This window comes from Megascapheus bottae, chromosome 28 (assembly GCF_031878675.1).
Source record: "Megascapheus bottae isolate mThoBot1 chromosome 28, mThoBot2.hap1, whole genome shotgun sequence".
In the NCBI taxonomy this organism is placed as follows: Eukaryota; Metazoa; Chordata; class Mammalia; order Rodentia; family Geomyidae; genus Megascapheus; species Megascapheus bottae.
The window spans coordinates 7491245-7633720 of record NC_143536.1 but is presented as its reverse complement, the minus strand read 5'-3'; the positions used below and the strand labels follow the sequence as shown (position 1 = coordinate 7633720).

Here is a 142476-nt window from a genome sequence, read left to right as displayed (position 1 = left end):
ACTACATTTTCCAGCCCTTCCCCTCTCCTCTCATTCATTCTTTCCTTCCTCCCGCACAAAGCACATTTCAGCTTTCTGGTTTTGTCCTCTACACTAGGATTTAAAGAAATGTGTCCAGGCACCTGAGTAGAGATCGACTTTGCCAGGAGGGGTGGGGTGGGGGGTAGAGGGAGGGCTGGGCAGACACTGGGAACATTTGAAGATGAGGATTTCTGAAGAACTGTGAGTAGAGTTTGTACTTCTGGGGGTCCCCACCCCAACCAGGACCCCACAAGGCTAAGTCACCAGGTCCTGTTAGCTCTACTTTACCAGGCCCATGTGGTGCCTGGACTCTGCCGAGGGGACATAGCAGGCTGGGTCCCCCTCTCCTCCCAGGACCTCAAGCTGGCCCTTGGCTCACACCAGCACCAGCAATCCTGCCAGTCAGAAGGTTGGGCTGCTCATGGCCCAGCTGGCGGTACAGCTCTGTTTGTGACATCGCTGGTTGCCTAGGAGACAAGTTCTGTTCCCAGATCTCTGATGAGGAAAGGGTGCAGCCAGGTGGGGCGGAGCGGATGAGCTCATGGACAGTCTTGCTGAAAACCACCCACCAGACCTGGGCTCAAATTTCTCCCACCAAGGAGGGGGTGGACAAGATTTCCAGTGCCCCCATGGAAGCAGTGGTTCCAGAAAGAGGGTCTCTGCGAGTTCTTGGTCAGGGCCATAGATGAAGCTAGTGGTTGAACTGGATTTAAACTCCTGAGTAGCTAGGATTACAGCAGTGAGCCACTATACCAGCTCCGGACATGTTTACTGCATCATCAGATGGCATCCTGGAAGCCCCCACTGAATTCTCGAACCTCAGAACTCTCAAACCTCCTGTGTTGCTGGAAGCTCAGGTCTTTAGGTGACACAGCTACCCGCTGTGTCTTCATCTTGGGCAGTGTCCCTCCCAAGGGGAAGGAGACTGGTTAACTCTAACCTTGTGCTTTACAAATGTGTTGGCCTACAGGGCCTTCCTTTCTCTTTCTTTCTAAAACTGGAGTCTGCAGCTTGTTTACCGTGACACACTCCTACAATCCCAGCTACCTGGAAGCCTGAGATCCGAGGATCATAGTTCAAAGCCAAGAAAGTCTTTGAGACTGCTTGTCTTCAATTAACCACCCAAAAGCCGGAAGTAGAGCTGTGGCTCAAGTAGTAGAGCACCAGCCTTGAGAAAAAAGAAAATTTAAAAAAGCTCCATGATAACACCCAGGCCTAAACCAGCTCACACACGCACATACACACACACTGCACAAAATGGAACCCACTCTGGGAACTGCTAAACCAGTAGAAAGTCTTGGACACATCCAGAATGTCTCAACTTCTACTTTACTACAAAGACCTTTAAAAAAAAAATCTTACTTTCAACCAGCTGTGTGTGTACTAGCTTAGATCTGAGATGCATGTGTGTACACAGGCACACACATACCAGCTTGTTGACAGCAAACTCTGTCACTACACCTGCTGTGGATTTCCTGAGCTGTCGCTGTGAGGTGCAGAGCGAGCCGAGGTGTCACATAGCCCTGACAGAGTGTAAGCTGACGCAGGGACAAGTGGAATGGTCTCCTGATGCTGCATGACTTCCATACCATTCACTCTTCTCTCTCCCCTGTACCCTGAGCTGCTGGAGGCCTGAGGTGAGGGTCAGGCAGTAATAATCAATCACAGGTTCTGCATGGTTTACAAGCTCTTTCCTGGGCCTTCCCTGCAGTTCTCTCAGGATGGTAGTTTGTGGTTCCTATTTTACAGGTTTCATCTAACATTCACTCACCAGATCCATGTGCCGTTCTCTTCTGCCACACCCTCTCCTTCCTTCACCCCACCGACCTGCCGCCTCCTGTGCTGGCTAGCACTTCTGTTTTGGTTCTGAGTTGGAAAATCTGCATTTGGAGTCTCTCCAGCCCTGGAATCTCTTTCCACGTGAGGGGCCTTCTGCTTCATGCGGTGGCCTCACATTGGCTTGCACTTGGGACGCCATTGACCGGTGAGTATCTGTGCATGGGGTTGTCTGGCTCAGTGTGTGGCTCACTGCAGACAGAAAGACTCAGCTTCCTCCAAGAAGCCTCCAGCCCAGCCTGCTATACCTTCCCATAATTCCCCGGGGCCCCGACCATGGGGTGGGAAGGTTCTCTGGTGAGCACACACCGTGCCAGCTCCACGTGTGGGCTCTTGGTCGAGACAGTATTGATGTTCATATTAGAGTGCATAGCTAATGAGGTGTCAGGAGGAGAGGATTCGGGGGGAGAAGGCAGACACTGATTCCTGGAATTTATTTCCAGACACATTCATTTGTTTTCTCCCTTCAAGGCCAAATCAAGTCATCTCCATACATCACCATTGGCAGCTGGCTGGCAGCTGTGAGGCATGTGGGGTGCATGGTAGATAAACCCTCTGGAATCTGGGTCACGGGGGGGGGGGCGGGGGGGTACATCCCATTCCCATAGCACTGAAGTGAAGGCTCTGTAACAATCTTTTTGTTGTCTATTTTTGAGGCCAAGTCTTGTACCTTTGGCCTGAAAGTCTCAGAATGGAAGAGACCTGAGTTCTGAAAATCACAGTTCAAAGTCACCCTGGGCAGAAAAGTCTGTGAGACCACTCCAATCTCCAATTGATCACCGAAAAGCTGGACACAGAACTGTGGCTCCAGTGGTAGAGTGCCAGGCTTCTGTGAAAAAGCTAAAAGTGTGAGGCTAAGCTGAGAGTGTGAGGCCTTGAGTTCAAACCCCAGTCTCAACATAAAAATAAATGAGTAAATGAATTCATGAAAGGCAACACAGAAGGCTAAGAACATGAGCTCCTTTATTATTTTTGTGATCATGATTTTTATTTATTGTCCTTTTCTCCTAAACAACAGCACAAGTCAAACAATCACACACACACACACACACACACACACACACACACACACACACACACACCCTACAATATCACTAGCCTGTCTACCAGGCTGTCTGGCCTTTGATTGGTTCCTGGTAGAGCTGTATGGACACAGCCCCCTCTGTTTAAAAAAAAAAAAATCCTGACTTGGACACAGAGGACAAAAGAAAGTGGGGACCTTAGCCTGAGAATTAACTGTTAATTGGGGGGCTCCCAGAATCCTTGGGGGAGCAGGGAGAGTGCCAACTGGGGAGAGACAGTAGTATTGCTTTTATGGGGTTCCCAGATGGAGATAGAAATGCCTAGAACCCTTTGGAGACCAAAGCCAATGGTGCTAACAAACAAATACCCAAACCCTGTGAGGTTAGCAGATGGGCTCCATTAACCAAACCACGTGGGAATGAAAGCCTGAGGGGACGAGGGGGGGGGAGGGGGGAGGGGGGAGGAGAGGAAGGGGAGGGGGAGAGAGGGAAGAATTCCTTTACATTAGCTGAAAAGCAAGATGCAATGCGAAATGTTAAGTCTCCATCCGTTTAGTTTTGCGACTATGGAATCTGCACTATGTTTGTCCTGATAGAAAAGGTAAAGAAAGGAAAAAGGCAGAAAAAACAAATTAAAAAACAAAACAAAAAACCCCACCAAACTCCCAGTTACTTTGCCCTAACAGCAACCAAGCATGACCTTGCAATTGCGCCCTCTGATGGACAAATCTATTACTATGCTAGCCCAGGATTCTGTGGTCATTCATCCCCGCCCTCCACCCGGTCCCCAGCATTTCTGTGGCAGGAAATCCTGTTCTTAGGAACAGGAGACTTCAGGGTTGTCCTGGGGAAGCTGGTTGTTGAAGGTGTTCTCTCCGAATGGCGTGTAAGGGGGGATCTGCGGAGCCTCGATGATCAGCAGACCCTCTGGGGAAAGTGAGGCAAACACGGTCCCAGGGTCCACCTCAGCAGGGAGCCTGGGCAAAGAGGTGCAAGATGTGACTCCCTCCTTCCTATAGCTTGGCCTCCCTCCCGCTGCTGGCGATGGACTGAGTCTGTGTCACTGCCCACATGGTGTGAAATCTCACCAGGTGGGCCGTGAGCTGGCCTCTCAGAACCTACCACGCCCTGGGCCAAGGGGTAAAGAATGCCTGGCTTTGCTGTAGACATTTGAATCCAACTGCTGCATGGTTGAAACCACAGAAAATCAGTAATCCTAAAGATCCCCCCCAAGCCAGGGAGCTGCTGACTCACGCCTGCAATGCTAGCTACTCAGGAGGCTGAGATCTGAGGATCACAGTTCAAAGCCAGTCCGGGCAGGGACGTCCTATCTCCAATTAACCAATAAGCTGATAATTAATAATAATAATGATAATAATAATAATAATAATAATGAGTAGAGGGGGGTAATATCTATCTGGCACTGAGGGAAGGCTTGCTTTGGGCTCCCCTCTGGGAGTTCTCTTGTGGGTTTTCTATGGCATTTTCTCTTTACTCTTAGGCCCCCCAAGCCTTGGCCCCAGAGCTACCCCTCCCCTGAGATTCACCCTGAAAGTGTACTCACTGGATTTTCTTGGTGAAGTTCTTGGAAACGATGCCACCTTCGTGCTGCTTCTCTTCATGTTTGCCTGGAAGAGAGATGGGTCACGCGCTGAGTGTCACAAGTCTGTCCCTCGGGTGTCACTCTGGCTCCAATCCTGACTCTGCCCTTAGCTCGCCCTGTGGCTGCAGCATGGCCTAGATGCCTGAGGCTCAGACTCTGCCTAAAACATGGACTGAGAAAAGATGAGCCCACCTTTTGGCTGCCTGTGAGGTTGAATTCAGAGGAGAAGCAGGAAAGAGGCTTACACTGCGGTTAATTTGTTGATGGCTAAATGTGAGTAGACACCACATATTCTACTATCCCTTCTCCCCTGAGCTCCCAGGAGGCCCTAGGAGAGGTGAGAGGTGGGTGGGATAGACGAAAACACAGTATGGGCTTTTTATTTTTCTCTTTTTGCTAGTCCTGGGGCTTGAACTCAGGGCCTGGACACTGCCCCTGAGCTTTTTTGTGCACAAGGCTAGCGCTCTACCACATAAGCCACAGTGCTACTTCTGGCTTCTTCTGAGCAGTTTGTTGGAGATAAGATTTTCCTGCCAGTCTGGTTTCCAGCTGGGATGCTCAGATCTCAGGCTCCTGAGTAGCTAGGATTACAGGTGTGGTCCGCCAGCACCGGGCTCCAAACTGGCTTCTGTTTTGCATTGTATACAATAAATTCTATTCCTTGCAAGTTTTTCTTGTCCTTGTCTTTTTCCTTTGTTTCTTTTGGTAATACTGGAGTTAGACAGGACAATGTTTTTTTTTTTGTTTGTTGGCTTGGCAGTTGTGGGGCTTGATCTCAGGGCCTGGGCAGCGTCTCTAAACTTTTTCACTCATAGCTAGTGCTCTGCTCTGCTATTTTGAGCCGCAGTGCCATTTCCAGTATTTGAGTGGTTAATTAGAGGTAAGAGTGTCACAGGGACTTTTCTGCGGGGCAGCGGGGAAGGGCGGTGTCAAACCGTGATCCTTAGATCTCAGCCACCTAATCTTGGGTAGTTAGGATTACAGGTATGAGCCACCACCGGGGCTCCAATTTATTAGTTAAGATGAGGGACTGGCTAGGTTTGGGGATGGGATGTCTGAACCTCCATCCTCTGGGGCTTTTCCTCCTGAGTAGCTGTCAGTACAGGCATGGGCCACTGCACCTGACTTTTTTTAATTAGAGGTGGCTCCGATTTCACTTTAAACAAACAGGATTAGTGCCTGGTAGAGCCGATCATTTTTCACTCTCCCTTGCTAAGTGGGGCTGCATTCCACAGTCTGGGCCCCACATTTGTGGGAGGGGTGAGGGAACGGTGGCTCTTCAGAGGAGCTTTGAAATCCAGAAATAGCCTCGTGAGATGTACTATCTTTTTGCAGTCCTGATTCCTCTTGGAAGCTGACAGTTTATAGGTGATTGCATTTGTAATTACTTTTTTAAAATTATTAATTATTCCCTTAGTAACTCTCTCTGATTGCAAAAGCCATGCATATGTATGTTAGAAAATAAGTTTACAAAAAAAAAGTCAAAATTACCTATAGTCCCACTCCTCTGGGAAAGCCACAAACAACATTAAAAAAAATATGTTTCAGAAATTTTGTTTGATGTGTCTCAGAAAGGCATCAATGAGCCCGAGTGGTGGCACACACCTCCAATCCCAAAACTGATGGCTCACGACTGTATTCCTAGCTACTCAGGATTCTGAGATCTGGAGGCTGAAGCCTAGCAGGAAGAAAAGTCCTTCTGGGAACTCCAAAATAACCAGCGAAACCATCAGGCTGGAACTGTGGCTCATGTGGTAGAGCAGCAGCAAAGCAAGCTTGGAGCTCTGAGCTCAAATCCAAGTACTGGCAAAAACAACAACAACCAAAAAAGAAAAAGAAAAAAGAACTGCAACATACATGTTATACAGTAGACATGTATATTACAAAAGCTTATCAAATAGGATCATTCTATGAATTATGCTTCAAATCTGCTCTCCTCTCTTGCTAATGCATTAAAATTATTCTTGCGCATTACCAAATATTCTTTGCCAACCTGATTCTAATAGCTGCATTATCATCCATTGCAGGGATACGGAGTACTGTGGGGTGGTTAGCCAGCCTTCTACTTTGAGACACACTGGATTTTCAACACTGGAAAGATTCTCACTGTATCCACTCTCTCCCTCCCACACTGGCCATCCAATCATCCATCCATTTATCTATCCATCCATCCATTTACCCAGTTACCCACCCAATTATCCTTCCTTTCCTTTTTCTTTTCTTGAGATTGAACCCAGGGACTTACTTGACCTAAGCTCCTAGCCCCTTTGTTTTTGTTATTTTCAGACAGGGTCATGCTCCCTTTGGTCTGGAAATTCCTGCCTCTGCAGGCTGAATGGGTGAGATTACTGGCATGCATCACTAAACCCCATCTTAGACTCTCTAGACCTCGATCCCTTGATAAAGGACCTTTAAAAAAGCCTGCCTCTGGCTACCCCTCCTGGGTAGGGAGGAGAAGAGGGGCCCCCCACTCCCTGGCAGGGAAGACTGGCTGTAATGTCAGGAATTCATTTGCAAACTGAAGCTTCTGGCAGCCAGGACATGTTCTGCGAATGTGCTGTCACTCCAGGAGGTTTTTCTGCCAATGCTGGGACATCAACTTCCAGGCTCTAATACAGGCTGTGGCCAAGAGGGCTCTGTGTTCCCTGGTCCCCTCTCTAAGACCTGGGCCTAGAGGACTCCTGACCCTGGCACAGGCCAGGGCCTCTGACTCAGCTCTTCTCTTTTCAGGCCAGTACCCAGTACATTTCATGAAACAGGCAGTGTGTTATTTAAACATAGACTTCGTCTGGGTGCCTGGCTCACGACTGTAATCCTAGCTACTCAGGAGGCTGAGATCTGAGGATTGTGGTTCAAAGCCAGTTTGGGCAAGAAAGTCTCATGAGTGTTAAGTCCTAGTGAGCTAGGAGTTAAAAAAGAAAAACGAGGGGAGCAATGGCTCGAGTGTAAAGCCCTAGAGCCTGGCAGCAGTCCTTGCATTCCATTATGGGTTTAGAAAGCACCTGGATTGTGGATGAGGAAAATGAAATCAGAGAGGTTGACTAGCATGCCTAGAAGTCACCCAGCTCGAAAGTGCTGGGGTGAGGATTCAGAAAGAAATAGGATTCCAACATGCAGCCCTTCTCTGCCATTTTCTGGCACATCTCCTCCCTCCTCTGAGCCTCGGGGGGATTCTTCTCTGGCCTTAGTGAATGAAGCTGAGGTGGAGTCCCAAGGATGAGTCACCCGTTCACCTTGTAAAGCGTGTAAAGCGTTCACCTTGTAGATTGCTGTGTGACGATGGATATGGACATGTGTGGTTTACTTTGATGTTTAGAGAAAGGCAGGGGCCAGATCCCTAGAGTGATCAGTCCAACTCCCCGGCCAGCGATTCTGCCTTTCCAATTAGATTCCCAACTTACATTTTCTACTTATCTGTTAACAGGGGGAAGAACTATAGCAAAGAATAATGAGAGTGTGTGTGTGTGGGGGGGTGCTGGGATATGATCCGACTACATTCTACGCGTGTATAGAAGTGTGATGAAGAAATCTACCCAGGGCCAGTGGCCCATGTCTGTCATTCCAGCTACTCAGGAAGCCGAGATGGCTTCCTGAGCGATTATGGCTCAAAGCCAGCCGAAGCCAGCTGGGGCAGGAAAGTCCAGGAGACTCTTATCTCCAACAAACCAGCAAAAAGCCAGAAAGTGTAGCTGTGGCTCAAAGTGCTGGAGGGCTAGCCTTGAGCAAAAATGACCAATGACCGCATCCAGACCCTGAGTTCATGCCCTGAGACTGATACACACACCCCACCGATAAATCTTTTACCATATTCCACCGGGATCTATGGAAAGAAAGGGTTAAAAAAGAAAACCACCCGGCAACAATAAAAGCCCAACAAGGCTCAGGAAACACTGTTCTCATCACCTACCTTATGGAATTGAGACCTCTTGGTACAACTAAATAAACTAAAGACCAAAAGAAAAAAAAAAGTGCTCATGATTTGCAAAGAAAGATCCCCTGGGAAGCTCTGGGGAGGGGAGCAAAGTCTGCACCTGAATTCCTCGGGGGCTTAGAGACTGTCTGCCACAGAAGCAGGTACTGTTGCTCGGGGCACCTGATTGGCCCCAGCAGAGAAGGAAGGTGGAGCTTCTGGGGCCAGCAGGGGCCCAGGGATTAGGAAGAGGGGCAGGAATCCAGCCTGGGGCTTTGCAGTCCCACACTTAGTCCTCACAGAGGGAACATTTCTTGGCTGGTAGCTGCAGGGTAAGAGGGAGGTGGGGGTGGAGAGAGGAGATCCGTGGGCCAGGATGGAAATCTCCTCCTCAATCAGATAGGATAGGGCTGCCTGGTTCCTAAACTGCAATGACAAATAAAAGATAAGTATTGCAGCAAGGGGACCTGTTTGAGATTTTGTTTCATCTGGAATCTTCTAAAACTCTGGACTCCTCTTAATCCATTTCTCCGGTATCATAACAACGCTGGGGCATGTTGTTTACCAACTAGTTGCCTAGTCCTCTGGTTCCAGCCACAAGGCCAAGGGCCCATGGAAAGTGGGATTTAACCAGGACCAAACCATCGGAAGTAGATTCAGTCATGGAGCCTCAGCTACTGAGAGGTGCAGATAACCTAGATTCTCTGATCTCTGGGCTCCAGTTTTCTTTTCTTTTTCTTTTTCTTTTTCTTTTCTTTTTTTTTTTTTGCCAGTCGTGGGGCTTGAACTCAGGGCCTGAGCACTGTTCTTAGGCTTTCTCAAGGCTAGAACTCTACCACCTGAGCCACAACACCACTTTTGGCTTTTTCCATGTATGTGGTACTGAGGAATCGAACCCAGGTCTTCGTGCATGCTAGGCAAGCACTTACCACTAGGCCAAACTCCCAGCCCTGGGCTTTAGTTTTCTTAGCTTTAAAATGGGTGACACTGGTGTGCAGAACCTTATGGGCACACCTAGGAAATGTTAGGAGGATCTAGTAAACCAACCTGGGTGGGCATTTCACACTGCCAGGCACAAAAGGCTGATGAGAGGAGGGCAGGTTTGTGTAAAGATCTTCCTGGGGTGTTTGTGCTGTTTTGTGTTTGTTTTTCTGGTCTTGTTTAAGTTCAAAGACCCCTGTTTACAGGTACAGAAACTGAGGCTGGGTAGTGTAACTAGCTAGGGGCATCTTGTAAAAGATGCCTTCAGGGCTGGGGTGGGGCTCAGAGCAGTAGAGCCCTTGCTTAACACCTACAAGACTCTGGGTTCTATCCCCAGCACTGCCAAGAAAACAGTAATCACAGTAATAACAACAATAAAATAAGCCAGTTGCTGGTGGCTCCAGCCTGTAATTGTATCAGCTGGAGCTGGAGGCCTGAGCATTGTGCAGTGAAGCCAGTCCAGGCAGACAAATCCAAGAGAAATATCATCTTCCATTAACCAGCAAAAAAATCCAGGCATGGAATTGTGGCTCAAGTGGTAAAGCACAAGTCTTGAGTGAAAAAGCTCAAGGAAAATACCCAGGCCCTGAGTTCAACCTCCGGGACTGGCACTAACAGTAAATAAATAAAATCAGAATATAAAAGCGCCTTTACAGAAGTGCTCGGCACTGTACTCTTTCCATGAGAACCTCTATAATTAAAGGCAGGACCGAGGCATGTAGACAGCAAACCGCCCAGGGGTGGCGTGGAGGCAGGCTGCCTGGAAGGGTAGGGATAATTACAACTCTCCTTTTACAGATTAGAAAACTGAGGCTCAACATCGTGTTAGGCTTGTCTGAGGCTGTCTGGCAAATGAACAGGTATGCTGGGATTTGAACCTGCCCCGCAAAGGAGCAGCCATCTTATGGACTGGAAGCTTCCTGAGTGCCCCCCCCACCCCACCACCGATTCCCCACGTGTAGTCGTTTTCATCCCGATTTCCACGCGGAGAAACACACAGAGATGAAGTCATTTTACATCCTGGTCTCAGTGGCAGGGCTGGTTTCTTTGGAACTGGTGTCTGGCTCTACAGCCAATTTCGGGCGGCCCCAGTGGGCACCCCGATTAGCGCTGCACCCCACATTAGAATGATACACGATGGCCCTGGTGTTTATCACTCTGCCAAGAGTGGCTTCGAAGCCCTCCCCTCTGCCCTCCCCACTGCTGGCACATTTTCCCATCCAGCACACTATTTGCCCTGGCTTTTATTGATTTTCTGGCTGACAGGCCCCTGCCAGGAGTGCACTCCACTGTAATGCAGGGTTAATTGGTAGGGAGACAAAAGCATGGGGTTGGGGGTGGGGAGGGGAGGAGGGGGAGGAGCTTTCCCCCCCTCTGAGGCTCTGGGCCCAAGCCTAACCTCTATTCAGGTCTTCTTGCTGACTCATAGGATAACCTTGGACCAATCCGGCCTGGGTCTTCTTTGGCCTCCTTAGCTGAAAAGAAAAAATGGGGCCAAACACCCTTGCTACTTGGAGGGGGCGGGGGGGGCTCGTTTGGAGAAAGAATTTTTTTTTAAAGAAGAATTGGAACTTAGAACCTTGGCTTAAAACAACAACAACAACAACATAAAAACGAGAGATCCGTTCTCCTCTGATGGTCGTGTTCTCTAACATCCTTGCTTATGGAAACTGTGGTAGCCTCAAGAAATTATTTTCACTGCCCTGTACCTCAGTTTCCTCTCATGGTATTAAATAAAAGGAGAGCTAAACAGCACCCACCTCGATGAGCTGTTGTAGAAACTGAGGCATTATCTGCACCTTGCAGATGGCCGGCCCTCCGCCTCTGGGTTGTGAGAGCAGGGTATATAACCTTTCTTCTTTGTCTTTTCAATCTGTTTAACACCTGCCCCCCACCCCAGTTTTGTTTCTATGGAACCATCTCTATTTCTATGTGGACACAGCAGCCCGGGCCCCAGCCAAGCTTGTCCATAGAAGATAACTTTGTAGGCCGCATTCTTGAGCTCTGAAGTCACCTGCGTGTCATGTAGCCTGTCACACCGTCCCCTTTGAGGGAGCTTTGTCACATCTGAGGCCTGCTCTCCTCCCCCCCTTGCCGTCCCCCTCCTGTCCCTCCACTCACCAGACACCTCCACGTAGCCATCCTTGGTCTTCACCATCAGCTCCTCGGGCTTGAAGCTGTGCACATTCACACATACTTTCCACGGCTCCCCGGGGAAGGGTGGGGGGCTCCTGCCCTCCGCAGGCACCCCGAATCTAGCAGTGGCCGGGGACCCCCGGGGCACCATGCCTGACCTCAGTGTCCCAGGCCAGGCCGAGGAGAACCGAGGCAGAGCCCAGTCTGGCCAAGGGGCTGTGAGGTCCTCGGGGAAGGGGTCCACGCCGAAGCCGTCGTCCAGCAGGCGGGAGGACAGGGGCGAGTCCCTGAAGGGGTCCCTGCGCAGACGGCTGGGGTAGTGACAGGAGAAAGGGATCTGACCGTCCGCCATGACGACTGCTGAGCCCAGAGGGGGAAACTGAGGTTCAGAGAAAGCCAGCCGCTGCCCGCCCAAGGTCACAGGTCGAGATGGTCTTCAGAGCGGGATCTTCCGTCTCAGGAAATGCTACTTTTCTGGTAGAAATATCCACTGTCACTCAAGGGCAGTCCACGCCAAGCTGGGGGGGGGAGGTGGGGTCCCCCTAAAGGTGACCCCTGGTTGGTTCAGCAGACGCCGGGGGAAGCCTCTTCTCACTGCTTCAGCAGAGATCAACACGCCACCACCTCGCTTCCAGATGGCCAGGCTCCCGGCCAGAGATGTCAGCTTAATAACCCTTGGGGACGCACGCCTAGAAACTTCTCCTGGCTTCTGGGCTGGGAGCCTCCTATTTATTTGCTGCTGGGGGCTGGAGGCGGGTTTCACAGGCGCCTCCTGTCACTGGAGTATTCCAGGGTGATGAACCAGCCCCAGAGAATCCGCTGAGAGGGGCAGCCGGGCCCTGGGGCTGGGCAGGGAGCGGGGGTGGACAGAGGGTGGGCGGGACCGTGGCTTGCTTTTTGGCCAGCCCTGGCCTCTCTGGACAGTCTCTTCCTCCCCTGGCTGCTCTGCTGGCTCCTCCCCTAGGCAGCCTCCCTGCCTGGGGGAGTGTCCTCCCAAGCTGGGCACTGAAGCCCAGCTATGAATAATCCTCTGCCTTGCCTAGGGCTCATGTCACCCTCTGGAAATACCTTCAACATGGCTGCTGTGTTGCATACTGCCTCTCTATACAGGGAGAGGAAATGAGGAGGAGGAAGAGGAGGAGGAGGAGGAGGAGGGAGTTCAGTGGATGTGAAGGCCTTAAGTTGGAGACCTGACTCACAGAGGCTTACAACCCCACAAGCTTCTGAGAATGGTAAACAAACATAAAAGTATAATGAATGTTCCAAGAACACTCAGTAAATCGTGGCTGTGGTGGTAGGGATAGTGGCTACTGGGGTTGGTGGGTGAGTAAGAAACATTGATGTAGCTCCAGTACTGTGTAAGGTGAATGGGAAATAATAACCCAGAGGCAGCTTGGGGGCCCAGGGAAGATGGTACTCAGGGGGCTGAGATCTGAGGATCGAGGTTCAAAATCACCTGGACAGGAAAGTCTGTGAGACTCTTATCTCCAGTTAGCCACTAGAAAACTGGAAGTGGTGATGTGCCTTAAAATGGTAGAGTGCTAGCCTTGAGCAAGAGCTCAGGGACAGAGCACAGGCCCAGAGTTCAAGCCCCATGACAAACAAGCAAACCAAACCAAGCCAAAGCAAAACATCAAAGGGCCAAAGTCCTAGCCTGTGTAGGTTCCAACCAAGCAGAAAACAGAAGTATATTTGGCTACGCCAATGACTTGAGAGTTTGACTAGAGAGATAAGGTGAGCTGGAAGTGGATGGGTGAGGAGAGTGGGGGGTGGAGGAGGTTCAGCAACCCATCAGATCTGGGAGATGGAGGTTGTTGCTAAACCGACTTACTCTTCTTTAAAACAGGATTTCCTAAGAAAGCGAGCAGAGCGGCCCGAGGGAAAGTTCAGGAACCTGATCAAAGTCTGGTCTGACAGAGAATCTTGATCAACTATGATGTGAGTCCGGGCATCTCAGAGCCACATTCCCATCTGAGTGCCGGGTCTGAGAAAGCAGCGGGAGGTGGTTCTCAGGCAGCCATTGGCGGGGAGTGGGGGTGGGGGGACGGTGTTCTGTGGTTTTGTATTTTCTACCTGGAGTTCTGGGTTGCATCACGCTTGCTCTGAATAGGACCCTGGTGTGTCAGTGCTTTACAAATACTCAATCCCAACCCACCAACCAGGTGAGGTGTGAATCCCGTCCCTATGCCATTTTTACAGATGAGGAAATGGCTCGGAAGGGTTGCAAAAAAGACACTTCATTTACGGCATTGCAATCGTTTTGTTTTCGTTTGGGAACTCGCAGCCCTCTTGCCCCAGCATCCCGTCTCCACTGCTGGGATTACAGGTGCATGCCACCACACCCCCAAAGGACGTTTTCTGGATTCCCCCATTCTTCTGTGTGGCAGAAGGCCCCTTCGGGTTGAGTCCCCATGGTGGCTCTGCCCGGTCTGTGGGCCTCCGGGTCTCTCTGCTCTGAGCCCCCACCCTGCACCTGAGAGAGGTGGACTGGGAGCGTTGAGGAACTTGATGAATCGTGAGTTTAGAAGTCGTTCTGATAGGAAGTGCTTCTGACCTGGGATGAGGTCGTTGGCTTAAAAACAAGAGTAGGGAAAACAACAGCCCCTAACAATTCTTCATCGCTTCTGTGAGGAGCTGTTGCCGGGTATCACATTATCCTCTCGCGATACTTCATCAGGGAAGCTAAGGAACTGGTGTAGAATCTTGGCCTTGTACGCAGGCAGAGGTGGCAGAGGCCTGGGGGAATATGGGGTCTTGTGGGTCCCACGTGTCGAGACTCCCCAGGCCTTTTCTCCTGTGGAAAGACCCCCCCCAATCCCTTCTGTGGGCAATGACCCAGATGGCCCTGATGCCCAAAGATCTGGGGTGACCTCACCAGCCTGGAAGCTTCTGAGCCCAGACGCTTCCATTCTTTCTATAATTACAGCTGGGTGGGGCCGGATGAGTTTGAAGCCAGCATCAATGACACACAGGAGAAATCTGAGGCAGGGATTGGGGTTGAGTGGATGGGGTGGGGTTAATGGAATCCTCCCGTGTGTGTGTGTGTGTGTGTGTGTGTGTGTGTGTGTGTGTGTGTGTGTGATGTGGGGCAGTATGGGCTGGAGTGGACGCGTGGGAGTTATGATTTGCACACACGTTGATGAGTAGGATCACAGGTCCCAGAGAGTGTGTTCTAGAAAGTTCTCTCCAAACACAGGCTGCCTGTCATGCTGCTTCTGAAGAAGCAGGGTGGCAGCTTGCATTTATGAACCACCGACTCTATGTCCACAGTTCTAATTTGGGACAGCACTGAGTCACAAATGCAAAGCCACCTGCCCCCAGGGTCACACAGTCAACCCGTGGACTGGCAGTGCATAGTAAGATGTAGGATGAGATGGGATATCTCCATTCCTCTTCCCCCAAGGCTGGTTTCTGGGTCAGCCTTGCTTTCCATTTTGGGAAGGTGAGAAGGGAGGCAGCTGCTGTCCCTCCCTGCTGACGTGGCCACCTGGTGAGAACTCAGATAACACAGGTGGAAAGTGGGCAAGAGATATCACAGGCTGTCACCAGGCTGGGTTGAAATACAGGGCTGGGCTAGAAGAGGAGTCCCTAGTGAATGTGCATGGGCGTGTGTGTGTGTGTGTGTGTGTGTGTGTGTGTCTGTGCATTGGAATGTTCAATGTCCCCGGAACCTAAGACAAGGGTCTCATGGCTGCTTTCATTTTATTTTATTTTGTGTCTTTTATTTTATCCCAGAGAGAAAGTTCTCATCTTTTTATATCGTGTTTTTGTTGCCAAACAACTATTGTTGTTGTTGTTGTTTAATGTGCTAGCCACATGTTTAAGATCTTATCTTAAAAAATAAGAATGTGTTTTCTGGAAAGTACATGTTATCATTCCTTACACAAACCCCGCTGACAGCATCGCTGGTTTCATCCGACGTCACCCCACCCCTGAGAATCTGGAAGTTTTCACTGCCACCCCCCCCCGCAGGGGTGTGTGCCTAACACTGGGTATTTGGAATCACCAACAGCAACGTGTACCAGAGTTGGAGATTGTACATCCATGTTGCAGCGCCTCATGTCTCAGATTTACCATCTGAGAACCTGTGGCTGCTGTCTTCTTCACTTTCCCATGGGGCAATCTCATAGTAAACTCTCAAAACAGCCCAGGGCAAGGGTGACATCACACTGCAATCTATGGAGGGCTCAGGGGGCAGGAACAGGCATTTGAAAGTCACACTGGCAGCGCCAGGGCAAACACCAGCCTGCCAGCTGTCAAACTCAGTGCTGTTCCTCTCCACTCTGGAGAGAAAGGTCCCGCATGCCCTGGGAGTTCCAGCTCCCTAGCTTCCTCGTACCATGACTGAGGATTGGAGGCACCCCTATCAACTCTGTTATCTCAGGGAGAGAGCCTATCCATTGCTGACCTGGGAAACCACGACTTTTCCATAAACTCCAGTCCCAAAACAATCTCCTGAATTCCAGATGGCACATCCACATTCCAGCCAGCAAACAGAAGGAAGGGATGAAGAAGAAAGACAGCATGACAAACCTCTCTGGAAGTTATCAGGCTGGAATCCTACCTGCATCTCATTGGTTGAAATTATTCACATGGCAGAGCCAGCTGCAGGGGATCCTGGGAAATGTAGTCTTTATCTTGGGTGGGTATAAAGCTAGTTAAAAATGAGGTGGTTTTTTTTTTTACTACCATGGATGAAAGAAGAATGGCTATTGGAAGGAAGCTTAGAAACTTTGCCACACCCTGAGAGCGTTAAGTGGTTTTATTTTCCAAGAACATTCTGAACTTTCCTTTGTTTTGTTTTGTTTTTGGCCACTCCTGGGCTTGAGCTCAGGATCTGAGCACTGTCCTTGGACTTTCTCAAGGCTAGAGCTCTACCACTTGAGCCTCAGCACCACTTCCGGCTTTTTTCTACATACGTGGTACAGAGGAATCCAACCCAGATCTTCCTGCATACTAGGCAAGCACTCTACCACCGCTAGATCAAACTCCTGGCTCCTAAACTTTTCTTTAAGTTAAATTCCTCTGTATTCCTCTGTACTCAACTGCTGATATCATTCTACAGAAAGCACCGTGAATCAAATGATTCAGTCTCTAAGAAGCTCAGGCATGTGAGGTCATGGAGTCCCTTCTTTTAAGATATCTTATTGGCTTAGCATGGTGACAAACCCCTGTAATTTCAACCCTTGTAATTTTCATGGGAAAAGGAGAGTGGAAGATCCTGGTGTGTGTGTGTGTGTGTGTGTGTGTGTGTGTGTGTCCATAATGACACCTAAACTTGGGGATTGAGTACTGTTCTAGAGATTTTTGGCTCAAGGATGTTGCTCCACCACTTGAGCCAAAGCCCCACATTTGGCTTTTTGATGGTGAATCGGAGAAGAGTCTCACCAACTTTCCTTCTGGAGTTGGCTTTGCACCTTGACCCTCAGATCTCAGCCTCCTGAGTAGCTAAGATTATAGGCATGAGTCCACTTAGGATCTTGAATTTGAGGCCAGCTTGAATCACATAGTGAGACTCTTGTCTCAAAAAAATATAAATAAATAAATAGACAAATACATAAAATCAAGAGCTGGGACTAGCGCTCAGTAAGCATTATCCTGGTGTATATATAAATAGAGATTGCAAGAGGGAGGCAGAAGGGTAAACAAACTGTGTGTATGTGTGTGTGTGTGTGTGTGTGTGTGTGTGTGTGTGTGTGTGTGTGAAGAAATGTAAGTATTTCTATATTTGGAAACTATAGCTCTATGACGTGGTTAGTATTGTTTATCTGGGGTTTAGATCTGAAAGGAGATTGTTAAAGGGCCTCCACGTCACACCTTGAGAAAGCATTTGACAAGTCTCCATGACAGAGATTTAAAACAAAACAAAACAAAAGATGGAAAGAAAAACCATGTGAGTCACTGGGTCATGTGCCTGCAGGTATGGAGTGGTGGAAAGGAGAACTGTAATCCCACTCTGGGTGGACAGGTATGAACACGAACGCTATGAAGTTAGAACGACTGGGGTGGAAAATGTGCCTGGAATGTCAGGGGCGGTGGCCAAGGCCTGTGGATTCCTCCGGGAGGAGGAGAAGCCTCGGAGGGCAGCAGGTGGGAAGGCCCGCCCTCTCAAAACGTGCTGATGAAATGAGGAGAGAGATGGTTGGATCTTCTGCCAAGGGGACTTGGAAAGCTCCCAGAAATTCGTCATGGGTTTACTCAGGTGACCAAACTTTCCTTCCTCCCTTTTGTTCAGAACCAGAGGCAATGCTACTAACGCAGTAACCTTGTTTGATGCCTTCCTGGCACTGCCTCCACCGGTCGTGACGGTAATCTCACCAGATTGCCTAATTGATTACCACATTGATAGTTTATTCTATCCATTGGAAGTGAGAAACATGAAGCTCAGAATGGCCAAGGTCATTTGCAGAAGGTAGCAGTGTGCGTGTGTGTGTGTGTGTGTGTGTGTGTGTGTGTGTGTGTGTGTGTGTGCTAGGGCTCAAACTCAGGGCCTCGAGCTGACTCTCCACCACTTGAGCCACAGCTCCTCTTCTCAGAGTCACCCTCTTAACACAGATCTTTCTGGCTTTCAAGTCCATACTTCCAGCCACCATTTTGCCATTCTCTAGCCGTGGAGTGCGTATCCCAGATCTTTGAACGCCGTGGGGTGGAGCGGGAACAGATGCTCGCCTGCCCTCGGGTGACCTTCATTCGTTCCCTCCTAAGGCATGTGCATGTAGCCCATGGCACTGATTCTCCAGTCCTCCTAGCTGCCCTCCCTGACCCCCATAGCAACAGAACATTAACCAGCTCTGGGACAGAAGCAATCACGCTCCAGCCAGCCTCATACCAAACACTCCCTGGAGGCAGCGGAGGCTCTGGGCCTTGCAGAACAAATCAACCGGCAGACATGCTAACCTCAGGTGATACTAACCTGGGCTTCACTGAGGAGGTGTGGAGTGACTGTCATTGCCTTTTTCCCACTCCTACACACACACACACACACACACACACACACACACACACACACACACACAGCCTCTGCCCCTGCCCCCAGCTTTTCCCTCCCTCTTTTTTTTTTTGTTTTCTCCTGTGCCCTTTTCTTTGTCTGGCTAATTCCTCCTTGTTACCCAGCATCCATCCAGAGCATGTTTCTCTGAACACCCCACCTTCACCCCATGTGAGGTGTTTTGTTTATTTATTTATTTTGGTTTGTTGTTTGTTTATTCATCCTCATCCTGACGCCAATGATGCCACTTAGGAGCTGTGTGATCTGGGGCAACCAAACCAGTCTGCATCCCAGTTCTTGCACCTATAAAGTAAACATTAGCATCTCTTAGTGAGGTGTGTGGTGGCTCATGTCTGTAACCCCAGCTGAGATCCAGGGACTCTCAGTTCCCAGCCAGTTCAGGCAGTCCAGTCTGTGACACTCCAGCCTCCAATGAGCCACCACCAAGATGGAACTCAGAGCTGGGTGCTCTCCCTGAGCTTTTATTTTGCTCAAGGCTGGCACACTACCACTTTGACTCACAGTGCCACTACCGGTTTTCTGATGGTTCATTTGAGATAAACGTCTCATGGACTTTGCTGCCCAGAGCTGGCTTTGAACCATGATCCTCGATCTCAGCCTCCTGAGTAGCTAGGGTTGCAGGCATCAGCTACCAGTGCAGGCTTTCATAGATGATTGCAATGCACAGAGTTAAGACCCTCTCCCTAGTCCAGCCTGTTAACAGGTGCAGTCACTGGGTCTCAGGGAGGAACTTGTATGGCAGGGGGAAGGCAGGAGTCTTGGGGACTTCTATTTTGCCTCCACCCTGTGAGAGGACTTCTTGTGTCCCAGTGGCTGCAGGAAGCCGGGGGAGTTGGAGGTATATGGCCTCTACTCCATTCTTGGGTCTCTGTCCTCTGGCCTGAGGACACATCTGGGGGTCAGGTATCTCTCCTGGGCTGCCAGTATGGTGGAGGCAGGGGAGGGGGCGGGCCAGCCATCCTGACCAAACACTTGGGTTCCAGGAACTGGGAGGCTGAGCTGAGCCAAGCAGGACAGTGGCCAGGTGAAGGCCTGACTGAGTCACTGCCACCGATGACATCAGCCATGCCTCCTGGCAGTCACACTCTGTGGGGACAGGGGATCTGGTCAAAGTCCCGATGGAAGGCTAGCTCCGAGAAAAATGGTCCCCAAACATGGGCATCTGGATCCCCACACCCCCTTGCTGGTGATAGGGCCTTTCCCTGCCTCAACTTTGTCCTCTGTCAAGTGAGGGCTAAAAAGTGTCATAAGAATGAGAGATGATGGTGGTGCAGGATAACAGAACCATAAGAGATTCTTGTTAACTATCCTAAGGGAAAAAAGGAAGGAAGGAAGGAAGGAAGGGAGAGAGGGGAAAGGAAGAGAAGGAAAGATAGAAAGAAAGAAAGAAAGAAAGAAAGAAAGAAAGAAAGAAAAGAAAGAGAAAAAGAAAGGGAACAAGAAAGGGAAAAAGAAAGGGAGAAAGGGGCAGGAGGGAAGGAAGGAGAGAGGGAAGAGTCAGTGTTTAGCGGGGCTGGGGTACAGTGGGGAGGGTGGATAGCCGTGGATTTGGCCAAGAGACTTTGTGTCAACCCACTGATTCCAAGGCAGATTTCTTCTGGGCAGGGTACCTGGACAAGGACAGGAAACGGCCTGGCACCAGTGGCTCTTGCCTGTCATCCCAAGCTACTCAGCAGCCTGGAATCTGAGGTTCACAGTTCAAAGCCATCCCGGGCAGGAGAGTCCAGGACTCTTCTCTCCAAGGAACCATCAGCAAAGCCAGAAGTGAAGATGTGGTTCCATTGGTAGAATGTTAGCCTTGAGGAGATTAAAAAGCCCTGGGGCAGCTCCAAGGCCCAGTTCAAGCCCTAACACACACACACACACACACACACTCTCTCTCTCTCTCTCTCTCTCTCTCTCTCTCTCTCTCTCTCTCTCTCTCTCTCTCTCACACACACACACACACACACACACACACTGACAGGGACAATGTGCTTTGGCTGACCTTTCTTCCCTAGTTGATGACCAAGTCAGATGTGAACAATGCTGCGAGACAGACGAGGAGCAGAACTAACCTCCCTTGGAGATGGAGATAAGTGTGAACTAAGACACATTCCGTCTGTCTGATGGTAACAGCATCCCAGTGATGTGTGTATGTGTATGAGAGAGACAGACAGACAGACAGACAGAGACAGAGAGCTGAATGCAATTTGACCCATGCACTGTTTGAAAAAGCCATGAACTGTGAACCTTTGAAACTCCTAAGAGATTTTTAAAAACAGTATCAGGTTTCCTTGCAAATCAGGGCAATCGGTAACACCCAGGTAAGCGTCCTGCTGGCATCCCTCTGTCTACTGGGTTGTCACCCTCGCTTCTCTCATTGGCCTGTCTTGGAGATGGAGAGAAGAAAACACCGAAATCCTAATCCGAGATGTTAGTCCTCACTGGTCCCAAGGTGACACCTTTGAACTTCCTCCTAATCATCAAGGCCTCAAAAGCCAAACAATGCAGTTGAAAAAAGCCAGATATGGGCTGGGAGTTTGGCCTAGTGGTTAAAGTGCTTGCCTAGCATGCATGAAGACCCGGGTTCAATTCCTCGGTACCACATATGTAGAAAAAAGCCGGAAATGGTGCTGAGGCTCAAGTGGTAGAGCTCTAGCCTTGAGAAAGTCCAAGGACAGTGCTCAGGCCATGAGCCCAAGCCCAGGACTGGCAAAAAAAAAAAAAAAAAGCTAGATATTTACGTGTTGTACACACCAAAGTGCTAGAGAGCAGAGCTGGGGTTGGACTCTGGCTCTTCATTCTTCTAGGCTAGTCCTTTTTCTAGATGATCTTGTGGTGAAGGGAATCCTGATACCTGTCTGGCAGGGTTGTGAAGACAATGTCTATAAAACAATTTCTCTTACAGCCAAGTGTGGGGCACACATCCGTCAACCTAGCACTTGAGAGTCCGGGCACTCGTGAGACCCTTATCTACAAACACAAACTCAAGTAAAATGCTCTATCAAATGCTCCATAGCTGCTATTGATAGACACACACACACACACACACACACACACAGGTTTGTTTGGAAGATGGGAGAAATGAAATGGGGAGAGCCAACACATTTGGCCTGGGGGGGGGGGTACTGTGTGAGTGTTCCCTGTGCCCTTCCCTTTCCTCTCTCCCTCCCGCCTCTCTTGGTGCTGTTGGGGACCCTGTATACACAGAGCACACTGGGCCACGTGTGAGAACGCCATATCATGGGACCTTTAATTAGAGCAGAGACGTGTTTCATACAGGCTGGAAAAATCCAGAACCTCCTAGAAGGTTATGCTTAACTGTGGAGACCATCCATCAAGCCAGGCGTCATGGCTGTGGCCGGGCTGGAGGACAGGGTCCCAGGGCGCTGGAGGAAACAGCCCTTTCTTTTCCTTTTGATGTGGACGCTCCTCTGGGCAGAGAGAGGCTGGCTGGTTCAGACTGAGCTGAGCTGGTGATGAGTTGAGCTGTTTTTTTGTGTGTGTTTTATTCCCCCCTCTCCCAAATGGGAGTTCCAACCGCCATATTGAAAAGTAGCTTTGAGATGCACTGGGTGGAGTCTGCTAAGTCCTTGACCCATAACCACTTGAGGAAATAGCTTAAAGTTGGGAAGAGAAGAGATGGAGGGTGGAATCTTTACAGGATAGGCCCTGAAAGAAAGCTACTACGGGTTTCCCAGGGCACGGCATGTTGAGATGATAGTTGTTCTTCCTGGACCTCAGTTTTCTCATCTGAGAAATGGCCACAGGACCTAGTCACTGGCTTAATCACACAGAATGTGGTCTGACAATAAACTGTGGTTAGAGCTAGGTCAGGACAAAGCCATCTTGACGTTTTCACCTGTGATGATGAGATGATGATGATGATGATGATGACGATGCTGGAGAGGAAGTTCAAGTGAAATCCAGAGGCCTGGAATTCAGGCTTACAGGGGTTTTCAAAGTATTTCATGAGATTTCATCTCAGGCAAATGGACTTTGTGCTTCATGCTCATGGCCTACAGCCAGTATGGACAGAGAGACAACATCCAGTATTATGGAGGCCACAGTAGCAGAGTAAATCCCCTTTCCCACGCCCTTCCAAGAACACTTAGGTACACCCCCATTTTACAGATGAGAAAGTGAGGCCCAAGGCACATTCCTCCTCACCCCTACCCACACACAATCACAAGAGGCCCAGAATTCCATCCTAGACTCTGCTTGACCTCAGAAGAGGAGGCACAACTTCTGGCTAACAAAAAACGATTTCCACTATCTGTCTGTCTCTCTCTCCTCTCTCTTCTCTCTCTCAAGGAGTTCTGACTTTTTAAGAAAAAAATCCAAGCTGGTTCGTGTACAGGCATTTGATTCCTCAATTAATTTCCATCTAAATGAGGTTTTCCCAGAGATAACCAGTGTTTTAGTTCCATTTGAACTTAATTTGTATGACCAGAGCCTCCGTTTCTGCCAATTCCAATTTGTTGAGTGATTCTAACACTCATTACTTGAGTGATAATACACAGACACAAACAGCAACACCCCGGAGCTGAGAGGCAGATAGATTTCTAATGGCAAATTCAGGAGAAGAGGTGGCTCCTGATCTTTTTTTCCAATTTTACTCAATAAATAGGAAATAAATTATTAAATAACTCATGTTTTGGTGAGGGTATGTGTGTGGAGGGGGAGGTATTTACTATAGAAAAAAAGATCACCCCATAATTATAAATAAATCAATATATAAATAATTTTTGAAATAAAAAAAAGAAGAAAAGAAAGCTTAAAAAAGTCCTACCCCAAAACATACAAATAAAACCCAGCTACAGGGGCCCAGAGTTTGGCCTAGTGGTTAAAGTGCTTGCCTAGCATACATGAAGACCCGGGTTCGATTCCTCGGTACTACATACATAGAAAAAAGCCAGAAGTGGTGCTGAGGTTCAAGCGGTAGAGCTCTAGCCTTGAGAAAGTCCAAGGACAGTGCTCAGGCCCTGAGCTCAAGCCCAGGAAACCCAGCTACAGAGAGGTGGTAAACATTATTTTGGCCACTAGGGAAGAATGGGAGGCCTATTTTAAGAAACTGTGATTTTGATTTGTGTGTGTGTGTGTGTGTGTGTGTGTGTGTGTGTGTATTGAGGTTTGATCTCTTGCTTGGCTTTTACTTTCTCCCTCAAAGGTGGTGCTCCACCTCTTGAGCCATATTTCCACTTCTGGATTTTTTGGTGGTTAAGTAGAAATAAGAGCCTCACAGACCTTTCTGCCTAAGCTGGCCTTGAATCACTGCCCTCAGATCTCAGCCTCCTGACTAGCTGGGATAACAGGCGTGAGCCACCAGCACCTGGCATGTTTCTGCTGTTTGATAAAACAGATTGTTCTGCTGAGCCGGAGGGGTGGGCAAGGTAGTTCCATGCAAGTGAGACTTTTTGTGAGAAAGGCGAGAACATGGTGAGTGCCTGCCTTGTGGGTATAGATGGTGCTCTGGGTTTGACCCGGCACCACAAAACAAAACAAAAACAATTATAATCCCACAGAAGAAAGAATTGAGCTTGGAGAATGGGTCTGATCAGATACAGGTATACAAAGAGAGATACCCATAGGCCTTTCCAACTTCTTCACTTGGCTCAACTTTTTGGAAACACTGAGGTTTCTTTCAAGAAAAGAAAAAGAAAAGCAAGACAGGAATGAGGTCGGATCTTGAGGAACTGAGTGGCCCCAGTCAGGGTCTAAGAGCCAGTCAGCTTTTCCTGATGGACCGAAGAGGGTTCCAACCTCACTTTTAGCTTTTATTTATTTATTTATTTATTTTTTGCCAGTCCTGGGCTTGAGCTCAGGGCCTGAGCACTGCCCTTGGATTTTCTCAAAGCTAGAGCTCTACCACTTGAGCCTCAGCACCACTTCCAGCTTTTTTCTATGTATGTGGTACCGAGGAATGGAACCCAGGTCTTTGTGCATGCTAGACAAGCACTCTACCACTAGGCCAAACTCCCAGCCCTTAGCTTTTATTTTCATGATGGAGAACTTCCCTAAAAACCAAAACCCAAACAAGAACCTTCATTTTCCTTCTGAGTCTCAGCGAGTCCCGCTCTGTCTCCGGGGACTCTCAGGACGATGTGGGCTCTTTGAGGTCAACAATGTGGTTATAATCTCACAAACTCACTACTTCAGAGACACTGATGCCCCCACCAGGGATGGGGAGACACCAGCCACGGTTCCCCTGTCTCCTCCTATTTGGCAAACTGGTTTTGAGCTAAATCCTCACTAAGGACAGCTGTCAAGTGACCTGTAAGGTTGGTACCTGAGATAGAAGTTTCTAGGCTAATCAAGGTTACCAGTTCCTCAAGTAGAGTTCTATGAGTAGAACAAAGGCAAAGATGAAGAAAAGAAGAGAAATGAAGGGAGAGGTAGAGGTAGGCAGAGAATATCTATCTTATAGAAAGGTAAAAAACATATATATATATTTGTGTTTTATTTTTCTAATTTCAGAAAGTTTTGTCCTTGATGGGACAAGCAAGAGATCATAAGAAAAGAAAAAAGAGAAAGGCTATTTGCTTTGGGGGGGTCAGTCTCTCCCCGAATGGCTGGCACCGTTTTACAAGGTGGCATGTGGGCACTGCAGACCAGGCAGGGCCATGTTAGATTCTCACAGGTTGGGGAAAAATTCAACACTGGTAGTGCATACAGGTCATTCATAAGAATTCATCCAGGAGTGCTCAGAGCAGGGAGTCAGCAGCTCAGCTCTGCATCCCAAGTGACGTGAATCCACAAGTCCTTTCTTGCCTGGGTTGGCCCCCTGCCTGCCTTGCAGTCCAAGGATAGGCACCCTCCCACCTCAGTTCCAGAAGCCAGCCCCAAACCAAGCCATTTCCATCCATCATTCCCCCCACTCGCCTCCCTGCCAGTCAGCACTGGACACAAGGGCCATTCTGTTAACTCTGGGCTTCACCCCTCAGCCCTGGGGCGGGGGGAGTTTGGGTCCATCTTTCTGATGTCATCTGTGCAGGGAGAGTGTGGGGGTCAGGCCTGAATCTCACAGGGGTCCAGCTGCCTGAGTCATGAGCCTTGAGACTCTTGCGCTTTTGGATTCACTCCAGGATGCTCCCATTTTAGAGCTTTTGGGGGGAAAAAGGCCCAAATCTCCACACACATCTGGCCTCTTTAATCAGATCCTCAGAGACAGAAGGCAAAACAAACAGAAAAAAAAAAAGACATTCCCTCAAATTATTCAGAACTTCCTCTCCCCCCTCCCAGCAGCACACACGCACGCACACGTGTATACACACACACACACACACACACACACACACACAGAATAAAAATAAATAATTCAAATACTGCTGAGTGACATGATGGGGGGGGAACCCACATCACCTATACATAAATAAATAAAATGATAAATTAAAAGATAAATAAGTCAAATAAATAGCAAAACAACAAAAAGTTTGCTAGGAGCTCCAGGCAGGGAGTGGGGGTTGAGAGATATGTGAATGAAGACAGTTTGCAATGATGCTTCTATGCTTTCTGCAGCTGTCCTGCTCAAGGAGCAGATGGTTCTGTGAGTCTTTGTCTCCAGGAGGAAGATGTATCCTGTTTCGGTTCCTGGGTAAGACTGAGGATTATTTACAGTTACTGTACATACCCACCCAGGGCACCTGCCCCTGCCATCCGGCTTCTGCTGAAGCAGGCCTAGCACACACTAGTCTTCAATCTGAGCCAGAGGTCTTGCGGGAAGAAGGCCTTTTGGGATGGCTGCATGGTCACTGCTGGTCCTTAGGGCTGATGTGATGGATGGACAAGATGGTGCCAGGAAAGAACCCTGGTTTCTAAGGAGAGGAATTTCTCAATTGTTTTCCTTGGGGATAGAAGGGATTCTTGTGATTCGTTTTTCAAGTTCCATCTTTGGTCCCTCAGTCCTCCAGTGATTTTTCTCCCTCCATGCTCCATCCTACTGCGGTTGCCACCACAAACTTGATATCCACAAGTCTGTCTAGAAAGAAAGCCCAGCAGCTGGTGAGGGGGTTGCCCAAGTTATTTTAAGGAGTTTCTCCCTCGCCTGCCTTCCTGCCTCTCTCTGGTGCCCTGGGCAGATAAAGCAGCTGGTGTTATTTGTATGTCAGAGGGCAGCTTGCCCTTGCTGCCCCAATCTGGGCAGAGGGGAGAAGGTAAGAGGTGAGAAGAAATAAAAGTGGTCTTTTCCCAAGAAACCTTAGGAGCTAGAGGGAGCCTAGTTGCACCCCAAACTTGAGCCACTGTGCCCCATTCTGGAGAACAAAAATCAAATTCTGAAAGGTGAGCAGACTGTCTTAGGTTGAAGAGGGGTGGGGGCAGGGAAGGGTACCAAGCTGGCCCTGGGTAGACTCCAGGGTGTGGCAGGCTGGGCAGTGGGGAAGGGGCAGGCAGGCGCCAACTGGAGGGCAAAGCCAGACTGGCTGGCGCTGGGGGCTGGCCATTGGCCATGGCACTGAGGAATTTTCAGCAGATGGTCCCGTGGAATTAAGTTGGTGCCAGCTTATGCGACTGAAGCAAATGTGGGGCGGTAGCTCAAGTTGTCCTCAGGCTGTTGTACTGTCTGTCCTTCTGTGTGAGGGGACAGGGCGCCTGCATATAGCCAGGAGGTTTTGTACCAACCAGGGGTGTCTTCACATAGGGGGAACCTGCTGAGACACAGGACAGACCCTTACCCTTACATGTCCATATATATAACCAGAGAAACCATCTCCTGCCTGCAGAGGTTTCTCTCTCAGCCATTCCAATGTCAAAGTTGACTTCTTCTTCTTCCTCCTTTTCTTCTTCTTCTTCTTCTTCTTCTTCTTCTTCTTCTTCTTCTTCTTCTTCTTCTTCTTCTTCCTCCTTTTCTTCTTCTTCTTCTTCTTCTTCTTCTTCTTCTTCTTCTTCTTCTTCTTCTTCTTCTTCTTCTTCTTCTTCCTCCTCCTCCTCCTCCTCCTCCTCCTCCTCTTCCTCGCCCTCCTTCTTTCATCCAAGAAGGTCCTCTGCTCTACTGTTGAGGACCTTTAATCTCTAACCTTACCCCCCTCATTTTTTTTTTTTGTTGTTGTTGTTGTAAGTTGTGGGGCTTAAACTCAGGGCCTGGATACTGTCCCTGAGCTTCTTTGCCACTGTTGTTGTTCAAGGCTAGTGCTCTACCACTTTGAGCCACAGCACCACTTCCCATTTCCTGGTGGCTAACTGGAGATAAGAGTCTCCTAGACTTTCTACCCCCGGCTGGTTTTGAACTGTGGTCCTCAGGTCTCAGCTTCCTGAGTAGCTAGGATGACAGGTGGGAGCCACCAGCCCTGCCCAGCTCCTTGACCCTTTTATCTTGGGCCTCAACTGTCCCCCCATGTCTCCGATCTCACCTCTTCTGAGTGGAGAGACTGAGTGAAGGGAGGAGGAGGGGGGTGGACTGAGTTGCCCTTGGTCTTCTGGAAGCCTCCTGACCAAACCCGGATTTTCCAGTCACAGAACCATTGCTTCCCATGAAACCTTGAGATGTGTGTGTGTGTGTGTGTGAGAGAGAATGGCTCTCTCTCTATCTGGCCAGGCCTGACACGAGCCCTACAGATGGTGCTGGTAAATAAAGGCTCCAAATAGCTTGACATCTTGACATGGGGGGGGGTGACCTCCCGCGCCCTTCCCCGCCCCCCCCAGAACTCCTCTTCCCTCCTCCCCAGAAAAAGTAGGGAGGACAAGGGGGTGGGAGCGGGCCGGGGGGGGGGGGCAGGTAGGTGGGGCAGGCCGGCAGCTGGTTCCAGGCGGGGCCCCGGCTCTTAGCGCCTTGTGCTGGGATAGCTGTCCGCCGAGCTGTAGCTGCGGCTGCGGCTGCGGCTGCGGGAGCCCAGGCTGGGGCTGCGCGAGCTGGAGCTGCTCCTGGTCCGGCTGCGGCTGCTGCTGCTGCTGCTGCGGCTGGGGCTGCGGCTGCGGCTGCGGGAGTAGCCGGGGCTGGCGGATCGGCTGCTGCCGCCGCTGCTGTACCAGGAGGAGGCGCTGCTGAGGCTGCTGGACGACGAGGGGCTGGGCCGGTAGTACGGGATGGGGCGCTTCCGGGCGCTGCGGAGGGGAAGGGGGGCTGCGGTCAGGGCGGCTGCGAGCCTCCCGCCGGCAGTGCGCGCTCCACCGAAACTTCCTCAAGGGCCATTTTGTGTGGCTGTTTTTACTTTCACTAGAACGAGAGCCTTCTATTCCCCGTTTCTCTCTCTAGGCAGAGGGGCTGTGTTGTTTGTGGCTGTGATCTTGGGTGGTGCATTAAATTGAAAGAAAAGTATCTCAGCCATCACAGTTCAGTCGTGAGGGGGAAAGGCAGAAGCAGTAAAGACGGATGGGAAGCCAGCTCTTTAGAGTATTGGGGGAGGGGTGCCGGATGCATGCCAGCCTAGCTTGGAGGGGGAGGGGAGCGCGACTCCTTGAGCCTTTCTCCCAGCCCCCAAGGCCTGAGAAAATCGTTTTTGTTCACACCACCAACCCTCTCTGTCACAGCGTTTCTGAGGTCGTACCTTACTGCGCTTTGCATCATCAACATTGAGAGGAACGGAGGGAGGGAGGTTGAGTGAATACAATCGTAATAGTGTGCGTAGGTAACATGAGGTTGGCAGAGAGAGGGGAGAATGGTGGGAGAGTTGATGTTGCATTGGGCAGTGCTCATAAACTCACACGTTGAACGGAAACCCTTTTGTACAACTACTTGCAGGTAATAAACAGTTATACATTAAGAATCCAAGAACAAGCAATTGAAAAGACGTGCAGTTACATCTCTCTACCCCCTTTCCAGTTCACCTTTAGATACCCCTGGGTTTTATTTTTCCTTCCAGTATTTCATGCATGAGAAAACCGGCTTTGAGGGGCCTCATAGCCAGGATTCGACACCAGATCCAGTTTTCTCCCCCTCTCCTCATCGTGTTTTCTTCTAGGTCCCCGAGGCACTTAAGCAAGCAACCCTGCTTTCCCTTGTCCACATTTGGTCAGAGAATAATCAATCACACGTAGATCGATTTCATCCTGTCACCTGAGCATGCAGGTCTAGGGAGAAGATTGCTGTCTCTTCACAGAGGATCACCATCGGGCCAATCTCCTACCCAGTGGCCCTTGGCCAGTGAGTCTCCTCTCCCCAGACTACCTCCAGGGTCCCAGCGGGAACCCGGGCCTCCAATTCCACACCCCAATCCTACACTGGCCCCGCCCACACACCCTAGGCCCCACCCACTCCTAGGACACAAGCACACACCTGGTCTTGCCTATATGCCCCAGGCCCCGCCCACCCACGCAAAGGCCCCGCCCACCCACGCTCTTAGGCCCCACCCATATGTTCCTAAAGCCCACTCACAGGCCCGAGGCTCCACCCACATGCTCCTAGGCCCCTCCCATACGTCCCAGGTCCCACCCGCGTATTCCTAGGCCCCGCCCACACGCCCAGGCCCCGCCCACTTCCCTGCCCCTGGTAGGTGCAGAAGTTTTGAACCGAAACCTAATTTCAGTGTTGAGGAGGGGTGATCAGGAGCTGTCCCAATCTCCAAGACCCAGCTCCCAAGAAGCAGGAGGGCCCAGGGTGGGAAGGCGGGCACCCCCTGCCCGCTGGCCTCACCTGGTAATCCTTCGCGCCTCCAGGTGGCTCGGGGAGTCTCTCCGGCGCTTCCTCATGGGGGAGTAGGAGCGGCGCCGCCGGCAGGCTCGCTCACGCTCCCTCTGCTGCGAGTCCTTCTCGCCGTATTTGGGGTCCCGCTCCCTGAAGGGTGCGCGGGGAAGGGTTTACTGGGGAGCTGGGGCTGCCTGTCCCCCACCTGTCCCCCTTCCCTACTGGGGCTGGGCTAGCTAGATCTCTGGGGAGCTCCAGATGAGCACTGGGCAAGGGGTTGGGGGTGGGTTCAGGGTGTGCAGGAGGGCCACCTTCCCCGGGGCATTGCGGAGGTGCAAACCCGCTTGCAGGGGTGAGGAGTAGAATGTGTACCCAGGGCCCTGGTGTGGATAAGAATGGGACGGGAGTGGGGTGGGGTAGGGACGCCGAATACTGGATTGAAATAGGGGAGGAGGTGGGAGCTTGGGATTTGAATTCTTGGGGTGTGGCTGTGCGTAATCTTTGGGCGTTGTTGTCACTCTTGATGAAGCAGACGGAGCTTCAAAAAAATGGCTCCTCATCCCTCCCTATCTGGAGGGCTGGAGAGAGGAACAGTCGGACAGAACAGGGCTGGGGAGACTGGGCCTTTGGGGAGGGACAGAGCCAACGGGGTGCGTCTGGGGGCGGGGCCATCCTGGGGGCGGGACCAACATGTGGGAGGGGCCATCGAGGGGCGGGGCCATCCCTAAGCGGGGTGGGTAGGGCCATCCTGGGGTGTGGGCGGGGCCATCCCGGGGGCGGGGCCGTACCTGCTGGGGCTGTAGCGGGAGTAGCTGGGGCTGCGCCGGGATCGGGAGCTTCTGCTGGGCGGGCTCCTCTTGCCGGATTTGGAAGAATAGCTGGGGGAGCGGGAGTAGGACCTGGGAAGCAGGAACAGACCCTGAAGACCCTTTGGAGCCTGTGCTCTAGGGGTCGTACTTCCCATCCGGGGTGTGGGTCACCTGGCCCCAGGTGGAGACCAGCTCAGGAATCAGAGCTGGTCGGTGTTCTCTGCTCCTTGCGTGGTTAGAAGTAAGAATGATTCGCTCTTATTCACCTATTTATTGGTTGTGTGACCTTGGGCAAGCGGTTTAACGTCTCCGGGCTTCTTTTATTTATTCATTTATTTATTTCATCTGTAAAATGAGGGTAATAATAGTACTTGCCCTATAAGGTTGTGTAAATCAAATGAGCAAATTAAGGCAAATCGCTTAGCATATTGACATTATTTGCTAAGTGCTAATTAGCCAGCAGCACGTGAGGAATGTTAACCGTGGCTAGTTTATTACATACAAGACATTGGACTAATGCATTTTATTTCATCCTCGTTGCACGTACCTTAGGGTACCTGGTTTTTGACCAGATCCACCATCCACACACTTCAGGGCTTGTGTGTACGTGACCCACCCTCGTTTCTTTAGCCATGCTGCCCTCATCCAGGACAAGAACAGTGGGGCTGGCAGTTCAGATTTGCCAAAGAGAAGCTGTAGCATCCTTCCTCTACATGGAAAGGGATGGGAGGGTGGTAATCATCTTACAAATTATTCATCCCATGTCAAGTGGGATCTTCTCCCATCTCTGCCAATGTTGCCCACCTTTACAGAGTAGAGTAGGGGAGGAAGGGCTTATTCCATCCCAGTGCCTGGACCTTGGTCCAGCTATAGCCTCTAGAAAAGTGGTAGTTGTGCACTAAGAAATACTGTGAGGAAGAGAACCTTGCCTCAGGACAGTGGGGAAGGGTGTCTCCAGGCATGTTTCATCTGGTACCATGTAATGCTTCTGGGCTCTGGAGCCTTGGGAGTTATTTTCATGGCCTTTAGAATCAGGAATAAGTGTTTTCCTAAACTGCTTCTTTAATTCTTATCTCTGTGTGTATGAGTGTTGGGGGGGGGGGTGTCTCATGCGTGCATGAGTGCATGTGCACGAGTCCTGGGGCTTGAACTCATCCCTGAGCTTCTTTTTCTTCAGGCTAGCGCTCTACTGTTTGAACCACAGCTCTACTTCTGGCTTTTTCTGTGATTAATTCAATGTCAGAGCCTCATGGACTTTCCTGCCTGAGCTGGCTCCAGATCATGATCCTCAGATCTCGGCTTCCTAAGTATCAACATGGCTGCCCAATGCTCTTACCCCTTTTTTTCTGGTTAGTAGTATAACAATTAATGGAGTGACTTTTTTTTCCCTCTTCACTTTGTCCACCAGTGAGCTCAGATGCCCATCTCCATAGCAACTGTACATAATATGGGACAGGCCTTTGGGGATTTAAACTTCCTTTTGGCTGCATTTACCTTTTTCTCTGCAGTTTTCCTTTCAGCCTAATCTGTTCTTTCACTGACATCATGCTATCATGTGGAATATCTGTGTGCGTGTGTGTGTGTGTGTGTGTGTGTGTGTGTGTGTGTGTGTGTGAGCTGCCTTACTTCCATTTTAGAAATAGATTGGTCTTGAAATAACCAAGTGAGTTAGCAAAGAGCTCTCATTGTGTGGTTTCAGGAGAGGAGTAGTCATCATTTTGTTGGGAATTTTTTCTTTGCCGAGGAAGGTTGGTCTAGATAGGATGGATAGAGTGTGCAGATTGCTGAGGGCATATGCCTATAAATGCCACCACATGATTACTGTACATGATTAGGTAACTGCCAGTAGTTATTGATTTGGGGGGGTGGAGAATAGAATAAGAGCCACAAAGATCACTCCTCCTGCAGTGGCACTTTGCAGCTCCTCTGTCTTGAAGGACATTCTTTTTTTTTTTTTTTTTGCCAGTCCTGGGCTTGGGCTCAGGGCCTGAGCACTGTCCTTGGACTTTCTCAAGGCTAGCACTCTACCACTTGAGTCTCAGCACCACTTCCAGCTGTTTTTCTATGTATGTGGTACCGAGGAATCGAACCCGGGTCTTCGTGCATGCTAGGCAAGCACTCTACCACTAGGCCAAACTCCCGGCCTTGAAGGACATTCTTGCACCTGGATTATTAGTCCTGTGACCAATGTTGCAGCTAATCCTATACTCATACTACAATATTAGTATGCTATATCATGTATATATAGTGTATGCATGTGGTATGTACTATAGTATGGACTAGATGTAGTATAATACTATATATAATATATAGTATATGTAGCATACAGCATATATAGTATATAGCGCATCTATAGGTATGTACACATATGTGTGTCTATAGTATATATAAAACACAATAGATACTATAGCTCATCACACTAGAAGAGTGACATGTCACTTCTTAGCCCAGGACTAAAGCAGCATAGTACATTACCACCCCAACCCCCACCCCTCAACCGTCAACCCTGCCATCAGCCTGTGGACAAGCATCCAGGTTCTGCTGGTGGATGAGAGAGAGACAGCCATTCTGGAGCAGAGATGAGAGATCTGGGGATGGATGTGGTTCAGTGCAGTTAGTTACCAGCCGACTCTCCCTGGGGTCACAGACGCGTGCAGAAACCCAGTAGGCACAGAAGGACGAGCCCATTGAGTACAGCCCAGATGGCAGCCAGGGAATTGGAAACGAAACACTTTTTTTTGTTTGTTTTAAGGATGCTAATTTCAGAGGTCATTCTTTTATGCAGAAGAAACTCATCGATACCCATATCTTGTCTTCATCCTAACTGCCCCACAAAATGGATATTCGTTGATTTTGAAATACCCTCTCTAAGTGCTTTAGACTTCTCAGAGCCACCCATCAGGCCGGGTGGGATGAATATCCTTTTTGTTCTTTTGCAAATGTCTAAACGGAAGCTCAGAGAGCTTAACTGACTTTTCCAAGGCCACCAGCTAGTGAGGGATAGAAGGAGAGGATGCATATTCAATCTGACTCTTCTCTCCCCAGGGTGGCGGGGGGGATGGCTGTGGTGGCTGTAACTCCCTGCCAGAGGAGGAGTGGGGCAGAGGGAAGGTGGGCAGCCACACTCACCTTTTATCCGAGGAGGTGGATCGGCTCCGGGTGTAGCTGGGGGAGGCCCTGGGATCTGGGGATCTGGAGGAGTGGCTGGAGGACCGAGTGCTGGCATAGGAAGGGCTCCGGGAGCACTGCTTCTGTGGGGAGCTCCGGGCTGTGGATGGAACCAAGCTGGACTTGACCTCGGTGCACTCTGGACACGGAGACTGGAGTCTCCTGCAGGAGGAAGAGCATGGTCATTCTCCCGATGCCACCCCCTGCGCGCGTGTCTTTACCGGGTGAAAATTGTCCCCCCCTCCTTTGCTGAGGGCTGCTTCAAGTCCAAAGACTTGCCAAGGGAAGAGACCCTCCCAGGAGATGGGTAACATTCATAGCTTCCCTGGGAACAGGCCACCCATCCCAGGCCACGCCACCAGCACTCCGTGGGGTCAGTGTAGGCTTGAAATAGCCCAAGTCACACGCTAAGGGATTTATTCTTCTTCTGGTCTCTGGTTAGTCCCTGATTCCATGCATCAGTGCTCTCGTGTGTGTTTATAACCCCTCCATAAGGCGTCCTAATCTCCCAAAGAGAGGAGGAGTGAGCAGGCTTCAGATTCCCAGCCTTGGGCAGGATACTATAAAGGGGATTGCAATTCAATACTTTGTTTTTTAACCAGAGGTCGTTTTATGGGGTCTTCTTGGTCAGATCACTGACCCTAAAATTTTTTCTGTTTCAGATAGATGTACATTTCCTTACAGAAACAGTGAGTTCATTGATGTACATAGATGACTCCACAGAAAGTAAAAATAAAAAGGTGGCCTATGGGTGGTTGAAGTTTGAGTCCTTTTAGCAGAAGGAAGGGTTGAACCCAAACCCCACCCACCAAAAAAGACAAGGTCTTTGCCTTGTGTTCTTATCCCGTTTAGGGCCATATTGGATGTCTTTTGGGCTCTCCATCCAGACCTGGAATTAGGTCAAGGTCAAATCTCATCCATGTGGTTGCAAGGTGATGGTGATCAGGCCCCTGCTCACAGCCCCAGTCTCAGCAAGTCATTTGTCTTAGCTTCAACTTCAAATCACAGGGTGCTCATTCTTCCCGTCCATCCCTACTCTCCCCCTGGGCTGCAGGCCTTCGAGTGCCGGGGCCTCTGCCATACTCTTCCCTGTCCTCCTCACTTGACATCTTCTGGTCATCATTCTGTCTTGAAGCTACCTTTTCTGGAAAGCTCTCCTGGGTTCCCCTCCACTCTACACTGGCCACTCTCTTAGCATCTAACTCGATCCATGCATCCTACATCATCAACGCTGAGCTGCAGATGAATGCTTTGGACTTCTTCTTCAGCATCGTTTCCTTGAGTCTTCCAGTTGGATGGAACTGGTCCTTCATAAAGACTCAATGCTGAGGAGGTTCAGAAGGGTTAGTCACTGCCTACCCAGAATCCCAAACTCGGCTCCATCCAGCTCTAAAACCGGTGTGTCCATCAGTGCTTTCAGTGTCTGTGACCCCTTAAGTTCAAAGCTGATGTCTCTTTCACTCAGGCCCTGTCTCACTGAGGCCCTCTGCCCACGGCTGGTGGGACACAGCTATGCCTGGGTTTCAGTGTGATTGGTTCTGTGTGACTTAATCAATTTGACTGAAGTGGCAGTCTCTTTATGTCTCCTGGACTTTGATCCGGTTCTGGAAACAGCTTCATCTTTGACTGATGATGCAGTCACTTCTTAATTTGTTTTCCCACCATCCCAAGCCTCAGTTTCTTTTGTATTTCCCAAAAAGATCACACTTGAACCTTTTTTTTTTATAAACATAGGATGAGGAGTTAAGGAAGGTTATTCAGGGAGAAGGACCTGTTTTGTGGGGTGCAATGAATATTAACTGCTATCATTGTTATTTATTCCCCGAACTCAGGTCCTCCCTGGTTCCCTTGGCTTGTTCGTTCAAGGTCGGCACTCTACCACTTGAGCCGCACTCCACTTCCAGCTTTCTTCTGGTTAATTGGATATGAGAGTCTCACACACTTTACTGACAGGCTTTGAACCCTGATTTGTTTAGATCTCAGCCTCCTGAGAAGGTAGAATGACAGGCATGAGCTGCCACAGCATAGCTTGCCATTTTTTTTTTTAATTGTCATTGTGACTATTGTTTTTCACCTCAGTCTATCAGCAGACACGCCGTTTCCCGATCTGGGAGCATCGATGCTTGTCTGTGGACATGGCGACGTGGATTCTGCACCAGCTCTGGCTCCCTAGCCAAGCCTGGAGGCGGAGGAGATCCTCAAGTGGGCACATGGGGACTACAGATGGCTGCCAGGATGATTCAGTCTGAGACTGAAGTGGGCTATACACTGGGGACAACTGTCGCCTTGTCCTTGCAACAATCGTTCACTGTTTCAGTTGCTAAGGCAGGGGACATCTTTTGAAAATTTTGGCCACAGTGAACAAGAACAGATTCCCATCTCCAGTGAGAGGCAAACCTCCGCTGGTGCAGGCAGAGTGCACCAGCCACGGCCCCCACCCCTCACTGACATGCATGGCTCCCACAATGAGAAACCCCACAGGACAGTGCTCATGTGCTTTCCATGGCTTGCTGGGGATTTCTTTTATTAATGAATTTTCTTTTATTCGTGCATTTTATGCCACTGTCTGGATGGATCATAGTTTTGTTGTTTTATTCAGTCATGTACTGAAGGGAGAGGCTGGCTACTTCTGAGCTTTTGCTGATGATAAACAAACCTGCTAAGGTTTGTGCAGGCATTGTGATATTCATTTGGGTGAATATCGTAGTGTCATTAAAAAAAAATTGAGAGGGACTTCCAATGCAGTTAATGTTAAGATTTTCTCCCGACGACAGGCAAAACCAATATCTGTTTTTACCTGCTAGGTCTCCATTCTTTCCGCTGTAGTGCTCTGGTTTTCCTTGCAGAGGCATATGGGAAGGCTGGCCTTAGTCTCACTGGGGTCCTAGGACACATTCTAGTCGGGAGCTTTGTATCCCCTGGGCCACAGTGATTGGTCCAGGAGTGAGTAAATAACCCATGCCTGGACGAGCTAAGTCAGCAAACACCTGCCCTGCATGTTTTTGGCCGACATATTTTTGGAGAAAGAGATCATTTTTCTTCTATTGGGTGTCTAAACAATATTTTTTGCTTGTTTGTTCTCCAATGATCAGGGAGGGTTCTGCTCGAGAAAGAGACCATCACAGTGGGGGTGGGGGGTGAAGAGGGTGGGAAACAGACACAACAGATGTAATAGGAAAGACAAATTATCAAGGATATATTTCTGGGCCCCTGGATCCAGCTAGACCTGAAGCTACAACTCCAGGATTAATATATTTAGATCTAGATCTAGAGATCTATCAAATCAGTTTGTTCTTTTCTCCTTGGCAAATAAAAGAATTCTGGGAGAAGGTGCCATGAGAGTGAGAAGGTGGCGTGAAAGCATGATTCCTCCTCCCAGCCTTGCCCACACCTCCGGTATACTGACCTTGATTCTCTGCTCCTGCTGGTAGGACAGAGATTCTCCAAAATGGCCCCCTTGTTCTGGGGTGAAGAGGTGGTGAAAGAGTTCCCTGAATCAGAGGTATCACCCCCGTGGAGGTCTCCTCTCTTGCTCAGGCCCCCGTGGGGGCTCCCCTTCTCTTGGCCCCGAGACCTGGCAGAGCTGGCTTGGGTGGAGGGTGGTGAGGAGGTATCATTGCCTGAGTCATACTCCTGGGAGGGTCCTCGGGACGTGGCGAGCCGGCCAGCTGCTTTGCTAAAGGGGTCAGCGGCAGATTCAGACCCAGTGATCTGAAAGCAGAAAGATCCATTGGACAACTGCTGAGGTCTGGGCTGGCTGTATTTACATAACCAAGAATGTTAGCCATCATGAGGCCCTGGAATGATAGGGAGAGAGAGAGAGAGAGAGAGAGAGAGAGAGAGAGAGAGAGAGAGAGAGAGAGAGAGAGAGAGAGAGGGAGAGAGAGAGAGGAGAAGCGAGACGCCAAATAATAATAATACTAAAAAAACAAGAGCACAAATTCCTGAAAGAATACCACAGAAATAGGAGATAGATAGATATATTTTTTAAACCCCCTACTAGGATAATTGGAAGGTAAAATAAAAATCTATCATGCAGAGAAAAAAAAAAGCATGCGATCCAGATGAAACAAAAGTAAAGAGAAATTATACAAAATTGAATTCCTAACGGATGAACTCAAACAAAAGAGACAACTTAATAGGAAGGGAGGGTGTGTGTCGAAACACCCTTAACCTAAAACAATAATCGTAAAAAAAAATAAAGGAAGGGGTAGAGGGAAGAGAAATAGGGTCTATGGGCTTCAACAAATACACCTTGGAAATTAAGGAAAACGAAGAAAGACAAAAAATTGGAGATAAAGATAAAATCTTGAATTTCAGCTAAATCCTCAATGAGTGTAACATTTCTTTTTGGTTTACTTAGTATTTTCTTTTAAGCCAAAGTTGTCTGAATAACATCCTGGACAAATGTCACAAGGGGAAAAGCAATTTGATAAAGAAGAGAGTTTTTGTTTTTTTTTTTCTTTAGAAATGTGTATATATAGATATAGATATATATAAAGTCAAGGTGGCAAACTGACATTTGAACAGGTTTCAACTCAAGGGGGAAAGAAAGGAATGGGGAGGGAGGCAAAATTAAAAAAAAATGTAAGTCAAATAGTTTGACTGAAAGCAAAGCAAAGCAAACAAACAAACAAACAAAAAAGGTCTCTACAGGTATTTGTGTGTGTGTCTTTTTCCCCTTTGTAGATCTTGAGTGGCTGCTAATAAATTCTCTCATGTCTTTGCGGATTATATCCACTTACCAAGCAAGAACTCCTCCTTTAGTAGGTACGGTGTAAGAGAAAGGGAAGAGCGGGTAACGTGAGTCCATTATCAGAGTCTCAATGACAAGTAAAAACACACACCTTCCTGTACCACCTCACACTCAGCCCTCAGCTTGGGAGTAGTGGCGCTCTCTGGACCTGTCGGGGCATCCATTCTGTTGGGTTTTCTCACTCAGGAGGGTTAACCTACTTGGCCCCTTTATGCCTGGGTTGGTTTGATAACCTCCGCTTTGCTATCTGTGAAAACAGGATAGGGGCTGTGCGCTTATAACTGAGTTGGGGGGGGGGAGTTGGGAAGGACTTGGATATGTAGTGGGGTGAGGGGGAGGTCATTGGGATCAACTTCTGGGGTGCTGTCGGGGGGCTGATCTAGAACAGATGGTGTAAAGGCGGTGATAGGGAAGAGCCCTTAGGAAGTTAGTCACCACTGGAGAATGACAATGGATGGTTTTCCCCAAACACCAAGCCAGGTCTGTGGCTGAGATGACACAGCTCTGGCTCCCAACAGTACCATGTTTACTGTCTAGTTAAGAGCGATCCCCGCCATGGGCCTTTTCTAGGACTAGCCAGCCATCTTCATGGAGATGGAAAACCTGTAGGGCCAACAGGAGCAAATCCTCCAGAAGTCATGCATCCTAGATCAAGCTGCATCTCTGCCATCCCAGAATTCTCTGTTTACCTAGACCTTGGGCACCCTTCCAGGGTCATTATGTCTCTCATCCACCCATCTAGTTTTCCATGGGCAGACCGTAACTCGGGTGGGCAGGAAGTAGAACTTGGATGATCAGGCTGAGTAACTGTGTGTGTGTGTGTGTGTGTGTGTGTGTGTGTGTATGAGGCCATCATCATGGTACCACAGAGAAGTAAAAGTAAGGACCTCAAATCCTGGGGTATATCCTCCCTACCTGGTGCCTGAGATTTGAAAGCCAGGTCTGATTTTCCACTTGGAAGGTGGGTTTGCCAAGCTAGTGGCTATATCTTATTTGGGCTTCCCTCTTCCTACTGTATCTCATGTTCTTTGAGCCTAAAAGAAAGGGACTCTGGGGCTGTCTTACACAACCAGTTCCCCCATAGAGATGCTGAAATGGTGAGAATAAAAGGTATAAAAACTAACTGCTTAGGGTGTCACTCCCAGGACCAAGGGGCGGGACTTCCTTTATAGATTCTCCCAGGAGGCTTTGCACACAGGTATTACCAAATTCTACCTGCTGTAGGTGCTACTTTGGAGGTAGGAACTCAGCTTAAAATTGCCCATGTGGTGTGTTCTAAAGTAAGACTTTCTTTTTTATCTTGTAAAATAACATACAGGCTCATTTCCCATTTTAGCATTTCTTATGTGTCTTCTGGTTTGCATTTGGGGTGACACATTAAAGGGTAGTCATATATTTCCTCCTCTGCCATATCTGTCAGCAAGGAGGAGTCATCATGGCAGGCAAGCTGGCCCTGGGACCCGAGCTCCTAGCACATAGTTCAAGGGTAGTCCTCAGTGGCCAGCCCACCTTGTAGGGAATAAGGTTGGCAGACAGTTAAAAGGCGAGATCATAGAATGCAATGGTTTGCAATATTGCCTGGCTTGCTATCTGGGGACTTCTATCTTGCTCTTTCTCTCCCAGGTTCGTGTTACCATCTTGACTACCAACTTGAAAGCATGTCCCCAATGCATCTGGAGTCCCCAGGATTTTAAAAAATTGGTCGTGGGGGCTTGAACTAGCGACCTGGGCATGGTCCCCAAGCTCTTTCACTCAAGGTTAGTGCTCTACCACTCTGAGCCACAGCATCACTTCTGGTTCTCTGATGTTTCATTGGAGATGAGAATCTCATGGACTTTGCTGCCTGGGTTAGCTTTGAACCACAATCCTCAGATCTCAGCCTCCTGAGTAGCTGGGATGACGAGCTTGAGTCACTGGTGTCTGGCTGGGCAAGGATTTTTTGAGGGTGAGGTCCTTCAAGGCTGGCAGGCATTCGGAAGGCCTTTGCTCTATTCATATTCTCTATCCTATGCCCTGAACTCATGGTCACAGGTCACAGGAATATTTTCACAGTGAAAGCTGACCATATTTAGTGAGTGCTTGGAACTGAGAACTCCACATGGAAGTGTGTTGTCACCAGAAAATAAAGATAAATAAAGGACTAACCAGAGTGCTTGGAATATACCAAGTTCTCCTGCTTGGTTAAAAGTCCCATTTCTTTAGATGAAGCTATTTTTTTTTTTTGCCTGTTGCGGGTCTTGAACTCAGGGCCTGAGCACTGACCTTGGATTTTTCTCAAGGCTAGAGCCCTACCCTTGAGCCACAGCACCACTTTCACCTTTTTTTTTTTCTATGTATGTGATGCCAAGGAATCAAACCCAGGTCTTCCTGCATGCTTGGCAAGCACTCCACCACTGGGCCAAACTCCCATTTCAGATGACCTACAGAATCCATTACAACCCTGCCCTGCCTACTTCCTAAACCTGCCTTGCAAAACCGCTCAGAGCTCATCTTTTCTGTACATTCCCACATGGCTCCCAGAACCCACATGGACTCCTTGGCTTTCTTGGTTTTGCCAACACATCTTTGTTTTCCAACCCTGGACCATTTACACATTCTACTTTCCTTTCTATGCAATGCTCTGCTCCCTTCCCACTTTACACACTCAGCATAGCATAGTGCTGTGTGCTTTATCCACTTGCTCACTCATTTATCCAATATGTCAACCATTCATGCATGAAAACATAAAGAGTATCCTTTGTGTAGTATGGCCCTGATACTCAGTGTTGCATTTGCGTCTTTTGTTTTCCACCTTTCCATTTGGGTGAGGGGCTTGCTGCGGACAGCATCTGTGCGTGGTTCAGTGCTGTATCCCAGGACCCCTGAGTGCCTGGTAAATGATGACAATAACATTGATAATAATGTTCCTCCACGATGGGCCTGGAAGCCTCTGTGGACCCATTTTAACTCAATCAGGATTAAAAACTAATAATTCTATGAAAATTGGAGTCATGAGGCCAGCTCAGGGCCTCCCCTGGAGGATTAAAGTTTAGGTCCAACTCGTATTAGAGACCAGGAGTCTGTGCTTTCTGAATTCCCTTGGTCCTCACCTGCCCCCACCCCTGCCCAGCACACACAGTCTCAGCCTCGGGTCCACTCGTGTTTATGCTCCTCTTCATGTGGGATGAAAGGAGAACTCATAAGACCCAAGAGCTGGTGCACAGGCAATCTGTCTGCAGGCTCATTCTCAACAGCCAGGACGCGGGCTTCAGTGGGAAGTTTGGCACCCACAGGGCCTTTCAGTGGGACAAACTGCTTCCCTTCTTTTCCCTTGTTCAGCCCCTCTGGAGAGGCCCCTGGCCACTGGCAGGCACAGGGCTATCATCCTGTACACATGGGCTCATTCTGACAGTTAGAAAGCTGCTGTGTTGGGATGAGACATTAGATTTGGCCAGTCAAGTCAGAGAAGATATGCACCTTTCTCTGGCCAGCGCAGAGCACAGTGACTGGAAGCAGGCGGGAGTGGAGGGGCCGCCTTATCTCCTACTTGCTTTTGCCTTAGTACCATGGGCTATGGCCTTAGTGTGCACCAAAGAGGTGCACCTCTGACCTCCTTAGAGGAGGCTTTGGCAGGGAGAAAGTGCTCCCTCAAGTCCAGCATCTCTGCTTCTCCTCGAAGACCCAGTTTGGCCCCACTGTGTCTTAGTGTGTCTCGATGGGCAGAGTTGATGCTTCCAAGTAGAGAGGGGTGAAGCATTTTAATAAGAGATTGCTGGATAGTACAACTGCCTCCTTAGTTCAGAGTCCAACTTCTGCAGGGCTCTCCCTCCTTTACAAACCAAGAGGAAGGAGGACCTGTGGAGGGGATCAGAGGCAGAGTTGGTGTGTGCCTGGGGTGGGGTTCAGGGAGATACAAAGGGGATTCCCAAGTCCTGCGTGTGGTCAGGAGTGGATGATGGAGGCCCCGAGCTCCAGCTTTTGCACTGAGTGCCGCTAACTTAATGGGACATCTCCTCTCCCTCCTCTCTGCCACATCATGTAGGCACCTGGCTGTGCAAAACACAACTCTGATGGGCTCTTCTTCACATCTGGGAATCCCTGTGCATGTAGTGACACTGCACAACTGGCTGGAAAGAGGCTTCTAAGGCCTTCACCAGCAGGAATCATCCCCAGGACAACCCCCCCTCCCCACACAAGACCTGGGACTCCATAGCCTCAGGACTCTTTTCTTTTGGTCCAGTCTCCTCTTTTTCCTTCCAGCCACCTCAATTCTTCCCTATCTGTTTTGTCTTCACAAAGCCTACTGTTGGGGCATGGCATGAGAATCCAGCCTTGGCAAGATCCGATGACTAATTAACCAAGTGAAGGAACTCCTGCCCCAGAGCAGGCTGGGAACAAGTGGCTCACGCCTGGAATCTTAGCTACTCAGGAGGTCATGCTTCAAAGCCATCTGGGGTGGGGGGAGGTGAAAAAAATCTATGAGGCTCTTACCTCCACAGAACCACCAGAAAACAGGAAGCGGAGCTATGATTTAGAGTGGTAGAATACTAGTCTTGAGCAAAACCCACAAGCGCAGGGACAGTGCCCAAGCCCTGAGTTCAAGCCTATGTATGACTCACCACCAAAACCCACGTCACAAAACCCAAAACACTCAACACTCAAACCACCGCCACCAGCACCACCAGCAACAACAAAAACTGCTGTTTAATCTGGATCAGGAATTTGAGTGCTAAAAGCTTTATTTAAGAAAGGAAGAAAACCCTTGTAGGGAGAGAAGAATGATGAGAGAGAGCAGGAGCCATAAAAGATGTCTTACCACCTCTGGATGGGTCAAGGAGGGGTGGTATCTGGGGATTCATCTGGGTTGTCTGGTACGTGTGGACAGTTCTATGGACTCTGAACCATACCTAGAAGCTGCAAGCCCTGCATGTCCTCAGTGAGGTAGGGTGAGAAAGGAGTAGGTGGTGGCTATTTGATCAATCCAAACTAACTGCCAATGTGACCTGAGCAGGAGATTTCACCTAAAAATCCCACTGTGGGGTTATTGTTGAGAAATAAGATCTGGGACCCTATCCTCAATACCACCATCTTCCATGCCTAAATCCTTGAACTCTCTGTTAGATTTTTGTTGGTGACAGAAACCAAGAGACTTGGTCAAGATGCCCAAGCCACATGGAGTCTCCACAACCACAATCTATGCTGGCCAGGTCAGAGGGGTCCATTTCAGGTTTGTATTTGTTGTATGTTATTATCTTTTTGTTTTGTTTTGTTTTTGCCAGTCCTGGGGCTTGAACTCAGGACCTGGGCACTGTACTTAGGCTTTCTGAAGGCTAGCACTCTACTACTTGAGCTACAGCACCACTTCTGGCTTTTTTTTTTCTGTATATGTGGTACCAAGGAATTGAACCCAGGGCTTTGTGCAAGCTAGGTGAGCACTCTACCACTAGGCTATGCTCCCAGCCTCTGTTATTATCTTTTGTTAGAATAAACTTCTTTTCCTGAATTTATGGTCACTGAAGGAGTGCTAACAAATATTTCCACCATTATTCCCTTGGACCCCACTATGTGAAGCCCCCAAACTCTACTCCTTCCTCCTTCCTTCCTTCCTTCCTTCCTTCCTTCCTTCCTTCCTTCCTTCCTCCTTCCTTCCTTCCTTCCTTCCTTCCTTCCTTCCTTCCTTCCTTCCTTCCTCCCTTCCTTCCTTCCTTCCTTCCTTCTTTCCTTCCTTCCTTCCTTTCTTCCTCCCTCCCTCCTTCCCTCCCTCCCACTCAAAAATTGACCTCATCTCCTTGTTTCTTACCATGCTTGAGGTTACCACTTGAATTTTTCTAATAAGTAATTAAATCCCAACACCAGGAACTCCAGCTCCCTGGTGTTTCACTAGAAATCTCTCTCAGCCCTCCAGGGGGTCACACACTGTTATTTATTGTTTTTGTTTCAGATCATTATTTAATCAAGAACCAGGGAGGGAAGTGGAAAAAAAAGGCAACTTCTCACTTACACTTCAAAATTTAATTTCAGCTGAATTCTGAGATCAAGAGGCAGCTTGGCCTAATAGGTTACAAAAATACAATCAAGAAAAGAATTCCAATTAAACTGAACACGTCCATTTATGGAGCTTCAAATGGCCCCATGGAGAGAGTCAGCTATAAATTTTTTTTTCTTTCCTCTCTCTGCCATATGGGGAGCTGGAAATTCTCATGTGAGCACAGAGAGGCAGGGTAGGAGCATGTAGCTAGAGGGTTCTGGTTATTCCTGTTTTTAAAAAATAAAAAAAAAAAAAGAAGAAAGCTCTTTTTATTTCACAAAGGCATTCAGTTTATTTTCCTTGCTGTCATTTATCTTCTTTTGTGCACTAATTAGGAAGACAGCCAGAGAACGGATTCATTGACCTGTTGGGAATTCTATGAGGAAGAGGGAAGGTGGTGAGAGGAAGGAGGGAGAAAGGGAGGGTAGGGATGTTCGCTGAGCATTATGGGAACATGAAAAGCCCATTTGGACAACCCAAGGGCCAGGGCCTTGGGTAGGGGACCTTTAGCAGGGGCCTGAAAGGAATTCTTGCTTCCTTCTCCCATGTTTACTGGGCAAGCACGCAGCTCATCTGTGTTCAAAAATGTCCATTATAGACCCAATTAAACATATTTTCTCCTGGCTCAAATAGAAAGGAGAAAATAAGTTCGATGGATTGAATTTTTCATCCACGGCTAAATGCATTCCACTAAGAGTCTTACCCTTTGTTTTAGTCATGCCTTTTGGGGAATACTTTTTCAAAAACAGAGGGTGCGTGTGCACGCGCGCGCACACACGTGTGGTTTTCTTTCTTCTGTCTTAACTTAGCAAAGGCAAACATTGACAATACTATGTCATTCCTTGAAGCTTTCCAGGGCCAGAGGTCACGTCTGGGTTTATCTGGAACAAGGTTTTTAATAAGCTTCCATGATTTCATTGACCAGCCAGTGTCCTACAGGGAACGTGACACTTCCAAATGTGGGGACTGCCTTCTCCTCAGGGACAGCAGCATTGCTCAGGCCAGTGATGTGCCTGCTTTGTCCACAGCTACGTGCCAGTGCCTGGCATTGCCTGACAGATCATAGGTGCTTAGTGCACGGTTAACAAATGGGTATGTGTCTGGTCTGTCTCCCACCCTGTCAGTGATTAGAGTTGTGATCCCAGAACACAGAGGAGGAGAACACAGAAGTGGAATGGCCCCAAGGAAGGTCAAAGATTCCTCAGGCCAGACTTTGGGAGTTCAAATCCTAACTCTTCCATGGATGCATTATCTTTTACTTGATGTTTCTAGGCTGTAGTAATAGAGGTATTTGTGCAAGCTTCTCTAGAAGGGCTATAGTGGAAAAAGAGGAGGTGACAGCACAAGTAAAGCAGCCAGCCTACCTCCGGGCACAGGTGAAGAGCTCAATAAGCCCGAGTTACCCATATCACCTCAGGGTTCACTGGCAGATGAGGTCTGCACCCAGGTCAATGAACCAGGTTTATGGATTCTTTCAGTTCACAGAATTCTACAACAATCCTCTCTCTGTGTCGGTTTCTCTGTGTCTGTCTGTCTGTCTCTGTTTCTCTCTGTGTGTCTCCTCTGTCTCTCCTCTTTCTGACTCTGTCTCTGTCTCTCCTCTTTCTGACTCTGTCTCTCTGTCTCTCTGTCTCTGTCTGTCTGTCTGTCTGTCTGTCTCTCTCTCTCTCTCCCTCCCCCCTCCCCCCACCTCTCCCTCTTTGAGGTCCTGTATCCTACAGTTTCTTGTTGGCAAGGACATGGGGTCCAAGCTAGCAAGACAAAACAAGCCAAACCCTTCTGGGCCCAGCTTTGGTCTTGACTGGTAGGTACCTTCTCCAAGGCTTCTCCAGTTATGGAGAAGTTCATGGCACAGGGGCAGGACCCGGCAGACCTCAAGGCTCCCTACTCATCCAGTCCTCCCTCTGGGCTGGCTAATAGTATCCATTTCCAAGGATCCAACTCTGCTTCCTGCCATTTCTATCTCCTCCCAGGAGAACCTCAATTGCCTTGGAGAACCTCAATTTTCTCATCTATAAATTGGGGTTAATAATTACACTTACCTCAGAGAATTGGTACGCATATCAAATGAGGAAAAACCCATGTCAAGGGTTTCACAGTGCTCAGCATTCACTTGCATCTTCCCCTCCTTCTCAGACTGACACACTCCTGCCCATCCTTCAAACCCCAGCTCAACTATTCCCGTACTGGCAAAGCACTGGCAGTTAGCAAGTTGACATCCGCCTGAGTCTTCCTCTGTGGACCTATTCTGTGTAACACCTGCTTCCATCAGTTCCAGGGGTGACATTCAAAATATCCTGTGCCAGGTGTGAACTATTCCTTTCCCACTCATTGGGTCTCCAGGCTGACCCTTGATAAATGTCCAGTAGATGCTGAAAGACCCGAATGAAGGAGCCTAAGTCAACAGGTGATTCCGTGCAAACGGCTCTGCTGCTTATCTCGAACCCAGAGAACAAGCTCACAGTCAGGACTCTGGAAACCTTTGCTCTAACTTGGTGGTTAAGAGAGAAGATGAGAAGGGGCCATGCATGGAGGGCACTCGGAAGGCCAGGTTGTGGAGGACCGCTGGAGGGACGTGACCTAGGAATCACCCGTGGGATTGTCACTGGTATTTCAGATGGAAGAACAAAAGAAAAACAAACCAGGTCCTGGCAGCAGGATCCTGAAGTAAGGCCCAGCTTAGCCACTGACTGGCATGAGTCTGGGTGGCAGTGCCATGATGGCTTCTGGCTTCGCTATTACCACGACTTCTTCCATTGTCTGCCTTTGCTCTGCCACTAGCACTGGCGGCAAAACTACACAGCACTTACCACTCGCCTGGCACATTCTAGCACGTTACTCACACTGATGTAGCATCCCTATGACAATACGATTTTCTAATTCTGACCCAGAAGCACTGCAAGTGTTTGTCCCCTGCTTAGCTAGTTATGTGCGGAACTGGGGTCTTGAATGTTAAGGATCATCACACCACGAATATCCGTGGATTTATGCTCCCAAGCTAAATGATGGGCTCCACAACTATCTTTTTTTTTTTTTTTTTTTTGCCAGTTCTGGGCTTGAGCTCAGGGCTTGATCACTGTCCTTGGACTTTCTCAAGGCTAGAGCTCTACCACTTGAGCCTCAGCACCACTTCCAGCTTTTTTCTATGTATGTGGTACCAAGGAATCCAACCCGGGTCTTCATGCATGCTAGACAAGCACTCTACCATTAGGCCAAACTCCCGGCCCCCACAACTATCTTTTAAGAAGAGACTGTCGCTATCTCTTTATTTGTTCATCTTACAGATGAGGAAACGGTATCTCTAAAAGAATCTGACCACAAAATCAGAATCCCTTGTTTCTGACAACTCTACTTCATCAGAACCCCTGTATACCATGTCTCGATTTTCCTCCTTTGATAATCAGGACAGTGAGTGAGGTGAGTTCTTAATGCCGCTTCCTAGGGCTGGAAGAACCTTCGTTTCCCACTCCTCTGATGGGGACTGAGATCAAGGGAGTCCAGAAAGCACCTCATTCTCCAGCCCCTGACAGACCAGGGAAATAATCACCTCTCCACGTCCCAGGTGAGAAAGCTGAGGCCAATGGGGAAGGTAAAAGAATCACCAGCCTGGACGAGTCAAGATTCAAACATAGGCCGTACAGGGGATCTCTATTTTAGATTTTGGGAGGAGAGACTTGTAACTTGCAACTGCTCCATAGTCGTGGGCATTTTAACAAGGAAGGGATTGGGGAAGGGGGGGGGGAGTAGGAGAAGCTGTGGGGTGGTTCCAGAACGGCAGAGGAATTGGGGAAAATTAGATGTGGGTGATAGTGATACCCAGAATGCAATGTGGGTAACTATTGTTAACCGTAGAGTCTTGTTGTTATTGGTCAGTGCATCCACATAAGCAACCCCGAGCTTTTCCTGGCTTCTACCTCATCCTCTGTAGGGGGAGGGGGTGGGCCAGGGGAGGGAGGGGAGAGCCGCTTCCTGAAGGATTCAAGTTCTCAAGTAGGTAAAGGAGACAAGTCCCCTCTGCAGCTTTGTCAATGGCTTCCAGCTTCCTCTTTGTTCCTTTAGAGTCTACAAAAGGCCTTCTTCACCTACTTTGTCTTTTTGTGGCGCCCCAACAATCCCACGTGCAAATGTCAAGGTTATCAAAGTGAAAACTGAGGCTACACAACTTGCCCGAAGCCACGCAGTCAAGGAGCACCCTAAAGGAGGAATTCACCCCTTCACACACTGCCTCTACATCTCTCATTCATGTGGCCAGCTTTGATGTCACAGTCCCCCCCCCACCCCACCCTGTACACGACCTCGGATTCCATTCCCAGCCAGGTGGCTAAACAGAATCCCCTCTTCGTCCCTTTCCCTGAGACCCGTTAGCTTCCCCGAGCTCGAGCATTTCTGTTCCATCACTGGGAGAGAAGAGTGACAGAAGTATGCCTCCATTCCCTGACAGCTTGTGTGGGCACAGGAGAAGACACAAGGGCTACACGTACTTCTGAGGGAAATCCTCCACGTGGTGTCTGTGGGTGAAATCAGATTCCAGTTGTGGCCCACGATGCCCAGCCAGCTGCTTTGTATAATAGCCAGAGTGCCTTTCTCATGTCCAAGACTTCCTCTCTCTCCCTCCCTGCCCAAACAATCCTCCTGAGAAATCTCACACACACATCCTCACCAAAGTCCCTCTGGAGACCCGTATTTACTGCTCAACATCCTCCTGAGAAAAGAGCCTGGGTACTTCTTAGCTTTGCCTCCCTCCGACCCCCCAAGTGCCCATGCCAAGTGTTGCCAAAGGCTGGCAAATGACCATTCGCTTAATCAGAAATGACATCTGAAGCCGGTGGGAGACTTTGCCCCAAACTGAATTAAAGCACATATCACACACTGCCCTGGATTCACACCTCCCTCCGCCTCCCCCACGGGTCACGGCAGGGCAGGCAGAAGGGCTGTGGCAATACTTACTACACCCCTGGCTGACAGGAAGCCGAGCATCTGGAGGGGAGGGCTGGGCAGCTGGCTGGACCGGGCCTCTGGACTGGCCTTACACAGGGTCTTGGAGCAGCGGCGAGAGTGTCTCCGTCGGGACTTCCTCCCTTCCTCGGGGGACCGTCCTCGGTACCTGGGAGGAAAGCAAAGAGATGGAGCGTCCTTTGAAGGTGAGCATGGGGTGGGGGGGGGACGGCATGGACTGAGGTGGGGCTTACCTGCTCTCACAGCTGAACGAGCGAGACTCTGAGCTCTGGGACCTCGAGTGGCAGCGGTGGTGATGTCGGCGGTGAGACTTTCGGGGTCGGCTTCGGGATCTTAGGAGGAAGGGAGGATAAGGAGCAGGTCAGGGGGGGGGGGAGAATACTATTGCCATCTTGTGACAGACGTATGCCTTGTTTACCTAAAGGCACGCACACTTTGCAAGCCTCCTGTTGGGGTCTCCAACTGGGGAGCACAGAGGATAAGAGCTCCTTCTCCCAAGGAAGCACAGGTGACACAGGGCTGGCCCACCCACCCTCTAAGCAGGCCAGGTACAGACCATGCCCTGGACATGCCCATACATCAAAGGTAGGACTTAAGAACCACCAATCAAAGGCTTGTGCTGAAACAGCCCTCCTTCTGTCCCCTCATCACTGTCCCCCCGAGCTGTGGCTCTGGTGTTTTGGTGGCCTGATTTTCTAAAAAAAAATTTCAAAGCAAATAATGGAAATGCACATGTATCTCTCTCTCTCTCTCTCTCTCTATATATATATATATATGTATATTAAAATGTTCTTTTAGAAAATGGAAGCTCACTTAAAATAAAAGACACCTTCTAGCACAAACATGACACATTTTTGCAGAGTAAATTAGGACTCGAGGCTGCTGATTTGGAACTTCAGATCTGGAAAATTAAAGTCCAGCACAGTGTCAAGAACCTTTTCTCTTTCTTCCTTCCTTCCTTCCTTCCCTCCTTCCTTTCTTTCTCTTTTTGGTTTGTTTGCTTGTTTTGCCAGTCCTGGGGCTTGATCTCAGAGCCTGAGTGCTGTTCTTGGGCTTTCTCAAGCCCAGAGCTCTACCACTTGAGCCACAGCACCATTTCCGGCTTTTTCTATGTATTTGTGGTGCTGAAGAATAGAACCTGGGTCTTTGTGCATGCTAGGCAAACACCCTACCACGAGGCCAAACTCCTAGCCCCTCAAGAACCCTTTTCAAACTAGGCCCCAGATATCAGCCACGACCAGCAGCTGGGGGCTCCAGTCACTTCCGAGGAGTATAAACAGCCACAGGCAATGGTGGCGGTGGTGATGGATCAGGAGGGAGAAGGAATGTGGAAGGTTGGGAAAGTCAATTGGAGTTAAAGTATTCCGTACGGGAGCTGGTGGCTTACGCCTGTAACCCTAGCTACTCAGAAGGCTGAGATCTGAGGATTATGGTTTAAGCCTAGCCCAGAGGGCAAAGTCCATGAGATTCTTATCTCCAATTAACCACCACTCTCCAAAAAATATGGAATTGTGACTCAGGTGGCATAGCACTAGCTTTGAACTAAAAAGCACACAGGCCCTGAGTTCAAGCCCCAAGACAAGCACTCATACACACACACACACACACACACACACACACACACACACACACACACACACACAGATTCTGTAGGGAGGGAATCTGGATATCTCAAGGGAGTACTTAGATCCTTCTAATGCAAAATGTCAGGCCATATTTCCTTCCCTTCTACAACCTCTTATATGAAGTCTAAATGCTGACCTTGAACTTCAAGCTCTCTGAAGAGCTAGTCCCTGCCTATGGCCTCTGGTTTCACTGTTTCCTGTCTCCAGTTTGGGCCTATCAGGCTCAAGCAATGTGTATCTCTTGACTCATGCATTTCTCAGTTCTCCAATGCTATGGACAAAGCTGAGAGATAAACCTGGACCCATCATGGATGTCAAAGCCAAGCTCAGAGCTACCCACGCTAAGGCTCCCACACACATGCTGGTCCATCCCTGTGCTCACGGGATTAGGAACAGCTCTGGCCATGACACCTGGTAAGTAAGAACCATTGTTGGGTGGAGGGGTTCTCCTGATTTCCTGACTCCTCTCTCCTGCCCCTGGTTTCATTTATCACTTGCACAAGTTTCTGATGCCCTGCTAGCAATAACTGGGGTTCATTAAGCTCTCGCCCCTGGGGTAGAGGACCCCTTCAATGCCACCGTTCACCTCTCCAGTGCTCTTGTGGCTGGCTGGGTGTGGCCCCACCACAGACACCTCTGAGATTACGTGTTCTTCCCGGCCACACCATCAATGTGCACAGCGAATAAGTTTCTCGACTTGAGCAAGCCTGGTGATGGGGAAGCCCTTCTCTCATCTAACCACAGGCTCTACGGCTTCCTTTTAGAGTGTTTCCAGATCTTCATCATGGTGGTTGAAATGATCTCCAGCACACTGACCTTGAGTGAAGGTCAAAGCCCCTTTGGGGCAGCCACCTTTGGCAGCTTCCCTCCCCACCCTGTGCCTCTGCCTCCTTTTTTTTTCTCTCCTCAGACGCCGACTACCTTTCATTCCCATTAGCTTTCATCCTCTCTTTAGAAGCTTTTTGGCAGGAGATAAAATATTAGTTGATTGGAAAACACATGCACTCACATTTGCAGGGTAGAAAGTAGGTGGGCTGTAACCAAATTTACTGCTAATTTGGTTGGGAACTGAACTCAGCAGGAAGGGCTGGCTAATTTAGATTTCATTTTGCCAGCTATCTACCATGAAACAACCAGGACCCTGAGATCTCCATGGCCAATTCCATACCCGTAAGCCTGGTAGCCCTGCAGCATGGACTTACACGCATGCGCAACTGTGCACAAGTAAAACCCACCACACAACCTCTACATGCAATACCTGTGGATGTGCAGACAGGGCACTCACACGTGCGCAGAGCAGAGACCATTCCCTTTGGTCCACGGTGCACCCTTTCACATTTGAGCTCACACAACCACGAGCACACAGATGCACACGTATGATCAGAAATAAAACCATGAATGCCCACTGCCCACGTTGCATGCATTTGTACACACTGTGTGCATGCGCAGATGGTACACAGATGTACAGACATGTACAATGCATGTCTACATGTGCAATGCAATGAACACACCAGGCACACATATGCATGCTTACATGCACATGTAAACACCTGTGCACAAACACCCCACAGCATATACACAACCTGCTGCACTCTGTATACTTGAGACCAACAACATCCATTATCCATGCAGCTGGTTTTCACTCCCCTCCTCTTCCTCCTTCCCTTCCTGCTTCCCTCTCAGCCGCCTCCCCTCTCCTCTCCTTCCCTGTGTATTTGATGGTGAACATTCTGGCTACTAAGAGGTCAGATTGCTGGGCACCAGCGCTCACACCTGGGATCCTAGCTACTCAGGAGGCTGAGATCTGAAGATCATGGTTCAAAGCCAGCCTGGGCAGGAAGTCTGTGAGACTCTTTATCTCCAATGAACTACAAAAAAAAAAAAGCCAAAAATGGAGCTGTGGCTCAAAGGGTAGAGTACTAGCCTTGAGCAAAAAGTTCAGGGACAGTGACCAGGCCCTGAGTTCAAGTCCTGGTAGGACTGACACGAAGAAGAAGAAGAAGAGGAAGAAGGAGAAGAAGAAGGAGAAGAAGGAGAAGAAGAAGAAGAAGAAGAAGAAGAAGAAGAAGAAGAAGAAGAAGAAGAAGAAGAAGAAGAAGAAGAAGTAGAGGAAGAGGAGGAGGAGGAGGAAGAGGAAGAAGAAGAAGAAGAAGAAGAAGAGGAAGAAGAAGAGGAAGAAGAAGAGGAAGAAGAAGAAAAGGAGGAGGAGGAGGAGGGGGAAGAAGAAGAAGAAGAAAAAAGGAAGGAAAGAAAGAGAAAAAAGCCGACTTGCAATTCCCCAAACTGGAGATGGTGTTCTAGATGGCGCGTACTTACTGCTTCTTGTGTCTCTTCTCTTCCTTTCTTTTGCTTTTGGGGCTAGAGGAGCTAAAGAAGAAACAGCCCATTAATTCAAAGGTGAAAGAAAATCTGAAGTGCAATTAAAGATATGAACAGAGGAGTAGCCACAGTGCCTGGACACAGAGTGGGCCCCCTACACCCAGAAAATGGGCAGTCGTCCATAGTACCCCAGAGCGGAGTCCTGACAAGAGGAAAATTCAATTTCACCCAACAGCCACACCTGGACAGTCAGCCCTAGCAGCCGGAGATTCACCCATGCGATGGAAAGATTCGAACTCAAGACTCAGCTCTGTAGTTTAGTGGCTGTGGGACATCATGCAAGTTCCCTGACCAATCAGAGACCTAGTTTTCTCAGCCATGAAACAGGTCCATGACTCAGGTTGTGGCACTGACCCGATGGAGAGACATTGACGACTCCCACCGAGGCCTGAAGAGACCGGGTGCAGGGCCGGGCCTTCTGCAGGCCGCTCTCCAGGTGACTTTGGAGATGGAAGAAGCCACCATTACTGGCCCCTGAGGCCTGCTAGCTCTCTGTGGACTTTCCTGTCACATCTGCCTCAGTTTCCCCAGGACTGTCATCACAGTCCCTAAACAACATTGGTGAGGATTTGAAAAAAACCCACACAGTGGCTGGACTGAGTGCAGGACCCCAGCCTTTCACTGTGAGTGAGGCCCGGGAAGATGGAAGGAGGCAGAGCCTGGAGGAAGGTGGAGCCAGGGGCCAGATTCTTACCTGTGCCGTCTCTTCTTGGAGAACGATCTGATTTCAGGGTGGGGGGGGAGCAAAGGAGGAGAGCCAGGGGGAGGGAGGACAGAGAAGGAGGAGGGAAAGAGACAAAGGAGGAAGGAAACACAGAGGAGAGAGGTAGGGGAAAGGGAAGGGAGAGAAGAAAGACAGGTGAGTGTCTTGTAGTTAGGTCACAGGGGCAGCACTGCCCTCCAACCCTTCTCCTCCGCCCTCTCATTTCAGACAAGACAAAGACTACACGGGGGACATTGTGGCGCTTTTTGAACGTGAGTATCCCTATCTCCTTCCCTCACCAAGCCTGTCCCCGTGAGGTTGGAAGCCATAGGATTCTTCCCCTCCCCTTCCTCTCCCAATGTCCCTCCTCCTCCTCCTCTTCCTGTTCCTCTTTCCTTCTCGTCCTCCTCTTCCTCCTTTCTCTCCTTCCTTCATTTCATCCCCCTTGGCTTTGCTTGGCCCCTACCTGTCAGCCAGCGTCTTTGCAGAGGCCATGTTGTTCTAAGAAGCCTTTTCCCACCCCCTCCCACCCCCACCCCACCACTGGAGTTGCTTGTGGTTAACTGAGATTTCTGAGGTCCAGAAATCTCGTTTCCTGACACATATTGGGTATTTAAGAAACAGATGTGGAAATGAGGATTGGTGGTTTTTTTTTTTTTTAAGGACTCTTAAGCTTTGTCAATTAAATTTCTCCATGACTCCCTAGCCCCAGCTCCCATTAATATATATATATATATATACATATATGTGTACATATATACATATATATATATATCAGCCATCTTTAACCAAACCTTTCATGATCTTAGAAAAGCTGGAACAAAAGTATGGTGGTGATTAGTAGGCAAGATTTTAGTATGGACCAGCCACAGAATTTTCCGTCCTCGCTCTTATGATTTTTGTTGTTGTTGTTTTTCTAATACTTCTCCCCCTGGTCTGACAGAGGGAGAAAAAAGAAGCCTGTTTCTAAGCTGTGGTGCATAGCAATCTCTTTCTTACAAGAAAATCAAATGTTGGGTGTGAAGTCACCCGGCTTCCAGAATGTCTCCCAAGCCAGAGAGGATGTCTCAGCAGAGGCAGGTGACAAGATGGCAGTTGGGATTCATGGGCAGGTCATTGCCTCTCCAATGGCCTCCCAAACTTCTGACCCCCCCCCCCCACCGACACACAATGAGCAACATCCTACTCAATTCCTGTGACTTAGACTCACTTCCTGATTTGTCTGGTTTTGGCCTTGAGTATGGATAGCGTCAGGAAAGCTGGGAGGTGAGGACTACAATCAGTGGGAACATTCTAGAAGCACAGAGGCTGGGCTGATATGCAACCACAGCTATGACTATGTTGCAGCCACTCTGAAGTGAGCTCAGAGAGGTAGAGGACACACAAAGGGACCCATTGCCTTTGACCCGGCGACTGTGTAATTGCACAGGTCAGTCCACAGTCAGCGTGGGGAGAATAGCAAGGCAGAGAAGCAGAAATAAAATAATGAACAATGCTTTGTCTGCTGCCCACAGTCAGCTGGAAATTGTGCGTAAGTGGGTACACCCCGCTGGTGTGCCTTCTTCTGAAGGCACAGAATGGATGGCTGCCTCTGAGAATATTCCCAGGAATGTCTCCTTACAAGACACTGCAGCATGACAAAACCTTCCAATTATAAAGTGGAAGTTTGGGTTGAAGTCCTCTGGGGTATATCTTCCAACCTTTTATTTTTTTTCCCCCTGCAAACTCACACATGCTGTGTGTGTGTGTGTGTGTGTGTGTGTGTGTGTGTGTGTGTGTGTGTGTGTGTACATGTGCCTGTGGGTGAGAATTGTGGATGTCTATGTAGCCCCCAACTCTGTTCTTCCTCCACAAAGATGGATGCTCATGGCCGCCATGTTTGTTTTTTTCAACATGATCCCATCCTCTAAGACACAGCTTGGACCCACATACCAGAGCCTTCCTTGAAAATCTGGAGAAATGAATGAGACCTGAGAGTTCAGTGTCTACATATGACTTGGTCTGCAATATGGGGAGCTGGGGGCTGGGTACAGCCTTCTCCCCCAATATGGACCAGAGAGCAGAGCAAACTCAGACTCTTGCTTGGGTTCTATCAGCTCTCTCCACTGCTCACCCACCCCCAAGCCTGGCTAGCCCCTAATACCTTCCTGTTTTCTTCTAACCAAGCCCTGCTCTGATCCTCCTAACTATAGCCTCAACGAATGCAAGATGCCAATAATAGTACATAGAGAAAGCCAAGTGCTGGTGGCTCACATCTGTAACCCTAGCTACTTGGAAGGCTGAGATCTGAGGATCGCAGATCAAAGTTAACCCATGAGACTCTTATCTCCAATGAACCAACAAAAAGCCAGAAATATGGCTGTGGCTCAAGTGGTAGAGTGCCAGCCTTGAGCAAAATAAATAAATAAATAAATAAAGCAAGCTAAGGCACAGTGCCCAGGCCCCGAGTTCAAATCCTACTTTTTCTGTTGGTCATGGGACTTGAACTCCGGGCCTGGATGCTGTCCCTGAGCTCTACCCCTTGAGCCACAGCACCACTTCCAGTTTTCTGGTCATTCATTGGAGATAAGAGTTTCATGGACTTTTTAATGCATTGGCTGGCTTTGAACCAAGATCCTCAGATTTCAGCCTCCTAAGTAGCTAGAATTATACGTGTGAGCCACTGTGCTCAGCTCAAGCCCTGGTATTGACACAGGACAATGAAACAGTACCGAAAGAGATTTATTATGTGGCATAGATGACCTGGGAGGCTTTTCAAAGACAGCTGTGTCCCCGGATCCCTACACAATCTGGGGAATCTGAGGAAGGGCAATACCTGCGTCGTTTATGTTTCTTGGAACTTTTCTTCTTCTTCTTCTTGACAGGCGATGGGCTATAGGATGGGGACCTGTGAGAGGAGGGAGAGGCAGACTCAGAGGGAGGCTCTGAGAGGTTGGGGTTTCCGCCACACAGCCCCCCTCCATCACAGGGCAAGGTCATTCAGGAACACACTGGAAAGATCATCCTCAATACCCAGAGCAGCTCAGGGTTTATTATTATTATTATTTTATTTAATATGACGCTGTGAGAAACAGAACCTCCCTGCATCCATCACCTACCCAATAGTTACAAAGGAAGAAAAATTCAGGTGAGAAAAAGAAAAAGTCATGCCATGAGAGCAGAGATAAACATCTGAGCAAAACTATGCCTTAAAGGAATTTAATTTTTTTCTTTTCTTTTCTTTCTTTCTTTCTTTCTTTCTTTCTTTCTTTCTTTCTTTCTTTCTTTCTTTCTTTCTTTCTTTCTTTCTTTCTTTCTTTCCTTCCTTCCTTCCTTCCTTCCTTCCTTCCTTCCTTCCTTCGTTCCCTCCCTCCCTCCCTCCTTTCTTTCTTTTTTTTTTTGCCCCAAGTATATGAATAGACTCAACGGATATCTATTGAAGAAACAATCAACAAGTGGGAGGAAATGAGGGCGGGGGTAACAATGTTTAAAAACAGACTTGCTCATTACCTTATTTATGTAACTGTAAACCCTCCCCTGCACCCCTACTAATCACTTTACAATAAATTTAAAATAAATAAATGAAGCACATAGTGAACCCCAATGCTTGCCATTTGCTGCCACGACGCCAAATGCCCCTTCTTCCTACAATAGAGAAGTTCAACTCGCTTCCATTCCTACATTGAAATGGCTGGATCTAGGTTTCCCCACTAGGCCTAACCTGAAGGAGAGACAGGTCCAGGCCCTGCTCTCCACTGCCCCCTGCAGGTCCCTTTCAGTACTGCCTTGGAGGCTTTGGCCTAGTTTTAGCTCTTTAAGAGTTTAAGCTCAAGGTAGGGGCTTGGAATATGAGAAATACTCTTTGTCTAGTTGGATAAGCCAGTATGGGAGTCTTCTAAAATATGAAACAAAAAAGCCTTCTAATCTATTATAGAGAAACACATACAATCCAAAAGAGCTTCCAGCCCAATAAATAACCTGAACAACTCTCCATTCTCCCGAGCTTTGAACTTTGGTAGACAAAAAGGAATCTCTAAGATGGGGAGTGCTGGTGTTTGTCTACTACATCAGGATAGGCGGGGGAGCGGGGGCTTCTCCATATCATCTTCTGATATTGAAACCAGCTTCCCCTTCGAATTCCACATCCACGGTAGAAAGTCAATATGCAACATTCACAGCAGTGATTCAATACTCAATATCCATGATGATGATTCAATAGTCACGGCCAAGATGACACTCAGTGACAATGGTTCTTCAACAGCGAGCCTGACACCATGAGCAGTGAGTGATTCTCCATCCCTTTTCAACCCCTAAGAGCCAACTAGGGGTATGTATAATTTCATCATCATTATGTGTTGTACAGAGAAAGGTTACCAGTTCATAAGGCAGGTAATGAGTACATTTCTTTTTTCTTTCCTTTTCTTTGGGGGAGCAGGCAATGTCACCCTCTCCTTCCCTTTCCCTTAGCCTCCCCTTCCCATTCCTGTCCACAAATTGCATAGCTTATCTCCCACATAGATCACTGCTATGTTTTTGTTTCTCCAGAGGAGGAAAAAGGCCCAGGAAGGTAGCATGCAAGGTCATGCAGTAAAATGAAGAGGCAGAGAGGGGATTTGAACCCAAGAGTGAGAGCCATATTCCCTCCATCTGGCTTTTCTCCCATCTTTAAGGTATCATGAGCCACCCCACTCCTCAGCCCCATCCTCTTACCTCCTTCTCTTCTTCCGGATAGATTTCTTCTTCTTCTTCTTCCCCCTGGATGTAGGTGGTGGAGTCAAATCTCTGGTGTGTGAGACACTATTGGAGGGGGGGGGGAAACTAAGAGTCAGGAGACACCCAAGAACCTAAGCTTCTAGGGTCCTCAGTCAGCAACCATGGAAGGGAGAACAGCCGCCTTCTGAGGATGAAGGACCCATAGCAAACACCTAATTACCACCTCATGGTTGATTCCGTCCCAGTTCAGATTAAGTGTCTCAAATAAGGACTTAATGTAGGCCTAATGAGACAGATGCTGCATTGTACCCAAACACCAATTGATTATTTAAAGCAGAGTTATTGAGGTTAACTGCTCCTTAATAGATTTATTATTGAATCTGAAAATGGCTCGCCTCGGTAAATAAATCACTTTTTAAATAATTAATTGGCGGTTCAGCCCCTTCCCTTCCCTCCTCCCCTCCCTATCCCCTCCTGGCCTACGCTTCCTGCTGGAAATTTAATAGAAGGTGGGAGGTATGTGAGGTAGCCGCTGATTATTAAGAGTGTATTTGTCGAGATCTAATGTAGAAAGATACCTATCTTATATTGCCACACCAACTTCAGGAATCTCTGCTCTGCAGGGATAATTATTTCCCATTCAATTAAGTGCCTATGCTCAGGCTGCAGTGAAATAAAGTCAAGTTATCTTCTTTCATAATTGGGGGAGGCTTCAGAGATTAAAAAAACAAACAAACAACCTCTGTGTTCTGGTGGTTCATTAGAGATAAGAAAGAGTCTCACAGACTTTCCTGCCCAGACTGGATTTGAACTGTGATCCTCAGATCTCAGCCTCCTGAGTAATTAAGAATATAGGTGTGAGCCACTGGGGTCAACTGGGTCTTACATTTTTGTTACACACACACATACACACACCATTTTGAACTGAGTGCCTATAATCCAATCCTAGCTACTCAGAAAGCTGAAATCTGAGGATCATCATTCAAAGCCATCTTGAACAGGAAAGGCTGTGAGACTCGTATCTCCAACGAACCATGAAAAGATGGAAAGCAGAGCTGTGGTTCAAGTGGTAGAGTACTAGCGTTGAGGAAAAAGCAAACAACAAAAACCAAACAACTGAGACAGCATCCAGGCCCTGAGTTCATGCCCTAATACAAGCAAACACCAGCAACAACATCTGACATTTTGAGTTTGGCCTACATTTTTTGAAGGACTGTGTTCGTGCACTAGAGTTTGCACTCCGTACCTGCAAGCCACACCCTCCGTGCTTTTTGTATTAGGTCTGGGTTTGTTTTTTTTTTTTTCCCCTGCATTCAGTCTGGACCTCAGTCTAGGCTGAATTAGTCTTCCTACTAATGTTTCTTGTGGAGCTGGAATTATACTTATGCCCCCACCATGTCCAGCTTTTGTTGTTGAGATGGGGTCTTGCTAACATTTTTTTCTTCCTAGGTTAGTATCAAACTGAGATAATTGATTCTCAAGGAGCTAAAATTACAGGCACAAGCTGCTACATCTGGCTAGTTTTCTTTTTTTTCTTGTCTCATTTTACAGTTGAAGAAAAATGCAGTTTGGGAAGTTAGGTTGACTGGCTAGCAATTGCAGATTAGGAATTTTCTAAGCTGAATTTGAACCTGTGTGAGTCAGTCTCAAAAAATAAAAAGCACTTGGGCTGGGAGTGTGGCCTAGTGGTGGAGTGCTTGCCTAGCATGGATGAAGGCCTGGGTTCAGTTCCTCAGTACCACATACATAGACAAAAAAATGCTGGAAGTAGTGCTGTGGCTCAAGTGGTAGAGCACTAGCCTTGAGAAACCCCAAGGACAGTGCTCAGGCCCTGAGTTCAAACCTTGGGACTGGCAATAAACAAACAAACAAACAAACAAATAAATAAAAAGTACCAGTCGCCTTCTCAAACTTGTTTGTGTGCCCAATCATGCGAAAATGACCCAGCTCATTAGAGAGAACACTGCAAAGCACCGTGGTAGTTAATTCCATTTCAGAAGCTGCATCATTAGGGCTGAGTGGAAGAGTGATAGGTGATTAGAATATACATTAAGGGGTCCTCATCACCAGTAAATAATCATTGTGTAGCGACATCTACAATAGTCTCCGGAGACAGTCATGGTGAGCAGGTTAAAAACAAGCGTTAGTCAGGTGTGGCACTGCGTCCCTGTAAACTGGGCCCTTTACAGAGGGCAAGACAGGAGAATCATGACATTCAAGCCAGCCCGGGGGCTACTCTGCTTTAGAGTCTCCAAAAAACAAACATGGTTGAGGGATTAAGTCCCTGACTGCTGAATTTGGTATACAAGTTATGAAGCATCGAGCCCGGCAAATCCACCCCACCCCGCAGTTCAGGAGGATATAATCTTCTTGTATCCATGCAGGGAAGTGGTCACTTGGGAAGAGTGCTCGATGCACAGTGAGAGGGCTGGCCATCATTTGTCAAGTGACACAATGATCGGGGCAAGGGCACGGGATGGATGTACAATTCGGAGCTGCTGGCTGAGAACTGCTTTGTTTCCCATGGGCACAGGGTAATGCAAGAGCACCACACCGGCTCCCCGGGACTGAGACCTCAGCACCCACACACACGGCAGGTTCCCCCCCATCTGTGGGACCTAGGCCTGAGAGCAATGGTGACGATGACAATGACAAGGGAGCAGGAATGTAAGCGGAGGACTGTTGGAGAGGAATCAGGAAGGAGGATGGGGGTACTGAGCCCTGAAAACTGAAGGGGATTGGTTTACAATGTGTCTGTTATACGTAAATATAATATAATAACATTGAATGTAATTATGTACAATATGCTAATATGGTATACATTTATATATAAGTATATGTTATATTTATTATCTGTATTATATGTATAATTAAGAGTGTATTTGCTGAGGTCTAATATAGAAAGATACATATCTCCATACAGACTTCAAAAAAATCTCTTTTCTTTGGAGTAACTATTCTCCGTTCAATTAAATTCAAATGCCCAGACTGCATTGAAATAAAGTCAAATTACCATTTTTGTTTTTGCCAGTCCTGGGCCTTGAGCTCAGGGCCTGAGCACTGTCCTTGGGCTTTCTCAAGGCTAGAGCTCTACCACTTGAACCTCAGCACCACTTCCTGCTTTTTTCTATGTATGTGGTACCGAGGAATCCAACTCGGGTCTTGGTGCATGCTAGGCAAGCACTCTGCCACTAGGCCAAACTCCTGGCCCAAGTTACCTTCATATATATATGTGTGTGTGTGTGTGTGTGTGTGTGTGTGTGTGTATGATGTACATTATGTACACTGTATACATATGCAGATATTATTTCACATACTATAGTACAGTGATACTCTCTATACTATATCCATAGTGTGGTATGTATTTTCATAATTCCATCTACTAAACACACTGTTGGAAAAGTGGGGAGGAAGGAAGAACAGAAGATGGAAATATAAGCCGGGGGTAAGCTTGCTCAAAGCTACATGTCTTCTTGTATGGCATCACCGCAAGAAAACCCCCTTCAGTTATTAATGTACTCTAACCCAAGGAAAGAGGGAGACACCGGGTTGGAGACATATCCGGGTGGGACCAAGCTAGGTCAAGCTGTATGCACACATTTAAGATTCAAAACTCAAAACCAGAAGCTGGGGCCCAGGGTGACGTTTTCATTAACAGCAGCCAATGTGGCGGGCGTGGTAAAGACCAAAAGATCCGGTGCCCAGAGCTGCCTTTCTCCCTTCCAGGCTTCTCGGGCCTGGGTGAGGCATTATCCTGTGCTTTGCTAGCCCAGCCCCTGCTGCATAGCCCATACTCTGGAAGTTGTGTCTGAATTGTGACTGGGGGGCTAGATGCAAAGACCTGAGCTGAAATAATAGGAATGGGCACCAAGAGGCCGAATCCAGCCGACCTCCTGTCTTCACAGGAACGGTCTTCTTGAGTCTTAGGATGCCCACAGGTGCTCAGGTCTGTGAGCTGTGCTTTGTGCCACAAGGGCAGCAGCTGTGACAGGCCACTGGGCCCACAAATCTTCATGTTGGCCATCTGGTCCACTCTGGAAGGCTCTTACCGACCTCTGGCTGAAAGGTCTCCAGGAGGTGTGGACAGAGACAGGACAGAAGGAAGCCATTGGCTGCTGCACCTGCAGCTTGGATGAGAGGGAGGGGTGGCATCTCACCTGCGTGCTCTGCTGGCACCCCGCTGGCGGCAGGCCTTGTCTCTCTCCCAGTTGTTGGTGCCCAAGGCCCCGGTGGCCAGACACTGGCCCAGCTTTTCTGCAGATCCATCCTGGGCTGGGACTGTGGGAGAGCTCTGAGCTTCTGCCCTGCAAGAGGGGAGAGATGATTCAAGGCTGTTAGCATTCATCCAGTACTCAGACCTCCTCATGTTCTCCAGCTGGTGGCTGCTGGTGTATCTTTGGTGTCTTGTCTCTAAGTGTAATGACGTGGTACTTGCTGTTCCTGTGCCTTCGCCATCTTTCTCCTGCACGGTCATATTGATTGTTGAGCTTCATATTCTAAAGGCAAAGCCTCAGGAGGGCAGAAATTGCCTGACCTGAAATGGTTCAGATTTGTTTTTGTCAGTTGTGGGGCTTGAACTTTGGGCCTGTCCCTGAGCTCTTCAGCCCAGGCCACTGCTCTATCCCTTGGAGCCACCGAGCTCAGTGAAGGTTGAATGGATGGATGAAAGGATGAAGGAAGGAAAGATGACTGGATGGATGGACAGATGAACCCTGAGAACTGATCACATTCCAGAACTGGAGCCCAGACGTCACATGTGTCTTCAAAGAAAACATCATGGAGATCCAGGGAGAAAGAGCAAAGTGAAGTCCCACCACCCTTCAAATCAGGGTCAGCCCTCTGCCCCCGCCCACCATCTTCCTCTCTCCGCCTCCAACTTCGCATCCTTGTGGGACTTAAGGAAGAGCCTGTCTTGTTTTTGTGTTTTGGCTGAAGGGGTTGCAGCAGCGACTGTGTTTTCATCATACCGCTCTGCACTGTGGCCTCAGAAAAGAAAAAGAAGTGCTGGTGCTCCAAGTGAGATCTTGGGGCAGGGGACAGCAGAGTGGAGACCCATCAAGGCCCCGCCCCTGAACTCCCACCAATCAGAGGCTGGCTAGTGTAGTCATGGCAACCAGCAGGTTCAGAGCTTTAGATACAGAGATAGGACTGAACTTTCCAGCAAATCCCCTCAGAGGCCCGGGTCCCCGGTGGCCTTCTGAACTCCCCAGCAGAGCTCGTCTCTGTGGGATGAAGCTGCTGGCCCTCTGGCTGAGGGTCTAAGGCAGAGCTAACATCATTTGGGAACCAGAGACAGAGAGTACAGGAATGGGGAGACTCTCAGATTCAGCTCCCACCTGCACAGAGAAGGGAAACTGAGGCCCCAAGAGGGAGTAATGACTTGTCAGGTCAGGGCTGAGCCACGGCTGGAGCTGAGGTATTCTAGTGCACGTTCCCCACCACTTGGTCCAGACGACTTGCTTTTATCAAGCACCTACTGCATACCAGGCACTGGGGTGTGAACTTCTCCCCCAGAGTCTCCCTGCAGGTTCTGGAGTGAAGTGGCAGTAGGCACAGCCTCTTTGAGCCCAGATGAGGAGATGGGGACCCAAAGATACGATGTGGCCAGAACTACGAGCAGCCCTGCTTGTTTATAAGGATAAACTGAGGAGCTGGGTGCTGTTGCTTAGGCCTGTGAGCTTGGGAGGCAGAGATGGGAAGATCCTGATTGAAGGCCAGTCTGAGAGGAGGTTAGAAAGTTCTGTCTCAAGAACAAGCCAGGTCTACGTAGTGTCATTCTCCTGTAATCTCACTGACACAGAAGACAAAAATAGGAGGATTACAGTCTGAGGCCAGCCCAGACAAAAAGTGAGACTACATCTGAAAAATAACTACTGTGAGTCAGACACCAGTGGCTCATATCTGTTGTTCTAGCTACTCAGGAGGCTGAAAGCTGAGGATTGCAGTTCAAAGCCAGCTCTGGCAGGAAAGTCCATGAGACTCTTATCTCCAAACCCACAAGTGCTCTGTGGTTCAAAGTGACAGAATGCTAGCCTTGAGCTGAAAAGTTCAGGAACAGTGCCCAGGCCCAGAATTCAAACCCCATGACTCCCATCTCCCCCACCAAAGAGGGGCTAGAGGAAGGGCTCAGATGATCAGAATGTCTACCTAGCAAAACCCCAGTACAGAAAAAAAAACCTGGGAAAAAAAGAAGAACAATCTGGAAACCACCTTGAAAATGCAAAGAATTAGCAGGTGGCTCACACCTGCAAACCTAGCTACCTGGCAGGCTGAGATCAGGGATGGTAGTTTGAGACCCCCCCTTGACCACAAAGTTCACAATATTCCATCTCTGAAATAACCAACACAAAGTTAGAAGGCATGGCTCAAGAAGTAGAGTGCCAGTTTAGGAAGTGTTGAAGTCCTGAGTTCAACCCCAGGACTACCAAAAAGAAGGGGATGGGAGGGGGAGGGGGGTCAGAGGGAGGGAGGGAGGGAGAGAAGAGAGATGGGAGGGATGGAGGGAGGGAAAGACAAAGGAAGGAAGGAAGGAAAGAAGGAAGGGAGGAAGAAAGGAAGGAAGGAAGGAAGGAAGGAAGGAAGGAAGGAAGGAAGGAAGGAAGGAAGGAAGGAAGGAAGGAAGGGAGGAGAAAGCATACAGAAGTGAGGCTCTGGGTAATTTCCCCACACCAGAGACTTGCTCCATCTGTCTGCAGAGACTCTGCTTCAGGAGCTTTGCCCATTCGATTCGGGACATCTCTAACTCTGACCCTGACTACAGTTATTCCACAGCTCCTCCTGTATCTACAATATGCTCAAAAAACATAAAAAAAAATAAAAATGCTGTCAACTCCCATCAGCTGTGCGGTGTAGCCAAAACTCAAGGTGCTGGCTCTCCCCGAGGGGCTCAGGCCTCACTCACATCAGAGTCCTCCCATCCCAGACCAGAGCCCCTAACTGGCTGATTTCAAGAGGCATCGAACGCCCAGACCCTCATGCTCATGAACCCACCCCGAACCTGCACGCCGCCTCGTTTATCTTTGCCTTGGCTGGAGGCCTTTAGTGTCCTGGCTCAGGATCTTGGCATTCCCGGTCTTTGTCAAGGTTAATCTATTTCATTAAGCTCGTTTGGCACATGTGTGGGGAGCTTTGCCCTTGTGGCTGGAAAAGGCATTGAGCTTGAAGTTGAGAGAACTTGGGGGATGGATTGTGCAGAGATGCGTCATTTGAGCGCACACGCATCTCAGCAGAAGCTGAAGGAAACTGAGAGCTCAGGGCGAGGCTGGCATTTCTCCGTGTTTCAGGCATCATCATCCAGCAGTGGTTTCCTAAACATCTCATAAGTTAGCCACAGCTTTCTGGCCTCAAGCTGTCACCTTGAGCAGACAGACAGACAGACGGACAGACGGACGGACGGACAGACGGACAGACAGACAGACGGCTATACTAGGAATGACAGCCTGGGGAATGTTGGCGGTGTGTGAGATATTTTCCTCAGTGAGAATGGAGACTGGTTGAGAAAGCAGAAAATAAATAGGTAAATAAATAAAAAGGAAATTGCATGTGCAAAGGCCCTGGGCTGAGACACAGAACAGGACCTTCGTGGAATGGCTGAGGATGTCAGGAGTCAGGACAGACTTGAGGCGGGAGCCTGGAAGGCAGGTGTGGTGACAGAAGAGCAGGAGCACCCAGGCTTGGATCTTTCTGGTGCTTTCTGGGCTTAATGGATTTGCGAGTCACCAGGGGACCTTGCTGGAACCAAGCTACTGCATTCAGCTCTTTATTGAATAGAGGGGCAGGGAGGGGGCAGGGGAGAGGGGACATCTAAGGGACGTTTCTGCCTAAGCTGGCTTTGAACCAGGATCCTTCCTATTTCAGCCTCCCAAGTTGTTAAGATTATAGCATGAACCACTCACTGTTCCTGGCTTACTGTTACTCTTCCAGCAATGTCCCAGCCCTTTTCAATGGGGAGGGGGGGGAACAAAACAGAATGAAACAAAAGCCGTGGTTTCCCTTTTCACAAAAGCAGATTGGGGAAAATATAAAGAGAAGAAGAAGAAGAAAGAAGAAAAGAGAAAGAAGAGGAGGAGGGGAGGAAGAAGAAGAAGAAGAAGAAGAAGAAGAAGAAGAAGAAGAAGAAGAAGAAGAAGAAGAAGAAGAAGAAGAAGAAGAAGAAGGAGGAGGAGGAGGAGGAGGAGGAGGAGGAGGAGGAGGAGGAAGAGGAAGAAGAAGAGGAGGAGGAGAAGGAGGAGGAGGAGGAAGAGGAAGAAGAAGAGGAGGAGGAGAAGGAGGAGAAGGAAAAGAAGAAAGAAAGAAAGAAAGAAAGAAAGAAAGAAAGAAAGAAAGAAAGAAAGAAAGAAAGAAAGAAAGAAAGAAGAAAAGTCTTCTTTGGTCCCAGGACTCAAGAGATACAAATCGCAGGCAGCGGAGACATTTTGACAGCAGCAGTGGGGCAGATGTGTTTTCGTAGCCCGTTTGATTACAGGTGCTAAAAATACCCTCCTTTCAAATTTAGGATCCCCAGAACATCTCCTTCCCCAACGCTTTGCCAAAAAGCGGTGCTTTAGTTGTTATTTATTTATTTTTTAAGAATTCATTTCCTCACCCCCACCATCTCCTTCAACAAGTTATTAGTCTTGATGCTGGAGTCCCAGAGTTTGTTATGGAGAATCATAATGGCAAATCACTGAGACATTTTCCTCTGATTGCACAAATTCTCAGAGCATTTCTCTTCCCGCCCCACTCCCCCCCGCCCCTCCCAGCCAGCCATTTCTCTGAGTCAGCAAAGTGCCAGCTGTGTCCTTCTGCTTCCTTGGGGGGGGTGTTTGAATACAGTTTTCCCAAAATAAATCTCCCTTCCAGGGCAATCTGCCCCCACTCTCCTCCCCTCTGACTCTTCTAGTACGGGTCTGTGCTGGATTTCCTTTTATCTTCCTTGGAGATTCAACACCTTCTCCCTGCTAAATAGCGTGCTACATCCCCTGAGCCACGTCCCCGGATCGTTCTGCTTTCATTCTTTCTTCAGCTGGGCATTGCTCTTCTTTCCCCTGGCATATATTAGGTGCCCAATTCAATATTTGTGATATGCATCACTAATGACTCAAAGTGAATCTCACTGGCGGTTTGGTCCTGTCTGATGCTTGCCTCCTCTGAAGCTTCAGGCTGGGCACTGCTGTCTCTACCAGGCTCGCAAGGTACCTTGGCCCTCACAAAAGGGCCCGGGACCTCCATCGCCTCTCGCTCATCAGGTTCCTGTTGCTAGCCCAGTCTTTACCAAGCTTCTCTCACTGTAGAAGAGAGAAAAACCTCCCTCCTGTCTCCCGTTCCTCATGTGTCATACTGCAAGAGAGCAAAGATGGAAGTCGGCCTGCAGTCCGTGCGCCAGACACACTGGGCTGGGCCAACAAATTGGCTTATCTGTTGTTGGGGAGGGCTTTTTGATTCCCAGCTAAGCCTCCAAGACCACTGGCTTCATAGAAAAATCGCCAGGGGAGGTGTTTTCTCTTGTTATTTTAAACACTGCCGTTGTCTTGGTTCTTCTCAAATCAATGGAACAGTCTCCAGTGCCTTGTCATCGCCCTGTTTGGAGAACGCCTCACTTCTCCCCATGATTTCTCCCAATGGAGAGAGTTCTACCACTCCAGTCACACCTACATCACACATAAACCAGGCAGAGCCTTGCACACTCATGGTGTTCGGATATAGGCCGTATCGTTGTTTCCACAAGTGCAGCTGTGGATCCTTAGAAATTTCATCAGGGTTTATGGCATCTGGTCACCAGAACCTTCGAACTAACCACCGGGAGCCTGGTTGGCTGGTAAAGATGACTCTAACCGGTGTCTCCATGCTTCGTCTTTACATTGCAGGTGAGAATGACAGCTCTTGCTCGGAGCCATTTATTTAAAGTGTGGAATGAGATATTGCAGGTGAAGAAATGCCCTAGAAATGTGATATATATATATATATATATATATTCCCTTTTTCACTTCACCAAGTCCCATGACAAGAGGAAGGGAATATGAGAAACAGTATTGAATCAAAGTGAGAGAATTTTTATATATACAACCTGAGAATGTCACACATTTCCCAGCCTAGCAGCAGCAAATATTCATAATGAGCTCAGCCTCTGTGTCTCTTTTTAAAACAATTTACATAGAGCTCTTCCTTCCTTCCTTCCTTCCTTCCTTCCTTCCTTCCTTCCTTCCTTCCTTCCTTTCTTTTTCCAGTCCTGGGGCTTGAACTCTGGGCCTGGGCGCTGTCCCTGAGCTTCAAGACTAGTGAGCTCTACCACTTGAGTCATAACACCACATCTGCCTTTTTCTGAATCGTTTATTGGAGACAGGAGTCCTATGGTTCCCCCCCCTGCCCCCCCACCAGGCCAGGCTGGCTTGGAACCAAGATCTTTAACTACTCTCAACCTCCTGAGCAGCTAGGCTGACAGGTGAGAGCCGCCTGCGCTGGGCTGGGTTATTTCTTCCAGGTACAGTGACAGTCTTCTCAGGTGGCTCTTACAAATATGGTTTTCAGCCAGGAAGAGTCCTGGCTTGTCTCAGCGGATGGAGAAGGGACTTGGTCATGCATGGAACTTCCTGAGCTCTGTGTCAGGTACTCAGCTCACTGTGCAGACTGCTTCCAGCCTTTCCTGGAAAGGTCATCTTTGTTCCTTTGGTGGGTGTCCAGCTGAGACGACCTCGGGCCTGTTGGCTGTTAGCTGCCTTGTGTCTTCTTTCTCCTTAACGTGTCTGCCTCTGTGGACCACTGCTGGATCCCCTCCGTGCACAGCCGTGGGCTCGGAGCCCTGTGGGCCAACATCCACCTGTCCTTCAGCCCCAGTTTCCCCTTCTGGGCAATGGGCTGGCCGCCTTGGCTGCCTCCCCAGAGCGAGTGAGGATAGATGAAGAAGCAAGCGACACGTGCTTTGCCATGCCAGGGGAGGGTCCCTGAGCAAGCTCACGAGTGACGGCGGATGCCCCTGCTATGCTGGAGAACACAGCCTGGTGCTCAGGGGCCAGCTAGCCATCTGTAAAGGTGGCTGACCAGCCACCTTAGACCCATGCTGTCCTATGTCTGTTCCGTTACCTCCACCGTGGGGAAAACAGCCCCCGTGTAATGGGATGATTAATCTCCTTATCTCCTGGAGCACACGCGGTAATTACATCAGAGAATTCGGATCCCCAAGCACAACATGAATCAAGAAGAGAGGAGCTTCCCCCGCCACACACACACACACACACACACACACACACACACACACACACACACACACACACGCCCCTCCAGTTCCCTGGCTGCTTGGGGAAGTTAAAAATATCTCCTTCCCTGCCCCCTCCCACTACTCATCTACACACACACACACACACACACACATTACTTGAGTCCTGCACCCTGCCCTCAACCAGAGATCTGGACCCCTAGTTCTGGGCAAATGGTGGCCTGATGGGTAGCGAGAGAGAGAAGAGGGGGAGGAGTTTATTATTTCCTGGTTCTGTGACAGTGGCTGTTCTCCCCATTAGAAGCATGACTGAAGCTGGAATTGGAAAAGACTCCGTGGACAGGGGTAGAGCCCTAGTTTGTTTGCTTGTACACATCCTGAGGCTTGAATTCAGAGCCTGGGCACTGTCCCCGAGCCTCTTTTGCACAAGGCTAGCACTCTACCACTTTGAGACACAACGCCACTTTCTGCTCTTTCTGAATAGCTAATTGGAAATGAGTCTCATGGACTTTTCTACTCCCTGGCTTTGAACCTCCATCCTCAGGTCTCAGCCTCCTGAGTAACTAGGATTACAGGTGGGAGCCACAAGCATCTGATTCCCCTGTGCTTTTCTGCTCAAGGCTGCTGCTCTACCACTTGAGCCACGGCTCCATTGCTTTTTTTTTGATGGCTAACTGGAGATAAGAGTCTCATGAACTTTCCTGCCAAGGCTGGCTTTGAATGGTGATCCTCAAATGGTAGTCTCTTGAGGAGTGGAGATTACAGATGTGAACCACTGGCACCCAGCTTGCTTTAGCTTCTGCTGTGTCCACACCGTATGCTGTTAAACAAGGTTAGGCTGCACACAGCTGCCCTGCCAACAAGGTGAAGACATGGCATCTCCCAGAGCCCAGAGACCCCTCCCTCAGTTGCTAGCATGTGTTTTCAGCTTGCCTCAGTTTTCTTCTCTAGAAAAAAATATGGAAATGTTAATAGCTTCCACCTCGCTGGAGTGGTTGTGAGCTAATTCACTAGATAGATAGATAGATAGATAGATAGATAGATAGATAGATAGATACATGTGGCATCTAATTTAACAGTATCTATTTATTCAAAGATTGGCATGATTTCTAGGATAGGTTAGAAAACACTGAATGAAATCATGTGGCATTTGGTAGCTCGTACCATGTGGGAATTAGGGAAGACTGCAGTTCAAGGCAGAAAAGTTAACGAGACCTTCCACCTCCTGTCTAAACAAAACAAGCTGGGCAGAGTGGTACACTCTCATAACTCCATTGTGTGGGGAGGCAAAGATAGAAGGGATCACAGCCAGGCTGTCCTCAGTCCAAACTGTGAGCCCTTCTCCAGCTGAAGAAGTATCACCAAAGAGGAATCGAGGTGTGGCTCAAGCAGTGGAGAACCTGCATAGCAAGTGAGGAGGCCCTGAGTTCAAACTCCAGGGCCACCAATCAAAAATGACAGCGATAACTGTATTGAGTATGGTAGATATTTGTGGCAAGAGGTGTCAATTTCTTCAGCTCAATATCTATTATAGGGTACAAATTTCCCCCAAGATTGCATATTCCCCCCCAAAGAAGATACTAGAAAATAAAAGTATATAAATCTTTCACAGATTTCTGCCATGCAGAACTGATGCCTGGTATATGGTACAAGAAGAGAATCGCTTACCAATAGGTTGCTAACATTGAAAAGGTATTGCTGTGTGTTTCCAAGTGTGTTCATACCTTTGGTCTCATTTTATTCTGACAAAACTCTACGCCGTAAATAAACAAGATTGTTCTTAGCATCATTTTCAAAGGAAAAGAAACAAATCTAGAAGGTTTAGAAGCTTACCCAAAGGTCACTTAACAAGTTAATAGCCGAGCCACGCCAAGCCTTTTAGAAAAAAAATGCAATTTTTCTCCCTGTTACACCACCTGCAACCTGTACTTCATTTCTGGTTTCTCCCTTTTAATAAGGAGAAAACCAGGCCAGTTCAACAAACTTTTCTGGCTTTTTATACTTGGATTCCAGCCACTGAAAGAGAAAAGTCTATGCATGCATTTTTTTTTTTGGCTAGTGTAAATGATGCATGACTCTCGCTTTAGTGTGTCAACAGGCTTTCTTTTGTTTTTGAAACCTTCCTTCTGGCATTGGCAACAGCACGGAAATAAATAGCTTATTTGCCAATAACGGAGCTTGTTAAATTTTAATCAAATGGAGTTTTGTGCACGCCTAGGTATGAGGCGGTGCCCGCCCACTTTGGGAATGAGACAAGATCACTTTAGAAATGAATTAATAATGGGGAATCTCTGAAAACCAAACTCAAATGGCCAATGGAGCGCTGGTGTGTGATGGATTCCTGTGTGACTTGTAATTAGTGGGAGATGGGCCTCTAGTAAAACGTCCTTGTTCATGAATTTTTGGAAGATAACAAGCTCTCAACCCAATGTGTGTGGGAAGCGGTCTTCTTTACTTCTTGAAAAGCAAGGTGTTCTTCTACTTGTGAGGTTTTGCAAACCTGGAGCCCAGTGTGTTGGTCAACTCATCCTAGAGGGCCACATGGAAGGGAATAGCCTTGTCCATCTCTGAGTACACCCATCATTCCAGAAACCAGAGCTTCCGATGCTTCGAGATGTCTTAAATAAATACGTCCTACATGAACTGTATTTACAAAAAAAAAAAAAAAAATCAACTTGGCAGAAGCACACAGGCTGCATGAACCGAGAGACATCTAAGAGGAAGGGGGGGTTCTAGATAAGGACTGCTGGAATTCTGCCAGGTTAAGCTTCACTGTGAGATTCCGTCCCCGCCCCTCCGCCCCAGCCTCGCCCCCACCACCCAGCCACCCCCAAAGCTCCACCCCAAGCCAGCCCCGCCCCTTCGCCCCCCCACCCTCCTGTGGGTGAACTCGGGGAGCTGTCCTCGGTCCTGAACTGCAGACCAGCTCCACAAAGCTCTCCTTCCAGACCTCCGGACCTCAGGAAGAACACTCTGCCACTATCCCTGGGAAGTTAAGATGTGGGAAACATGGCTATGTTTCTGGTCCATCTGGAAGAAGTTTTGGTCAGAGACTGAACTGGTTTCCTTACAACCATCAAGGATTTTTCTGCCTTGGACTAGAGTTCACAACTCCCTCCTGGGGCGGAGGTGGGGGGGGGAGGGGTTTCTGCTCCACCAGTCCCAGTGTTTTCTCAGCCCTCAGCTGTGAGCTAGAGTGGAGCAGGCAGTGGGCTCAACGCACCTTAAAAAGACTCCCCTCTTAACCTCCTTTAGGACCCTCCCCCACACATTCTAGAATCTTCAGTCTGCAGATCAAGGCTGCTCTGAGGACAAATAGGCATGAATGATCAGGGTGTGACTTAGTAGCAGATAAAGATCTCCCGGAAGCAAGATGGAAGAAAGCAGGAGTCAGGTTAGCGCTGGTGTGGACAGGCTGCCAGCTGCCCACAACCTGCTGTGGCCCTCGGCCTATGGGAAGCCACAGGGCTGAGGCTTTTCCTCCCTGTTCCAGGCTCCTCTCCCTCAACTCCCAACTTCCACCCACTCCAAGGGCCAGGCCGCCCACCCATGTGGCAGCGGATGGACTTTTCTCTTGCCTTGCTCTTTATGCTAACCACAGACACTCATCATGTCTGGTGATTCTGGCAGCACCCTGGATGCACTCCAATGAGAGCGGTGTGTCCTCCTCTCAATGCACATGGCTCTCCTGCTGCTTCCTCTGCTAGGGAGACCTGGATGGGTGAGTTCCTGTCTGGTATTGGGGTCTCATTAGCTCAGGCTCTGTCACAGTGACTGAGGAGGATGATAAATGAACACATGCATGACTGAATGAATGAACCCTCAGCCCTCTTCAACACTGGCAAGGACCCAGATGTAAAGCTGAAGAGAGGACATATTTTGAGGGTAGAATCATCATTTCCCAGGCCAAGAAGCCAACAGAAGTGGTCCTGGGTTTGAAGACACCTCTCCCTCCCGTCTTCCTCTCCACCACTGGTAGGACCTGGAGTGTTTACTGGCCCTGAACTTGCTGGACAAGGATGAGGATGGACGAGGGCACGAGGGGATGTCTCCATCCAAGCAGCTGCAATCTGGGGAGAGGTCATTTCGGGATTTGAAGGCAAGTTTTCATCAGGCCCTATTGCAGGGTAGGGCATTGAGTTCCTATAGGGACTGCTGTGGGCAGGGGTGAGGGGAATGAGGAGAGAGCAAGGGAAAGCAAAGGTAAGGAGGGAGAGGGAGGGAGAGGAGGGGGGATAGAGGAAGGAGATGGGGGTGGAAAGAGAGTAGCTTGTGGGTCTCCCCCTGCAGGGGACATCAGAGGGGGAGGGGAAGGATGGTTCCAGGGGCCATTCATGCTTCTAAAGGCTGCTCAGGTCACCTGCTAAGTGGAGCCCCTGGCACAGGGCACCTGCAGAATGGAAAGGTGGCCAGTGAACTTTGAACTAGGACTTCTGCACCCAGACTGCCTAGGTTCTCACTCTGGTTCTGCCACCCATGGGCCAGATGAGCTGTGAATGTAAGCTCTATCCTCCTGGGCCTCTGCTGCCTGCCTCTCTCCCAAACAGGAAACTTCCTGTCACAGACTGGCAGGGTTAAAGAAGACAAGAATCCAGGGCCTGGGAGACACAGATGATGCAGACAGGCCAATTACTGTTCACAGTTGCTACTTGTTAATAACTGGTTCTGCCCTCTTTATTCATTTATATATTGGTTCAAATTTAGTGTGAAATTTGAGTGAACCCTAAAGTATCTGCTGCATGGTACATATATATGATATGGGTAAGTGAATGAAGACAGAGAAAAATCAAGAAAATGTTTACCAATTGATGATTGCCTGACTTAATTCATGGCCCAACATTTGGTAGGCAAGCATTTACTTGTATTTTTGTTATTTATTTTTGTATTTATTATTGCCAGTCCTGGGGCTTGAACTCAGGGCCTGGGCACTGACCCTGAGCTTCTTTTTGCTCAAGGCTAGCGCTCTAACCACTTGTACCATAGTACTGCTTTTAGCCTTTTCTCTTTATGTGGTACTGAGGAATCGAACCCAATGCTTCATGCATGCTAGGCAAGCACTCTACCACTAAGCCACATTTCCACCCCAGCATTTTATTTTACTATCACTTATACCACATCCCAGGCCTTGAGATTTAATTGCTTTTTTTCAGTTAAGGTGCCATGCTTTTGTCTGAGCATCCCTTGGACTGTGATCATCCTATCTCTCTCTCTCAAGAAGCTGGGACTACAAGCATGCATCATCACTCCAGTCCAGTTGATTATTCTTGTCATTGTCCCAGAGAGCTTCACACTGGCACCCTTGCTTTGGGAGCAGCTGAGTTGGGCAGAAAGAACAGTGGCCCTGGAGCCTGAGGATCTGGGTCTTCATTTCTGCCAGTGACCTTGACAGTGACCTTGGAGAATTCCTTGGCGTCTGCCACCTCTGTGAGACAGGCACAGCACTGTTTATCACACATATGGGCTAGCTCATACACATTGATCTGAGTGTGCCTTTTCTTCAAACTCCAGATAAAGATCAGCAAGAAGCAGCACAAGCAAGTCTGTCCTAAAAACAGAGCAAGCTCCCAATTCACATCCGGAGGCAGCCATGAGAGAAAACGCATTCTGAAGCACAGAGGCCATTGTAATCTGCCATGTGTGCCACAGAGGAAAGAGACCGAAAACAGCTAGGAGAGCTTTGCTAGAAATCTTGAATGACAGGAAGGAAATGGCCATTCCAAAGAAGCCTGGGTGGACAGCATGTGAAAAAGTCCTGAGACAGGAGAGGGAGAGGAACGGGAGGGGGGGGGAGAGATGGAGAGAGCCAGTGAGCACTCAGAGGATTTAAAGAACTAATGAGATGAGAAGAAGAGAGAAAGAGTCGGGTACTGGTGGCTCATGCCTAGCCACTCAGGAGGCTGAGATCTGAGGATCACGGTTCTAAGCCAGTCTGGCCAAGAAACTTTATGAGACTCTTATCTCCAAGAAACTGCTCAGAAAAAGCCAGAAGTAGCACTATGGCTCAAGTGCTAGAGTGCTAGCTTTGAGCATAGAGAAGTTCAGGGACAGTGCCTGGGCACTGAGTTCAAGCCCCAGGGCCAGCAAAAAAATAAATGGAGGGATAGGAGGAAAAGGAAAAGGAGTAGGATGAGAAGGAGGAGGAGGAGGAGAAAGAGAAGGAGAATGAGAAGAAGGAGAAGAAGAGGAGGAGGAGGAGGAAGAGAAAGAAAGCAGGGACTAGGTCTTACAAAGACTGGCAGATCACAGCAAAGATATCCTAGTTGAGCAGGAAATGCATGCTCTTTTAACAAATGGCACAGCTCAGGAGGAAGGAGCTTTCTGCCTCCTCCATCAGTGCAGGGCCCTGTCCCCTCAACCCCAATAGAAAGAGTCGCGATTTTGCCAGTGAGTCCTCCAGGTGGCAGCAGGCACACTCGAGTCCCAGTGGAGTAATGCCAGGCACGGTGGCCCTGGTGAGCTGGCACTCATATGAAGCCGGGCTGCTGTCCAAGGAGAGAGAGCCTCCTGCAGCCGGCTTCGGAGTCCTGATGTGAGTGGCTATTCTGGGAGAGGCCAGGCGGCCGGAAGAACGGAGTTATTTCAGGATGTGGCAGCAGGCCATTTGTGGAGCCCAGGGTGGGAAGGAGAGTACAGAGTGAGTCTGAACAGACTGGAGGGACCCAGAGACAAGCTGGGGGGCGTCCCTGCATGGCTCTGGAAGAGGCGTGGCTTTGATGTCCATTAGTGTCAGGGCCGCAAAGAGGGCGGGCGTTTGCTCCAGCTCTGGGCCTCGTGTAGGTGTGACTGGCTAGAGGATTTGTACATCATCTTCCTGGTGCACATGGCAGCACACACACACACACACACACACACACACACACACACACACACACAAGCGGGCCTGCTCACTAGCCTTTAACCCAGGTGTGTTTTCGCTCTCTCCTGTTTCCTAAACTGGACGTGATTCTTGTCCATTTATACACCTGTCCCTTGTTATTATTATTGTTGAAACAGACTTACATTGACTTATTAGAGTTAATTAGAAAGGACCCCTCTTAGCACAGTTGTAAGTGGCAAGTGAGTATCCCATTCTTAAAGAAAAGAAGATGCAGTGGCAACAAAGGAACATTAAACTCCAGCTATGTCCCGCTTGCCACCTGCCCCAGGCTCCAGACCTGACACCTGCTCTCCTCTCCCTCCCCCCTCCCTCCTTCCCTCCCTCCCCTCCCTCCCTCCCTCCCTCCCATCCCTCCCTCCCTCTCTCTCTCTCTCTCTCTCTCTCTCTCTCTCTCTCTCTCTCTCTCTCTCTCTCTCTCTGTTAATAAAGGGAAATTAACAAGTGTTGAGAGGTGTTAAAATTACAAGCTCCAAATGGAGGAAAGCGCTTCAATAAAAAGTCAGGAGAAAGAATGACTGTAGGGGTGATGACAGTGGATTCCACGTGGAGGTTTTTTTTTGTTTATTTGTTTTGTTTTTGGTGTCACCTAAAATCTCTTAGGGTGTCGCGTGGGCCCCAAATCCTCAGAAAACAGCCCTCTCTCCCCCCCTCTCTGTCTCTGTCTCTGTCTCTGTCTCTCTCTCTCTCTCTCCCCTCCCCCAGTACGAGAGGTACTCACTAATCTAAGATGGCACTGATATATCAGTATATTGGTATTAAACTAAATGAGAAAGAGGTAAATTATTAGTTGCAGATATCAATTTAGAGATTGCCTGTGAGAAATCTTTACCAACTTAGAGATTATTCAACTGGGAGAGAGAGGAAAACAGAGAGACAGACAGACAAAGGATGAGAGAGAGACAGACAGGATAAGAAAGAGAGACAAGGATCAGAGAGGAGAGAGAAGAGAAGCCAACAAAGAGACAGAAGGGCAGAGAAGAAAAGAAATCAGAGAGAGAGAGAGAGAGAGAGAGAGAGAGAGAGAGAGAGAGAGAGAGAGAGAGAGAGAGAGAGAGAATGAGAATTCATTAAGATCTCTTTCCAAGTGGCGAATCTGGAAATGGCGAATCTCACACTGACACACACATTTGATGGCTACTAGCTGGACACACAAAAGCCAGTGGCCCTTGTCAGAGGAAAGCCACCGCTGGCCCATTGTCTGCTGTGGGTGAGCCAGGACCCATCCCTTGTCCCTAGGGAGCCACCCACCAACTAGAACAGCCATGCTCACCATGGTGACGGCTCTAAACCCACAGGTGGCATCATTCCCCCTGGGAGTGTGGTGCCAGCAAGTGAAGTGGGTGTGAGGGGCAAGACTTCACTCAGATCCAGGCAGACGCCCAGGAGGAAGAGGACGAGGCCCATGCCAGCCGCGCTCTGACACATGCGGACTCCTGGAGTCCACCCATCCCAGGCTCCTGAGGCCTCTTCTCCCTCAAACAGCAGGACTGGCCACAGCCGCCCAGGAAGGCACAGAAGTGAAGAGAGACCTGGGGTACGGACGGCATCCCTGGAGATGGCTTACCATGTCTGAGCAGGTTGTGTCGTGAGACTTCCCAAAGTGGGTTTCACCAAACACTGCTTCCACTGTCCCCAAGAATAGCTCATTCCTTCTGCGTGGTGTGGGGCTGTGTAACCCACGTGAGACTGGGAAACGCCACTGGCTTGGACCTAGGAAGCTCAATTATTTTTGTGACTGCCTGGTGGCCCCAAGGGAGACTCTCAATTAGAATCAGATCAGAGGGACAAAGGAAGATGAGGTGTGAAAAACCCAATCTCTGCAAGAGGAGGGAATGCAAAAAGCCAGAAGGAGAGAAAGCCAATGGAGGGGTGATGGCCCTGAGATGGCCTGGAGTTTTAGTGGCTCTAATGGTGTCATGCAAAACCTCTCAGAGTGTGACGTGAGGACAAAGCTTAACATTTAGTCTTCCCTTCCGGGTGGAAGCAGGATATAGCTTACAGACTAACTGGGTGGCATACAAGTGTACAGAAATGCAGTCACTGAAATACTCTGTAGATTCAGAGGAGATCTCAAATGGTGTGGTGCTCTAGAAAGCCCCAAACAAAATTCAGCAAAGTACAACAAGGTCCCTGAAAGGGGAGCAGCTCTGGCTCCATTTGTCTCCCAGTGTGGGGAAATGATTTAGGATGATAATTCTGCCTTAAAAACCTCAGAACCCGCTGGATATGTCGTCTGTTTGTCATAAATTAGCAACAGCCTCTCATGTGCCGGCAAATCATTTCAGGCCAACATCTTCAGCACCAGCCCTCCTGAAGGTAAGGTCTCTGAGACCAGGGTTTTTCCACCCTGCCTCTAGAAGCTTGGAGATGGCTACATCTGTAGCAACACCGTGCTAACAGTGTCTAGCACATAGTAGGTCCTCAATAAGTATTTCCAGATTCAACAAATTCATCCTGGTAAACCTCTTTATTCGATTGCTGCCATTAATGATTCTACCATTATTGATTTGACCCGGAAAGAAACTGAAGCTCAGAGAAGTGGGCTCACAAGTCCAACATCCCATGATAACCGAGAGCCAGTGGAAGGATTTGAGCCTGGCTTGCTTTGCCCCCGAGTTCTTATGCACTTAAACAGCTGGAGAGACCAAATTGTTCCCAGACCATTCAAAGTAAAGAAATGTCATGTTATCAGAGGCTTAGATATAATGTAGAGATTGAGTGACTCAGACTTTGGGAACTGGGAAATTGAAGATTGTGAAGTTAAAAGTGAACAAAAAAAGCCAGGCACTGGTGGCTCGAACCTGGAATCCTAGCCACTCAGGAGGTTGAGATCTGAGGATCACAGTTCAAAGCCAACCAAGAGTAGGAAAGTCTGTGAGACACTTATCTCCAACGAACCACCAGAAAACTAGGAGTGGAACTGTGGCGCAAAGAGACAGAGCACTAGCCTTGATCAAAAGCACTCAGAGACATCGCCCAGGCCCTATGACCAACCCCAAATAAATAAATACACAAATACATAAAAACAAAGAAAACAGTAACATGTAGCCCCTCCCCCACACCTCCACGCCATCCCCTCCCAAAGAAGCCTGAGCCAGATGCTGGGTGTCCTCTTTCCTTCCCTGGGCCCTAATTAGCTAACACCATCATGAGTCTGAGCTCGATTTGAATCCCCGATGGTCACCAAGTTTCGGATATTTTGTGTGTCGTCTCATTTTAACCCATCCAATGACCCTTCTGTGGTCAGCTAACCACGGACGTGACTCTTAAGACATCACCTCAGGCAAGTTTACGTACAACCAGCCAGATTGCCACACTTATTCCCGAGTCCTGGAGTCTCTTCCACCAACCCCCTCTCACCACCCCCCATCAAGATTTTCACCTCCAACAGCTCTGCTGCAGAGACAGCCCCGGAGGTCTCCTTTCATGGGCTAATGGGTCAGACTTGCTCTCTCACCTGGCAGCCCAGGATTGCTGGATGAGAAGGAAACACCTCCTGTCCTTCCCTTTCATGTATCCTGGCCAGGCTCGGGAATGATGCAGGAACCTGGAACTCAGTCCCGGGAGAGTGAATAGAGCCCAAAGCAGGCCTCCTCCCCTATCTACAACTTATGGGGACTGTTAATTATTTTCTTTGTAAAAAATTAGTCCCCATCAGGGTAGGAGCTCTTCAGCATTCTAGCTCATTAGCTACTTGGGCTTTTTTTTTTTTTTAGAAAAGTCACAGAAATCACAGGTCCCAGGAGTTCAGAATTTGGGGACAGGTCCAAACTGTGTCCTTTGTGGTTAACCATTGAGCGCTTGGCTTCTGAGATGAGCGACAGAGAAGGAGGGTGTGTGGTGGATCCAGTGCATATGGCGGGGTCCCCTTTCCCCAGCTAGCCCTAGGAACCCCCAGGAGCTGCTCCTCTGAGCATCTGGGAGAAACACCCCCCCCCCCATTACCATGGAAAGCTTCCAGTCTACAGGGTGGAAAACGAGCTGCAAGGTTGAAGGCAGCTGGTGTCACCCTCAGATCAAGAGTCTTGGGGGACACTGAGTCTGTGGGTTGTCCAGGACACATGTGTGTGCATACACATGCACACACACACACACACACACACACACACACACACCATGGTTTACGCACACTGTGGTTTTCCCATGCCTTTGTGTTTGATTTCTTGCCTCTCCTTGTCTCAGTATCTGCTACTCCGGATGCTTCTGACTCCTTGGGCCTCCCAGGTTTTCTGAGCCTCCTCTACTGATCTTTCTCTAATGCAATCCTCAGTCTCCCCCCGCCCCCCCGCCAGCTCCACTCTCCCCTCCTCTGCCTGTACCTCCCATGATCTCACTTTCTTACACCCCTCACCCAGTTTGTTGTCCTTTATCTCCTTCCATCTCTCCCTGCTCAGCTTCCTCCACCTCTCTTTCCCCTCTCCCTCTTCTCTCCTTTTCTTTCCATCACCTTTTCTCCTCTCTCTCTTCCCCTTTCTTCATTCCTCCCTCCCTCTCTCCCTTCCTCCCTACCCCTCCTTTCTCTCTCTTCCACTGTATTTATCCTTTATGGACTGTGGATCCCACACATCAGAAGCGGGAATCAAATCAAACTGCCACTGAATTACACTAATAAACCAATTAAGTGCCATTCAAAAACTAATTTCTATAGCCTCCCTCTGTGCTTCTTGCAAATCTAATCACACATCTTGCTCCCTTCCCATCGCTCTTCTTTCTTCATCTATTTTTTTCTTCCTTCTCCAATCCTCTGGCCTTCCTCCTTCTCTCCCCAACCAGGATGGTCTACAGATCACTGTAGCTCAGTCTCCTCTTCCTCCCTCCCCCCTCCCCCGCTGTACAGCCTGTTCCCCCCCCCTCATCCTGTAACCTGTGACTCAAACCACTTCATGGTGAGATGATCACCCAGAAAGAACACTGGCTTGGAGTCATAACATGTGAGTTCTCGTCTCTGCTTCTTCCTGTGGGGTATCTGTTCTTGTGAAGGTTTTCAGGTCTTTCTGCCAAATGCAGGCATTGGACAGCTGACAGCCACGGTCATTCTGAGCTCCCAAGGCTGTAGTTCTATAGCACAGGTTGTGAAGAGGCATCGGAGGTGCCCATTTCGAGGGCCCGGGAAAGACCATTTGTTCCTCCCTTGCCACACGAGGTGGACAGAGCTCAGTTTGCTACTAAGGGATGTTGGTCCCTCCTTGCGCCTTGCCTCTTACTGACCCATTCGAGGCAGAGGGGCCTCGGGAAGGAAATGAGGCCTTGGTTAGAACTCCACTGGAACCCATCACATGTCATCAACTAACACCGACAAAGGCAAAGGAATTCAGAGACAGGGGCCTAGGGACAGATCTTGCCCTCTCTCTTTTCTCTTGGCAATGAGAAGAGCAGCCTGGAAATGCCTCCTGGCGTAGGCCTGTGATGGGGCCACGCCTCCTGGCGTAGGCCTGTGATGGGGCCACGCCTCCTGGCGTAGGCCTGTGATGGGGCCACGCCTCCTGGCGTAGGCCTGTGATGGGGCCACGCCTCCTGGCGTAGGCCTGTGATGGGGCCACGCCTCCTGGCGTAGGCCTGTGATGGGGCCACGCCTCCTGGCGTAGGCCTGTGATGGGGCCACGCCTCCTGGCGTAGGCCTGTGATGGGGCCACGCCTCCTGGCGTAGGCCTGTGATGGGGCCACGCCTCCTGGCGTAGGCCTGTGAAGGGGCCACGCCTCCTGGCGTAGGCCTGTGAAGGGGCCACGCCTCCTGGCGTAGGCCTGTGATGGGGCCACGCCTCCTGGCGTAGGCCTGTGATGGGGCCACGCCTCCTGGCGTAGGCCTGTGATGGGGCCACGCCTCCTGGCGTAGGCCTGTGAAGGGGCCACGTGTGGGGCCTTGTGGTTCATGACTTCAGTCTTGAAATTGAAATGTCATGGATATTGCATTTTCCATAAACAAAATGCCTGGGGATACGACGATTCCGGGACCTTGGCACCTGTCGTCCCACGTCGCCTGAGAGACAGGGACACTGAGGCATGGAAAAGTCATCCATCTGGACTCGTGCACATTTCTGCCTATGACTTGAATCGGCGTCACCTATAGAGACCCGGATTGAATTCCCTATCTGCACAGTGTTCGCTGGAGGTCTTGAAAAATGGCTTCACTCCCTTGTGACTTGGTTACCCCCACCCACACTTGTATGATGGGGATAAGAGGGGTTCCTCTCTGGGGATTGTTTGGAAGGAAGCAGGTACGTGAAGATAGCTGATACTTCATATTGGTGGGCAGCCCACACCCACATGTGCCCACAGACCACGGTGTGAAGGGTGGCTCTGTGGCCCTGGGTGGCAGGCCAGCCCTCACCACAGCACCACTAACTTGTTTCGTGGCTTCTCTCTCCCTTGAACACTATGGAGAGCAAAGGGAAGATCCCTGATAGGAGGGGAGTCGTTCAGGGTGATGAGAACTGACAGGACTGGCCTACTAGAATGCTCCAGGGAACGAGGTGGAGATGTTAGCTGTCGCATGAAAACCCTCCCACCACTACTCACTCCCGTCTTTCCATCCCCCTCCCCCATGCTCCACCTCCAGTACAGGCAAAGGCAGCCCCCCCCCCCCCCCCGCCCCCGAACCAAAACCAGTGGAGTTCCTTCTTGTTTGGACACCCACGACCAGCATGAATCTCCATTCAAGACCTGTCAGGAAATCTTGACAGCAAAGCTTCCCAGGGTATTCGGGGAGGACACCCTGTCTTCTCTCTTTTCCTGGGTCTCCCTCATCTTTTCTGCATTCAGCTGTTTCTTCCCTTAATCCTGGACAACCTGCTCCCTTGGATGCTACTCAGAAATTCAACAGGCCAACAAGAGGCACTCAAGGATGCTGAACCATCTCCATACACAATTGCGGGTAATATGGCCTGCGAAATAGGGAAGATTGGGTTGTTCTTGTATTTAGACAGAAGATGCTGCTTCTGCAGGGAAGGGAAAAGAAAAACTGGGAGAAAATGAGGGAGGGGGTGACACTGTACAAAAAGATATGTACTCATTATCTGACTTATGTAACTATAATCCCTCTTTATATTACCTTTGCAATAAAAAATTTCTTTTTGGGCTTGAGCTCAGGGCCTGAGCACTGTCCTTGGGCTTTCTCAAGGCTAGAGCTCTGCCACTTCAGCCACAGCACCACTTCTGGCTTTTTCTATGTATGTGGTACTGAGGAATCGAACCCGGGTCTTCGTGTATAATAGGCAAGCACTCTTATCAAACTCCCGGCCCAACAATAAAAAAACTTTTAAGAATAATGGAATAGAAAACATGGAAGCCACAGAGGTCCGGACACATGGAAGTTCACTGAAATTTTTAAAAATTATTTCTGAGAACATTAGAGTCAGTTTAAAGGTCAGTTTAAATGCCAGAGAACCATACAAAATTATTTTCATAGGTTCAGAGGGATCAAATGTTGCTAATTTTATGGGCCTCTACCCCATGCATTCACATAATAAAAACATTAAAGAGTCATTCCTGAGAAATATGTTGAGTGGTCAGGGGTGGGGGAATGTCATGAAAACCCATGACACATTAATGAGAGAAAAAATAATAGGAGTATAAAAATAAGGTTTTAATTTTGTAAGAGACATGTAAAATACATATGGGGGGAAAAGGCTGCTGGTTTTCCAGTAACGTGTTGAGTATTTATCTTCAAATTATTGGATTTAGGTGATTTTTCTTTTTACCTTTGTGTGTGTGTTGTGCCAGGATTGTCCCATGTTCTGGGAATGACCCCCCCCCCCCGCCCCTTGCTCAGGGCCCATGTACTTGAACCTCAGGTGGCAACAGCTTGATGCTCAGTGGTTAGACACCTGAGCTCTGATTAATCTTAAAGCCACCAGTGGTTTGAGTTACCAAACAGCCAATCAGGTGATTTTAACTATGGAATTCCCCTATAAAAGCTGTGTAAAATCCTTGTTCAGGGCCTCTTAGCGTTGCCAGCTACGGGTACGCGGAGGTCTGAGTCTAGACTCGTAATAAACGACCCTTGCTTTTTAGCTTTGACTGTGGCCTCTGGTGGTCTTTTCGGGGTTCTAGGAATTCAGGTACAACATGTGTTTGTGCCATGCATGCATATTACACAGGTGCTGAGACTTGAACTCTACTAAGCTTTTTTACTCTACTACTTGAGCCACAGTTCCACTTTTGGCTTTTTTGTTTGAAGATAAGAATCTCATGGATTTCCCTGCCCAGGCTGGCTTTGAATCGCAATCCTCAGATCTCAACCTCCTAAGTAGCTAGAATGACAAGCGTGAGCCACCAATGCCAGCTTCTCTCTTGCTCCTTAATATACGCTTCTTGTATAATACTTTTTCCACGGTAAGGGTATATTAATTTTTTCTTGTCCTCAGTAAGCAGGGTTAATTAGTGCTAGTTAGTCAACAATGGGATAAATTCCTTAGCCAGCACTGAACTGTCAACATAAAGTTCGGTCCTTTCTTTCTCTCCTACAGTTCTGCCCCTGTTCTGGGGATTTACAGGACTAGGCAGAGAGCATGCTTAGAAAAGCCCTAGGTGACCACGGGGAGTTCTGCAGGACCAGCCCGTTCTGTGTTCTCCAAATGTCTCATTCCTTTCGTGTCTGGTTCTTCATCTTGGCTCTGTTGAGTTGTTCTCTCCAAATCACTAGGCATGTGACTCCTCCTAGAACTGGGGAAGGTGAGAGGATTCAGAGGGGAATGTAGGAAGTTGCTAGGTATCGCCTTCTCTGCCTTTCCTGGCTGCTCCACATCTTCTGTTCCTCAGCTAATGGCCCCATTAGAAAGATGAAAGGCTCCCAGCGGGTTGATGGATTTTGGGTTGGTTTTTTTTTTTTTTTGTCTCCACTCTTTCACACCTCAGGGATGCCTTGGGATGGCTGTGTGTGAATCCCCGAGGGATGTGCCATTTGCTGGAAGGTTGTCCTCACTGGGAAAGAAACAGGATGGCCCATGTTAGGATGAGAACCAACCACACTCACCAGACGGGGTCCACGTACTGTGACCCCTGGCCTTGACACACTTCCAGGCCTGGTGCTACTGACAGATTCCATGAGTGACATCACAATCAGAGCTTACTGAATCACGACAGCACGAGGTTGAAGCTGAACTAGGGTTGATGGGCAACGATTGACATTTTCCGTTCTCTGAGTTAATCTTTGAAATAGTGATGAACTGCAAACCCAGCCTACGTTGAAACACGTGGGTTTAGATCAGCCATGATGTCCAAAACCAAAAAAAAACCAAACCATTTAGTTTAGTTTTGACTCACCACGTTCCTATGGTCATGCTGGCACCCAACGGGCTTCTGGAAGCTGGTTGTTGAGTGACTCAACAATAACGGGATGACTCAAAGTCATGAGGAAGATGATCGCACATGGGGGCCCCGATGATGTCTTCTCAAAAGGCCAGTGACTTTCTGTCCCCAAGAAGTCTTCCTCCACGCTTAATGTTGCTTGGCACTTCCTATCCATCTTAGAAGAACAGCAGTTTTTCACTCACACACCACAGTCTCCATCCTTTGCTTTCTTTGGTGGAAGAAATGAGGATGGGAACAAGGGAGTGGGCTCTGGAGGGAGTATGGTTGAACCTCGTTCTTCATTTCATGCCAACCTGGTCCCTTCCTGTGCGGGAACGGAAATGTCCGCTGTTCTTCATCTCTGCATTACTGACACAAGGTTTCCCCACCTCCTCAATCAACTCCTTCCTGCCTCTGAGAGACCTAAACATGTCCTGCTTCAGGCCGGCAAGCACCAGTGGCTCACACCTGTAATCCTAGCTGCAGCTTTATCACCTCCTCTTCCTCCGGGAAGCCTTCCCCTGAGCATGCCCCCGGCGGTCTCTCCTGGTCTTGGGTGTGTGGTGCATTTAGCTCAGTTTGATGGCTACATGGTGGACTTTGGAGTGAAAGGACATGGGTTCAAGGATCTTCCTGGGCTGGCTGAGCCAGCTCCCACCCTGGCTCTGGCTTTCCCTCACAGCCAGGTCCTGGTTGAGGGGTGGCCCTTGGTCCACTTCCCTTCACATTGCTACCTGGAAATGTGCTCTCCAAACAGGACCCAGACATCCGGAATCCAGCTCACCCATCGGCATCCCAGCTCTGACAGAGGACTTTCCATAAAACGGGGTCTCACCACGAGTCTAGAAACAAAATGTGGGCTCGGATCGTTGCAAACCAGTGCATGTGTCGTTTTGAGCCTTGAGCCATCCTATGACCCCATAGTGTTATCAGCAAGGCCTGGGATCTGTGGGATCTGTCTGCCTTTGTGTGTGTGTGTGTGTGTGTGTGTGTGTGTGTGTGTGTGTGCACACTTCAACCACACTCATTGCATTACCCATTCCTTCTCCCTCCCACTGGTTTATCCTCAATGGCTTCATTTTATAATCGTAGCTTTTGTGTGGGAAGAGTGCCAGTCCTGGGGCTTGAACTCTAGGCCCAGGCACTATCCCGGAGCTGCTTTCTGCTGAAGGCTTTTTCTGCTAAAGGCTCAAGCACTCTACACCATCACTGCCAGCTTTCTCAGAGTAGTTTACTGGAGATACAGGGTTTGCCCGGGCTGGCTTCAAACCACAATCCTCAGATCTCGGCCTCCTGAGTAACGAGGGTGGCAGGCATGAGTCACCGAAGCCTGGCTTTCTTTTACTTTGTACACAGGAGTCACTTTTTTATTCTTAAAGGGAGGGATATGTGTCGGGCTGTTGCACCCGTCTAAGATGTCACATCAACGATCCTATCCATCCCCTCCAGACACGATAACATCCAGAAAGAGAACAAGAGACAATGTACATGCAATGGAGGAAACCATTTTCCCCAAGCCCACTCAAACTGGTCCCTCACCTACCTCAGGCCCTGCCAGCAGAAACTTGAATTGTTATGGCTACCTTGGTAGTTTCCTCCCAGGTAGCTGTGGGAAGTGAGAATTCACCAGTACCCCTTGTCTCGTGCTCAGACACAGACTCACAGGTGTTTTGTCATATGACCCTGTAGCCCTCCAAGTTCAGGCCAGCACTCCCTCTTTCTTTCTTTTATTTTTTGTCACTTGTGGGACTTGAACTCTGGGCCTGAGCATTGTCCCTGAGCTCTGCTGAAGGCTACCACCCTACCCCTTAAGCCACCGCACCACTTCCGGTTTTCTGGTGGAAAATAAGAGATAGGAGTCTCACAGACTTTCCTGCCCAGGTTGGCTTTGAACCATGATCCTCAGATCTCAGCCTCCTGAGTAGCTAGGATTACAGACGTGAGCCACTGCACCCGTCTAAGCGCGCTCTCTTTTCTGTGATAGTTCCACCCCACAATTTTGTCTTCAATGATCTTTATTGTGGATCTATTCTTACCCATTTCCTCCATCACTGTTAGAGTGATTCTCCGCCCCCCACCCTTTCTCTCTATCTCTCATTACATAAATTGCGTAAACATTCTCCATGGCATGACTTCCCAATTCTCCCCAGAATAAACTTAAACCCAGCTGTGGTGGGCTAGACACGAATGGAGGTCCGAGAGCTTCAACCTCAGGCAGCAAAGCACTGATCCAGGATCTCCGTGGGGGGTGTCTTGACCTTGAGGAAGGTCACATGGCTCTCAGCGGTTGGCAGCTGAGTACTAAGGCAGGGACACGCTGAACTCATCTGATGGGTGTCTTTAGACCCAGAGCTTGCCAAGAGCCTTAAAGAACCTGCCTTAGACGGCATAGCACACTGAAAGGATCTTGCCCTGGCTTTCCCCCTCCCTTTTCTCCATTGTAAAGATCTCCCAGCCTCCCTCCCCATTTCCTGTGTCTAGGTAGTTCTAGTAAAAATCCAGATGTGCTCATGAACTGCCTGTCAACAGCAGACCACATATACAACAACAGTCTCATAAGGTAACAGTGGAGCAGAGAAATTTCTATCTTCTAGGGACTCATTACTGTTAAATGTGGAAATCTAGCAAAACACCTGTGTGTTTAAGGGCTCTAATATAAACAAAACTTACTAAGCCAGATGCGGGTGGCTCATGCCTGGAATCCTGGCTACTCAGGAGGCTGAGACCTAAGGATGGAGGTTCAAAGCCAGCCCAGATAAGAGTCTATGAGACTCATCTCCAATGAACTACCAGAAAACCAGAAGCAGTGGTAGAGCACTAGGCTTGAGCAACAGAGCTCAGGGACAATGCCCAAGCCCCAAGTTCAAGCCCCAGGACCAACACGAGAATACCACCACCACCACCACCACCACCAACAACAACAACAAACCCTACTGCAGTGCATTTAAGTATAATTCGTAGTACTATGTATAGCATGTAAGTCACAGTAATGATGATAAACGATTGTGTGGCTGGTATATGTGTTTGTTACCGTAACAACTACTGCCCTTCAACAGAGATGGCTTCCTCTTTCTTCCTGGTCCTGTGAATCATCTCTGGGTTCCAATACTGCCCCTGTCATTTTTAGAATCTCCATGTAGCTGTCATTTCTCCAGGAGTATATATTTTTTATTCTCTTTCCTGTACATACCTATACACATGCATACACACATACACAACTGACAGTGTCTCTTCACTGTAGCCCACAATCTTCTCTCGGTCCCACAACAAAGCACTGCCAGCCTGTGTTGCAATTTTAGACTCAGGTGCTTTGCCATGTAGAATGTAACCTCTGGTCCAGGCAAGACTGTGTCCTCTCATTTTTTTGCTCCATTCACAGGACTGGGCATACCACATGGACTCTAGCCCCCATGGGTCCCGTCCTGTGTTCCCAGTTCACATCTGGGGAGACACAGAATTGCCTAGAGACCCTGGAAGTCACCCTCCTTACAGCCTCCCCAGTCATCCCGGCTTGGAGGGAGAGGATTTGGAAAAGACCTCGAGGCCTTCCTGATCAAGCTTAGAGACCCGGCTGGCTTGTCTGTCCCTGGTTTTAAACAGCAGCGGATCTCAGGCCCCGGGGAGGCTCGGCTTAAATGCATGTCAATCATGCTTTGGTGAATCCTGGATTAAAAGATCAAAGCTGACAAGTGGTCCAGGAGGAGAGGGGCCATCAGGACAGAGAAGAGATGTTTAGAGTAGAATGCCCACAGAGAGAAGGCTGATGGGAGGCAGGGCTTCTGCACATGAGCTGTATCAATGGGTTACAAAAAAGAAAAAGTAAAAACTGATGGGGCAAGGTGTGTGTGTGTGTGTGTGTGTGTGTGTGTGTGTGTGTGTGTGTGTGTGTGTGTAGGGCCCACCCTAGGGATGTGGGGAGGCTATGATCACCAGATGAAGGCCAATAATTCAGAGACCACCTTTAGTAAGCCCATGGAGATACACTAAGAGAGGAGAGATCAGTCTAGGGGAAGAGCCTGCAAACAGCAGGGTTATGCAGCTGAGTTTTGCCAGCCCTAGGCACACTGAACAACCATGAGCAAAACCACCCCAGCCTGGCACTGGTGGCCCACACCTGTCATCCTAGCTACCCAGAAAGCTCAGATTTGAGGATTGAGGCTCAAAGCCAGCCCAGGCAGGAAAGCCCATGAGATTCTTATCCCTACGTAACCACGAAGAAGCCAGAAGTGGCACTCTAGCTGGAAGTGGCAGAGCTTTGAGCAAAAAAAATATTAGGGACAGCACTCAGGCCCCAAGTTCAAGTCCCACAACCAGCACATGCATGTGCACGTGAACACACACACACACACACACACACACACACACACACACGCACATCTGGGTTCTTGGAAGTTCTGGTCTGCCCAGGATCCAGCCAGCTGTTTCTCAGATCTTCGTTCTTGGATCCCACCCTCATGAAGGCAGGCCCCTCTCCAGCCTGAAGGTCAGTTACTCTCCCCCATGGAATGCTGTCTCTGCGTCCCCTCTCTCCTCTCCCTGAGCTCCCCCCTCTGCCCCCCACCCCCACCCATGCCCTCTGCTTTGAATCTGAAGTAGCTATTCAATCCCTCTCATCCTTCACTGATGTGGAAGGGAAGATACTCCAATGGAAAACACGAGCAGATTTCTTTTTCTTTTTAACCCAAACTTTTAAACTATTTGCATGGAAACCAACGATTGCATTCCTACAGAAGCATGCCCAAACTATCAAGGGAGAACCCCCCACCTTTCTACTCATGGAAGCAGTGGAGTTAATAATCCCCAAAGCCCAGAAAGCACCATCGTCTTTCTCTCAAGCTCGCTTGTGGTGATGGTGTGTTCCCATCCCTCTGTCTTGACTTTCCTGACTTTAGAGTCGAGTCTCTTGGGGGCAGGGGCTGTGGGAGGAATGGTGCAGGGCTGAATATGAATGGATAGTCTTTTGGGGGCTCTCTTTACTTCAACACGGAGTTTTTGAGACCCAGCGTTTGTGTGAAAAGGAGCAGCCATTTTTGTTCCACAAAGGAAGAAACTCAGGCTCAGAGAGAGACACCACAAGGCCCTGAGACAACGCACAGAACCCACCAGGGTCTCCATGAGGCTCCTTCTGTGCCCACAGCACCCTCTATGGGCCAGCCAGCTTTTCCCTTTCACCTCTGCACACCCTGCAGTACCATTTTCTGTCTGAAAGAGACTCCCAGTCCCCCATCCGCCACTTCAATTCCCATCCCACCCCTAAGTGCTTTGTCATTCTCAGTTCCAAAATAAAACCCTCTTTTATTTCTCCAGCTCTTTTCCTTCCTGTGCTCGTGATATAAAAACCTTTCCCCGGCTCCACTGGCAATTACCGCACAGAGAAATCTCATCTATTTTGGGGGCGATTCATTTACGCTTTCACACTGGGGCTGTCTTTAACACACCTGAATGACCCTCTCTCTTCAGGACAGCCTGTCCCCTCTGGGCTGCGCCTTTTCAAGGCCACCGTCTCCTGATTCACTACGTCTCGATGGGACGCATACCCTCTCTAATATTATATAATTCCTTGCACTGTTGGAAACAGATCATTCAACCCCAACAGGACAGATAAGAGGAACAGCTCTTCCCTGCCTGGGGCCACTGGGTTTGCCCACACTTGGAGGTGAGCATCTTTGACAAGGATTTAATTTAGATATGTAGACAAAAGATTTTTATCTGCCATGCTGATAACTGCCTTTGAGTAAGCATAACCTATGGGCTATTGAATCTGGAGAGGGGTCAGGGCCCATGGTGTGTGGGAGATTAAAAAAAGAAAAAAAAAAGAGCCAGTCAAGATGCTCAGCCCGAGCACAGGGCTCATTGTGTGACCTTGAGAAAGTCACTTCTCTACTGGGGGCTACAGGGGTCGATCACTGAAATGAAGGGAATGCAAATTAAATCTGTACACAGGAAAGCGTGTGTGCAGAGTCCACATAAGACCCTCATTCTCCATTGTGCAAGGTGCAACCTACACTAAGATACTGGAGAATCTGACTGTGAAGTGCTCCCCCCTCCCCCAATCCGTGGCACGATTAGGAGGTGGTAGATCCTTTAAGAGGTGGAGCCTCGGGGAAGGAAGTGAGGTCATTAGGGGGTGGAGTCTAGAGGGAGGAAGTGAGGTCATTGGGGAGTGGGGACTAGGGGGAGGAAGTGAGCTCATTGGGGGTGGGACCTTGAAGGGAATATTGAGACCCCCCCAGTTCCTGCTCCCTCTATTTCTCTCTCTCCTCTTTTCCAAATAGCCATGATGTCAACAAAGCTTCCTCACCCCATGTTCCTACCATGATGTGCTGTGTCACCAGAGAGCCAAAGCCACAAGGCTGAGCAAACATAGACTAAAAGCGAGAGCACAGAGAACCCTTTCTTTAAGTTGAGAGTCTCAGGTATTTTGTCAGTTAATGAAAGCTGGATAACACACAGACCCTACTGGAGGGATTAAGTGAAGAACTGGACTCCAGCCTTCTTCCACTTACCAGGCTGCGCCCTCGGAGAAGGGGCACCCTTTCCTAGCTCACACAACAAGGTGGTATCATCACATGTCCAGTATTTTTCTGGGAAAACTGTCTGAACTTCTTAACACATCTGAGTGTTCCAGGATGCAAAAGAAAACAAAACCACACATTCACAAGGTTTCTCTGTCACCTGGCTTTCCTACCATTCTATGAGAGTTGTCATTATGTCCTTTCACCTTCAAACTCCCCTTTTCCTATCTCAGAAATGATGAATAACCACAGAGCTCTGCTCTTCAAATAAAATAGGCACAAAATGTCAGGCAAAGGGGTCACTTCTCAGCAAAGCCATGTGACCCCAAGGTGAGACTGAGGCCAACTGTTTATGAGCAAAGAAAGGCGCTGTTAAGAAGTGTGGGGTTAAAAAGTCAGTAAAATGTGTTATTTAGAGGAGGTCATGGGGGGAAGTGAGCTGCCATGAGAAGTTGCTGTTACTTGTGATTTCAGGCTCAGAGCCAAACATTGAAGCAGATGCATCTGAGCTGGGTGTGTGCGGTGGTTGAGAAAATGCTCAGGGAATTCAAACTCAGAGAAAATTCAGCATCTTGCTTAGGTTTCCATTTTTTTACCCATATTGACTAGAAGAAAGGTTTGTAGGCACTCCAACAACCCCCCCCCCCCAACCTGTAGAATTTCAGCACACCCATTATTTCAAGCCAGGATTGGCAATGTGGCTTTGATTAGGATTTGATCATTCTCATTGCACGAAGGATTTTGTGCTCAGCTTTTTTAAAGCCTCCATTAAATATTTAAATAGCGGTGGGGGGGGTGGCAGGGCCCTAGAGAATTTAAATTGGGATTTGATTTATGTCAAATTGATTTACACACAATCTTTGCTGATCAGATCCTCTCTGCAGGGAATGTGGACTTGGGGTCTGGGCAATTCAGTCTGTCAGTTGTGAAGAGCAGATCTGGAAGGATTTGAAGGAGAATTGGGAACTGATCTCTCAGATGGATTCTGGGGGATTTCCTTATGTTCAATCCCTTTTTTCTGCTCAAGTTGCACTGAGGAACTTGTTGGATTCTTGCAACCAGCCCATCCTAAAAGAGATGCACATACATCAGTGCCAACTTGGGGGGGGGGCTGTGTAGAAGAAGAATTGATTTCTAGAATCTTCAGTGGTATTATCATAAATTCTTAGGATTTGGGGGAGTAGGCATGTCCCACTTTGAATAAATCCAGGGTGTGAAATTTCCAGTTTAAGGCAAGGCAAAGAAGGTGGGGTAATTCTCTCCATGACTCTTTGAGTTTCTGGTATGTGATTCTTTTCCACCCAGTATGTTCCATTAAATCCGTTCATTCTGGTTCTTGTTCTTCAAGTGTCTAAGCAAATGTATTTCATAGTCTCCTCTCTCCTCGCTGTCCTGATCATTACAATTGCTGTTAGGTATTGAGTCACCCTCTAACACCATGGCGTTATCCCTGTGTCATCCAGACAGCAGCTCTCTTAATCATTCTCCCTTCTGGGTTAATGATGAGGAAACTGGAGGTTCTGATGGGAGGTAACTCACCCACAGTTGGAACATAGCCCAAAGTAGCAGAGCTAGGATGCGAACCCCACCGGTTTGCATCCAGATGGGCTGGAGCAGAATTGCCAGTCTGTGGGGGAGGTGAGAGCAGAAGGACAGGAAGAGAGGGGAAAGAGGCAAAGTGTAGCTTGATGAAGGATATTGGGAGTGGAGAAGGGGAGTCTGAAGGAGGGCTTTGGCTAGAGTAAGGAGAGAGAGAGACAGAGAGACTGAGACAGAGATATAGAGACAGGGAGAGACCCTCCCCCCAAAGGATGCGGGGAGCCTACACTAAACTTCTTCCATGGACCCTGAAAGAATTTCCCAGTCTGCAAGACACTCATCTCCCAGTGTCATTTGCATGGCCACGCCCACCCTCCACGGCTCTCCTCTCAGCCCCGCCCTTAACCACCTTCCCCCTGGTTCTCCTTACAGACCCAGGAAACTGGATGATGTCCACCTGGCCACAGCAGGAAGCTGGGAGGTGTGGGGCACTTTCCAGGTGAGAGAGTGGACCCCACCCCCACCGGCACAGACCTGAGGCATGGAAGAGCTGGGTTTCACCCATTCATTCAACCAGTCTTTGTCCAACTGGCTGCCAGGTGACTGTTATAGGAGCTGGGTATTAAAAAAAATAACAACAAAAGAAAACAGAATAACACACTATCATCCAGGGGCTTGTGGGCTACAGCAGCTCATGTTCCCTTTAAGATGGGGTTACACTGGGTCAGTTAGCTGGGGGACTAGAGATGCTACAGTTTTGTTGTCATTGTTGTCGAGGTTATTTACTAAGGACATATAACTACCAAAAAAGTAGCGAGAGGGGCCGGGAGTTTGGCCTAGTGGTTAAAGTGCTTGCCTAGCATGCATGAAGACCCGGGTTCGATTCCTTGGTACCACATACATAGAAAAACGCCGGAAGTGGTGCTGAGGCTCAAGTGGTAGAGCTCTAGCCTTGAGAAAGTCCAAGGACAGTGCTCAGGCCCTGAGCTCAAGCCCAGGACTGGAAAAAAAAAAAAAAAAAAAAAGTGGCGAGAAACCTACTTGGCTCCAAAATTCTAGTTCTTTGTCACATGTAACAAACATGGGCCTGAGCTCAGAGTTCATGTCTCTTATTTTAGTTAAGGAAACCCAAACCATCATGTTTCCCACAAAGAAGGCCTATCTGGGGATGCTTGAGATGACCCCAATTTTTCACCCGTTACCTTCTGAGAATTCCACTTGTGGCCTAGTGCATGCTGGGAGCAAATAGTGTTACCTCTCAGATGGATATGAAACACCTGGTGAGCTGTCTCTCCGGAGACTTCTAGACTGGAAAGTTGAGAAGGTAACTAGGTCATTCATTCTGTGTGGTGTCAACAGAGACTTGATAAATGTCATGTAAACAGAGGGAATTGCTAAGCAGGGACAAGAAAAATAGAAATGTTTAGGTAGGAAATAACTGACTCTTCCACTCTCCCTGGGGGGAGGCAAGCAAACAAATAAGCAAAACCAGTGAAAGAACTTTAGAGAGAGCTGTCAGAAAACTATGGGTAAGGATGAATGGCTGTCAAGATGGATGGATGAATGGATGGATGGTTGGATGGATGGAAGGATGAAAGGAAAGAAGGACTGAAAAAAAAGATAAGAAGAAGCTGGCCCATTACAAACAGGGCACCATGGAATGAAGAAGGAGAATCAGACCATTGGTTGGAGGTGGATGGGTAGGGGTTGGGGAGAGGTCTGAGACAGACCTGTCAAAGAACTGGAAAAGCAAAATTGCTCTCCACTTTCCCTACCACGAAGGAAAGACTGAGCAACGGTGGAGCCAGGGAATGGCAGGTGGGAGAGAAAGTCTGCGCAAAGCTTTGCCTCCAAAGAACATTGAGAAGACATGGGGACAGCCTCCCCATCTTACATCATGGGAACCTGGGTGAAAAGAAAGATGTAGGCCAGTGCCCCCGACATGTGGTGTGTATCCTTATCCTAAGGAACTATATAAAAAATGAGTATAAAGGAATGAATGAAGAAGTGAATGAATGAATGAATGAGGCCTGTTTATTTAGGGGGAACACGAATGGTTTCCCTAGACCATGACTCCAAGGAGGAAAACACACACACACACACACACACACACACACACACACACACACACACACACACACGCACACCCCACACACACACGCACACACACTCCTGGCCCTCTTCTACCATGAAAATCTCACTGGCTTCTGTTAGGAATCAGCTGGTGAATAAATAGCACTATGAAATGCATCATGGTGACCACCTACCTGGATTTCAGGATGGTCTGTGTGCCTGCAGACACCCTCAAAATCTACCCTATGACGTGGTCTAGTAGTTACTTTCCTAGTCTCTGTGACAGAACTATCTGACATAAATAAAGATCTTAAAGGGGAAAAGGATTTCTTTTGTATTCTTCTATTTTTTTCTGGTCATTGGGACTTGAATGTGGGGTACTGTGCCTGAGCTCTTCTGCTCAAGGTTAGCACTCTACTGCTTTGAACCACAGCTCCACTTCTGGTTTTCTGGTGGTTCACCGGCGAGAAGAGCCTCTGGATTTCTCTGCATGGTCTGGCTTTCAATCTATAACCTCGGATCTCAGCCTACTGAGTAGCTAGGATTACAGACAAGCCACCAGCACCTGGCACTTCCAGACATGATTACACGGCAGAATTTCTGTCCAATTTCTGAGCAATCCTGTTTCCCACAGTCATGGTAAAAAGGCGGAAAACACCAGGATTATGAACTCTGAGTCCACAAAGTGCTCTCTAGATTATTATTTATTTTTCCACATTAACGTTCAGAGACATAGCTAACTCCAAATGATCTTCAATCTGAGATAAGGATAAAGGCACCTCGCAGCCTCCCAGATGAGGCCTGCATCAGCATTTAGGTGCTCATCCTCTGACAATTCTACTCGAGTGTTTATAGATGGCAGAGCGCATTGCTTTTTTGTTGTTGTTTTGCCAGTCCTGGAGCTTGAACTCAGGACCTGAGCACTGTCCTTGGGGTTTTCTCAAGGCTAGTGGTCTATCACCTGAGCCACGGCACCACTTCTAGCTTTTTCTTCATATGTAGTACCAAGGAATGGAACCCTGGGCTTTGTGCATGCTAGGCAAGCACTCTACCACTAGGCCACATTCCCAGGCCTGAGCACACTGCTTTGTACAGTCTAGGGACTGATCGTCAGGAGGGCATTTTCTATTCTGACTGTACAAAATGACATTGGAGCAACGTACTTTTCATTTTTTTTTCCTGACAATGGGGGATCACCACCTGTGACAATGAATCCACGTTGTCCTTGTCTACTGTGGCGTTTCATGGCACTCAGAGGCATAGCCCGCACTGCATGTCGACACTCTTCCGATGAGGAACACTAGTGGTTTTCCTCTCATGACAAGCACAGCTGTCCTAGACAATCCCATCGATAGTCACCTCCTCTTTCTTCTGGAATCCACATCAAGAGCCTGATCCCAGGATAGGCCATTTTCTTCCAGCTATGTATGGCCGTACCCCTTTCACACCTACGTGGAAAAGGCTATTAACCGAAGGGTTACAAGTATCTAATTTTAGAATGAGGCAGACTGCCCAATTGGCCTCCCAGATGAGGGTTAATGCCTTTTGATTTGTCAGTGGTGGAGCTTGAACTCAGGGCCTGGGGTACTGTCTCTGAGCTCTTTCATTCAAGGCTGGTGCTCAACCACTTTGAGCCACAGTACCACTTGCCAGTTTTCTGGTGGCTCCTTGGAGATAAGAGTCTCACGGACTTTCCTTCCCCAGTTGGCTTTGAACAGCAGTCCTCAGATCTCAGCCTCTTGAGTAGCTAAGATGACAGGCTGGGGCACTGGCACCTGGTAGGGAGCTTTGACCTCTGGCCATTTGATCTAGGGGTGATTCCACTCAGAAAACATTTCCTGAGTACTTACTACCCACCAGGGCACAGAGCCGGAAGCTGTTCCCACAGAGAGGAAATCTGCTCCTCCCAACCCTGGTGGAACAGTAGCTAGCAATGGTGGCTTTGCTGGTGATCAAGGCCTGTTCTGCAATTAAGAAAAGGAGAGCGGGGCTCTCCCTGACCTGCAGAGCCTCCCCCCTCTGAATGAACGAATGATGCTCTCTGGCCTGTCTACCTTAACAGCCCTCACCACGATCCTCTTCATCTGACCCAGAGCTCCAGGAATTCCTTCCCCAAAGGCTCCCACACAGCTGGCCAGCACGGGGTGGAGGCCAAATGAGAACCCAGGCCCTCGCAGTTCCAAGTGGGCTCTCAGGTCTCAATGACCAAGCACCCCGGGGAAAGAGAACTGCCCCCCCCAAATCTCCACAGCCCCAAAGATGTGCGAGGCCAGCTCCTTTGAGACCCCCCAATTGATTCCCCTCCAGCTTCCCATCCCATGCAGTTTCAAGTTGTCTGCCTTCTCCCCCTCCTCCTCCCATATCCTCCCCCCAGTCCATCCATCCATCCAGCCTGGGCTGTCAAAGAGGCCAGCCGGTGGTGGGATAATGGAACTTTCTCTTGTCAGCCTCAGGGTGCCTGAAGCAAGCTGGGGAAGGACACACAAAAGCCCCACTAACAGCTGTGTCTGGAATCTGTGTTTGTGTATGTGTGTGTGTGTGTGTGTACATGTGTGCTTGCATGTGCATACACACCTGTGCATATATGTCTGTGCTTGCATGTGTGCATATATGTGCATCGTGCATGTGGGGGGGGGGAGCAAGTGCGCGCGCACGTGTATGCACACACGCCTGGCCAGCATGCACTTGGCCTCCACCTGCCTGGGTTTCATGACCATTTTTCTCTGGGTTGTGCTGAGAGAGGAGGGAGGGGACGGAGACCAGATGGCAGACAGGCGGGTGGCGGTGCCTCCTCCTCAAGCAGATGCCCTCAGAACAAGGGCCCCCAGGCAGAGACAGGATTAGAGGGGGAACTCCATATCAATTAGTGTCAAAGGCCCGGAGCCAGTGGGGGAGGGTCTAGCACACAGGGCTGGGAGGGGAGAGGAGGACTGAAGAAGGAAGGGAGGGGAGGGGACTGGAGCTGAAGGCGCTGCCAGCTCTGCAGCCCTCCCTGGTTAACACACACCAGGGCCTGCCTCCCCTTCCCTTCAAAGAGGGGTAAACTGAGGCTGGGGGTTGTTTGCGGTACTTCAAGACCCTGGATGGGTGCCAAAACTCCTATTAGAGCTCCAGCAAGATTAGACACTAATCACATAACCCTAGTCAATAGGCGATGGTGTTATTCTCACTGTTCTCACAGGACTGAGACCATCTTTCCAGGAGCAATGGACGTGTTGAACACACCCTAGGCCTCACATGCTTGAAGGATTTCCTTTCTTATCTTCCCTTCAGGAAGAAATAGGAGCTCAGAGATAGCAGCCTGGTTGCCCAGAGTCACACAGCCAAAAAACAAATACAGAAATAAAAATTTTAAAACAGGGCTGACATTCAGAACAGTCAGCTAAACCCAGGAAAGACAAAGCTTGTCAGCACTCCTTTCTTGTAGACAGACTCCATGCCTGCTTACAGAACAAGGCTTCTAAACTCTTACCCTTTATTCAACACCCAAGGCTAAAATTTTAAGTTGCAGTGTTATCTCTGAGCTGTGTGGCTTTGGGTCCGTCAACCGAGCCTCTCTAAAGTGGTTCCCTCCACGACTCTTCCAACAGTGGTGCATGGGTAAACTATCTTTTTGACATATATCTTTCATGGAATACTATATGAGCAATAAAAATGATGAAATGGGGGCCAGGAGCTTGGCCCACTGGTAGAGTGCTTGCCTAGCATACATGAAGACCCAGGTTCGATTCCTTGGTACCACATACATAGAAAAAGCTGGACATGGTGCTGTGGCTCAAGTGGTAGAGCTCTAGCCTTGAGAAAACCCAAGGACAGGGTTCGGGCCCTGAGTTCAATCCCCAGGACTGGCAAAAAAAAATGATGAAATGGACGACAATGACTTAAGAGGGAAGCTCGGACTGTTCTGTTAAGAAGTGTGAAAATTCCCAAGCCAGGCGCTGGGGGCTGAAATCTGAGGGGATTGCAGTTTAAAACCAGTCAGGACAAGAGAGGCCATGAGAGACTCTTATCTCCAGTGAACCCCCTAAACAAGGGAGGTGGTGCTGTGGCTCAAAGTGATAAAATGCTAGCCTTAAGTGAAAAGAGCTTGGGGACAGCATCCAGACGCTGAGTTCAAGTCCCACAACTGACAAAAAAAAGTTTTGAACTCTCTAATAAACAACTTGCTTACTATGATACGACATTGACAAAGACACAGAGGAAAAAAAAGAGTGGGAGAAGAAAATGAGAGACAGAACGAGAAAGAAAGAAGGAAAAGCTTGGGGTGGGAGGGCTAGTTTCATGAAATGGAAAATATTTATGAAAGTGACATGGATGACAAATATGTCTGTTTCAAATGCCACACACGTGCAAGAGCAGTGGCTTGGGCATAGAAAAAGATCCAGCGACCAGCTGGGTTAGAGCGCCCCAAAACGCCCAGGCTTCCAGCCAGTGTCTGTTAAAGGGCAGCTAAGGGGACAGCGGGGAGGGAAGGGTTAAGGTGTAAAGCCATACAGCTGACCCCGGGGTGGCTCAGTTAGGAAGCCATCTGCCAGCAGGCCTGCAGCTGCCAAACCCACCCTGGGCCCTCCCTGCTTTGTCCAGGCTTCTCCCCAGACAGCCTACACAGCTTGGCCTAGCCACATGCCCAGCCAGGCCCTCTCCAGCCATGGTGGCAGAGGAGGGCCAACAAAATGCTCAGCCTGGCTACCCCAGCCAGCAGAGCTCCTTCGGCCTGAAGAGGCCATGGAGGATTGTCCAGTGAAAGATGAGGAGACTGAGACTTAGGCAATCTGGATGGCTTGGCCACCAACCTAATTCCCTTTGGGAGATGGTGACCCCACCCCACCCCCAGCTGTATTCTTCCACAGGAAAATCAGGAATCGGAAGGGAGCCATGAGGTTTGAACTCAGAGCCTGGGCTAGCGCTCAACCACCTGAGCCACAGCTCCACATCTGGATTTTTTTTTGTTGTTGGCTCTTTGGAGATAAGATTCTCCGGGATTTTCCTTCCCCTGTGGCTGGCTCTGAACCCTGGTCCTTAGATCTCAGTGGCTGGAATGACAGCCACAAGCCTGGAGGTTGGGGAGTGTCTCTTCCCTCCACAGCCTCTCCCAAGCCTGCAGCAGATCCTGGTAGACCAGAAATGAGGCCAGAAAAGAGTTAAGTAGAGGGACAGATGGAAGAGGACAGAACCCTTGCTGGAAACGGCCCAAATGTCAGGCCCAGCGGCTCAGGACTGGCAGCCAAAGGCAGCAGAGAAAGAAGGAACCGAGAGCTCCCAGAACAGATGGGCCAGCCGAGGCACGGGGGATGGGGGGGAGGGGAGGGGGGAAAGCAGGGGAGAGCAGCCATCATAATCATAATATCTCAGATTCCTCTGGTGTATGCCCAGTTCCTAAGTGCATTCAAATCCATGATCTTACTAGAATCTCAGGAATCCCCTAAGCAATAGACAGCCAGAGTCTGGAGATACCCTGCTAGCCACGGAAGAGGAAAGCATACTAAGCTCAGAGAGGTTAGGGGCACTACCCAAAGTCATACAGCTCCTTTTGTTACCAGCATGGTCAGAAAAAGAGAATCTGATCTCTGAAATCCTAATTCAACCATTGATATACTTGGACTTGGTCCTCTGTAGCCTGGAATCTTGAAGTGATAAATACATAAAATAAAGAGAAAGCTGGTATGTACTGGTCACTTTCTGCTTTAAGGGTCTGGTTGCATATTATTTCATTCAATCCCTTATGACCTACACAAGAGGGCCTTTATCATTAGCTCCATTTCACAACTGAACTCAAAACTGCCCCGAGGATACCATTTTATTTATTGGTTTGTTTTCATTTTTTGTTGGTCATGGGGCTTGAACTCAGGGGCTGGATACTGTCCCTGAGCTCTTCAGCTCAAGGCTAGTACTCTACCACTTTGAGTCACAGCTCTACGTCCAGCTTTTCTGGTGGCTCATAGGAGACAAGAGTATCATGGACTTTCCTGCCTAGGCTGGCTTTGAACCCTGATCCTCAGACCTCAGCCTCCTAAGTGGCTGGACTGAGGCACTGGATGCCCTAAACGAAGGACACAATTTTAAAACACGAATCCCCTCCCTTCCCCATTGCATCAGCCTTTCCCAACCAGCCGGGCACACTTGGATCAAGAAGGGAGTGTTTTCAAACTCCAGTCATTCCAGATTTCCTCCAGAACAATCAGGTCAGAAAATCCAGGGGTTTCTCCAAGGTGTTAAAATAATCCCCAGGTGATTCAGGTGAGCAGCAAATGTGGGGACCCCTACACCGGGCATGCTACTGAGGGGATGCTCCACTTGATCATCCCAGAAGAGCTTGCCTCAGTTTCCCTATCTGAAGAGTTCCATTGGCTCACACTCAAGTGTTAATCCCAGAGAATTTAGTCTCCACATCTTTCCCTGGAGGGGGCTTGGATTTGGGGGAGCTTGCAGGGAGCCTGTTGTAAAACCTTTAAAATTAAAGGTGTGTGTGTGTGTGTGTGTGTGTGTGTGTGTGTGTGTGTGTGTGTGCGTGCAAATGGTGGAATCTAAAGCCACAGGTGAGGGATTCACCAGGCTACGCTGGAAGCAGAAGTTTTTACCTGCTCTTGGGTGAGCCAGCACAGTATCACTGAAGTACAGGGAAGGCATAGCAGAGAAAGAACACCTTAGCAAGCCCAAGGGAATGAAGGAAATGGGTCCTGGATGGACATCTTCCATCTTGCATCCTGAATCTCAGCTGGGCTTTGACAGGCTGCTGCGATGCTGTGATCAGTTTCCCTGCTTGCAAAATAAGGGCCTTGGAGCGACCATTGTCTAGCGGGGAGTTCTTTCTCTCCTAGCATGTAGGAAACACAGAGACACCAAAGGAACACACACACACACACACACACACACACACACACACACACACACACGGTGCCCTGTATCTCCAGAGTCACTCTTTTACTTTCCTAATGGTTTCTGGCAATCCATGCAATTCCAGGGCTCACCGATTCAACCAATACTTGTCCTGTGCCTAGTTTGTAGCCAGACTTCCAGGTAGATACTTCCCGTTAGATGTACACCCAAATCCCTGCACTCTGAACCACACTCCAGGGTGTCTAGCACCATGTCTGTTAGCAACTGGAAGTCCAGATTCCGCCCTTGAGCAGCAGTTGGGTCCTGAGCCCCTTGCTATCCAACGGGAGTACAAAGACAAATAAGAAAAAGCCCTCTGGCCAAATGTATACGTCTGCACACTAATTAATGGGTTCCAGGATGGCTTCTCTATTGACATTTCTATTTATCAATCCCAATGGTTTATGTTTTTCACAGTAATTAGCAGAGCTGGCTAACCCCTAGTTAGCTTCTTTACCCTCCAACAAGTCACATTGCCTTTCTGAAGCTCTAGTTTGCTTTTCCCTTACCTGCCATATATGTATGTCTGAAGGAATCGGGGCGGGGGGGGGCGGTGTAATAAAAGTTAAATAAAAAAATAAAAAGAAAGCACAGCACCCACAGTGGTTATCCAGTAAGTCATGGCATAAACACATAACATCTGCCTCCCCCTCCCACACCAGTGGCAGGCATCACCAATCAATCAAAGCACTCTCTTTTCTGATCTCTGAACTAGCCCCAGAATTCACCTCAGCACAGGCCTTCCAGCAGCCACAACTGATTATGTCGCCGATGGGCTGTGGAGCTTTGCCATCCTGCTTGTTACCAGCTTATTAGGCGCAGAGCTCTGTAGCTTGGCTGGCACTACAAGCGGGGTATCCCTCCCTCTGTTCTCTGAAGGTTCATCTTATCTGAGGCTGGGGTGCATGCAGGAGCTGCTTCTGACCTGCAGGTACCAGTCCATGTGCTTGCCTCTGCCTCTGCATGCTGGCTGCTGTGTTTCTGAATTACCTTAGGCAAGTCAGATTTTCTCTGGGGACCGTGTGTGTGTGTGTGTGTGTGTGTGTGTGTGTGTGTGTGTGTGTGTGTGTGTGTGTGTGTTCCTTAGAGGTAGCATACAATGGAGCATGGTCACAGAAAGCTGGACTTACAAGCTCAGGGTTGAATCCCGGCTCCATTTGGGAGCTGTATGACCTTGGGGGAGTCATATGTCCCTCTGTGCCTTTTACCTTCCCCATCTCTCCCAGCCTTCCTTCCCACAAGGGAAGGAAGGGGAGGCTTTGGCCGTGGATGACGAGGAGACGCTTTTTTTCTTCTATATATTTTTGCGTTAAAAAAGTCATTTCAGCAAGTGGTGGGTTCTTACCTCCCCCCCCACGCTGCCTCAGAGAGGCTGATGTCAGTACAGAAAACAGGAAGAAAATGAGGATGTTTTAATGTGTTAGCATTTACTTTCCAGGAAAGTTAAAGCCCCAAGGGGAAAGAAATTTATGGACTTAGGAGAGAGCTTTGAAGTTGCACAAAAGAGGAAGGGTTCCTCTGAGTAGAGAGAGATTGCTTCCTGTCAGAGGGAGGGAGACAGAGAGGAAAGAGGGAAAGGAGGAGAGGGAGAGGGAGGAAGGGGAGGGGGAGGAGAAGGGGAGGGGGGCGCACCCCACAATAGCAGGAGTCATGATCTCTCTCCGTGATAACGTATGCATGTGGACTGGAGCCAAAAACGAAAGCTCCACCTAGCCTGGCAGCCTTGGACAAATGCAAGAACCTCTCTGGGCTTACGTCTTCACTTGCCAGAACAAGACATTCTTTCACTCATTCGGGGTGTGGCTATGGCTGGTCGACCCTAGGGTTTAACAGATGTGAACCCCTTTCCTGAGACCCTGCCAGGGGGCTCATATGTCCCTGTGGGCTGCCATCGTGGAGTGTCATTCTGGTCAAGAACTCCTATGGCTGATAACTGATAACTCTTGTTAGTTTTCTTCCTCCGTGGATGGTTGGGTAATCTCCTCTCTCTCTCTTGGAATGTGCTTTTCCAGAGGGACTGGGTGGTCCCCCTGCTGAAAGATGTCCCCAGCCTCCCCTCAGCTCGGACCCTTCCTCCCTTCTGCACCAGAGCCCAGGCTTGACATAAGCTCCCACTGGAGCAGATGGCTTCAAAGCACAAAACAGAACAAGGCAGGCTCTCACCCTGACTCTGGATAACTCAATGAAAGGGGTGAGGGCAGAAAGCACACCTGGCTGCCCTTCTTGCCCGGACCCTGAGCAGACCATGATGCTTCTGCAATTTAACCCACCCTGCAAACCCTGGCGCTTAGCCTCCCTGACCCTTGGGCTCCGTCTATGAATAGAGGACACGCGTAGCACAGTTCTACCCAGCGAGAATAATGACATCAGATCATGGCAGGAATCCTACGGGAACAGGAGACCTTCGTGTCAAGTGACATAAGCCAAGTATCGCATGTTTTCCCTCACTGGGGGAGATAAGGGAAAACCCCAAACAGAAATTTAAAACACACACACCTACACTAAACAAAACTCAAGGTCATGAAATGGCAAGGAATAAGGCACAGAATATAAGCCAGGGTGGTTAGGGAAGGCTAATGCTTGTCCTGGACCTGGAAACTCTGCAGGGGCTTAAACTAGACCAGAGGTGACCACCAGCTAGATTGGCTCAAGCTGGCCAGGCCCTTCTGGTTCCCTCTCACAGATGAGTCTAAAACTCAGTGCTCATGTCTTGGGCATCCAAGACTTTGTTCTCCCTCGCACTTGCTGGGCAAATGCTCTGCTATCCTGAGCCACTCCAGCCCTTTTCACTTTTGGCATTTGTCAGACAGGATCTTGCATCTCCAAACTGTGATTCTCCTATTTGCATCAGGAGAAATGCCACCACACTGGCTTAGGACTGTCTTTCTGCGTAATGATCTTCGGACACCTCAGACTCCTTGTCTGTGAAAGGAGCCAGGCTATATCTGATTTCCAAGCTCTGGCTGCCCTCACACCTGACCAGAGACTCTCAGCCAAGGTGAGATGACAATGCTTTGCAAAGAGCTGACCGTTGGGAAAACTGCCAGGAAAATGATGGTCTCTATTATTCATCCTGCAAACAGCTACCCTCCCCAACTCCCCTCCCTCCCTCCCTCCCTCCTTCCCTCCCTCCCTCTCCCTCCCCCCCCCACCTCTGACTGAGTCCCAGTGTCACCTGCCACCTGGCCAGGGAAAGGAGACCAAAGAAGAGAGATTAGTCAAACAAAAGCCTCTTATCTTCTAGAAGCTCTGAAACCTTATCCCAGAAATAGCCAGGGTTGCTCCCTGCTGTGCCAGGCACAGACTGGGTACTGACTGACTTCTCCAGGACTCACACACCAACCTAGGCCACAGGAGGCCCTAAAGGGGCAGGAGGCCACCTCTCAGCATGGGTTGGGGCATAAGATGAGGTAGTGTGGTGTCTGACCACAGTACCACGGCTATGAGGTTCCCATAGAAGCCAGGATGTGGGGCAAACCCCACTGAACAGAGCCCAGAGCTCACCTGCAATCCCTAGCCACTCCTTCTCTTTCCCTTGTGGATTTCAGCTTGCAAAAAAGAGCTGCTGGGTTGAATCACTGCACCCCAAAGGTTTTGGATTCTGTTCTTGTTTGTCTCTCATTAAGAAAATTCCAGGGCAGGGAGTTTGGCCTAGTGGTAGAGTGCTTGCCTATCATGCACCAAGACCCGGGTTTGATTCCTTGGTACCACATACATAGAAAAAGCTGGAAGTGATGCTGTGGCTCAAATGGTAGAGCAGTAGCCTTGAGAAAGTCCAAGGACAGTGCTCAGTTCCTGAGTTCAAGCCCCGCAACTGGCAAAAAAAAAATCCGATGTGCTGTGCATTCATTTGTAATTTCATATATATGTATATGTATATATATATATATATACACACACACACACACACACACACACACACATACTCTGTTGTTCTATTATGTATCTTGTAAAAGTTAGCTACTCACACCTCTGGTTCTCTACAAGACTACAAAGTCTCCTTAGCTCCATAGTCCTGATGGACTATGGAGCTCTGGGGGAAGGAGGGTCTCTGAATTTCCTCAGGTTCATTTGAGCCATTTTGTTTTCATTCCTTATTCATTCAACAAACATGTCATCACCAGCCCTGGGCCCTTTGTAGGAGGTGCTGGCCACAAAGAATGAGACCATCCGAGACTCAGCGGTTCAAAATGGCTCTTCTGGGAGTCAGAGGCAGGAAGACCCACGGCTAATTTTGAAGGCTGGTGATGTGTATCCATCAGTGTTGCAGTTTTGTCACAAAGAACTCAAAACAATTGAAGGCTTATTTTGTCCCATGATTGATTGGGTCTGTGAGGATAATGCTTGGTGGGAAACCCAAAACCCAAAAACATATGTACAATCACGTGACTAGGAAGTGAAAAGGAGGAGGAAGAATGCCCTTAAACAGCCTAAAGACCTCTCACTAGGCACCGCCTCTTAAAGGTCCCACAACTCCCCAAAGCTTGCTGGACTTAGTGGGAGGTGGGGAGAACTCAACACTCAAAATACCATCACCATTCCAAGTGGCTAGATGAGAAATGCATTCAGCCAGCTTGTGTCCAGCCCTGTGTGGTGCTAGCAAGCAAAAGCAATCTCACAGCCAGCGCGTGGACGGAGGAACGTTCCGTCTGTCAGGAGAGAAACCAGTGATGCTCTACACACAGACTCAAACATGATGGGCAGAGAGCAGGGCCATGAGACTTCTGACCTCAGAGGCCTCCTCCCATCATTCCACGGGAGTCTAACTCTCCCATCAGATGCTGTGTCCCCCTTGCCCCAGCTGAACTTTTAATAAAGTGAGAGAGGGAGGAGTGAGCCCTTTGCATCTCCCCCCCACTCCACCCCAGTGAAGCCATGGTTTGATGGTGGGGGATCAAAGTCCTGGAGTCCAGCATCCAGAGGATTCTGTGTTTGGGAAGCGTGTCACATCCCAGGAATGGTCTTTCTATTTATCTTGAGCAGACACATGTAGACACGAATTGCTTAATCACTATTTTAGGGTTCTGCCTTGTTCTTGTATGTGATTTGGCTTTTGTTTCTGTGACATCTTAATTCTGTGTTTTATTTCACGGAGCTCTGTACCCAGGTTGTTGGCATAGGGGGCGCTCCCTTGGCAAAATGTTATGGGAGGGAAGGGGAGGATGGACAGGATGAGGGAGAGAAGAGAGAGAGAGACAGGGAGGGGGCTGCCAGGGAACAGAAACAGATTGTAGCTCAGGGGTTGTGCCGGCAAGGGTAGCGGCTGCGTGCAGAGGGCTGGTCAGGTTTGCAGGCAGGGGAGCAGGAGCCAGGACTCTTAACAAAATTTACCACCAAGATTTGGAAGTCTAAACAGTGTCCTTTTCAATTTCCTAATCTGATGGATCGCAATCAGAGAGATTGTAAATTTCATGCTTGTCTATAACACATAGAGGCACGGAGCCAAGCTTCTGTTGCGAAGGCTCGCAGCCATCCCTGGCTGGGACTGGAGGCAGACAAGTAGAAGAGGAGTCAGGGCTTTGAGTGAAATGACAAGAGCTGCCTGGGATGGGAGCTTTGCCTCTCAGGAGCTGAGGACCTGGGTGGTCCTTAGCCAGCCAAGACCCTACTTGATCTTCTGTCACTTCCATCTCACTCACTCATGCTGCTCTGGCTGCACCACCCTCTTGGCTGTTCCTCAAAAACACCAGGCATGCACACACATCTACTTCAGGACCTTTGCACCTGCCATGCCCTCTGCCTCAACATCTTCTTCCTCACCCTCACAACTCTCCCTTCCCCCTCTCTCTCCCCCCCTCCTCCTTTCTCCCTCCCCCCCCCTTTAACTAGTTCTGTACTCAAGAAGGCAGCTCCTTCCTTCATCCTCTTACTTTCTTCTTCTTGAAAGCACTCCCCCGTCCCTGTCACCAGGTTTTTTCTATTATTTACGTATGTGGTTCATTGATTGTATTGTTCTTCTACCACAGCAAACATTTCCCTGTGGATTGTTTGCTGCTGCATTGAATAGCATCTCAATAAAATGGTCAAATGAGTGAACACATGAAAATGCATTAACTTTTTAGCCCAAATGCCACCCACCTTCCACTTCTCGGCATCCACGTTTTCTGCGGTTCATTTGCTCAACCATCAAAGAGAGCAGATTGGGCTTGAACTATAGCTAAGTGAAAAGGATACAACCTAAGGGCCACACCAGAGGGGAGCTGGTGACAACATATGACCAGTCAATCCTTCCCACAGCTCTATTCCGCTAACTTAAACATTTTATTTTATATATTTTCCTCCTGGGAGAAAAAAAAAAAGCTCGAGGCTCTATTCTGGACTCCATCCTTGAACTGGTATATCCAAAACAATGAAATAAAAGAATTGTACCCATTTTACAGATAAGTAGAGAAGTCTCACGTAACCTCACGTAGCAACTACATGGTTCATGGCTGCTTAGACTCTGGACTCTTCAAAGGGAGAGACTGTGTTTTGTTCATCTTTCTCTTCCCCCCTGGGTCTATCATGTAGCAGGAATGCAACCATAATTGATTATTAATAATAACAATAGCTAGCCATGACAAAGCCCGCCCTTCCTGCCTGCCAGCCAGGGCTTCCAAGAAGTTAGCTCCTTCCACCTTTGCTCTTGGAGGGAGAGGTTATTTATTTTTCATTCCATTTGATAGATGGAGAAGTTGAACCCGAGGTCTAGCGATTTTCTCCAACTCTCATAGCCGGGGAGTGTTCTGCACACGGTACCAGGAACCAGTAAACCATACAGGTTTACTACCAGATTGTTTGTTTGTTTGGTATTCAGCCCCCCCAGATCTCAGAGGCTATTGAGGGGAACACAAAAGCCTGAAGAATGAGTAGAGAATTGGAGTGGGTGCCACGCAAAGCCAGGAAGTCAAGCACTGCCCACAAACACTGCCAGCCCAGGGCTGAGAGCTAAAACTACCAGGGGTTGGCATCAGAGCCACAGAGTGCCTGCTTGTTGTTGTTGTTGTTTACGAGGCCTTATTCTAGGTTAGGTACAGGGACCGGGCTCTTTAAATGAACTATTTCTTACTGCCATCCCTAAGAAATACCTCCCCAATGAGCAAGGTGGAGGTACAAAGGCTTTGTGAAGCAGCCCCTGCAGCTCGGAAGTATCAGAGCAGGAGGGATGCCGGTCACTTCCAGCTTTAGAGGCCAGATTCTCTTGGCCATCCTCATTCTTCTCTTTTAGAAATACCCTCCTGTCCAGCCAGGCACCAGTAGCTCACACTGCTTCTCCTGGCCACTCAGGAGGTTGAGATCTGAAGATCTGGTTCAAAACCAGCCCGGGCAGGAAAACCCATCAGACTCTTATCGATAATGAGCCAAAGATAACAAGAAGTGGAGCTGTGGGTCAAAGTGGTAGAGAGCTCAGGGACAGCGGCCAGGCCCTCAGTTCAAGCCCCAGGACCAATAAACACACACACACACACACACACACACACACACACACACACACACACACACACTTCCAGCTACTCTGAATGAAAGGCCATTGCTAAGTAAAAATGGATCATGCTCTCACAGCCTGTCCTGTGAGGATACAGGACCAGCTAATGTTCGCATTAGAGGAGCTATGACTTGAGGGACAGTCTGTTCTCTTTGGGGGTGGCCTGGAATAGGGGTTGGAGGTCGTGGAGACTCACCAGCCTTGGACAGCACTTCTAGGTTGCCTTTAATCTCCTGTCCCTCTACCAGCTAACCTGTCTACTCACCAAGCCAGACAGACGTCTTTATCTGTCTAGGAAGCCTCTGTCTGGTGGCAGCTTCATTGGCGGCATCTAGGTCATTTGGTGGCATTGATTAGAGTCCAGGCAGGGGACAGGGTGGTGAGGACTGAGGTAGGACTGAATGGGGCAGAGCCAAGCTATTTTGTTGGATTAGAGCCACATGCAATCAACCCATGCAGCCAGTGGACTATTTGCCCTCCCGTCAGGTTCTCTATATCCCTAAGCACATGGGCTCAACCACCAACCATGAGAAAATCACCTCTCAGTTGTCCCCTGGGGGCCCTGCATCCCAGGCTTGAGTCAGCACAAATGCACTAACTCCATCTCTTGGTACCAAAGGGAGCCTAGAAGAGCAAACAGTTTAAAGGCATGTTTATTATTTTTTTCCCTGCCTGACAATTTGGTCATCTTTCCCTTTATATATTAAAATCTCCAACAGTTTGGGATTTATGATCCCTTGGACAGGGCCTCACGAGTTGAAGTCTACTTCTAGAGTCTTCCGCAGAGAAAGGATTTTCGAAGAAAATTAATAACTTGCCAGATGAATGAGTATTTTATCTAGGGATACTCACACATCCACAAACAACTCATATACTAATTTCAAATGATTTTTTTTACATGTTCTTCAAGTCCCCAGCTACAACAATTCATCAATATGATTCCTGTGGTTGGAGCTGGCTTCAAATACAAAGTCTCCAGGGAGCCCAAACTTCATAGGTCTAAACTTTTGTCTACTAAAATCATTGAAGGGAATTAAGTTAACACTCGATAAGTAACATGACTATACGTTCTTGGCAGGGATTAAAGCAGTTGTCTCTCCACCCGCCCCTCTCTTTGTCTCTGTCTCCCCACTTCAGACATCTTTTTGAGTTATATTGATTGGCTTTCTTCTACCTGGAATGGAATGAGATTTGACTACAGAGGAATCTCATCCTGAGCAGCTCTGGACAATCCCTGTTACATTTCCTTTATCCATTCTAGAATAACGACAAACACCACCCCTCATTCATACTTTAACACTTCTTGCTATGAACTACCCACTGGAGAATCACTGTCAATTTCATCGACTCAGAGAATGATATATACTTTTTTCCTACGAGGAGTTTGAGCTTTTGTTTTATACCACTAAAACCTGTTCTTCCTTCTTGAAATCCAACCAAGACCCCTTCCACGTGCTCTCCAACCACACAGCTAAGCTTCCCTTCAAGGAGAGGAAGAAGAATATTGGGGATACAGCTTTCCCTCCACAACCCCCCCCAATTCCAATTTCATGTGGACTCATTCTATTCCTGTGTCAGGAGTTGAAATCTCTGAAATATAATTGGCAGTGGAGGGGAAGGGGAGGGAGGAAGAGAAATGGGTAGATATAGAAAATAACACTGAGAGATGACTGGCTTCCTTTTAGCTCAGTGATGGCATCTGTGTCTGTTCAACTTGGACAGCATTCCACAGGACTCGGTCCTCACAGCCCACCCCTTCTGATTACTTCATGTTCAAACTAATCAAGAGGAGCAGAAAAGAGGGGAAGCCCCACAGCCCCAGCAGTCACCAGGGCGAGACGTCCAGGTTCTCTGCCACTCCTGACAGCTCATGGCCACAGTGATCTGTAGTCTTCCGTTCTGCTATGCTATTCTGACATCACTGTCAGATATCTGCTCCTTCTGGCTTCCTCAGGATGGGGTAGAGAGGTGGTGGGGAGAGGAAGAAGGCAGAGGCCAGGTGGGGTTTTGGCTTGGCATGCTATTGTACCATGCGTGCGTGTCTCTGGGAAGCCCACAGATGGGATGTATGCTTGCTTCTGTCTGGGTGTTGAATTTTATCTTGGGAGATAAACTTAGACCATCCTGGGGTAGCTTCTTCCCAGGGAGGGGCCCTCCTCTCCCGGCTGCAAGCTCGTCCCTCAGCAGGATTGCTGGTGATTCATCCACCCCTCCTTCCTCACCCACCCCTCCTTCCTCCCTCTCCTGCAGATGGCTATTTGTGCTGATCTGCTGAATGTGAGCCTGGCTTGACTTAGGAAACTAGACATTTCTAATGAGACCGGGTCCCCAGATTGCCTCTGGAGGAGGTCACCAGAGGTCGACTGATGTCATGTTCAGCGTCTCTGGCTTTCTCTCCTCCCCACATGCCTGCCCATCCCCAACAAGAACTCTGCTTCCAACCATCACTAGAAGCAGCGGACTGAAGCAGAGCTGGCATGATTCTGGGTTTTCAGGCAGTCTCACGAGACCCTCGGGCCAGCCTTTCCCGAGGACTTGAATGCACACATGCCACACACACAGACATCCCCTGCGAACGATTTACTCCAAACCTAAGAGGAACAGCTCTGAAAGTGGGATTGCATTCTACAGCATCTTTCTAGCCTGATGCAAACCAACGGCTCCATAGCTCAGATTCTTGCTTCTTTAGACAGACAGACGGACAGACAGAGAGAAGCTTGAAGAGCAAAATGATACTAGGTATGGGGTGGAGGGAGAAGCATAATGTAAAAATCTGAGACTGAACCAGAATGGGCGCAAAGCTATAGAGACTGAGGGTGGTGAGAGACTTGTACATCATTCCTACAATTGCAATGGCACTCCAGGAAAAGGCATGCCCCCACAAGACAGACCCTGCTAATGCAGAAAAGTTGCTGATGAGAAAGACCCAAGAGAATACTTTTCCCGATAGCAGTACTTCCAGGTAGCTACATTGAAAGCCACTCTCAAAGTTTTGATTAAAATCCACCCCCCCCCATCTCTCTTACAGGGACCAATAAAGCACTTGATGTGTCAACATTGGGTTCATGGAGAATGAGAAGGATAAACCTGCTGACATCAAAATTCTGGATAACAACCCTTCCCCACCCCTCTCCCCCAATGGCACTTGGTGTTATTGTCCTCCCCCCTCCCACCCGCCCCAATCAGTGGCCTTCCCCTCCCCCTTTCTCCATTGGGAAAATGGGAAGGAGAGCAGCCTCTTGGGTCACCCTGGCCCATGCTGTTGTGTTTCTTTTCTATCTATTCCTAACACGGGACACCCATTTTTCTACAGAGCTTCTCTCCACATGAGGAAGAAAAGTTGCCCATGATAGACTGGATGCCTCAGGTTGGAATTGCATGAATGTTCCAACCTACAGTTCCCGGAAAGTTTAAACACGACTGTAACCACGTCGGGAGTGCTGTCGAAAGCACTTTTGCAGACATATTTTCAATCGATTCCCTAATGCAATCCTCCAAGAGTTCCCCCAATCTACCTCATGGTCTTCTTTTCAACCCTGAGAAAGGCTCAGTCAACACCAGCAAAAGATGAATTTGCATCCTGTCTTACCTCTGACAAAAGGTACCACATTTTTGCTTCCTCAACCTCTTCCTCCTTAAGTGATGCATGGATAGAAGTGGGTTTTCTCTGTCTGTCTGGGAAGTCCTCACCTTTCCCCAGCCTCCTTTTTCTTTCTCTCCCCCCAACTCCATATCCTCCTATGTTTCCTGCTTCTGCTTTTCCTTTCTTCCATTGTCCACCCTCCTTTCTTCTTCTTCTTTTTTTTTAAACTACTACCCCAGGATCTGGTCTGGTCTCATCCCTGAGGACAAAGCCATCAAATTGATTTTTGCTTTGGTGCTGTTTGTTTGTTGTTTGAGAAACCACATCAAACTCTTCCAAAACCAAGTTCTCAGTTGCAGAAGCTTTCCTCCCCTGACTTTGAGCTCTGAGATCTGGTTTTGGATGGTGGAGTGGGAGAAAATTCAGGGCAGCAGCGGAAATCCTGAAGGAGAGTGCAGATTGGGATGTATTTGAAGGAGCACCATATGGGCATCTTTCTTTCTTTCTTTCTTTCTTTCTTTCTTTCTTTCTTTCCTTTTTTTTTGTCTTAACGATCTGAGCTTGCTTGGCTTCTGAGAGTTGGGGACCGACATGTGCGGCTGCTATTTCTGAACACTGCCTGAGAGACATTTCCATCTTCTCTTGCCCCAAACCCACCTTCTCTTTGCCCTTTTGCCCTTTGAGTTCTGGGGGTGGGGGGAGTGAAACTTTTTTCAGTCCAGTCATAACCCCCACTCCCCGCACGGACACAAAGCTTGCCTAGACAATAATGGGGGTTCCTAGAGTGTTGCAGGCCTCCAACCCAAATAAAATAATCAGCTTCTTTCTTACACAATCAAACACAATCAAATTAGTTCCCCGGGTGCCAGCAGGAGATAGGGAAGAGTGACATGAAACGGACAGGCACGCCCTGGCCCAGCTGCTTGCATCCAGCCTGGGGAGGGGGGGGGGGCGCAGCGGAAATCACAGGCAGACAAGGAGGTGGGAGGGGGACCCCTCCTCAGCTCTTTTCCCTTCTAAAGAAAGAGATCCGTACCTTGGTAGAGGCTTGCGGGCTGTGATGCTGGCTACGATGATGCTTTCCGGGCGCGGGGTGGCCACTGCTTTGAAGGTCCCCCGCCAGAACTTCTCAAAAAGCTGCTTCTCGCCTTGCTGAACGCTGGCCATCTGTCAAGCCGGCGCCGCCAGGGACCCCGAGCGTCCCGGGCGCTGTCCGAAGTGCTGAAATGTGCAATCCCAGTAGAGGAGCGGCTGGGGTCCGGGGGAGGTGGTGGTGCGCCCCAGGGCTGGGGTGGGAGAGGTGGGTGGCGAATGCAGGGCCTGGCTTCGGATAGGCAGTGGAGAAAGAACGATCGGTCCACACCGGCTTTCTTTGCCCCCCCCTCCCCTCCCCTGGGTTGCCACTGAACTGCGCTCCCAGATGGAGTGGAGCCGAGCGATGCGTCCCTGGGAAAGGAGAGGGGAAGCCGGCTTCTCGGTTCCCCTGCGCCCGGAGAGAGAGGAGGAGCCCCGACCGTCCGCCGCGCGAGCGCGTGTGCGCCCCGGCGCGCCCGGGTTTTGTCTCTCCAGCAATGTGACGTTGGTCGCGCGAGCTGCCCTCTTCCTCCTCCTCCTCCTCCCCCTCCTCCTCCTCCTCTTCCCCCTCCCTCTCCTCCTCCGTCAGCCCCTCCTCCCCGGGCTCTGCCTCCCGTCTCCATCTGCATAACAAAAGGCCGCAGGTCTGGGGAGGAGCCCGGGCGGGGCGTGCGCCTGTCACCCGCCCCCCCCACCCCACCACCGCGCCCCAACCCGGGCCTCCGCACGTCCCCCCGCCTCCCCGGCCGCCCTGCCCGGGGTACCCCCTCGTGGGGTGGGGGGCGCCCCCGCCTCCCTCCCCACCCCACCACCCGGGGGGACACAAGTAAAACAAACTTAAAGGTCTTCGCGGGCCGGGCTGCTCCGCACCCCACTTCTGGGGGACCCCGCGAAGCGTGCCGAGCCGGATGTGGGGGGCGGGGTCCCCGCCTCGTCCCTTGCGCCCGGCCCTCCCCACCCCCCTCGATGGACAGCCCGCCGGCCATCTGCCGAGCCGCCCCTCCCGCCCAGGGCGCAGGCCACATCTGTGCCCCGGGCTCTCCCGAGGACCCCTCCTTTGTGCCGGCCGGGGGAGAGGGGGCAGCGCCCCCTCCCGTCCCCGCTCCCCGCCGCGCGAGCCGGGGGTGTTTGGGGATTTTCGTTTTTGAGGGGGGAGGATGGTAACTTGTTCCTCTGCCCTCTGCATCTCCCTCCCCACCTCCTCCCCCCCACACACTTCGCAACAGTTAATCCTAGTGAAAGTTCCGAGTTCGCGTCCCCTGCGGGCCGGGTCCGGGCTGCGGGGTTTCAGAGGCCCGGATCCCCGCGGGGAGCCTCGAACCTCGGGCTCCCCGGGCTGTCAGCCCCGGGCGGGCCAGGCGGCCGGGCCTCCCAGCCTGGGCGCGCGCGCGCGCGCGCGTGTGTGGAGGGGTGTGGAGGGCAGGGGACGCACAGGAGGGCAGGGGTGAGGACTCGTGCGAGGCGGGCAGGGGCTGGAGCTGGAACTCCAGGCCTGGCCTTGGCTTCCATTTCCGCCACATTCACACAATACCGCCCCCTCCACCCCGCCCCCCTCCACCCCGCGATCATTAATCCCGGCTGAATGGTCGCCGTGGGGTCCCGCTGTGAGCTTCCCAGGTTTTCTGAACCGGTGAAAGCTGGAGCCGGGCTGGGGTTGGGGTTGGGGTTGGGGTTGGGGTTGGGGGGGGCGCGTCCATCTGGAAGCGCTGCGCCCCGAGCCGCCCGGGGGAGCTGGGGAGCGCGCCGCGCTCCGCAGTGACCCCTGCTGGTGGAAGAGCGGAGGTGCGCCTGCCGGCTCCCCCTTAACCAGGAGATGGAGGCTGGAGAAAGAGGGAGGGTGAATCCCCTGGGCCCTTCCCACCCACGACCCGCCCATGCAGAGCCCCCCACCCCCCCACGCCTCCACTGCGCCCCCATTTAGCCATGGCTCTCAGGGCCTAGTCTCCCCACCGCCCTATGTCACTGTCACTTTAGATAGAGGACAAAGTTGGCTCCTCAAGTGGGCGGGGGTGTGGAGCCGCGAGCTTAGGGATGTGAACTGACTCCCTGGCAGGGAGGAGGTAGGGGGGTGCAGTCCGTTCCCCCCACCCCAGGTCAAGCAACATCCATCCCCTCACACACCTCTCCAGCTGCAATCCTGATCTTAATTCCTAGACACACATGGCCTTTCCCACACCCCAGAGCAGCCAGGTGAGGCAGAAAAGGCAGCTATCCTTATTTCCACCTGCAGAAGCCAAAGTCTAGGATGGGCAGCTGATTCGGGGGAGGGGGCAGGAACATGGTTTGAGCTTGGGGGCTGGTGGGCTCTCTGGGGACAGCCACTGCTGCCCCAGTGGGCCAGGACAGTGTCTCTCAGATACCGGAGAATCGGTGTCTGTTTAGAAATGAGGTGGTTTTTTTCTTTTAAGAATTTATTTTTTTTTTTAGTTAAGAGATTCCCCTCATAAACTCAGAGCTCAGGAGTTAGACTGCCTGGGTTCAAATCCTGTCGTTTGTTTGTTTTAAGTTGTGTAATCTCAAAGCAGTGAATTGCCCCCCCCCCATCTTTTCATTTGTCAATCACTCACGTACAGATGATGCAAAGATGACATATTATAGGTTTAAACAGACCAGCTGCAAGGAGGAAAAGGGTTGACGGAGGTACCAGTTACCTATTACATAGCAGTGTCAGGAACATCGTTTACTGAAGGAAAACCATTTTCTTTATTTTTGCTGGTCCTGGGGCTTAAATTCTGGGCTCAGGCACTGTCCCTGTGCTCCTATTGCTCAGAGTTAGTGCTCCTCCACGTGAGCCACAGAATCACCTCCAGCTTTTTCTATGATTAATTGGAAATGAGTCACATGGACTCTCCTTCCCAGACTGACTTAGAACCACAGTCCTCAGATCTCAGCCTCCTGAGTGGCTAGGATGACAGTTGTGAGCCACCAACGCCTGGCTAGGAGAGCACTTATTATTTGTGTAGTTCAGAGCACAGCCTCTGGAGAGACACACTTTCAGCTTGATGATAGGGGGTTAGTCGCTAATGCCTGCCTCACGAGACACCCCCCACCCTGAGAGTGTTGTGAGAACCAAGTAACTAGTACTTGTGCAGGACTTAGCTCAGGTTGGGGCAAGGGTCTAGCAAGTGGGAGCCATTGTGGCTGATGTTATTTGAATCACCACCTGTTTGTGTCTTAAGGCAGACCATGTTCCAGTCAGTAATCACTCATGACTGATTGGTACTTGGTCTTGGTCAAGTAGGAAGAGTCCAAGGATAGATAAGACCAGGTCCCTTCCCCGAAGAGAGTCCCCAGCATTCTTCGTCTTCTGGACACTAAAGTTTGCTCTCCTCTGCCATCTTCTCACGGTGACTCAGCCTTCAGGCCTGCCTTCTCCAGTGCCACTAGAGCTAATTGCACCATCTTTAAAAAACAAAACAATTTAATCACAATATAGAATGGTCTATATGCATCTCATTCCCTTTAGGGTAATATTGCTCTAATGCCCCTGTTAGAAGCCATTCTGCTAGTGATGACCTCTCAATGTATTAGTGAATGAATTCATACATAGCCTTTCCTCATCTACACAAATTCATCGTAGCAATTCCTTGGACCCAGCCTCGGAATACTGCCATACAGACTTCTTCAAGAGAGAGCCATCCTTTATAGTGGTTGGAGTTATCATTCTATTAGATAGATAGATAGATAGATAGATAGATAGATAGATAGATAGATAGATAGACAGACAGATAGAATTGCCACCAGTATCTATAGGCTTCTTTATCTGGACGTCGTTCTTCCCTTTGGGTACTTTTAAATTATCTGTATTTCTGAGTAATCTGACTTTCAATATATCTCACGAGCCTTAAGTAGCCACTTATTTTATTTTGTGCCAGTACTGAGGCTTGAACTCAGGGCCTAGGTGCTGTCTCTGGGCTTCTTTTGCTCAGAGCTAGCACTCTATCACTTGAGCTTTTTCTATCACTTCCAGCTTTTTCTGCGTAGTTTATTGGAGATAAGAGTCTCACAAGCTTTCTTGCCCAGGCTGGCTTCCAACTGCAATCTTCAAATCTCAGTCTCCTGAGTAGCTAGGATTACAGATGTGAGCCACTAGCACCTGGGTCTTATCATTCATATTTTAAGGACTAGACTTTGACTTTTCCATGCTGGCTTATTTTGTGTACCATGGTGTTAGCTCTCTAGTTCTATCCGTTATACTACAAATGATATAATTTCATTCTTTATGGCAGAATAATCTATGTATGTATCTATCATCTATCTTTTATCCTATTTATCTGTCTGTCTGTCTACTCCAAGGATGGAAATAGTATTTATGTCATCTAACTCAACAGTCTCTTCACTCACAGGTATTCAGCCTAAGTCCCTTGGGAATAAAAAAATATGTGTTAGGTATATACACATTAAGGTAGGAAACGCCAACACAGTAGTCAGACACTTGCCTTTCAGGCCCTTGTTATCTTGTCTATTGTACTATTTGTTCAATGTTTGAATGTGGGTGGTCAAATCTGCATTCCTATAAACAGGAAGATGAACTTGCCTAGAAGAGCCTAGAGATTTTTTTGTTTATTGTGTGTGTGTGTGTGTGTGTGTGTGTGTGTTTTCCATCTAAAATCTTCTGACTGTCACAGCTCAATTCTTTGTGTGTGTGTGTGTGTGTGTGTGTGTATGTGTACTGCCTCAAGTGTTTTCTGCTTTTAAAGCTGAGCAGTGACTCTGAATTTGGTTCCCTTTGTCTTGTCTATCATTTCTTTCCTACCGAAAAAAATGTACAGAATTCTCTCCCGAAGGCTTTGAAGCAGAAGACAAAGGCAACTGACCTTTGGTGTGGAGGAAGAAAAGAAGACAAGGAAGAGAAATCTAAGAAACTAAGGCTTGTTTGTACGGCAGATGGGGCAGGGAGAGAGGTAGGGGTGAGGGAGGCAGAGTTACTAAGTCCTGATCCTCTGTGTTGGAGCCAGCTTTCTCTCTCCACTGCCTCAAGTCTGGATTGGATATTGCAGAAATAATTACCAAACAAATCGATCGTCCGTGTTGTGATGTGACCACAGTTGTTAGTGCATTATTTTTTCCTCCTAGAAACTTAGTTTTCCTTACAGGAAGGGCAAGCTCTCTGACAACTCAAAAGCTCAGAATAATGTGTGGAGCATTTAATGGTTCCTCTTTGTATGACTGTGATAAAAAGAAGGATCGTGATATATTGGAGGTGAGAATGTCAGAATGTCTGCAGTGCATTTGCCAAGCCGCTTCCCTTTGGCACCACAGAGGGTTATAATAATCGTGTTACAGAATTTGAACTAATTTTATAGAATTTGAAAATGGTGGTGGTGGTGGTGGTGGTGGTGGTGTGTGTGTGTGTGTGTGTGTGTGTGTGTGTGTGTGTGTGTATGCTTGCATGCATGTGCTAGTACTGGGGCTTGAACTCACTGTCAGAGAATTGATCCTCCACTTTCTCACTCCATGCATGTGCTCTGCCACTTGAGCCACAACCTCCACTTCCAGCTTTTTGATGGTTAGTTGGAGATGAGACTCTCAAAGACTTTCCTGACTGAACTAGTTCTGAACCAGGATCCTCAGATCTCTGCCTCCTGAGTAGCTAAGTGTGATGCCACTTGCTTCCAGTGGGACGAGGTTACTTTTAATGAATGAAAGGACAGGATTCTTCTCGTCATTGAACTTGAACCACTCAGATTCCTAATTCAAGGGGTTTCAGCTTGGCAGCCCACAATATCACATGATAAAAGATGCCTGCAGGTATGTAGAGTTTAATGGATACAAATGGGGAATCTGAATATCTATAGATAAAGTTAATGTCCTTCCCCAACCCCACCCCCGTTCCCATCACATCCAAGATTCCACAGGCATAACATATTTCTCCCTTCAGCTCTACTACAACTTCTGGCTCTGAAGATTTTTTTTTTTTAAATGAATATCTATGTTTTCTTCATGCTTTTCTTTCTCTTTCTTTCTTTCTTGCTTGCTTGCTTGCTTGCTTGCTTGCTTGCTTGCTTGCTTTCTTCTTTTTGTCAGTTGTGGGGCTTGAACTCGGGCCCTGAGCCTCTTCGTGCTCAAGGCTGGCGCTCTACCACTTGAGTCACAACTCCACTTGTAGTGGTTCGTTGCAGATAAGAGCCTCATGGGGACTTTTCTACTCTGGCTGGCTTTCAACTGCCATACTCAGCTCTCAGCCTCTTGAGTATCAGCTGAGATTACAGGGGTGGCACCAGGCTATTTTTTTCTTTTATTTCAACTATTTCCTGTCGTTTCTTTTTCTAATCCTGAGCTGAGGGAACAATCAGTCCACTCAAATCTCTACCATTTTTAAGCCACAGAGGCTGGTTGAGCAGAAAAAGGATGGAAGAAGAAAGTCCGGGGAGGAGCAGGAACGAAATGAAAACATCTTGTTTCCCTCAGGTGCTTGGAGGGAATAGATCTGTGGTTTCTCCCTGCTACCACCCACACCTCATCGAATTAATTCTTCCCCATCCTTCAGAGCTCTGCCAGGATCCAGTGCACTTTCTCGGAAATGCAGCCCTGCAGAGCTCCCCCATATCGTTTCCCTCCCACCCCACACCCCACAGCTGCCCCAAATCACTGCCATTCCTGCCAGTACGTCATCACCAAAGCTCCTATTCTCACCCTCTCAGATATTAAGCACGCCTCCTCAGAAAAGGGGATGGAATAGTCAGAAGGGGGTGGGACGGGGGGCTCAAGGGGAAAAGAGCAAGCAGACACAGGACGAGAGGAAGAGGGGGAGCTGGCAGTCAAGAACCCAATATATACCAGCTATGTGAGAGGTAGGGAGCAGCCGGCATACTTTGAGCGTGCTTGCCTGCCAGATTTCTGGCTAATGGCCCCTTCTGCAGAAGTAAAGCTTGCCTTGCCAAGATAATAATAATAAATAAATAAATAACCTGGCACCTATTTTCTGATGAGCATGTTACCTGGGACAATTTTTACTTGTTCTTGATCATCCTGTAAAGAAGAGAAAGGAACCAGGTGCCAGTGGCTCACGTCTGTAATCCTAGTTACTCAGGAGGCTGAGATCTGAGGATCACAGTTCAAAGCCAGCCCGGACACTAAAGTCCATGAGACTCTTATCTTCAATTAACCACTAGAAAACTGGAATCAGTGCTGTGGCTCAAGTAGTAGAGCGATAGTCTTGAGCTGAAGAGCTCAAGGACAGTGCCAAGGCGCAGAGTTCAAGCTCCACAACCAATAGAAAAATACAGAGAGAGAGAGAGAGAGAGAGAGAGAGAGAGAGAGAGAGAGAGAGAGAGAGACAGAGACAGAGACAGAGACAGAGACAGAGAGAGACAGAGAGGGGAAGAAGAAAAAAATTACCTATCTTACAACAGCAGCTTTAGTGTCATATTAGAATAAGACTGAGTAATTCCTAAGAGGAAAGTCTCTCACTGGGTATCAAACTCCTCCTTATCCTAACTCTTTCCAAAAGGCCACAACTCCCAACAAACCTTCACCTCACATCATCTAGCCCAAACCTCCCAGTTTTCTCATCTGTAGAATGGAGTGGACAGTCATTTCCTGGTGGATTTATTGAAAGGCTGAGGTGAGAGATCACAGGTAACACTCCTGACTTCATTCTCCCCACTCAAGCACAGCTAAAATTAGCATAAATTGTCAGGAAATCCCAAAAAGACACACGGCAAAAAAAAAGTAAAATTTAGATGATTCATGGAAAAAAGACTATGCCAAAAAAGAAGTTTAAAAAAAAAAGCAGAGAAACAAACCAAATACCCAAAGACATAGGCTTCATTCATCCAAAAGGTTGAATCGTGTATGGTGAACCAACAGGAAACTTGCTTTGTTTTCTCCAGGCATTTCTCTTGCTGTCATTTCTTCATTAAAGCTGCTGGAACAGAACATATCCACGAAAAAGGGGAGGGGGTCATGTGCAAAAGTCATTTCTTCGTTTCTTCAAAGGCAACCTCAAATTGATCCCTTTTGTGATAACACTGGGTAGAAAGCCCACTTCAGGATACTCTCTGTGATTTAACAACTCTCTGGTTTGTCAAATGCCAGAGGAATAGGGAGAAAGAAAGAAAGAAAGAAAGAAAAAAAAGCAGAACGCCCTTGTCTCTGCGGAGAGCTGTAAAGTGTGCCTTCTCCCAGCTCGCCTGGGTGAGGCTCTGCAGTGCCAGGCAGAGAGAAGGGTGGAAGGCATTGCTGGATCTACTTATGTGGTAGGGAGATCAAGGGAGGAGGGGGCTTGAGAGAAGGCTGGAAAAGTTCATGCAGGATTCTGGAATCTTCCAATTGGGACCATCTGAGACCCTTGTGTTCCTCTGCTTTTCTCTCTTCTCCCCACCTCCCCTCCACACCCACCAGAGACATTACCACATTTGAAAGCAGACTATGGCATAACGTTCTCCAAAGAAGAAGTCCTGTTCATGAACAAAACAGACTGCTTAGAAAGATTGGGAGAGAATGCTAACCTAAATCCACCTTGCTTCATTGAAATGGGTTTTCTTGGAAGATTAAAACAGAAAAATCCTTTATTTATTTATTTTTTAATTTTTTTGCCAGTCCTGGGCTTGAGCTCAGACCTGAGCACTGTCCTTGGGTTTTCTCAAGGCTAGAGCTCTACCACTTGAGCCTCAGCACCTCTTCCAGCTTTTTTCTATGTATATGGTACCGAGGAATCGAACCCGGGTCTTCTTGCATGCTAGGCAAGCACTTTAACCACTAGGCCAAACTCCCGGCAGAAAAATCCTTTATTATCCCAATCATTTCTTAAGTGCTGAAAATTCTCCTTGGGATGTGCCTGCAAATAAAGAGGTTGGCTTTTTGGTAAGGTAGACAGACGTAGGAAATAAAAAGATAGAACACTCAGTTAAATTTGAATGTCAGATGAGCCACAACTGTTAGGTTTCTGATTTTTTTTAAAAAAAAAAATTCACATAGGAAAAGTATCACAGGGGCCTAACATACTGAAAAGGTGATTCACTGTGTATCTAAAATTCAAAGTTAACAAAGTGCCTTGAATCTTCTCTAGTGACCCTCTTACCCAGCTTGCATCTCCTGTCTCATTTGCTTACAGAAAATGATGTGGAGAAGGATGGGAAGGGAAAAGGATCACTGTGGACTTCTCAAGAAATGCTTTAATGCCAGGCTGGGCTAGGTTGAAACCCCAGGCCACAGAGCCTTGTATGCTCTCTGGCAAAGGGTTCTTCTCTCCTGATCCTCCTATCCTTAGGGTAAATGGAGATCTTAATGTTCACTCAATGGTGTGTACAGACGGCATGTTGGTCCTGGACCTCAACCTTCATTCCCTCCACCTGCAAAGCTTTCTCCATTTTCCTCTGGGCCATGCATCCACTTGAACCTGGAAAACTCCACAAGGCTCTGAAGTTCCATACTGGTGTAGTTTATGTGACTTTCTTTACATCAGACACCATGCCTTCTTCATCTCCATATGTCTGGCATTTGTTATGGGATTTGACAAATAAGAGGAGCCTGATATTTCCTTGATGAATATATTACCTGGCCCTGAACTACCAGGCTCAGCATAAAGCTTCATTCACATGAGAATCAGTCAATCAAACAGATTAGGGTCGTTGGAGATAAGTGTCCCATAAAGCTAACAGTAACCAACTTAAAGCCTAGCCTTTCCCTTCTGTTTCTGAAGTTGGAAAACAAAACAAAACAAAAAATGGACTGGAATGTAGCTAAGTGGCAAAGCACTTGCCTAGCAAGTAAATGTCCTAGCTTCAATTCTCAGGACCAAAAACGAAAGACCAATCAGGAGTTTGGCCTAGTGGTAGAGTGTTTACCTAGCATGCACGAAGACCCAGGTTCAATTCCTCAGTACCACATCCATAGAAAAGACATGGTGCTATAGATCAAGTGGTAGAGCTCTACCCTTGAGAAAGCCCAAGGACAGTGCCCAGACCTGAGACTGGAAAAAAAAAAAGACCAAAATAAAAAGAAATCATGTCATTTACAGAGTAATTTTAAAAGTGTGTGTGTGTGTATGTGTGTGTGGTGTGTTTGCTGGTCTTGAGGCTTGAACTCAGGGCCTGAGTACTTCAGACTTTTTGGTGGCTAACTGGAAGAAGAATCTCATGGAGTCTCGACCAGGCTGGCTTTGAATTATAATTCTCTGGTCTCAGCCTCCTGATAGGTGGGATTACAGTTGTCAGATTACTAATTTGGAGGAAAAAATAAAAATAAATCCTCAATTCCCCTCAAAATCAAAGCAATCGGAAAAAGGGTGTGTCAGGCCACCTCTGTGTTGAAATATCCTCATATCTCTACATCTGTGTCTCTCCCAAGATCTCAACATGAAATCTCAACATGAAAATCAAGGTGGTACTAGAAATTCAAAGGTGTGAAATCTCGGCTTTATAAAAACAAAAGAAGAAAGAGAATAAAAAGCAGCACCAGGGAGAATCTAAAGCCAGTACTGGTTGAAGTAAAAGGAAAACAAGGACAGAGTAATAAGACAGGCCTGGGAAAAGACATTTCAGTGGCACAACAAAACTAACTAAATAAATAAAGGTCAAAGTGGGAGTTGAGGGAACAGAAGATTTTTCTTTAAGTGAGAAAACTTTCTCTGCTTCTCACCTTAAGAGGCAGCCTCACAATTGCTGCTTAGGATCTTAATTTGCTGGGGGCTGACAACCCTTCCCCTCCCTCATTCGCTCACATCAGCCACCAACCTTCAAGGTCACTCTTGCCTTTGGTAGTCATGTTTGACTCCTCCCCCTGAATGAGACCTGCCAGGCCTTGACCCAAACAGATTTGGGAACTTGCTCTGGCCTTGGCTTCATTCATTCGCAACTAAGGAGTTGGGAAGACAGTTCCTTAAAGCTCAGCTGCTCCATTGAGCAGGACTCCGGGGCCATTGTGAGGTCAGCTCTTTGCCTCCTGTTGCCCCCCCACAGTTTGTGCCCTCCTCTGGCTAGCTGGACACATCTGTCCACTTTTACATCCCTATTGTCATCTGTCATTGTCCATAGTCATGAAGAGACAGACAGGGGAAGAGGCCACCCAGAGGAAGGTTTAAACATTTCTAAATTCTTCCATCTCCCAGACAGAAGCAATTTTGCCCCTCAAGTAGCTAGGATTACCAGTGTGAGACACCAGTGTGTCTCCCCTTTATTAATAGGTCTCCCGCTAGTAATTCTAATTGTCATTTGCTGTTGTCCAACAACAAATTGACTTATTTCTAATCATTTTTCTACATTACAAGTATGACTAATACAACTAAGTACAAAACAAATAATCTGGCCAAAACAGGTTTTTGAGTCCCTTTCCCTTTTCTCAGCCTGTTCCTTGTTCCTCTCTCTTTGTTGTTATTGTCGTCGGTGGTGGTGGTGGTGGTGGTAGTTGTGGGGCTTGAACTCAGGACCTGGGTGCTGTTCCTGAGCTCTTCTGCTCAAGGCTAGCTCTCTGCCATTTTGAGCCACAGCTCTGCTTCTGGTTTTCTGGTGGTTCATTGGACATGAGTCTCATGGACTTTCCTGCCTGGACTGGCTTTGAACCTCGATCCTCAGATCTCAGCCTCCTGAGTAGCTAGGATGACGGATGTGAGCACGGTAAGCACCCAGTTTCTACTCTCTTCTTTTGTCTCCTTCCTTCCCTTCCTTCCTTCCTTCCTTCCTTCCTTCCTTCCTTCCTTCCTTCCTTCCTTCCTTCCTTCCTTCCTTCCTCATCCTCTCCTCACCTTTTCCCTTTAATATTTCCTCTTCTTCTTTGGCCGCCCCATTCCATGCTGGTAGCTGTTGCATGGTCCCTGTAACCCCTGTGCTCCATGTTTACAGCCTTGTGTGTGTGTGTGTGTGTTTGTCAGTCTCCCCTTGGTGCAGGCTGCACTCTGTAGCTTGCTTCTAATGAACAGAAACCGGCAAAGGGAACAATGCACTGCTTCCATGCCTGACTCCCGTTTGGCTCCACTCTGTGTAGCTGGCCCTCTGCCCAGCCCTTTCTCTCGCTTCCCCTGGAAGGCACCCTCTCCAGTCACAAAATGCTCTCCCGAGACGTCCGGATGGTTATGAATCAAGGAACGGCTCTGGCCAGCAGCTCCCCAGGAACGGAGGTTTCAGTCCAAAAACCCTCCAGGACCTGCACCTTGCCAACCACCATGTGACCCAGTGACCTTGGACATAGACTCTTCCCAAGCTTGGAGAGGCATTGAGTGCTGGAGGCTATAGCTACACCTTGCTCAGATTCCCGACGCACAGAAATGGAAAAAAATCATGAATACATTGTCTTAAGAAGATAATTTTAAAACAGTAGTAGATAGCAAACACATTGCATCCTCATTTACCCAGACAGTGGTTAAGCATCTTGCATGGCATCTATATTGAATGTGGGGTACAATGAGTCTCTGAAGGTAAAGCTATAGTCAAGCTGGGACTTGAGAGAGAAGTTATCAGATCATTGGAATGTCTATTTGTCAGTGGTGGCGCTTGAACTCAGGGCCTGGGCGTTGTCCCTGAGCACCTCTGCTCAAGACTAGTGCTCTACCACTTTGAGTCACAGCTCCATTTCTAGTTTTTGAGTGGTTAATTGGAGATAACAGTCTCATGGAGACTTTTCTGCCAGGGTTGGCCTCAAACCATCATCCTCAGATCTCAGCTTGCTGAGTAGCTAGGATTACAAGTGTGAGCCACTGGAAACCAGCTGAATATCTCATTTTTTTTTTAATTTGCTGGCCCTGGACTTGAACCCAGAACCAGGGTGCTGTCCCTGAGCATCTTTGTGTTCAAGGCTAGCACTCTACTACTTGAGCCACAGCACTACTTCTGGGTTTTTTTTCTAAGAATTTTATTGGAGATTAGCGACTCCTCGACTTTCCTGCCTGAGCTGGCTTCAAACTGTGATCCTCAGCTCTCAGCCTCCTGTAAACAGAAACAGTGAGGGTGAAAGTTCACACATGTAAAAGTTTAGTAATGAAGAGGGGTGGGAGAATCTATGGGCTGCTTTAAAATGGCCTCAGATTCTATCGGACAACAGTTCCAAATTCTTCGTATCCTTCAAACATGCCATTTCTTGAGACAGTCTGGGATGGGTGATAAAGGGCAGTGGAACAAAGAGGAACATTTCTTCTGCACTTCCCATGCTTCCCTATAGGGGGACCTCTAGTTCAGGAACACTCCTGGCCTCTTGCTCTCACCTTACAGGTCCAGCTGGGACTGAATGGATTTGGTGCCACTCCTCCCCTGCCCTTGAGATCTGCCTGCTTGAGTAAAAAACAAAGATGCACATTCTGGGCTTTGTTCCTCATCTGCCTGAAGCTGGAGAATACATTCAACCCCCAGGTGCACCAACAAGCTGTCTCCTCAGAAAGGTGTCTTTATCAGTGACAAAGTTGCCACTGTGCTCTCCCTGCGTGGACTCTTCCGTGTCTTTTGCAGTTTGTTTTCCTGTCACCTTAGAAAAAGTTCCCTGTCCTCTCCATGGCTCATTCTAAGACTTGATGAATGTCACATGGCTGTCCTGAAGCCAAACTTTCTGCAAAGATAGATCTTCCCTTGGCATTTCTTCTTCTCCGTCCTGAGATCCTGGCTCCTGTACCCACCCAGGTCCTGAATCACAGAACCCCATGTGGCAGATTCACTTCTGTGCCCATGCCTTACCCACTGCCAACCCTGCCGGAGCCCCGGCACATCCTAGCCTTTTCTAATTACTTCTTGGCTGATAACGACTCGCACTGTTCCTCTGTGTCTGGTAAATGGTCCAATTTCAACACTTGCTCATCAACTACTTTAAAAAAAACATCAAAAGCTTAGTAAACTCTGGAATTTTCCAGTCATTATTAACGTCAACCTTTTGTCTCCTCCCATAGGTTGCATTTGAGTTCCCTTGGAGAACTCTTTACTCATTGACACGGACGGGAAATCCTCAGCAAGTTTTCTTCCCCATCGCTGAGCTGAGGACTAACTTGAACTAAGGTGCTAAAGAGCAGAGCACGAGTGTCAGGAGGGGTTCCAGGTGCAGGGTGCTGGCTGCAGGATCCTGCCCAACGCTCTTCCAGCGCCTGGCTTCACCTCTTGTCTGTTCTGAAATGCCATCCAAGAGTGAGTTTGCTGAGTGGATCAGAGGTCCACAGAGCCTCTAGTAATAACGTCCACATTTTATCAAGAGGGAGAAGTGGAATGATCCACTGCCTTCCCCTCACAAACACATAGGAGATCCAGGTATTTTTCTCTGTTTGTTAGAGGAACTAATATGTCATTAACAAAGATTTTCCCTAGAGAGCAGTGTCTTATAGGAGATGTGCAATAGGCAGAGTAGGGAGGGAGCGACACATACAAAAGAGGTAGGTCCCAAGTCTGGCTCTCAGTAGAACTTCCCAGTAGGACATTTAGTGATGATGGAAATATACTGTCTGCCCTGTTTCATATTTTAATCACCAATCAGATGCAATATTGTTGGTATGACCCGGGAGCTAGTCTTTTCCTCCCCTCACCATTGGATTTTATTTGCATTAATTTAAATATAAATAATGACCTGTGATGAGTGGCTCCTTTACTAGACAAAACTACTGGTCCCTAATCTAGTGAGGCTGGGAGCCCATGGGGCCTTTATGCCACAGAAAGAACATAAGCCAGGCACAAGTGGCTCAGGCCTGCAATCCTAGCTACTCAGGAGGCAGAGACCTGAGGATTGTGGTTCAGAGTCAGCCTGGGCAGGAACATGTGTGAGACTCTTAGCTCCAGTGAACCACCAGAAAACCAGAAGTGGCTCAAAGTGGTGGAGCGGAAGCCTTGAGGAAAAAGGAGCTCAGAGACAATGCTTGGGTGCTGAGTTCAAGCTCTACCACTGCCTCGGCCTCTGCATAAATCAAGAAGGATATTTGTATCCCCAGAAAGTTGTAAGAATTGAATGGAACAATATTTCTAAGGCTCTTGACACAGAGGCAGGTTCATCATATAGTAGCTGTGGGAAAGGAGAAAGAGAAGAGGCAGAGGAAGAGGAGAAGGGACAGGAAGGAGTACAGAAGGGAAATCAGAACCCCATATTGTCTCCAAACATATCTAAATCAATGAAAATAGGAGTTGTTCTGAAAAAAAATAAAACTCTTCTGAGTTGAATGGAGAGAAAGTCATCAGAAAGTTGTTTGCAGAGATAGATAGATAGATAGATAGTCGAAAGAGTACATTACATTTTCAAGCAGTTATCACCAGATTATTAAATTCAGGAGATGCTGGGGTGAGGGATGTTGAGGGTTCTGCACTTCGATTCTTAAATCCCATCCTCTGTTTAGGGGATCAGGCTAGAAAATCTGCATTTTATTTATGCCCGCCTCTCGGAAAGCCAAAAGTTACTACAACTTGGCGCAGAGTCTATCCAAATGAGCGTCTGTTCATCTACCCATCTACCCTCTGTACTTTCTTCTTTCCTTTTTTTGTTGCAGATGTTATTGTTGTTGTTGTTTTTATGAAATCTATATAACCAACATGATTTCAGACCTTCTTAGAAGTTCTGGAGATACAAAAATGAATGAGAAAGACAAGGATACTGTTTGGATTGTGTTGTATCTTGCCCCCATCTGGGTATCTGTCCCCTTCAACTTGTGCGGGAACTTAAAAAAACCTACAGACACATGCCAGACAGACACTCCTGCAAGGCCAGAGTCTTGTTTTGCCCATAGCTTTATAAGAGCCAAATCGGATGTCTGCTTTGCCCCTGCCACATGATGCCCTTGAAAGGTTGCAGCGAGCCACCAGGCCTTCACCAGACACCAACCTCACCAGCACCACAGCCTGTGTTTCCCAGCTTTCCAAACATGAGCGCCATAAATGTCATTTCTTTATACATGGCCCAGACTGTGAGACTCTGTGACAGCAAGATAAAGATCAAACTAAAACACCCCGCCAATTCACATATCAACTGAGACAGGGACCTCAAAGTGAAGGTCCCTTGTGAAGTTACAATCATGTTTTCCAGGGGACTCTGACCACTATGAATCCTTATAGGATGGGGATTCGGACACCAAAAGGGGCCCCAGATGCAGGCATTCACTGCACAATGATGGGTGAACCCACCTTGAGAAGACGCCATTGGTAAGGGAAGGAAAAAGACCCAAGAAGAGATCAATACTGTAAACCCCTGAATCCGTGAGAAAACAATTTAAGCCACCCTCGACCTCCCCAACCCCCACAAATCTGTGAGTATTTGGCTAGAGCAACCAGTATTTACACAAATGAGTACTGACACCAGCACACAAATAGATGTTCACAATTCAGAGGGAGAGAAAGCAAATCCAACAGATAATCAGAATTTACTCGGTCACGGCTCTTCATCTTGCTTTAGAATCCATTGATGGAGATGACGCTGTTTGAATCCAACATCACACACCATACTTATTGAGCAACTACTACACTATTGAAGGAACAAGGAATAAGAGCTAAATAAGATAAATAGACCCATTGTGAGGTCACAGGCTTCTAGACTCATTTTTTGTTTTTATTTTTTGTTGATTATGGGGCTTAAGCTCAGGGCCTGGGCACTGACCCTGGTGGTTAATTGAAAATAAGAGTCTCACGGACTTCTTGCCTGGGCTGGCTTTGAACTGCCATCCTCAGATCTCAGCGTCTTGAATAGGTAGGATTACAGTCATGAGCCACCAGCACCTAGCTAGACTCTTCTTTATATACTTAACACTCCTTTTGGCCCAGGCCTCAGTAAAGTGTAATAGATATAATCAGAATTTTTCAAATGCAATTTTGTTCTTGACTCACATAGACCTATGAATAAGATGCAGTGTTGCTTTTTAACCTCTACAGAGAGCATGCATAAATTAAATGGGGATAATTTGCATTTCCCCTCTGTGTCTCTCACGGGTGGAGCCTAGAAGCATGGGGATGAATTCTCCGGTTGGGGTTTTCATGGTTGCAGGCAAACCGGGCAACCAGTCTAAACTTCTCATTATCCGGAAGCGCCCACCATCCTCTCTGAGAACTGAGCTACTCACGAAGCTCATCGTGTATTCTCCAAAGCGGAGCAGGTCAGATAATCATGATAAATGCTATCACTAACACGGAGTGCTATCTGAATACCAGGGATCTATAAGTAATTTGCACATATCAACTTTTTCCATCTAGAAAGCATCTCTTCTACCTGGCCATCCCTGGCTGCTTCTGCTGTTCCTCCCCCTCTTCCTCCTCTCCATTCCTCCTCCTCCTCCTCTCCCTCCTCCTCTCTTCTCCCTCCTCCTCCTCCTCCTCTCCCTCCTCCTCTCTTCTTCCTCCTCCTCTCCCTCCTCCTCCTCCTCCTTATTTTCATTTTTTGTCTACTCTAGTTACAACTTTTATTAATGAATCCGTGTGAATTAATAAACACTAAATAATGTAAGTAAAAAGGTTATTCTTTTTATACATTGGGGTAAATAGATTCTCAGTGGTACATGCAATGCTGTGTCATAGTTTTACTTGCATAAAGCATATTTTTGAAACAATGTTTTCCTTTTTCATAAACCTACTTGCCAAGTTGTTTTTCTCCCTTTTAAAATGGTTATTATAAAGGTGATGTACAGAGGAGTTACAGTTACATAAGTTAGGTAATGAGTAGATTTCTTTTGTTTAGTACTGACAAAAATTTTTTTTAAAAAAGCTCAGCTGTCCCTGAGCTCTTTTTGTTCAAGGCTAGTGCCCCTCCGCTTTGAGATATAGCTCTTCCTGAGGTTTTCTGGTGGTTAATTGGAGATGTGAATCTGGAGGACCTTCCTTCCCCAGGCTGGTTTTGAACCAGGATCCTCAGATCTCAGCCTCCTGAGTAGCTAGGATTCCAGATGTGAGCCACCATAGCCTGGCTTTGAGCCCACTTCTTTTTGGACACTGTGCCCCACTTTTCGTGTTCTTTTCCAGTCCAAGTTGTGTTTTATGTTGATGAACTTTACTGTTGAAATTCCTAATTGATTAGTATCTGTAGGGCATGGTATTTTAGAATATTTATTTATTTATTATTTTAAAATAGTTGTACAAAGGTTGCCATTTAACACAGCAGTTTATGAAGACAATGCATCATGATTAATGTCACCCCCTTTCAACATTCTCAGCCCAACGCTTCCCTCACCACTCTTAGGCTATACACTCAATTCTTGACTGTGTCTCCCCCGCCTCCCTCCTACATGTCACTGGAAGTGCTAAAGACCAAAGAGCATTTAGAGAGGAGTCTGAAAGTCTCTGTGTGTCTCTCTCTTCTCTGCCCCAGCCCGCCCCCATATCTCCTGCCATATACCTGCCCAGGTAAGCCTAGAAGAAATGGGTAGAAGGAGCCAGCACACAGGTTCTTCCTTCTAAATTCACACACAGACAACACAACACACTTGCTTACAGGCCCCCAGGAGAGCAGTCCTGAGGGTCTCTGTGCCTGTCATTTCTGTCTTGTAGCTCAATTTCCTGTAGCACCATTGGGTAACAAGATCCACTTTCCCTTCCCAGAGACAGGAGACAGCAAGGAGTCATTATTATGGAAACCACATCTCCTCTGGGCCCCCGAGGGGCACTTCTGGAAATGGTTCAGAATCTGATCACAGTCTTCAAGCAAGAGAGCCGTGGTTAAAAGCTGTTATTTCCTTGTGTCTGATAAACGGTTGTTGGGAATCTGCCAGCTCTGGTTTGGCTGGGGTGGGAGAAGATTGGATTGGGGAGGGCATGAGTTAGGAGAAAGTAGAAAGATAATGGGAAAATGAGGTGCTCTCACGTCTGTAACAGGACCCCTACACTGTACTGGAAGGCTAGAGGTGGTCTTTCATGGCTGAGTGTCCCTGGGACGTTGAAGTTAGGGGTGGGATTTTTGACCTCACCGGTAGAAAAGGAGAACAACTTTTAAGTGAGAGGTTGAGAAATCTGGATACAAATAACCAATCCTGGGGTCTTAAAGAATTTCAGACATAAGAGTTGTGGACTCCAATACCTACAGGTATCCCCCCCAAAATGCCACTAAGTGAACCTGAAATGAACTTGAAGCTTTGGGGTGGCAGGGAGGGTGGATGTCTGCTGGATGGCAGCCACCATCTTCCACTCCAGCTGGTGATTTGCTTGCTGCTTGGGTGGGTTTGACACTTCACCAGCCAGTTCCCGAGGTTTTCAGGGAACGGTCCAGATCCAGAATTCTAGCCCAAATCGGTGCCCCTTCCCTACTTGAACATAAGTTGTAAACTCCAACACCTTATATTTCATGGAAACCCCAACCAAGCATTCTGAAGGTCAAATCCAATCCATTCAAATCCCACCTAGAGCATTATGGGAAGAAGCAGTAGTGTGATGACGCCTGTCTGCCACATTTTATTTTATTTCATTTTATTTATTTATTTTTTTCTTGTGGGTCCTGGGGCTTGAACTCAGTGCCTGGGCACGGTCCCTAAACTACTTCTGCTCAAGGTCAGCACTCTACCACTTGAGCCAGGCCGCCACTCCTGGCCTTTTCTGAGTAGTTTATTGGAGATGAGAGTCTCCTAGACTTCCCTGCCCAGAGGTGGCTTCAAACCATGATCCTCAGATCTCAACCTCCTGAATAGCTAGGATTTCCAGGCTCTCCATGCCGGCTTGCTCTCTTTCTGGAGGTGGGTCTCACTCCTCCAAAACAGTCAGAACCTCCTGCTGGTTCCAGAAGGTCTTAGAAGCTCTTTCTGAAACTAGACTGTCTCAGTACCCAGAATGTCTCTGATCTCAGCCCCACCTCAGGAGGTCAATCAGGGCTCAGACACCTCCCCTCGACACTCTCCCCTCACCCCTCCACTCCGACCTCCCACCCCAGCAGTCCGCAGTTGGTTCTTATACAGCACTTTACAATCTTCCCTGGTTAATCTGGCATGCTCCCTCATCAGCTCTCATTAAATCAGATGTACCCTCCTTTCACTCAGTCTGAATTACAGTGTCACTTTTCCCAGCAAGAAGCTGTTACAGGTGAAAAAAAAAAAATACCAGTACCAGCCTGGAAATCCAGAGAGAGAATCAGTTCCCAAGCCCCAGACACAACCCCACAAGAACCCTACTTTCCATCACCCCGAAATTAAACAGAAGCAGTTCCACCTCAGAGATTTTTTTTTTCTCTTAATGCTGGCTCAGCTGGTGTAAGGAAATATTTGATGAGAGCAGTTGGGCCTATACACGTCTTTCTCCACAATTCCAGGCTAGGCCATTATCCCAGCTGCACAGCCCAACCCCACCCGGATTGTTTGTGTGAGAATTAGCTCAGGCATAGAGCGACGCTCTGATTTTAGCCATCCCCAGTCAAGAGCCCAGAGGCCCAGTTCTTCCTGTCTTCTAGCTTAATCTCAGGCCACAAAACCCAATTGCCTCCCCAAGGGAGGCATTCAATGACTGACAAATTGCTGCCCCAACCACCAGGGAAATGGTTACTGAACCTCCCTTTGGCAGAAAATCTGAGAGAGAGAAGGGGGGGGGGGCCAGGCTACCGTATTTTAATAAGGATTTGACTTTAAAATCCCCCAGCTCTGTTTTTCTCCTGTTGTACAAGTAACGTCAGCATCTCTCAGTCTTGTTTTCTTTCTTTCTTTTTTTCTCCCATAAGATGGGCTGTCATCTGGGACTAGTTGTCTCCAGATGCGATTTTATGACACAGCAGTGTCTTCTTAAAAACCTGTTTATTTCTATGATCTTTAAGTAGTTGTCTGGAGGGGTTCTCAATTCAACCTATCAGTTGAAAGGCACACTATGTGTTGACCATTGTCACGTCTCACATGCACGCTGTCCTATCCTCAGTCGGTTTATTTTCTCTTTCAAAACCTTAATGTACAAAGCAGTTTGTATAAGTGAGGCAAGCAGGCCAAACACAATTCACTTGATAAACATGAGGATTTCCTCCTGTTGATATTTAAAAAAATCAGTATAGAGAGTTATTATAAACAAAGCGGCCTCACACGTTCATGGATAGACAGTCAGTGACACTGATGCTGGAGGTGCCGGAGTCACGGAGGCAACAGGGACCGGCCAGGACTCTGGCAAACTGCAGGACAAACGTCCTTTCTCCTTCTCCTTTCCAGTCAAGGGGTCTGAACTCAAGGCCTGGGCACTGCCCTTGGGCTTTCTCAAGGCTAGCACTCTACCACTTAAGCCACAACACCACTTCTGGCTTTTCCTGTGTATGTGGCACTGAGGAATCGAATCCAGGGCATTATGCATGCTAGGCAAGCCCTCTACCACGAGGCCACACTCTTGGCCCCAAGTGTCCTTTCTTAAAAGCCTGGCTTAGCTCTAGCTCTTCCACTTCCAAGGGAAAAGAACCCCAATTAGTGCTTAGCATGAATTCTGCCCAAATTTAAAAGTAGGCGTAAGGAAAATCCAAATAACAACAATAAACACTATGCAAATCAGCGACACCCATCTCTACACCGAATTCAGCCCAGTGGCCCTTACGCCAGCTCACTGACCAGGTCCCCTTCCTGTCGGAAGACTGGTGGTGTCTGTGGGTACCCAGTATGCACTGCGTCTGTTTACCAGGGGATGCTGGGCAGCCTCATAAATAGTCCAAAGTGGCCTCTGTGTGCAGACGTGAGCTGGAGACTCACGATTCTAGCCTTGCTGAGGGCAGCGACCACCTTCCTGGTCTGTTCATTGGAACTGATTCTGACTCTCGGGGTATGAGGTGCAGCCCTGTGGGGGGGGTTAAGTGCTCCAGGTTGGCGGGGCAGAGGCAGCCTGGCCTGCCCCAGGCGGGTGGCCAGGAACAGCTGTGGGCCTGGTGTCACCCAGAGCTGGGGCTCTGGAGCTTGGGAGGGCAGCTTGCATCGCTCCGGGCATAGCAGGGAGAAGAGATGAGGGAATCGGGGTTAATGACTTCCACTTCCTTCCAGTCTGCCTGGTTTATAAATGAGGGCTCGGGCCCTTCTGGAAGCCTGCCTCACTGCTGCGGGGAAGATGTGGCTGCTTTGGCCGCAGGGAAGTGACTGCCTCCGAATTGTCCCTGGTGAATGGAAAGATGTGTCTGGATGCTTTCTCCTTGGAGGTCCTCTGGCCATCTCTTCTGTGGTGGACAACACAACAGCTGTGAGTTCTGGAGTTTCCCTGGGTTCAAGTCCCATTTGCCACTGGGCAGAGCTGCGATTGGAATCTAGACCCTTCTACCTTAGGCTTCAACAGACTTCCTTCCTGATCAACCCTGTGCCCCTCCCCCAAATAGTAATGTTTGATAAAAACAAAACTCATCCCAAATGCTGGTGGCTCATGTCTATAATCCTAGCTACTCAAGAGGCTGAGATCTGAGAACTACAGTTCAAAGCCAGCCTGGGCAGGAAAGTCTGTGACTCTTATCTCCTAAAAGCAGTGGCTCAAATAGTACAGTGCTAGCCTTGAGCACAAAAGCTCAGGGACAGCATCCGGGCCACAAGATCAAATCCCAGGACTGGTACAAAAACAAAACAAACACATAGCTCATGTTCTCTACCCTCCATAAGTTTATAGTCTGAGGACACTGAATATAAGCAGCAAAGACACAGAGCACATTGCAAAAGGCTTAATATGCATAATGTAAAAGAAATGATATTACGTATTACAAAAGGTTTAATATGCATAATTTAAAAGAAATGATAGTCTATAGCAGTAAATGAGCCTCAGCAAATGAGTTATACAAGCAGTAACATATGTGCAAGAAGTGAGGAGGGCAAGAAAACAATAATATTCACATAACATGGTTGAGGCTTTACAAATTGCAGGAGATGGCTGTGGGGGTAGGCAGTTTCAGCAGGGAAGAGAGGAGTACATAAGAAAACACACCAAAAAAGCTATGCTTGACCACTTTGAAGAAGACAAACCTGAAACACAAGCTTTGGCCTCAGACCAGGTTTGATCCTGGATTTGCCATAGGATTCTTAGTTGCAAACAGCAGAGACTCAACTTCCAGTGATCTAAACAAATTCCTGGGGGTGTTTGTGGCTTTCATTAGAAGAGGGAGCCATTGGAACAGACTGCACTGATTACAGAAGCTCCGATGCTAAACAGGACGCTGCTCAAATTGTCTGGGTCGACTCATCTCCTTGTAGCCCTTCTCAGACCCTGCTACCATTAGAGACAGTTCCTCTCTGGCCTAAAGGGAGAAACTTAGGTAAGGAGGGGAAAGCAATTGACCTGAAGTCACACAGCCAGGAAATAAAAGCAAAGGGATAACACTTGAGGTTTCTTGTTTTACAGCCCCCTGGGCCATTCCGCCCCTCTCTATCCCCCACACCCCTTACTGCTCATTGCTTTCCAAGGATGTTTTCATGTTGACCGCAATCAGAGAAAGTGGTGTGATGGCAAGAAAAGGGGACTTCTTCGGCTGGGTCTGTCCTCATGTTAACCCTCCTGATGCACCACACAACAACCTTTCCACCACGCTTGGTTTTCCCAAAACACAAACAGAAATCTAGCACTCGCAACCCAGAGGGAGGGAAGAGAGAACCAGTAGGAATTCGATGTGATCTAAGGGGCTGAACTCAGGTAGGGGGATTGAAGGAACAAAGGTCTTGAGACACAGAACAGGCACAGAAAATGCAAAGAAGGCATGGGTTGACAGGCATCAATAGCTGCTCAGGAGGCAGAGATCTGAGGATCATGGTTCAAATGCAGGCCCATGCAGGAAAGTGTGAGATTCCTATCTCCAATTAACCACCAGGACACCTGAAGTGGAACGGTGGCTCAAAGGGGCAGAGTACCAGTCTTGAGCAAAACAAACAACAAAACAAAAACTCAAGAAGCTGGGCACAGTGGCTCACGCCTGTAATCCTACCTACTCAGGAGGCCGAGATCCGAGGATCATGGGTCAAAGTCAGCCTTGAGGCTCTTACCTCCAATTAACCACAAGAAAACCAGAAGTGGCATTGTGGCTGAAGGGGTAGGGCAATAGCCTTAAGCTAAAGAGCTCAGAGACAACACCCAGGCCCAGAGTTCAAGTCCCACGACTGACAAAACAAAACAAAACAAAAAAGCTCAGGACAGTGCCCAGGCCCCTATGACCAATCAAAAAACAAAGCCAAAATGAATGAATGTGCCTGTAGCTTGAAGGAGGATCCAGGGAAAATAAGTACATAGCTGGGGTACCATTGCAAAGGAATTCAATGTTACATTCCTGGATAGGGAATCTAGAGAGGAGAGGGGATTTGTCAGCTTTCCAAATTATGTTTATGCTCTTATAATCCCAGTGGAATATTCCTTCTAAAAGAGAGACACTGTTTAATAGCTGTATTCAATTGTCTATGTTTGTTCAATGATCTGCTAAATGAAGAAAAATATACGAGTTGGGTGCTGTTTAGACACTCTGGTTATGTAATCACGAAATTCCCAAATGAGAATTTTGACATAGTTTGAAAGATGACACTGTCGGGCCAGCTCACATTGTTTGTTTTCCCCCTCAATACTTGCCCTGTATGGGCATTCTGCTTCTAAACAGCTCCAAATAGGGAAAACAAAATAGAGCAGAAAAGTCTGCCTGCATGAGCTTCCTTCACGGGAAAACTGCAAGGGTGATGGGCAGATGAAAGACTCTGAGAAGTCCTGTGGGAAAAGTTCCTGTGGAAGTTTGTGCTTTTCAGGGTTTCTGAACTTGGATCACAGAAATCCTCTTTTGATTAATCTTATTAATGTATTGCTGTCAGAGGCAGCTATCCTTCCTCTGCCTGGGTGAGAGGAAGCTTTTCATGTCCCTCATTTATTACTTTTAGAGAAGACAGACAGGAAACAAAGTACATGGTAAAGCATTTATAGCGCTGCCTCCTCTATTTTTCGTGTGTGTGTGTGTGTGTGTGTGTGTGTGTGTGTGTGTGTGTGTGTGTGTGTGTGTGAAGTGGGGCTTGAACTCAGGGCCTGGGAGCTGTCTTTTAACCTTTTTTTTTTTCTCTCAAGACTAACATTCTGGTCTGGGAATGTGGCTTAGTGGTACAGTGCTGTCCTAGCATGCATGAGGCCCTGGGTTCTATTCCTCAGTCTCACATAAGAGAAAAAGAAAAGAAAGAAAGAAGACTAGCATTCTACCATCTGAGCCATAGCTCCACCTCTAGATTTTTTTTCCTGGTTAATTTTAGATAAAGAGATTCATGGGTAGGAACTGAGCTGGCTTGGAATTATGGTTCTCAGATCTTAACCTTCTGGGTAATTAGGACTACAGGTGTCTGTCTTTTTCCTATTTTAAAAAAGAAAATGATACTTCAGTTACATTCCCAAGGCATGGCACACATCGCCTCACATGCAGATGAGCGTCGGATAGCACGGAGGCAAACGCTGAAATGTTGTGTGTGAATACGCCAATGCTTGGAAACAAAGGTGAAAATTTACTGTTATGCTGCCACTCCCATCTTCATTCCTTCAACTCCCAGGATCTACTGTGTACCTGCACTAACCTTGTTAATGGCTACACCCTTCTCTTTGAAAGCAACTCCAATGTTCAATTCTAATATGCACTACGGATGTAAGTCGTTTAGTCTGATGTATGTTCATTCTTCCTTCTACTCTAGAAGTAAGTCAAGTTCAGGAAGAAATGGGGGTGGGGTGGCAGGAAAGAGTAAATGACAACTATTTTCATTTGGACTCCAAATCTATCCATTGTTTTAGATGTTAATTTCAGGTAGAGTTAAATCATATTTTATCTTCAAGTGAGGTTTTGGACCCTCAAAAGAAAACAGGCTAAGAATAGATTTTTAATGTTTTTATCACACACTCGGAAAAAACTGATGAGATGATAGCCTGTCACTTAGCTTGATTTAATCCTTCTACAGTGTACATACACAGATCAAAATTTGTGCCAGAGAAGTAATTGTTATTTATTATCTGTCATTTAAGAAACAAACCTTTGCCAGGCACTAGTGGCTCATACCTGTAATCCTAGTTATTCAGGAGGCAGAGATCTGAGGATCACAGTTCAAAAAGACAGGAACATCTGTGAGACTTGAGACTCATCTCCAGTTAATCACCAGAAAACCAGAAGTGGTTCTGTGGCTTAAAGTGGTAGAGCACTAGCCTTGAACAAAAAGAAACCCTAAGGGACAGGCCCTAAGTTTAAGCCCCACAACCAACAACAAAAAAAGGGAAACAAAGCTTTTCTTTTTGGAAATCTGGAGGGGTTAATCATGGAGCGTATCTGCCATTTCTTATAGTTATCAGTCTGTTTACATTTGGGTAGGGGGTCCTTTCTTGAAGAAAGATCTTGAATTTATCTGTGTACCCCATAATTCCCAAATGAAAGAGGAATTTTTTTCTTCCTTCCCCCCCAGCTATATAAATAATCCACGCCCATTATAAACATCTCAGCAATATAAAAAGTAAATGGAAAAAAGGCAAAAAAGTCATCTATAAATGCTAGCAATTCAGGAAAACATCTTGTGTATTTTTCTATGCATAAACATATATAGGGATATTTTATGTAAACAGTATATTATAATGCAGATTTTATTGCCAACTTTAAAAACCTTATCACTTTTTTTACTGTCTTAAAAATATTCTTAACACCTTTTCACTCCTCCCTGCCCTTATTCCATATAACCAGCATCAATACCAGTTCATGTCCGCCTAGCATTTTATGGGCACGTTAGGGCTAGAAAAGTACTTTCACAGAACATAATTATTTTTATCACTCTCACCACCACAAGTGCCTTGGTAGATGGCAAAGGCAGGCTTTCTATCCACAATTCTAGAGGCAAAAACCAGAACCTAGAGATAGTTGCTGATTCCTCAAGAAAGTGTGCCAAACTCCCAGATGACGGGGACTAGATTCCAAATTCCATTTTTCCCAACCAATTATTTTTACCATTAATGCTGCACCTCTGATGCCTAGCAGGTCTGCAGGGCTCCATGGCCTTTCACTCTGTGGGTGTGTGGGGGGGGGGGTCGAGGAGTGTGGTGAGGGGAGAGGATTGCTGATGGGTGGCATAAAGTAGTGATTTT

The 142476-nt window shown here is 48.5% G+C and overlaps 2 protein-coding genes and 2 long non-coding RNA genes across 5 annotated transcripts; 2 read left to right on the top strand and 2 right to left on the bottom strand.

Moving 5' to 3' along the window:
- The first annotated feature begins 593 nt into the window (after positions 1–593).
- Positions 594–2383, top strand: LOC150045081 (uncharacterized). The gene is made up of 3 exons (XR_016532955.1): positions 594–1658; positions 1771–2005; positions 2329–2383. It is a non-coding gene; the product is annotated as an uncharacterized LOC150045081 (long non-coding RNA).
- Positions 2384–2803: 420 nt separating this feature from the next.
- On the bottom strand, positions 2804–12289 carry Hspb8 (heat shock protein family B (small) member 8). Its single transcript, XM_090320221.1, has 3 exons — positions 11495–12289; positions 4444–4507; positions 2804–3856 (listed from the first exon to the last, which is right to left on the bottom strand). The coding sequence occupies exons 1-3, from the start codon at positions 11859–11861 to the stop codon at positions 3697–3699; spliced, it is 591 nt and encodes a 196-aa protein (XP_090176347.1). The 5' UTR covers positions 11862–12289; the 3' UTR covers positions 2804–3696.
- Positions 12290–28007: 15718 nt separating this feature from the next.
- On the bottom strand, positions 28008–116072 carry Srrm4 (serine/arginine repetitive matrix 4). The gene is made up of 13 exons (XM_090319921.1): positions 115596–116072; positions 63310–63456; positions 59150–59236; positions 57276–57347; positions 54452–54478; positions 53695–53745; positions 49987–50085; positions 49745–49901; positions 37441–37745; positions 33996–34196; positions 30846–30956; positions 30067–30207; positions 28008–28538 (listed from the first exon to the last, which is right to left on the bottom strand). The coding sequence occupies exons 1-13, from the start codon at positions 115724–115726 to the stop codon at positions 28259–28261; spliced, it is 1809 nt and encodes a 602-aa protein (XP_090176047.1). The 5' UTR covers positions 115727–116072; the 3' UTR covers positions 28008–28258.
- A 10481-nt stretch (positions 116073–126553) lies between these two features.
- On the top strand, positions 126554–132039 carry LOC150045078 (uncharacterized). Of its 2 annotated transcripts, none has more exons than XR_016532962.1 (3): positions 126554–126653; positions 129444–129675; positions 131915–132039. It is a non-coding gene; the product is annotated as an uncharacterized LOC150045078 (long non-coding RNA). The 2 variants fall into 2 exon arrangements; XR_016532961.1 differs by having other exon boundaries at positions 129444–129795.
- The last annotated feature ends 10437 nt before the right edge of the window (positions 132040–142476 follow it).

Excerpts from the sequence above, each read along its gene's own strand:
- Srrm4 (XM_090319921.1), bottom strand. The coding sequence starts at position 115,726 with ATGGCCAGCGTTCAGCAAGGCGAGAAGCAGCTTTTTGAGAAGTTCTGG. Across the intron at positions 30,957-33,995 it reads TCCACCTCCTCGGATAAAAG|GTCCTACTCCCGCTCCCCCA; the intron begins GTGAGTGTGGCT and ends CCTGCTTCCCAG. Across the intron at positions 30,208-30,845 it reads TCCCGCTACAGCCCCAGCAG|GGAGCGGGACCCCAAATACG; the intron begins GTACGGCCCCGC and ends CGCACCCTTCAG.
- Hspb8 (XM_090320221.1), bottom strand. The coding sequence starts at position 11,861 with ATGGCGGACGGTCAGATCCCTTTCTCCTGTCACTACCCCAGCCGTCTG. Across the intron at positions 4,508-11,494 it reads TGGCTACGTGGAGGTGTCTG|GCAAACATGAAGAGAAGCAG; the intron begins GTGAGTGGAGGG and ends TCTCTCTTCCAG. Across the intron at positions 3,857-4,443 it reads AACTTCACCAAGAAAATCCA|GCTCCCTGCTGAGGTGGACC; the intron begins GTGAGTACACTT and ends CTCTTTGCCCAG.